General features: G+C 47.1%; 5 protein-coding genes across 7 annotated transcripts in view; 1 reads left to right on the forward strand and 4 right to left on the reverse strand.

Moving 5' to 3' along the window:
• Positions 1-2,123, reverse strand: part of PHF13 (PHD finger protein 13) — a 13,253-nt gene extending 11,130 nt beyond the window's left edge. The window contains exon 1 of the mRNA XM_069947646.1: positions 1,597-2,123. Coding sequence (XP_069803747.1) covers positions 1,597-1,632 — 36 coding nt within the window. The 5' untranslated portion in view covers positions 1,633-2,123. The remainder of the gene's footprint in view (positions 1-1,596) is intronic.
• Positions 2,124-14,153: 12,030 nt separating this feature from the next.
• KLHL21 (kelch like family member 21) lies at positions 14,154-49,698 on the forward strand. Of its 3 annotated transcripts, none has more exons than XM_069949040.1 (5): positions 14,154-14,259; positions 35,193-36,254; positions 41,396-41,801; positions 46,591-46,663; positions 47,366-49,698. In XM_069949040.1, the coding sequence occupies exons 2-5, from the start codon at positions 35,210-35,212 to the stop codon at positions 47,681-47,683; spliced, it is 1,842 nt and encodes a 613-aa protein (XP_069805141.1). In that variant the 5' UTR covers positions 14,154-14,259; positions 35,193-35,209; the 3' UTR covers positions 47,684-49,698. The 3 variants fall into 3 exon arrangements, with proteins under 3 accessions (XP_069805141.1, XP_069805139.1, XP_069805140.1); XM_069949038.1 differs by lacking the exon at positions 14,154-14,259 and adding an exon at positions 20,447-20,547; XM_069949039.1 differs by lacking the exon at positions 14,154-14,259 and adding an exon at positions 30,338-30,422.
• Positions 49,699-50,516: 818 nt separating this feature from the next.
• ZBTB48 (zinc finger and BTB domain containing 48) lies at positions 50,517-64,093 on the reverse strand. Its single transcript, XM_069949037.1, has 11 exons — positions 64,015-64,093; positions 59,935-60,636; positions 58,676-58,953; positions 58,438-58,549; positions 56,846-56,938; positions 55,666-55,752; positions 53,185-53,339; positions 52,922-53,058; positions 52,154-52,318; positions 51,485-51,573; positions 50,517-50,943 (listed from the first exon to the last, which is right to left on the reverse strand). Exons 2-11 carry the CDS (start codon positions 60,631-60,633, stop codon positions 50,644-50,646), a joined length of 2,115 nt encoding a protein of 704 aa, XP_069805138.1. The 5' UTR covers positions 60,634-60,636; positions 64,015-64,093; the 3' UTR covers positions 50,517-50,643.
• Positions 64,094-67,487: 3,394 nt separating this feature from the next.
• Positions 67,488-71,274, reverse strand: LOC138769940 (trichohyalin-like). The gene is made up of 4 exons (XM_069948700.1): positions 70,960-71,274; positions 70,345-70,818; positions 69,334-69,972; positions 67,488-67,502 (listed from the first exon to the last, which is right to left on the reverse strand). The coding sequence occupies exons 1-4, from the start codon at positions 71,272-71,274 to the stop codon at positions 67,488-67,490; spliced, it is 1,443 nt and encodes a 480-aa protein (XP_069804801.1).
• Positions 71,275-72,407: 1,133 nt separating this feature from the next.
• LOC138769963 (transcription factor HES-5-like) lies at positions 72,408-78,152 on the reverse strand. The gene is made up of 3 exons (XM_069948756.1): positions 78,084-78,152; positions 73,726-73,906; positions 72,408-72,810 (listed from the first exon to the last, which is right to left on the reverse strand). Exons 1-3 carry the CDS (start codon positions 78,150-78,152, stop codon positions 72,581-72,583), a joined length of 480 nt encoding a protein of 159 aa, XP_069804857.1. The 3' UTR covers positions 72,408-72,580.
• Positions 78,153-106,187: the final 28,035 nt, after the last annotated feature.

Raw genomic sequence — 106,187 nt, forward strand, 5'->3', positions numbered from 1 at the left:
CTGAGCCCCTCCCCCACCACTAACAACCACTCTGGGGGGACATCCTGACCCTTCACTTTAAAGGTGGGTAACAGACCATGATGGGGGAGGGGGGCTGAGTGAGAGATGGGGTCCCCCTGATCACCCCTCACACAGAGCCCCCCTGGAGTTGGATTACAGATCAGTCGCTGTTATAGCTGAGGATTGCAGGGCTGCCAGCTGCTGGGCAGGGAAGGGTTAAAGTAAACTAAACTTAAAAGCAGCTAATTGAGGGGGGACATGAGGACCCCCATAACAGTGGGCTCCTAGTGATCCCAGAACAGAGGGGGGTCGCCTGTCTGGCTATGAGCAGCTCCCCCCCCCCCCACACCCCCTCCCCCCTATCTCCCCCATCCTCACAATATCTCACACCCCCTCACTTTCTCTCATCAATCCCCTCAATCAGGGGGGCTGACCCTGCAGAAGCCCCCTGTACCCCCAAAATGTGCGGCTGCTCACGCCTCATAGTCCTGACTGGGGAGAACATTCAAGATGGTGATTTGTGGAGCTCCCACTGCCTGAGCTACCTGGAGAGACAATGCAGCCCCAGCAGGGTCCTGGGGGGAGTGGGGGGCTGCCCGGGGCTAATGGGGGGCACAGCCAGGCACACACCGGGGCCCGACCAGGGGACACGAAGACTTTTTTTTTTGTTGCAAGGGCAAGATGGCGCAAGTTGTAATGAGAGATGGGTCAGGGAATGAGAGGAGCAGGAGTCCTCCATAGAGAGCCCAGCCATCAGGGGCACAAGTGCTGGGGAGGGGGGCACAGAGAGGGAAGGGGGCACACAGGGGTGCTGGGGAGGGGGGCACACAGAGGGGAGGGGGGACAGAGAGGGATGCTGGGGGGGGGGGGGGGGCACACAGAGGGGAGGGGGGCACACAGAGGGGTGCTGGGGAGGGGGGCACAGAGAGGGAAGGGGGGCACACAGAGGGAAGGGGGACACAGAGGGGTGCGGGACAGAGGGGTGCTGGGGAGGGGGGGGGGGACACAGAGGGAAGAGAGAGCACACAGAGGGAAGGGGGGACATAGAGGGGTGCTGTGGAGGGGCACAGAGAGGGGTGCTGGGGAGGAGAGGGAGCACACAGAGGGAAGGGGGGACAGAGAGGGGAGGGGGCACAGAGAGGGGTGCTGGGGAGGAGAGGGGGGCACAGAGAGGGGAGGGGGCACAGAGAGGGGTGCTGGGGAGGAGAGGGGGGCACAGAGAGGGGAGGGGGCACAGAGAGGGGTGCTGGGGAGGGGAGGAGAGGGGACACATAGGGGGTGCTGGGGAGGGGAGGAGAGGGGACACATAGTGGGTGCTGGGGAGGGGGCACATAGAAGGGTGCTGGGGAGGAGAGGGGCACATAGAGGGGTGCTGGGGAGGAGAGGGGGCACACAGAGGGGAGGTGGGCACATAGAAGGGTGCTGGGGAGGAGAGGGGCACATAGAGGGGTGCTGGGGAGGAGAGGGGCACATAGAGGGGTGCTGCTGGGGAGAGGAGGAGAGGGGGCACATAGGGGGTGCTGGGGAGGGGGCACATAGAGGGGGGGGGGTACTGCTGACACCACATGAGCAAAGCAATAAGAAAAATCCACTTACCTCGGAATCAAAAGTTGAGGTTGATGCAGTATCCATGAGTGGGGGTGAGGGGGAGAAACAGGGAGAGGCAGTCCAGGGGGAGGGGGTCCACAGGGGGTCAGGGGTCCAGGGAATGTGCTGGCCGAGGAGGGGGAGGGGTACCCTGTGGTCTGGGGTGGGGGTCCTCTTCTGAATGGTCTCCTATAAAAAGTTGGGGTGCAATCCTAGGGAGGGTCAGGTGTCCAGCCCAGGCACATCCAGAGAGTCCGAGGACAGCCCCCCAGGAGCCCCCCACAGCTTCAGCAGATCCCAAACTGCAGCCTCCCCCCAAACCCCGAGCTCCAGCCCCAGCACACCCCTCCGGCTTCCTATGGATGTGCGCTTTTCTCCGCTCCTGCTCCTCTCACCCTCCTCGTCTCTTCTGATGTCACTGACAATTTGCTTTTGTTAATCTCTCCTCCTTGGTAGGATTGGTCAGTCTCTGGAGGAAATCACCCACCGCGCTAGGGACGCCGGGATTTGTAGTCTTCGCCCCTCCTCTCCGCCGGCTCAGACTCTGCTGCTTTTTTTTCCTCTCAATTACCTTTATTGACAACGGACACAAGTTGCTTGAGGTGGGTTTAAGAAAAAAAAAAGTTCGTTATCTATCTGTTTAGGGTAGAGTTTTTTTTCAATATAACTTTATTGCCAAATGTATGTTTACTTTGTTGGAAGGAGGGGGGCGGATTTAAAGGGATTTTTTTGAGTGCATGATGATGTATGTGATCTATATGTATAGAGCCCAGGTCACGTGAGCAGGGTGGGCGGGGAGCAGCAGGCAGTCAGATAATAGGTCAGAGCCCTGGGCTGCTGGCTGGGAATGGCTCTGTTGCCATGTGGTGCTGGGTCAGTCACCTCAATGGAGGGGGAGTGGGAGGTGGGTGAGGGGCTTCCTGCACTCACAGCACAATAATCCAGGGAGCTGGGATGGAACAAGTCTCAGGGCTCAGCAGGAAGACAGACTAATAAAGCTTAGTGAATTGTTGGGCCCTGTTCACACCTAATATCACAGCTCAGAGCTTGTATGGTGCTGGGGGAGGGGCTGTCTCTCCAAATAGTAATGCAGCTCTATGGGAGACCCAGCACTGAGCTCAGCCCCCCCATAGGGAGTATATGGACGAAGACCACTCCGCAGATGATCGTCCTCCCGTCTCGGGATCAGTGCGATAGCCCCTTTAATTCTTATAAACACACATGTTACAGTTGAACAATTTACAACTTTCTTGAATTATACAAGTTTAGAAAAACATGGCCGCCATCTTCCAGAAACAGTGTGACTTTCGTTTACACTGTTTGGGTGCGGGTATTGCGGCTCAGTTCCATTGAAGTAAATGGGGGTAACACCACACACAACCTGAGGACAGGGTGAGGCTGTTTTGTGCATTTTCTCATCCTGGATAAGCCCTTTTAACCCACACACAGGATTGTACAGACAATTCCTCCATACACATGTACATTCAGCTCAGCCGTGCATGCATGTATTCTGAACGGACAGACACGTCCGGCCCCAATCCATCTCTTCTCCAACATCTGCCACCAGGGGAAATCATACACATTAGACCAGGAATAGGGAACCCTCGGCCCACCAGCTTTAGGAAAACTACAATTCCCATCATGTCTGGGCCAGAGATTTGTAATTTACTTCTATTAAAAAAAATCTCAAGTATTCTAGTACTTATCAGGTGCTGTATGTCCTGCAGGAAGTGGTGTATTCTCTCTAGTCTGACACAGCGCTCTCTGCTGCCACCTCTGTAGATGTCAGGAACTGTCCAGAGCAGGAGAGGTTTTCTATGGGGATTTGCTGCTGCTCTGGACAGTTCCTGACATAGACAGAGGTGGCAGCAGAGAGCACTGTGTCAGACTAGAAATAATACACCACTTCCTGCAGGACATACAGCAGCTGATAAGTATTGGAAAGCTTGCGATTTTTTTTTTTAATAGCTGTATATTACAAATTCCTGTCACTTTCTGGCCCCAGATGATTTGAAAGGAACAAATTTTGATGAACAACCCCATTCGACATGTGCCTGCTAAACCGCCGACCATCCAACGTGTATGGGGGCCTCCCTCCTCTCTGACAGATTATGCATGCTCCCTTGATTACAGTATGTATATGTATGGTGGGATTGGGATACATAGCTGTCTTTTGTGCACAACTTTAGTCATCTTGGCTGGGCTCTGTATTAAAGGGATTGTTCGCTAAAAAAGTTTTTGTCAGGAACTCCCCAGAGCAGGAGAGGTTTTCTATGGGGATTTGCTGCTGCTCTGGATAGTTCCTGACATGGACAGAGGTGGCAGCAGAGAGCAGTGTGTCAGACTGGAGAGAATACACCACTTCCTGCAGGACATACAGCAGCTGATAAGTACAGGAAGACTGGAGATTTTTATATAGAAGAAAATTACAAATCTATATAACTTTCTGACACCAGTTGATTTGAAAGAAACTTCCTTGTGAACTACCCCTTTAAGAGTCAGTTGTGGTGGGGTCTGTGTTCAGGGGTCTGGTCTGGAGACCATATTAACAAGGGGTGGAGGGCTAAACACACCGACCTCAAACAAGGGGGAAAATATGATGGACAGGATATTGGATTTTTTTTGTTCTTGAGTAGAGCAGTACACGCACGCTCAGCTGAGTGGAGAGTACACATGTATGGGGGATCAGAAGAGACGGCTGTCTTGTGTGTGTGGCCGGCTTCATGTGAGCAGCGTGTCATCCTTGCACCTTGCACTACTTTCTTGGCTCCGGCACAGGTCACACCCATTGTGCAGATCTGTAACAGGATGTGTGAGCGGCCGGAGACTCCTGCTGTTTACACAATACGTTCACATCGCGTTTATCATGGTGTCGGACGCCGGTTTAGAACGCCTGTGGAAATGCAGTGTATATACCTTTATTTATACAGAGTCCAGACGGATGGGGCGGCCGCCAGGTCACTGTGCTAAGCAGTGCTCCAACCTGTGGATGTCAGGGCATGCTGAGAGTTGTAGTCTCCTACATTATAGAATACTGAGTCTGCCAATTTCAGGGGGATCGGCCAACCATCTGTTGTGTATGGGGCAGATATGTGGGAGGACAGATGCCAGATACCATGTCTCTGCTGTTCTAAGCACATACATACTCAGCCAAGGTGAGCGTACATGCACACAGGGAGGCTGCGAGAGAGAACTGACATTCTGCTATCTAAGGCTATAAGGGTTACGTAGCCAAAAATTAATGTACCCCTAAATCATGCCACTAATGAAAGTTTAAGGGGTACTCCGGCGAAATTCTTTTTCTTACAAATCTACTGGTTTCAGAAAGTTATATAGATTTGTCATTTACTTCTATATAAAAATCTCAAGTCTTCCAGTACTTATCAGCTGCTGTATGTCCTGCAGGAAGTGGTGTATTCTCTCCAGTCTGACACAGTGCTCTCTGCTGCCACCTATGTCCATGTCAGGAACTGTCCAGAGCAGCAGCAAATCCCCTTAGAAAACCTCTCCTGCTCTGGACAGTTCCTGACATGGACAGAGGTGTCAGCAGAGAGCACCGTGTCAGACTGGTGAGAATACGCCACTTCCTGCAGGACATACAGCAGCTGATGAGTACTGGAAGACTGGAGACTGCAAGTGGTTACAACTGTGACTCAACATTTAAAGGGATACTCCGAGCAGTTTTTTTTTTCACTAAAGCCTGGGAAGGGGTGGATAAAAGCAACAACGTCCACTTACCTCCCCAGCTCCAGCGCACGGTCCCGCCTCTGCTGCTGAATGGCTGAGCGGGCTTGAAATGTCACGTCTCAAGCCGCGTCATAGACCAGGAAGCGGCCAGGGACCGGAGACCTGAGCAGGAGCCAGCGATGGATCCGGGTAGGTAAGTGGACGTTGTTGCTTTCATCCACCCCATCCCTGGCCATAGTGAAAACAACCCCCCCCCCCCCCCCGCCTGGAGTGCCCCTTTAACAGACATTCATCCACTATGGATCTCTGGTTGCAGCCACTTGTGAGCCTCAATATGACCCCATGCACTTATATTAGCTGCATTACTGCAGTGCAACATGGCACTCTATGGCCTTGTGGTGCAACCAGTTACGCCTCATGGCCCCAACCTAAGGCGGGTTTTAGACAGGCATGCATATTTTGTGCCCACTTTGATCCATTTTTCCATTGACTTCCATAAAAAAGGGATTAACAAACAGATCAAAACACATCCGTTTTTTAGCGTACACAAAAAATGCGGTTGACCACGTTATTGTGTACGCTAAAAAAATGGATGCAATTTGATCCGTTTTTTTAATCCCTTTTTTGTGTAAGTCAATAGAAAAACAGATCAAAACAGATGCACACAAATGCATAAAATGGATGAAAAAAAAAAAACAGATTGCAAAAACGCAGTGTGAATCCGGCCTAACACGCTCGCTCAGCCACTTTATGGCAACTATTGTGCAACCACAAGTGCCCAAATGCAGATAAGAAGGGTGGAGGGGGATCTTCTGAGCTCATGTTACACACCTGATACCAATACAGCGAGTGTCAGGAACCTGCCTCCACTTAGTGCCGCTCTCTCCCCAGGGAAGAACATGGTGTAAAACCATAGACCCTGCATATAGTGTTTGGGCCCACCAGCCAAAATAAAAGCTGCACTCTGATTGGTTGTTGTAAGCTGCTTAGATGATTTCTCTATTGAACCTTGTGCTTAGTGCTGGGGCGGAGCGTGACACTGGGATTCCCATACTCTAAAGCAGGGATAGCCTTTGGCCCTCCAGCAGTTACAATACTACAATTCCCATCATGCTTCGCTTTGGCTGTCCGGGCATGATGGTAATTGCGGCTTTGCAGCAGCCGGAGGGTGACAGGTCCGCCATCCCTGCTCTGAGGAGATGATCCCGGTGTCACGCTCCGTCCACTTAGGACCTGGGGGAAGATCTATGACCCTGCCTAAGGCTCTGTGCACACTGAGCAGGAACGTGTCCTTACTGTGTCCCGCATTCTGCTCCAGGCTGGAGATACAGATTTCCCTTTGACTTCCATGGATGTCTGCTAGCAGACTGTGGCTCCATAGTTGTCTGACAGAATTCTGAAATGACCATACTCTGTGTGAAGGAAATCCCCTTGAACTCAATAGGAGGCTTATTCTAGGCCAAATTCCTCTGATTATGAGACAGAATGTGAATTGAGCCTGATATTACTCAGCGTGCAGCAGGCCGACACTCCAGATTCTTCTCCTCAGCCCCCTGTTACCTTGTCGTCTTCTCTTCAGGTCAGCATGGAGGAAATCATCCCATTATGCATTCTCTACAGGTTCCAGTCCTGGTTCTGGTTTATACATACTGTCCAAAATCCTGCCGAGTGACGGGGGCCTTCACCCTACAGCACTCAGCCAGTCCCTTACACTTCTGTTACAAGCAATGGGGCAGATTTACTATTGCAAACGCTCCAAACACACACTTTTTTCTGCCTTTCCTGACAAAGTAATGTGGATTAGTGTGAAATGAGGTGTAGCTTGCATGCAAAATATTACTTTACACTTTTACGTTTTCTTTAGACTAGCTCTGTATTTTGCAGACAGCTGACCAGGAACAACAAACATCCCATGCCGCACTCTGGATATTACACAAAGCTGACTGGGAACACCCAACATCCCATGCCGCACTCTGGATATTACACAAAGCTGACTGGGAACACCCAACATCCCATGCCGCACTCTGGATATTACACAAAGCTGACTGGGAACACCCAACATCCCATGCAGCACTCTGGATATTACACAAAGCTGACCAGGAACAACCAACATCCCATGCCGCACTCTGGATATTACACAAAGCTGACTGGGAACACCCAACATCCCATGCCGCACTCTGGATATTACACAAAGCTGACTGGGAACACCCAACATCCCATGCCACACTCTGGATATTTCACAAAGCTGACTGGGAACAACCAACATCCCATGCCACACTCTGGATATTTCACAAAGCTGACTGGGAACAACCAACATCCCATGCAGCACTCTGGATATTACACTAAGCTGACTGAGAACAACCAACTTCTTGTGTTAGTGTGTTTACGCAGAGATTTATCTGACAGATTTTTGAAGCCAAATCCAGGAACAGACTATAAACAGAGAACAGGTCATAAAGGAAAGACTGAGATTTCTCCTCTTTTCATATCCATTCTTGGCTTTGGCTTCAACAATCTGTCAGATAAATCTCTCTGTTAGATTTCCATCTTGAAGGAGTCTTATAATATATGCATAGAAATGTCGGCTCTCCTGTTGGGGCCAGGTTTTCTTTCGATGAGACAATTCCACTGCTTTGTAAGGTGTGTCACCCTCTTCCCTGATTTGTAGTTTTAGACCTGTGATTTCTGGGTGGGTATACATTTTTTTCTGCTACTCACTAACATATAATCTGTCCGTATAAGGGACTGTTTACAACACAATTTTATTTATTTTATTTTATTTTTTTAACCAACACTAGTGCTACAGTGCCATCTGTTTCATACCAGCTCAGCTGCAGCCATATGTTTCATTACTGTAACTGGGTCATGTGATCACCCAGAGGAAGTGGTGTGTCCTGGGTCAGCTGACTTCCTGTGAACTACAGGATGACATCATCACCGATCAGATCCCCACTCTATGTGGGTGCTGCTGCTGCTTCCTCTATGAGATCAGGATATACAGTAGGTATACATCTTCCCTCAGGCTATATTCACATGTTGGGCTTTGTTTGTACATTTTTTGCTGTACAATTCACAGCAAGAACACAACTTGTGAACACAGCCCGAAGACTTCAAGTCTTCACTTTCTCCTCATAGCAATGTTTCTTTGAAGGAAATGCATCAAAACTGCATATAGTGTGAACTGACACAAACCACCTAGCTGGTGGGGATCTAGATGATCTCATTAAGACGTGCAGTGATATTCCTTCTTGAGTGGTGACGAGCAAATCCCCTCTGTAATGTTGAGTTCATTCATCACGGTCATCCCTAAACAAGGGAAGGACCCTTCAGACCCCGCCAGCTACAGACCTATCTCCCTGCTTAATGCCGACTTAAAAATTTTCACCAAAATATTGGCGGTACATTTGGGGGCCCTCTTGCCGAGTCTGGTGCATGCCGACCAGGTCGGATTTGTGTTGAACCGGCAGGCCGGTGATAACACTAGACGCACTATAGATTTAATTGAAGTATTGAACATGACGCACTCTCAGGGCCTTCTCCTAGGTCTTGACGCGGAGAAGGCCTTTGATAGGCTGAGTTGGCCCTTCCTATTGGCAGCCTTGCAGTCCTATGGGATCTCAGGGGCCTTTCTCCAAGCCATTCAGGCCCTCTATTCCTCACCTACGGCTCAGGTTAAAATGCCCCATGCAATTTCCACCTCTATACCAATCTATAATGGGACTCGGCGGGGTGCCCCCTCTCGCCGCTTTTATTCATTTTAAGTATAGAACCGTTGGCTGCGCAGATTCGCCTGTCCCCCGACATTCAGGGGGGTACTGGTCAGAGAGAGGGAGTTCAAATTATCCTTATTTGCAGACGACATTCTGTTAACCTTACGGAACCCTTTGGTTTCCCTACCCAACCTCTATACCTTGTTAGAGGAATATGGTGCTTTGTCGGGTTACAAGATCAAGGCCCTCCCGGTAAATTTGCCCACCTCTTTAACCCAAACGCTCCAGCATTCCTATCCTTTCCGTTGGGTAGATACCACTTTAAAATATCTGGGGGTTAACATTACCCAATCGTTTTCCACACTTTATAAACACAATTTTCCGCAGTTTTTCCGAGATGTCTCCTCACAATTTACTAAATGGTCCACCTTACCGCTGTCCTGGATTGGGAAAATTAATGCGATAAAAATGAATATTCTGCCCCGATTCCTATATCTACTGGAAACTCTTCCCGTCCCTATACCGAATACTGTGCTGCGTAAATTCCAGGGATCATTGATGCATTTCATCTGGGGTGGACGTCGTCACCGTATAGCTAAAACAGTATTATGTGCGAGACGGTCCTCTGGGGGCCTCTCGGTACCGAATGTATCTCTTTACTATCTAGCTGTCCACCTGCGTAGGATAGCTTCATGGACCTCTCTGTCGGCCTACAATAAATGGACCGAAATTGAAAAATTGTGGATGGCTCCGATCCACCCCAGTGAATTGATTTGGTCCCCGCAGTACTCGGGAACCACAACTTGGCTCTTGGGCCCTATGCGGCACACCAGAGATATTTGGTTGAAAGGGGACAGAGATCACTCTCTCAGGGCTCGGCCGTCTTTACTTACCCCTTTTCTGTAAACTGATCTTTTGCAGAATAGCTATGATCGGGCCACTATACTCTCTTGGCAGACGGCCCGACTGTTCCATTTTGCGGATATTGTTTGTCCCATTAAGAGTCAGGTTTTGCCTTTCCGAGCGGAGACCGGGAGCGTGGGGCCACTGCAGCAGGCCGTGGTGCACGCATCCAATCAACTCGTGCGCCACGGCCCGCCGCAGAGGCACCATGCTCCTGACTCCACTGATTGGATAGAGGAGCACGTCTGGGCGCTACGAGCGGCCAGTAGGTAAGCCGCGGCAACCATCTCGGTGGAGGTAAGGAGGCAGGGGGGTAGAAAATCATGGGGGAAAGAAGCACAGGGGAGAGAAGCATCGGGGGGGGGGGGAGGAGCACAGGGGAGAGAAGCATGGGGGGAAGCACAGGGGAGAGAAGCATGGGGGGGAGCACAGGGGACAAAAGCACAGGGGAGAGAAGCGTGGGGGGGGAGCACAGGGGAGAGAAGCATGGGGGGAAAGCACAGGGGACAAAAGCACAGGGGAGAGAAGCATGGAGGGGAAGCACAGGGGACAAAAGCACAGGGGAGAAAAGCATGGGGGGGGAAGCACAGGGGAGAAAAGCAGGGGGGGGGGGGAAGCACAGGGGAGAAAAGCATGGGGGGGGGGAAGCACAGAGGAGAAAAGCATGGGGGGGGGGAAGCACAGGGGAGAGAAGCATGGGGGGGAGCACAGGGGAGAAAAGCATAGGGGAGAGAAGCATGGGGGGGGAAGCAAAGGGGACAAAAGCACGGGGGAGAGAAGTACGTTAGAAAAGCACGGGGGGGGCACAGGAGAGAGAAGCATGGGGGGGGAAGTACGTTAGAGAAGCATGGGGGGGAAGCACAGGGGAGAGAAGCATGGGGGACAAAAGCACAGGGGACAAAAGCACGGGGGAGAGAAGTACGTTAGAGAAGCACGGGGGGGAGCACACTAGAGAAAAGTACGGGGGAGAGAAGCATGGGGGGGCGCAGGGGAGAAAAGCACGAGGGAGAGAAGTACGGGAGAAAAGCATGACGGGGAAGAGAAGCAAGGGGGAGAAAATCACAGGGGAGAGAAGTAGAGGGGAGAAAAGCATGGGGGAGAGAAGCACGGGGGGAAAGCACAGGGGAGAAAAGCATGGGGGAGAGAAGCACAGGGGAGAAAAGCATGGGGGGGAGAAGCACAGGGGAGAGAAGAACAGGGGAGAAAAACACAGGGGAGAGAAGCACGAGGGAGGCAGGGGAGAAGCGCAGGGGGGAGAAGCACGGGGGAAATGGGAGAAAAGCAGGGGGAGGCGGGGGAGAAGCAGGGGGAGGTAAATGGTGCTATCTTGATGCATAAAATAGTGTGTGTGTGGGGGTCAGGTGGGATAATGTGTGTGTGAGGGGGGTCAAATAGGATAGTGTGTATGTGGGGGGGGGGGGCAGGTGGGGTAGTGTGTGTGTGGATGGCGGTCGGGTTAATTGCGGGCAGGAGGGGAACTTTATTACTATGGTATGTACAGCAGGCACATTATTACTATAAAGGAGGCACAGCAAAGGGGGCATTATTACTATATAGGGCACAGCAGGGGTATTATTACTATATGGGGCACAGCAGGGGGCATTATTACTATATGAGGTACACAGCAGGCAGACATTTTACAATGTGGGGTAACACAGCAGGAGGCATCATTACTATGGGGCACAACACTGACATTATTACTATATGGGGGTACAGCAGGGGATCCTACATACAGGGGGCAACAGTGAAGGAAATTGAAGGAAAAGTGTGGAGCCTAAGATGTTTGTCTGGCAGGTTCTGAAGAGATGAATTGTAGCTGAAAGAAATCATCATGGTGGTCCGGGCCGGATGGAGAGGAAAAGAGAAATAGAACATCTCAGATCAAAAACGTCACCTGTGAGTCACTGAATGAGGGTTTTGCATTTTGTAGAATGTTATCAGGTAGGAGTTTCCCGAGGTAGAAAAGGATGGAAAACACTGGCCTAGAGGATAGGAGCTAGGGCAGACCTCCCAGAGGCTGTGTGTACAGGGGGAGCTGTGAAGGAGCTGTCTGTGTCTGCTTAGCTGCAGTTCTTATGAGTGGCAGCAATAGAGCGGTCTATAGGGTTACTGGCGTCTGTACTGGGCTCCTTCACTATCCGCATGTGAAGGCACTCAGAGGGCCCGGGCCCCGGATGTTTTAGGACCCTAGTAACGCCCCTGATATAATAGGAGAAGAGAAGTTCCTATTTGGTGCAGAAACCTTTGTTTGCAGTTACAGAGGTCGGACGTTTCCTGGAGGTCTTGAACAGGTTTGCAGACCCTGCAGCAGAGATTGTGTCCCCCTCCTCCTCCTCCATACTGATCTTCTTCAGATCTGTCAGGTTTCGGGCAGTTACTGAGTTTTAGCTTTTCTAAGATTTTCTAGTGGGATCAGGTGTGGAGACTGGCGGCCGCTGCAGGACCTTGACATGCTTCCTACGGAGCCGCTCCTTAAGGCCCTATCAGCCGGATTATCACTCTGTGTAATAAAGACAATGAACAGCCAAAGAAATGAGGATCAGCTGATCGTTGTTCTTGCAGTGTGAAGAAAAAAGTTTATACTTGCCTCTCCACGATTCTGGTGTGCTCCTTGCTTTTGCCCACTGTCCACAGCCGCAGGTGGAACTTCTGAGCCAGTCTCTGAAGTGACAGACCGTTCAGCCAATCACTGGCCGAGAAGAGACAGCGCTGAACGGCCTGTCACTTCAGGGGCTGGCTCAGAGGTTCCACCTGTGGCTGTCGACAGCGGGAGAACACCAGGAATCATGGAGAGGTAAGTATACAGTTTATTATTGTACATTGAAAAGGCAAAGGCTGCACGGACATCACTAACGACATATATATATATATAAATACAGCCTTGCTTCACGATTATCGAGCCATGTTATGGGCTCAGTTAGCTAGTACCAATCTAGTAGATCGGCGCTCGCTTATCCGGAATATCAGGCCGTGTTATACAGCCCTTAGCTGCCCTGGCTGTGTGTTCCAGGTCATTGTCAGCTGGAAGACCCGCCCATCACCCATCTTCACTGCTCTTCCTGAGGGAAAGAGGTTGTTGGCCAAAATTTGGCGATACATGGCCCCATTCATCCTCCCTTCAGTATGGTGCAGTCATCCTGTCCCCATTGTAGAAAGGCCCCAAAGTATGGTGTCTCCTTCCCCATGCCTCCTTCTTCTTCCTCCAAACATGGCGAGTGGAGTTGATACCAAGAAGTTGTATTTTGGTTTCATCTGACCACATGACCATCTCCCATGCCAACTCTACTGGATCATCCAGATGGTCATTGGTGACCATGATGGTGTGGTGTGTTACTGACAGTAATCTATGAGACTGTGGTCCCAGCTGAAAGATCAAAATGAACGATTTCGCAGACGTCGTTTGATCGTTCGCTGTGTTTATACGGAACGATTATCGTTCGAATTCAATTGTTATCGTGCAAATTTGAACGATAATCGTTCCGTGTAAAAAGACCATAACAGCTCTATGAGAGGCAGAATTCTTGCTGGCTTTTTCCCACTGTATGAATATATATATATAATATTTTTTTTAGCGTACACAAAACCGTGGTCAACCATGTTATCGTGTACGCTAAAGAAATATTGGTTTTGATCCATTTTTAAATAATGGAAGTCAATGAAAAACCAGATCAAGAAGACGGATGCGCAGAAATGTGTCATTTTTTTCATTTTTTTTGCATAAAACAGATGGGAAAAAAAACGGATTGCAAAAACGTAGTGTGAACCCGGCCTGAGATGTAAAGAAAGCAGCACTCTCTTTCAAAAAGTTTCCCCCACAGAAGCCTGTCGGATCGTTGCCGCATAGGTTTGAAAGTCGCTTCGTGGTATACAGATGTATACGTCGGAGGTCTTGACCTGGCGTGGTGTGAAGTGAACCCGTTGCGGCTCCTCCTCTCAGCTGTCAGATATGGAGAACAGAAGAGACAGACGGGGCTGACACCAGCAGAGCTGCAGCTCACATACCAGGACAATGCTATTTATTCAGGTCGGATTGTACCATCACTATGCAAAGGGGGGGAGGATCAACTTTTATGTTGTTAATGCCAAAGCGTTGGAAATCGAAGCACAATTCCGCACTGCGTCGTGTGGTTTTACATCGCGGTAAGGAGGCGCAAAGCCAGCGGGCTTTATTATCTTGAATTTTTTTTTTTATATTTTACAGAAAAGACAGCCTCCCCCCTCCGCCCTGCACCGCTGCTGCCGGTCCGGCGTCCCTGGTTTAGCTGCACTAGCTGGCTGCAGCAGAAATAGCACAGGGCGAGGAATGCGAGGACGCTCAGCGCCTAAGCTGCGCCTAAGGTGAGGAAGCGGGATCACTGCGCCCAGACCCTGTGTAAGTATAACCACAGCCATTATTTATATAGCGCCAACATATTCCGCAGCAGCAAAACAAGGTCTAAGAACCAAGCGAACAGAGCTGACACTCTAATCCATCGCTGTAGCCTGAAGTTTCTCCAGCTGGCAGCCAGACGTGGTGCACTTGCTCACCGAGCCGGGTGGCCTGTGTATCGATCCGGCCCGCCCTGAGCCGAGCGCTGGTCATGTGTCTGGATCGGAGACTCGGCAGACGGATCATTATTTTGGGACATTTGGAGCCTCCGGGGAGCCGTCTTCTTCGGCAGCATCATAGAGAGCGCCTTGTGTGCAACGGCCGCGGCTCATACACTGGCTCCAAACCAAAGACTATTATAGCTCACGGCCAGAGGCAGCAGGAGACGCGGGCTCCGCTCAGACATGTACATTTATAGTGTTTAGAGTGTGAGCTACTTGGTTCAGAGACGGGGGGTGGGGTTAAAGGGGTACTCTTTTTCTTTCATATCGACTGGTTTCAGAAAGTTTTATAGATTTGTAAATTACTTCTATTTAAAAATCTCCAGTCTTCTAGTACTTATCAGCTGCTGTATGTCCTGCAGGAAGTGGTGTATTCTCTCCAGTCTGACACAGTGCTCTCTGCTGCCACCTCTGTCCATGTCAGGAACTGTCCAGAGCAGCAGCAAATCCCCATAGAAAACCTCTCCTACTCTGGACAGTTCCTGACATGGACAGAGGTGGCAGCAGATAGCACTGTGTCAGACCGGAGAGAATACACCACTTCCTGCAGGGCATACAGCAGCTGATAAGTACCGGAAGACTGGAGATTTTTCAATTGATTTTTTTTTTTTAGAAAAAGATTTTTGCCGGAGTACCCCTTTTAAGGGGATATTCCCATCATATATATCATGAAGGGCTTGTCAAGGTAATTTTTTGCAAATACATTCATTGATTTGCTGCTCTTTACCTGTGATTTTTGATAGCTCGTTCTGACCACCACTCTGCTCTAAAAGCAGTGGTCTGGCTGGTGTCTATATAGCTAAAGTATACATATATATATATATATATAAAAATATATATATATATATAATACAGTATAATCACTATATCTCGGTACAGCTACACTTTACATATCAGTCCAACCACTGCTTTTAGAGCAGAGTGGTGGTTGGTAAGCTGTCAACAATAGAAGAGAAAGAGCAGCATGTAAGAAGAAAGCAAGTTTACTAAATTAATGTATTTGATTTTCTTCTCTGATTTTCACATTTTATTAAAGTTTAAAAGTAAAAAATAAAAACTAAAAATAATGTTTTTGCAAAAAAATATAACGTGACGAGCCCTGTTGGTTGAGATGGGAATATCCCTTTTAGGCCCGTATCAGGACTTGTATGCCAGTTTTCTTTGTTGGAAATAACATGAGGGAGATTTATCAGACATGGTGTAAAGTAGAACAGGCCCAGTTGCCCCTAGCAACCAATCAGATTCCACCTTTCATTTTCCAAAGAGTCTGTAAGGAATGAGAGGTGGAATCTGATTGGTTGCCGGGGGCGACTGAGCCAGTGTCACTTTACACCATGTTTGATAAATCTTGTTTCACTCAAAAATCTGCATCTTTTCCATGTTTTAAACATTTGTGTTAAGTAAAGGGGTGTGGCTTCTTTGCAAATTGTGTAACTTAGTTGTAAAGGGCGTGGTTTAGTTATAAAGGGTGTGGCTTTGGTATAAAGGGCGTGGCTTAGTTATAAAGGGGGTGTGGCTTGTGTATCAAGGTTTTGACACATGGGCAGACATTCTCAATGGACACAACAGAGTACAGAGATCTTTCTAGTGATGGTTTTACACCTTTCACCACCAGCACAGATGCGGATTCTTTACTGTAAGAGCAGTGAAACTATGGAACTCTCTGTGTATTCTCTCCAGTCTGACACAGTGCTCTCTGCTGCCACCTCTGTCCATGTCAGGAACTGTCCAGAGCAGCAGCAAATCCCCATAGAAAACCTCTCTTGCTCTGGACAGTTCCTGACATGGACAGAGGTGGCAGCAGAGAGCACTGTCAGGGTGCGTGCACACTACGGAATACGCACGTAAAGGCCGCTGCGGGTTCCGTCGCTGGCCCCTGCTGGCGGCAGCACGCATCTCCGCCCGTGCCATGAACACCATTTTATGGCCAGGTGGATTCCGCAGTCCGCCAAAAGAATTGACATGTCAATTCTTTCGACCGACAGCGCAATCCATCTGTGCCGAGAATGGAGTCTATGGCAGAGGTGGAGATGCGCGCGCCCGTGAGCAGGGACCAGCAACGGAACCCGCAGCGGCCTTTATGTGAGTATTCCGTAGTGTGCACGCACCCTTAGACTGGAGAGAATACACCACTTCCTGCAGGACATACAGCAGCTGATAAGTGCTAGAAAACTGGAGAAGTAAATTACAAATCTATATAACTTTCTAAATCCAGTTGATTTGTAAGAAAAAGATCTCTGCCAGAGTGCCCTTTTAAAGGGTATTCTCATCTAGGATAGGGGATAACAAGCTGATCAGTTAGGGATCAACCACCCAGACCCCCACTGATCCCAATAACAGGGATGTAATCCTCCAGCGGTGAATGGAGCATGCCTGCGCAGCCTGCTCTCCATTTATTCTCTATGGAGCCGCCAGACGTGGGGGTCCAGGCTAGCATAGGGGATAATAAGCCCAGATGAGAATACCCCTTTAAGGCCATAGTCTTTCTGTTATTCTCTATGGGACTTTCAGCCAGCTCAGCAGTGTTCAGAAGTGCCATAGAAAGTGAAGAGCGGTGGCCAAGCACGCACGCACTTTGCGGGCCCCTGACCTTGTGATTAGTGGGGGGTCCACAGCAGTCAGACCCCCACTAGTTATCTCCAGTCCGGAGGATAAGGGGGAACTTTTATTGGGGTAAAGAGGCTGCACTGACGGAACTTGGGCCCCTAAAACCAGCCGATCACCTGGGTTTGTTGGACCCCCACCACTTTAATAGCGATGGCCTATAGTAAATGGTATGGTAGACCCAACAGGGGGTTGTCGCAGTTCATTAGAATGCAGCACCTGTCTGCCTGTGCGAGCGCTATGTTTGCTTCTTCTGAATACGCCCGATGAGAAAACCAGGCTGCGCTTTAAGAGCCGGATTCACATGACGTTACCCTCTGAGCGTTCTTGTAAATGAGTAAACAAGGTGCCAGGTACATGGGAAGCAGGTTGGAAACTTGTCCAGACATTGCTCTGCCTTTGGAAATGTGGGTTCTGACTGCCCCTAGTGGAGATGATGGTAACTGCACACAAAACCACCACTATCAGAAATGGGTTATCCGGGCCTTAAAGGGATTGTCTGTGACATCACAAGTAGAGTTAGTGTATGGTGTTCTGCTGCAACAGGAGACAAAGTGTGACTGCCATGTGACGGATGCAGAACATCTACCTTTGAAGGATTTTTTCTGTTCTGATGGGACTTTGACCATAACACAGTGCCTTCTCTGCTATTTGGCTACTCGGTTTGTTTTGTGTACGATCAATTACCAGCAATCGGTAACTCAGCTGACCTGTTATTCAGTCCCGTTAAAATTAGTGTATACGCCGTATAGTGGAGTCACTGGGCGACTCTGTTCTGCTATTGGATGTCAGGGCATGCTGGGAGTTGTAGTCTGGCAACAGGAGGCCCCAGGCTTAAAGTGTAGCTGTCATTTCAAACAACTTTGCAGAAACTTTCACAGAGTAGCGGAGTGGAGATGGCGGATCACTGCATGATATATTGAGGTCCTGCAGTCACCGCGTTACGGTCCGTGATGACCTCACACGTATTGCGTCTTATGTTTCATAATCCTCTAATTCAGGATATCGCAAGTTTCTTCCTTCCTCTTTCCCCGTTACACCGGGTGTATAGTAGCTGTATACGTCACCCCGGCTGGCTGCCGCTTCCTTCCTCTCCCCCTGTTACACCGGGTGTATAGTAGCTGTATACGTCACCCCGGCTGGCTGCCGCTTCCTTCCTCTCCCCCTGTTACACCGGGTGTATAGTAGCTGTATACGTCGCCCCGGCTGGCTGCCGCTTCCTTCCTCTCCCCCTGTTACACCGGGTGTATAGTAACTGTATATGGCCCCTGGCTGGCTGCCGCTTCCTCCATTGCACCCGGTGTATAGTAACTGTATATAGCCCCCGGCCGGCTGCCGCTTCCTTCCTCTTTCCCCGTTACACCGGGTGTATAGTAACTGTATATGGCCCCCTGCCGGCTGCCGCTTCCTTCCTCTTTCCCCGTTACACCGGGTATATAGTAACTGTATACGTCCCCCGGCCGGCTGTCGCTTCCTCCGTTACACCGGGTGTATAGTAACTGTATACGTCCCCCGGCTGGCTGCCGCTTCCTCCCTCTTTCCCCGTTACACCGGGTGTACAGTAACTGTATACGTCCCCCCGCCGGCTGCCGCTTCCTTCCTCTCTCCCTGTTACACCGGGTGTATAGTAACTGTATACGTCCCCCGGCCGGCTGCCGCTTCCTCCCTCTTTCCCCGTTACACCGGGTGTATAGTAACTGTATACGTCCCCCGGCCGGCTGCCGCTTCCCACACGTCTTCACCACTGTCACCTTCTATAGTAGTGCGAGCGGATGACTCAGATCTGTCGGGATTGTTTCAGACATGTAAGAAAATCACACGGGGGGAAATACATCAAAAGGTTTCTCCATAGCAACAGCACAACAGGGGCTCCGCCAGCAGATACTTAAAGGGACACTCCATGTAAAGATGAGGGCATTACTATACTACTGTATTATGGGGGTATTACTATACTACTGCTGCTATAGGGGGGTATTATGGGGGTATTACTATACTAATGCTACTATAGAGGGTATTATGGGGGTATTACTATACTACTGCTACTTTAGGGGGGTATTATGGGGATATTACTATACTACTGCTACTATAGGGGGGTATTATAAGGGCATTACTATACTACTGCTACTATAGGGGGGTATTATAAGGGCATTACTATACTACTGCTACTATAGGGGGGTATTATGGGGGTATTACTATACTACAGCTACTATAGGGGGTATTATGGGGGTATTACTATACTACTGCTACTATAGGGGGGTATTATAAGGGCATTACTATACTACTGCTACTATAGGGGGGTATTATGGGGGTATTACTATACTACAGCTACTATAGGGGGTATTATGGGGGCATTACTATACTACTGCTACTATAGGGGGGTATTATAAGGGCATTACTATACTACTGCTACTATAGGGGGTATTAAGAGGGTATAGTATACTACTGCTACTATAGAGGGTATTATGGGGGTATTACTATACTATTGCTACTATAGGGGGGTATTATGGGGGCATTACCATACTACTGCTACTATAGGGGGGTATTATGGGGGCATTACTATACTACTGCTACTATAGGGGGTATTATGGGGGTATTAGTATACTCCAGCTACTATAGGGGGGTATTATAAGGGCATTACTATACTACTGCTACTATAGGGGGTATTAAGAGGGTATAGTATACTACTGCTACTATAGGGGGGTATTATGGGGGCATTAATATACTACTGCTACTATAGGGGGGGTATTTTGAGAGCATTACTATACTAATGCTACTATAGAGGGTATTATGGGGTTATTACTATACTACTGCTACTATAGGGGGGTATTATGGGGGCATTACTATACTACTGCTGCTATAGGGGGATATTATGGGGGCATTACTATACTACTGCTACTATAGGGGGTATAATGGGGGCATTACTATACTACTGCTACTATAGGGGGGTATTATGAAGGCAAAGTAAACATCATGGTGTGAGTGTCCCTCCTCTGATCCAGAATGGCCAGCTAGGCTACAGAGCAGTGGCGAAATTTGGTGGGGGCAAAGGGGGCGGTCGCCCCCGGGCCCACTCAGGCAGGGGCCCACTGAGGTCTCAGACTGTTAATGCTGTCTGCAAAAGCTATTGCTTTTGCAGACAGCCTTAACACATGTCTGTAGTGGCCGGGGCCCCCCAAGAAGGCAACAGCACCTGACAATAGCGGGCCCCCTGCTCCTGAGGGGCCCGCTCAGCTGTCGGATGCAGAGCCCGGCCAGGGCTGGATCTTCTCCCTGCATCTTCCTGCTTCTTCCTCACACGCTGCTGCTGGCCCCTCCCCCTCACTGTCCGACAGAGCTGGTATGAGGGGGAGGGGAGGGACCAGCAGCTGGAGGGATCCTCACCGTCTATGGCTGCCAGGGAGAGACTGAAGACGTCCAGCAGCAGCTCTGACAGGGAGTGAGGCTGCCGAGTGCTGGAAGATGTCAGGTACTGAGTGCGGACTGTGAGAGGAGTGACAACACACAGACAGACAGACAGAACCACATACCCACCCCACTGACCAAATGATCAGGAGGAGATATATTATATATACATATACACACACACACACACACAGTATATGTCTCCTGCTGCTCACTTGGTCACTGCTGTTTATATACGGTATGTATATATATATATATATATATATATATATATATATATATGACCAAGTGAGCAGCAGGATATATAAGTGATAAGTGACCGGCAGGATATATATATATATATATATATATATATATATATATATATATATACAGCTCTGACTTGCAACAGCTGGAGGGACTGAGTGTGACATCCTTGCTGTAGTCAGTGTGTAATGGAGGTCCCCCAGCTTTCCCAGTGTCCTGTAGTCAGCATAATGGAGGTCACCCAGCTTTCCCAGTGTCCTGTAGTCAGCATAATGGAGGTCACCAAGCTTTCCCAGTATCCTGTCGTCAGTGTCATGGAGGCCACCCAGCTTTCCCAGCATCCTGTATGTCAGTGTGTAATGGAGGTCACCCAGCTTTCCAGCATCTTGTACTTAGTATGATGGAGGTCACCCAGCTTTCCCATCATTTTATAATGGAAGTCACACAGCTTTCCCAGTATCCTGTAGTCAGTATGATGGAGGTCACCCAGCTTTTCCAGCAATAGTACTCAGTATGATGGAGACTGCACAAGGGTCTGTAGTAGGGATGGTCCGAACCCGCCGAGGTTCGGGTTCGGCTGAACCCGAACGCTCGGCATCGGATTCCCGCTGTCTGCCCGCTCCGTGCAGCAGGAGAACCGCCTGGAAAACTGGGATACAGCCTATGGCTATGGCTGTATCCCAGTTTTCCAGGTGTTCCTCCCGCTGGATCCGCCCGCTGCACGGAGCGGGAAGACATCGGTAATCATTGCGGATGGTTCAAGTTCGTACGAACTCTGTTCGGACCATCCGTAGTCTGTACTAAACAGAGGAGGAGAGGAGTGTACTACACACGGGGGCATTACTATAGAGAAGCCTACACCCCAGAGAGGGGGGGCAATACCACAGAGAGGCCTATACTACACAGAGGCTGCATAGAGGGGGCTACACTACAGGGGAGTTTGTATAGAGATGAGGATAATGCTGGAGCGAGGAGCCTAAAATGTCTCTCTACCAGATCCTGTGGAGACAAGTCATGGTCGGAAAAGTCTTCATGATGGCCGGGGCCAGATGGAGACCAAAGGAAAAGTGAACAACCTTGAATATAAAAAAAAAAAAAAAAAAATCGCAATCCATGCAGAGAAGCCGCCTTCTGTGAGTGACTGAATGATGTTTTTGTATTTGGTAGAACACCGCTCTATGCCGTAATTAACACACTGCTTCTTCCAAGTAACCCCAATCTTCATGAAAGCCCCCCTTCCTTCCCCAGTGCTGAACTGAGTAAGGTCCGGGGGCCAAAGGCCCCCCACATCGACTCTGATCGCTAGCCTTCCTCCTCATGCAGCACCCACACTCTCTCAGAGGCCATGCTAACTTGTGTCCCTTTTTTAGAGCTCTTACCATGGTGAACGCTCTCCCTCCCTCTACTGCTTAGCCCTTACCACATTTTCACAAGCGCCCCCAACACATTTGACCCCCTTGCTGTACCTGCTCCATCATGTAGTTGCAAATGCAGGTATCTATACACCTTATGCTAAAGTAAGTTAAAGGGGTACTCCAGCAATTTTTATTTTTTAAAATTAACTGGTTTCAGAAACTTATATAGATTTGTAAATTACCTCTGTTTCAAAATCTCAAGTCTTCCAGTACTTATCAGATAGATAGATAGATAGATAGTGAGATAGATAGATAATAGATGATAGATAGATAGATAGATAGATAAGAGATAGATAGATAGATAGATAGATAGATAGATAGGAGATAGATAGATAGATAGATAGATAGGAGATAGATAGATAGATAGATAGATAGATAGATAGGAGATAGATAGATAGATAGATAGATAGATAGATAGATAGGAGATAGGAGATAGATAGATAGATAGATAGGAGATAGATAGATAGATAGATAGATAGATAGATAGATAGGAGATAGATAGATAGATAGATAGATAGTGAGATAGATAGATAAGAGATAGATAGATAGATAGATAGATAGATAGATAGATAGATAGGAGATAGATAGATAGATAGATAGATAGGAGATAGATAGATAGATAGATAGATAGATAGATAGATAGGAGATAGGAGATAGATAGATACATAGATAGATAGATAGATAGATAGATAGATAGATAGATAGATAGATAGATAGGAGATAGATAGATAGATAGATAGGAGATAGATAGATAGATAGGAGATAGATAGATAGATAGATAGATAGTGAGATAGATAGATAAGAGATAGATAGATTGATAGATAGATAGATAGATAGATAGATAGGAGATAGATAGATAGATAGGTAGATAGATAGATAGATAGATAGATAGGAGATAGATAGATAGATAGATAGGAGATAGATAGATAGATAGATAGATAGGAGATAGATAGATAGATAGGAGATAGATAGATAGGAGATAGATAGATAGATAGATAGATAGGAGATAGATAGATAGATAGATAGATAGATAGGAGATAGATAGATAGATAGATAGATAGGAGATAGATAGATAGATAGGAGATAGATAGATAGATAGATAGATAGATAGGAGATAGATAGATAGATAGATAGATAGATAGGAGATAGATAGATAGATAGATAGATAGATAGATAGGAGATAGATAGGATAGAAGTGGATATCTAGCAGCTCATCATATATCTTTGATTGTACATACATGTATAATCACAACCAACTCACCCCTTTTAATGTCTAAAAGCATATTACCTATACCACTATTATTTTTAGGCAAAGATAATCTGGTTAAAAGGGTTCTCTAGAATTAAAAGAAAAACAGCATATTTGTTTTCTTCCAAGAACAGTGCCACCCCTGCTCTTAGGTTGTGTGTGGTATCACAACTTGGCTCCATACACTTTAGTCGAATACCACACACAAACTGAGGACAACTGAGGAGTGGTGCTGTATGTGGAAGAAGGCAGCTATATTTTTCTAATCTTAAGCCCTTTTACTTTTTTTGTGGTTCTATATTTCAGATGTAGAAACCTCTTACACTGCTCTTTATCCTTATTCACTATAAGAAATGTAGAAGAATATTCCCTTTATTATTCAGAAATCCGTGTCACCTGCTGAGATTTCCTATGGGTAACAATGGTTGGGGGCCCACTTAGACTCACTCGCCCCCCCTAGGCTGAACCCCTAGCTACGCCCCTGCTACAGAGGTAAGTTCACACTGACTATGTATGCTGCAGATTTTCTGCTTGGAGTTGTAGTTTTGCAACAGCTGGAGAGCCGCAGGATTGGAATCACAGCTGTAAAGAGGGCTATGTGGTGTGACATACATGCTGCTGAGCTCCAATGGAGCCGCCCTGCAGTTCCCACCAAAGCCATTGGAGGCAGCAGAGGGCCCCTTTTATATATATTTGCTGGAATAGCCCTTTAAGGCCTACTTCCTGTCCAGATCCCTTCCTCAGCAGTGGGGGTGCGGTCCCTTTGTGGGGAGGCCTGTGAGGAGACTATATGCACAGATTGCGGTTTCTTATGAAGGATATGGGGGGGGGGGGTTTATTTATAGGGTATCTCAGTAATATTCCCCGTCCCGCTGACTCTGTACACCCCCCGCGGTATGATCCCCACACGTCAGCGGGCGGTCGTATTATCTACCTGCCGCCTTTTTACGAGGCCCTAATGAAAACCACTTTTGTTCCCGTAATGACTCCTGAGCCTTTGTGACAGGAAACGTCGGCTCTCGGGTTTCGCAGCGTGAAAACCGTTCTTAATGTCTCTTTATTACACGTGACTTTTATGAAAGGCGGATCAGAAACCTGAGCGGGAGATAATAGTCCGGATAATTTGCCCTGAATCTTCACAGCGGGGAAGCCGGAGGGCTGTGTTCTTACCTTACAGATTGCGGAGGAGAGAAGCCTCGCCTGTCTTCTATTGCCAGCTTATTAGACCGTACATCATGGAGATGTCGCTATTCCATCAATGATGTCACATTAAACGGGTACTCCGACATTACTATTTATCACATTAAAGGGGTACTCCGGAGAAAATATTTTTCTTACAAATGAATTGGTTTCAGAAAGTTATACAGATTTGTAATTTACTTCTATTAAAAAATCTCCAGTCATCCAGTACTTATTAGCTGCTGTATGTCTTGCAGGAAGTGGTGTATTCTCCCCAGTCTGACACAGTGCTCTCTGCTGCCACCTCTGTCCATGTCAGGAACTGTCCAGAGCAGCAGCAAATCCCCATAGAAAACCTCTCCTGCTCTGGACAGTTCCTGACATGGACAGAGGTGGCAGCAGAGAGCACTGTGAGAATATGCCACTTCCTGCAGGACATACAGCAGCTGATAGGTACTGGAAGACTGGAGATTTTTAAATAGAAGTAAGTTACAAATCTGTATAACTGTCTGACACCAGTTTATTTAAAAACTTTTTTTTTTTTTTAACAGGAGTGCCCCTTCAAGGCCAAATTTTGGACGACATCAAAGTATATGTGGCATAAACCATAACTGCACATAAGTAACACTGCCCTTACACATATGATCTCCCCTGATCCCCACATGCATATGCATACTCTGTTTGACAGAGAATGGACTTTGCCACTGAGATAGACGAGTCAGCTGGTGCCAGACTCCTCTAGCAGTGTGGCAGCACCAGGATGCGATTACACAGCCAGATTATCTGACAGATTTTTGAAGCCAAAGCCAGGAATGGATTTGAAAAGAGGAGAAATCTCAGTCTTTCCTTTATGACCTGTTCTCTGTTTCTAGCTTGTTCCTAGCTTTGGCTTCAACGATCTGTCAGATAAATCTCTCTGTGTTAACACACCATTATATTTCTCTCCCCAACACCTGCTGTTCAGGAGAGTCAGAACCCCTCCATAAATATTAGATCACAGGTGTGAAACTGTTGCAAACCTACATCTCCCATAATGCCTGGACAGCCAAAGATTTAGCTCTCCAGGCATGCTGGGAGTTGTAGTTTTCCAACAGCTGGAGGGTTGGTTTATTCAACACTTGTCTGCTGTGAACGTCTAGCTAAGATGTCCAGCAAGTCACATCTGTCTATACCAGTGATTTTCAACCTTTTTTGAGCTGCGGCACACTTTTTATACTTAAAAAATCCCAGGGCACATCACCAACCAAAATGGCACAAAATGACACTAAAACAATACATATTATACATATAGTTAATAATATAGATTCTAAATGTATTTATACTCACTCAGTGTGAAACCTGGGCCTGTTTTCTTCTCCCCCCTGCTTCTCTCCTGTGCTTCTCTCCCCCCTGCTTCTCTCCTGTGCTTCTCTCCCCCCATGCTTCTCTCCACCATACTTCTCCCCCTGCTTCTCTCCTGTGCTTCTCTCCCCCATGCTTCTCTCCTGTGCTTCTCTCCACCATACTTCTCCCCCTCCCTGCTTCTCTCCACCATACTTCTCCCCCCCGCTTCTCTCCACCATACTTCTCCCCATGCTTCTCTCCTGTGCTTCTCTCCACCATACTTCTCCCCCTGCTTCTCTCCTGTGCTTCTCTCCACCATACTTCTCCCCCCTGCTTCTCTCCCCCATGCTTCTCTCCTGTGCTTCTCTCCACCATACTTCTCCCCCCTACTTCTTTCCTGTGCTTCTCTCCACCATACTTCTCCCCCCCTGCTTCTCTCCTGTGCTTCTCTCCACCATACTTCTCCCCCCTGCTTCTCTCCCCCATGCTTCTCTCCTGTGCTTCTCTCCACCATACTTCTCCCCCTGCTTCTCTCCTGTGCTTCTCTCCACCATACTTCTCCCCTGTGCTTCTCTCCACCATACTTCTCCCCCCTGCTTCTCTCCACCATACTTCTCCCCCCTGCTTCTCTCCTGTGCTTCTCTCCACCATACTTCTCCCCCCTGCTTCTCTCCTGTGCTTCTCTCCACCATACTTCTCCCCCCTGCTTCTCTCCTATGCTTCTCTCCACCATACTTCTCCCCCCTGCTCCTCTCCTGTTTCTCTCCCCCCTGCTTCTCTCCACCATATTTCTCCCCCCTGCTTCTCTCCTGTGCTTCTCTCCACCATACTTCTCCCCCCTGTTTCTCTCCTGTGCTTCTTTCCCCCATGCTTCTCTCCTGTGCTTCTCTCCACCATACTTCTCCCCATACTTCTCTCCCCCCTGCTTCTCTCCACCAAACTTCTCTCCCCCCTGCTTCTCTCCACTGTTTCTCTCCCCCATACCCAGGTTTCTCTCTCCCCTTCCTCCTCACCTCCTCCGAGATGGTCGCCGCTGCTGTCCGCCTCACCTACTGGCCGCCCGTAGGGCCCGGACGTGCTCCTTCAATCAGCGGAGACCGGGAGTGGCCGTAGAGCACACGTTGATTGGATGCGTGCATCACGGCCCGCCGCAGCGCACCACGCAACCGCCCACATTATAATCCGCCACTGATCACTGTGCATTGCCGGGGAACAAAACACAGGGGCACCATAGTTTGGGGAACTTTCCCCGCAGCACACCGACTGGTTGAAAATCACTGGTCTAGTGTATATACTATATACTAATGTAAGGCTCAGTAATGGAAGAGGAGGCATATAGTAGAGGCTGTAAGACATGTCCAGTTTACATATGTTATACACTGCCTATGCTGCAAACCTATCCATAGGGAGCGCAAAAACATAGCAGCTTTCTTCCAACAGCGCCACCCTTGGCCTCAGTCTGTTTGCGGTATTACAGCTCAGTTCCACTGCAGTAAATGGAGACAAGTTGTAATACTACACACGACCTGAGGACAAGACGTGGCGCTGTTCTGTTTCTCTCATCCCGAAGAACCCCTTTAAAGGGGTACTCAGACAAAATTCTTTTCCTTTCAAATCAACTGGCTTCAGAAAGTTATATAGATTTGTAATTTTCTTCTATTTAAAAATCTCCAGTCCTCCAGTACTTATCAGCTGCTGTATGTCCTGTAGGAAGTGGTGTATTCTCTCCAGTGCTCTCTGCTGCCACCTCTGTCCATGTCAGGAACTGTCCAGAGCAGGAGAGGCTTTCTATGGGGATTTGCTGCTGCTCTGGACAGTTCCTGACATGGACAGAGGTGGCAGCAGAGAGCACTGTGTCAGACTGTAGAAAATACACCACTTCCTGCAGCACATACAGCAGCTGATAAGTACTGGAAGACTGGAGATTTCTTTAATTGCAGTAAATTACAAATCTCTTGTACTTTTGACAGAAAGAAAGACATTTTTTTGGGTGAACAACCCCTTTAAGATTGAATTACATAAAATGGCCACTATTTACAGTACAATTTTATGTACATTTATTTTTCGTAGCCCCCAATAAGCCATTGTGCTGCCGCCCCTCCATGCCCCCCTTCCTACACACTCGTTCCCAGGAGTCAAAGCCAAAAGTGAAAATTCCGCACCATAGCGCCAAAGATTACAAGGGGTCTTTACAATCTGATTGTGGCCCCTCCGCATTCACCCCGGGTCACCGCTCTCACTATTCATTCTACAGGCCGGGCCACATGATTACAGTGTGAATTACTTTATGTCACTGCTGTAAATGTCTCCTGTGTTCCCGTCATGGTGACGAGACCACAATGTTTGTGGAGTGAGTGGGGGGGGGGGGGGAGGTGGCGGCCTACGTTGGCGCTCACAGCTATGTGAATGGGTCTCCTTGTTCAGACGTCTCAGCTTCCAGGAACCCCGAAATATCCTGACCTCTGACAGGACTAAGAACAGACCTGAGTGTTCCTGTGGTCCTGATATATATATATATATATATATATATATATATATATATAACTTCACTGTGTACAGAGACATAGACCCAGATTTACGATCTGGCGATTATATTCTGTATATAATTACCCAAACACACACCAGGTGGCGGTATAGAGGCAGGGGTCATTCATATCATTGCAGAGCTAGCAGTGAGTAAGGGGATGTGTGAGCTGTCTATGCTGTCATAGTGTCCCACACTACCCCGGCTGTCATCTGACAGCTCACAGGTGAGGAATGGCTGTCACTGGAAATATAATCAGTGGTATGAGAGATTGCAGACCCGTCACTGCAGCTTTATATAGCACAATGACTCTACATACCCGGGTGTACCCTCTAGGGCAGTGTATCTAAGCTAATGGCCCCCCTCGTTGTACATGGATATGTCAGATGGCAGCCGCATTATTGCTTATCAACAGATAGACGTCCCCATACACTTCAGTGGGAACGGCCGATTCTGTATAGCTGCATCTTTGGTTGCACGACTAAATTATTTAGTGCAACTTATCTGCGACTTGCTGTCACGCAACTTTATTAAAGGGTTAGTTCTCAAAAAAAATAAAATAATCTTCAGTCTTCCAGTACTTATCAGCTGCTGTTTGTCCTGCAGGAAGTGGTGTATTCTCTCCAGTCTGACACAGTGCTCTCTGCTGCCACCTCTGTCCATGTCAGGAACTGTCCAGAGCAGGAGAGGTTTTCTATGGGGATTTGCTCTGGACAGTTCCTGACATGGACAAAGGTGGCAGCAGAGAGCACTGTGTCAGACTGGAGAGAATACACCACTTCCTGCAGGACATACAGCAGCTGATAAGTACTGGAAGACTAGAAAGCTTTAAACAAAGGTAAATTACAAATCTATATAACTTTGTGACCCCAGTTAAGTTAAAAGAGAAAAAAATCACTGGAGTACCCCTTTAATGCATCAGCGCCTGCGATATACGTATCGGATGTATGGAATTATATTCAGGGCTAGAACTGGTTTATTATTTCCATGTGATTTTATAAAATCACCGGAGTACCACTTTAAGGGTCCTATTGGATGACCTCACCAGTTTCACATACAGGGCTATTCACATGCAGCAGATGTGTTGCAGACACTTCTGCAACTGAAAATCCCATCTATGTGAATGGAGCCCGCACACACCCTTCTGCCAGCCTCATGCCCATGAAGGTACAGTCTGTATTTACAACCAATATGTCACGTGTCAGTTGTCCCATAGAGATGGCTGACCCCCTCCTCATTACATATGGGACCATAGCTGATATATGACGTCTGACCTATAACCCACTGTGTAGATCCAGAAGAAGCAGCAGCAGATGCCAATGCTCCATACCAGTGATCCCTCCTGTCTCCTAATACGGCGATGAGGATAAATCCCTGGGTGGGGGTCACGTGTGCAGGAATGGGCTGAGTATCCGCTGGAGCGCTGCCCCCTGCAGTTAGGGACGGGTCCCCCCGGCTGATGGGCAGGGGATGCCAGCTAATACTTTCCCAGCATTATACGACTATTAGGAGCAGATGGTTACGGACGCCTCGCGCTCTCTGGAAATGATGTTGTGAACGTTTCCTAATCCCCCGTAGACTGAGAAAGCAGATATTCAGGGTGGGGTCCCTCGTCAGTGCGTCCATTTAACTCTTTCCTCCCCAGAGCGCTCAGCTTTAGACGGGGCGTCGGTTCTGTGCCGCGTTAATGGGTTAACGCCGTGTTCCCGACACTCGCTGGCAAGCTGTGCGGGGTGAACGTCTGTCTGCGGCTGGGGACACGTGTGCCTTGGCTGCGCCCACTGGGCGGACGCTCTGATGACAAAGCCGCCCTTGTAATGTAACGTGAGCAGCTGCAGTGTGGGGCTGTATAGCAGAGCCGACAACCACTCAGTGCTCAGTATCCAGGCAGAGGTTGGCACGCCACACAGCCCTCTCAGTACAGGATCAGCGCCACGCCAAGGGTCTGTCTGCTCTCGTGTACGGCCGGCGGCAGAGCTCTCACTGTATCGCAGCAGCCACAGGTCAGTATGATGGGTGTATATGGCGGCATGTGTCACTACTAACATATATCTCACCCACCAGCAGTGTCCGGCTCCATGCCCGCGTCGCATGACATAGTCTTCATCTATAGTTTGCATCTAAAGCTGTTGTAGAACTACAATTCCCAGCATCCTATTCTAGAGAACACATGGGTAAATGCACGCTCACTCATTACTTGGAAGATGCTATTAAGTCATATGTAAGTCTTTAAAGTTGTGTAGAATACCTCCTTGAAAAATAAATATTAAAGGGGTACTCCGGTGTTTTTTTTTTTTCTTTCAAATCCACTTGTTTCAGAAAGTTATACAGATTTGTAATTTACTTCTATTTATAAATCTCCAGTCTTCCACTACTTATCAGCTGCTGTATGTCCTGTAGGAAGTTTCCAGTCTGAAACAGTGCTCTCTGCTGCCACCTATTTAAGACTGGAAATAACACACCACTTCCTGCAGGACATACAGCAGCTGATAAGTACCCAGACTTGAGACTTTTAAACAGAAATAAATTACAAATCTATATAACTTTCTGAACCCAGTTGAGTTAAAAAAAAATAATAAAATCACTGGAGTACCCCTTTATTTTGTCAGCATCTGCGATAGACGTATGGGGTGTATGTAATTATATTTAGGGCTAGAACTGGTTTATTATTTCCATGTGTTTTATATGGCTGCAGCAGGGATGTAGAATTCCCATAGAATATAATGGGAGGAACGGACGCTGGTTACGGGTTCGCCTGACGCTGGTTAAAAATAGTGAAATTGCAAATTGTGAGAAAAGTCTATACTAATCTGTGGTCAGTATATAGAATAAAGCAGCTGTGAAAGGTTGGGGGTCACCAGGCTGGAAGCCGCACCTGTTAGGGGTCTCTTGACCCTCATTTGTCAAGTCTGGACGTCCGATGTCACGTTAACAGGGTCAATGCAAAAGGCCGAGCACTGATTGTTCCCTCTGTAACTTCTATCGACGTCCGCTGTAATTAACTATAAGAGACCTATTTAATATAATAGACCTCCTCTTATCCTCTCTGGCTGTAAGATCGGCCGTACGGACCAGACACACATCTGCTCAATGCTCAGCTAGTCAGTCCTCACATACACATGCATGCTTAGTCAGTCAGTCCTCACATACACATGCGTGCTCAGTCAGTCAGTCCTCACATACACATGCATGCTCAGTTAGTCAGTCCTCACATACACATGCGTGCTCAGTTAGTCAGTCCTCACATACACATGCGTGCTCAGTCAGTCCTCACATACACATGCGTGCTCAGTCAGTCCTCACATACACATGCGTGCTCAGTTAGTCAGTCCTCACATACACATGCGTGCTCAGTTAGTCAGTCCTCACATACACATGCGTGCTCAGTCAGTCCTCACATACACATGCGTGCTCAGCTAGTCAGTCCTCACATACACATGCGTGCTCAGTTAGTCAGTCCTCACATACACATGCGTGCTCAGTCAGTCCTCACATACACATGCGTGCTCAGTCAGTCCTCACATACACATGCGTGCTCAGTCAGTCCTCACATACACATGCGTGCTCAGTCAGTCCTCACATACACATGCGTGCTCAGTCAGTCCTCACATACACATGCGTGCTCAGTCAGTCCTCACATACACATGCGTGCTCAGTTAGTCAGTCCTCACATACACATGCGTGCTCAGTTAGTCAGTCCTCACATACACATGCGTGCTCAGTCAGTCCTCACATACACATGCGTGCTCAGTTAGTCAGTCCTCACATACACATGCGTGCTCAGTTAGTCAGTTCTCACATACACATGCATGCTTAGTTAGTCAGTCCTCACATACACATGCATGCTCAGCTAGTCAGTCCTCACATACACATGCGTGCTCAGTTAGTCAGTTCTCACATACACATGCGTGCTCAGCTAGTCAGTCCTCACATACACATGCGTGCTCAGTTAGTCAGTCCTCACATACACATGCGTGCTCAGTCAGTCCTCACATACACATGCGTGCTCAGTCAGTCCTCACATACACATGCGTGCTCAGCTAGTCAGTCCTCACATACACATGCGTGCTCAGCTAGTCAGTCCTCACATACACATGCGTGCTCAGTCAGTCCTCACATACACATGCGTGCTCAGTCAGTCTTCACATACACATGCGTGCTCAGTCAGTCAGTCCTCACATACACATGCATGCTCAGTTAGTCAGTCCTCACATACACATGCGTGCTCAGTCAGTCCTCACATACACATGCGTGCTCAGTTAGTCAGTCCTCACATACACATGCGTGCTCAGTCAGTCTTCACATACACATGCGTGCTCAGTCAGTCAGTCCTCACATACACATGCGTGCTCAGTCAGTCCTCACATACACATGCGTGCTCAGTTAGTCAGTCCTCACATACACATGCATGCTCAGTAAGTCAGTCCTCACATACACATGCGTGCTCAGTCAGTCAGTCCTCACATACACATGCGTGCTCAGTTAGTCAGTCCTCACATACACATGCGTGCTCAGTCAGTCCTCACATACACATGCGTGCTCAGCTAGTCAGTCCTCACATACACATGCGTGCTCAGTTAGTCAGTCCTCACATACACATGCGTGCTCAGCTAGTCAGTCCTCACATACACATGCGTGCTCAGTTAGTCAGTCCTCACATACACATGCGTGCTCAGTTAGTCAGTCCTCACATACACATGCGTGCTCAGTTAGTCAGTCCTCACATACACATGCGTGCTCAGTTAGTCAGTCCTCACATACACATGCGTGCTCAGTTAGTCAGTCCTCACATACACATGCGTGCTCAGTTAGTCAGTCCTCACATACACATGCGTGCTCAGTTAGTCAGTCCTCACATACACATGCGTGCTCAGTTAGTCAGTCTTCACATACACATGCGTGCTCAGCTAGTCAGTCCTCACATACACATGCGTGCTCAGCTAGTCAGTCCTCACATACACATGCGTGCTCAGTTAGTCAGTCCTCACATACACATGCGTGCTCAGTCAGTCAGTCCTCACATACACATGCGTGCTCAGTCAGTCAGTCCTCACATACACATGCGTGCTCAGTTAGTCAGTCCTCACATACACATGCGTGCTGTTAGTCAGTCCTCACATACACATGCGTGCTCAGTCAGTCAGTCCTCACATACACATGCGTGCTTAGTTAGTCAGTCCTCACATACACAGACATGCGTGCTCAGTCAGTCAGTCCCCACATACACATGCGTGCTCAGCTAGTCAGTCCTCACATACACATGCGTGCTCAGTCAGTCAGTCCTCACATACACATGCGTGCTCAGCTAGTCAGTCCTCACATACACATGCGTGCTCAGCTAGTCAGTCCTCACATACACATGCGTGCTCAGTCAGTCAGTCCTCACATACACATGCGTGCTCAGCTAGTGAGTCCTCACATACACATGCGTGCTCAGTTTTGCCGAGTGTGCGTGAGAGAGAAAGCTGCTGCCAGACACTTCCGGCGGACAGTTATCTCTCTAACAACTAAACCATCCACAATTGTAATCCAGCCGCCTGATCGTTCTTTAGTCGCCATCTTTTGGGGGTTGGGAGGCCCCCATATACATTAGATGGTCAGCTGGTTCTGTTATAATGGAAGGACTCGGCTCCAGTGTAATGTGCATGGCTAGTTTTACCATGACATGGAGCCCCCCGTTCTCCTGACAGGCCCGGACCCCCACCTGTTCCTGTCATCTGTCGCTGTGGCGTCCCACAATCTGTTATGAGCAACAGAACAAATGTTCATCAGTCACAAGCAGATGGCGCACATGACGGATCCGTTTAATTGCGTAACCGTAAAATCCGTCTGCAATGCGATTTATCTGCAGTTTCTCAAATTGCACGATGGAAGAATTCAGCTCAGGGTCCGGATTAGCCAAACCTATTAGACACGCTGTTATGTAGCGGGGGTACATGTACTGCCCCCCATATACACCGGCTAAGGGGCAACCAGATTCTGGCTTACGTTTTTTCAGGCAAATTGCAAAAACAGCCGTGATTTATACAAAACATACGTTGTGTGAACGTGGCCTTACATTGTACCCAGTTTGTACATAAAATCATGTATAGATACGCTGTATTCTTCTGATATATATTTATATGCTATGATACACTGGGGTCATATATAAACACTATACATAGAGGTAGGATATTTCCCATAGCAACCAATCAAATTCCAGCTTACTTTTTTTTTAGCCAACTTAGAAAGTGAAAGCTGTGATCTGATTGGTTGCCATGGACTCCTGTTCGACGTTTCTACATCACCTATATGTAGGTTTATGCTGTATTATGGTGTTTATATAATGTATTGTATATAGCGGTATGTATTAACAGAAACTATAAGAGCTAAGGTGTTGCTAATAGCAACCATACTCCAGCTTACGTTTTACTCATTTTACACAATTTGCCTATAAGAAGCATCACATTGCTTTTATATTATATGTGGATTTATGCTGTATTATGGTATATCTAGCTATAGTATATTGGGGACATGTATATGTTCAAAATTAAGGTGTTGCCCATAGCAACCAATCAGATTCCAGCTTGCTTGTTACTGGGACAGGTTGAAAACTGAAAGCTGTTATCTTATTGCTCGTCGTGCTGCACTTGGCAGCCAATCGGATTCCAGCCTTCCTTGTGCTAACAAAGAAGCCGCTTGGTGATTGGTTGCCATGGGCAACGTCAGCATAATGGCGGCCACCCATGTGAGGTGATTCCAGTCTCATGCTCTTTCTCTCTCATTCTCTGCAGATGATCCGGCGCTGACCATGGACAGGTCGCTGCTCTCCTCTTCCTCTCCCCCGGGCTCTCCAGAGTCCTCGCTTCCCTTTTTCGACTCTTCTCACGCCCTGCACCTTCTCCGCGGCATCAATGAGCTCCGAACGGAGGAGAAGTTCTTCGACATGACACTGAGCGCCGGCGGCCAGGACTTCCCCTGTCACCGCACGGTCCTCGCTGCCGCCAGCACTTACTTCCGGGCCATGTTTGCCGGGAGGCTGAAGGAGAGCCAGGCCGAGCGGGTGGAGCTGCACCACATCACCGGGCCGATCCTAGGCCTGCTGCTGGATTTCTGCTACACTGGGAGGGTGACGGTGACCCGGGAGAATGTGGAGCCGCTGTTACAGGCCGCCGACCTCCTGCAGTTCCCGTCAGTAAAAGACGCATGCTGTGCATACCTGGAGCAACAATTGGATGTCTCTAACTGCCTGGAGATCCAGGACTTTGCCGAGGCCTACGCCTGCCGCAGCCTGGCCGAGAGTACCAAGCGCTTCATTCTGGCGCACATGGCCCAATTGGCACAAGCCAGGGAGCTGGAGCGGTTGCCATGGCAACGGATGCTGGAGTACATCATGGACGACCGGCTGTGTGTGGACAAGGAGGAGACAGCCTATCAGATGATCCTGCGCTGGGTCCGCGCTGACCTGCCCCATAGACAGCACCGCTGGCCTGAGCTCTTCCAGCATGTCCGCCTGCCCTTCATACGCCGCTTCTACCTGCTGGCCCACGTAGAGAGCGACCCCCTGGTCTATTACAGCCCCTCCTGTCTGCGGCTCATTGGGGAGGCCAGAGCCTTCCAGTCTAGCGAGTATGACCGCCACGACCTGCCATGCGAGCGGATGAGGCCTCGGCCGTCCACCGGCCTGGCGGAGATATTGGTGGTGGTTGGCGGCTGCGACCAGGACTGTGATGAGCTGGTGACCGTGGACTGTTATAACCCCCACACAGGCCAGTGGAGATACCTGGCGGAGTTCCCAGAACACCTGGGGGGCGGCTACAGCATCACCGCGCTGGGCAATGACATATATGTCACAGGTGAGATGCCCCACTATCATGGAGCCATCAGGATATGGTGACCATGACTAAGCCCCACACTAGACAACCACAACTCAGCTTGCGTCTGTGCATGCCGATAGATGTAGATGTGCACAAGTTGGAAACTAATGCTTTAAACCAGGGATGGGAACTTTGGCAAAGCTTTGGCTGTCCAGGCATGATGGGAATTGTAGTTTTGCAACAGCTGCAGGGCCGAAGGTTCCCATCCCCGCTTTGACCCACCGTGTCAGATTTGTGGTCCTCGAGCTGTTGTGAAATTACGATTTCCATCTAGACCACCAAAGGCATGAAGGTCCAGGCATGATGGGAACTGTAGTTTTGTAACTGCTGGAGGGCCGCAGGTTTGGCACCTATCCTGTTAACCAGGTATGTTCTATAAAATACTGCCACCCAGTGCACCATGGTTACTGTGTGCTGATATACAACACCATTTTGTTTTCTGTTCTGTGGAAGAATTTTTGGTAATGGAATCTAATTCAATATGTTCAATTGTTCCATTTTGTTAGAAGCAGAGAGCTGCATTCCATTCATTACACAGACCTTGTGTAGGAATCCACGAGAAAAATGTGTGTGTATATATTATACACTGTTCATACACTTCCCTAAAACCATTGCTTTTTAGGGAGAATTGTCTGTAATAGGCTGGCTTCACACAGTTATTTGGTTGTTTTTTTTTGAAAGTTGCCATTGCAGTTCTTGAGCCAAAGCCAGCAATGGATGCGGCAGGTAGGAGACATATAAAAGCTTCCTTTATTTTAACCATTACTTTAAAGGGGTAGTTTAGATTTGTAATATACTTCTATTAAAAAATCTCAAGTCTTCCAGTACTTATCAACTGCTGTATGTCCTACAGGAAGTGGTGTATTCTCTCCAGTCTGACACAGTGCTCTCTGCTGCCACCTCTGTCCATGTCAGGAACTGTCCAGAGCAGCAGCAAATCCACATAGAAAACCTCTCCTGCTCTGGACAGTTCCTGACATGGACAGAGGTGGCAGCAGAGAGCACTGTGTCAGACTGGAGAGAATACACCACTTCCTGCAGGACATACAGCAGCTGATAAATACTGGAAGATTTGAGATTTTTGATAGAATTAAATTACAAATCTCTGTCACTTTCTGACAGCATCTAATTTGAAAGAAATGACATTTTGGTGAACAGCCCCTTTAAATCCACTTCCAGTTTTGGCTCAAAAATTGCAATGGCAGTTAAAAAACAAAACAAAAAACAACAAAAAACAAAACTGCCTTATGTGAAACCAGCAATAAGGCACATAGTGAGACTACAGCTCTGTACTACTCTGCTGTGGGCTCACTCACTGCACGCTCATATGAACTGAGCACGCATGTATTCTGGATGGGGAGAAAGCTCCTGCACAAAAAAATAAAACAAGATGATCAGGCAGTTGAAATTCACCATGTCTGATCTTTGGACCTTCTCTCCGGTGACATCTGCTGTTACTAGGGGAGCCAGGGTGAATTCTGTCAGTGCATATCTAATGTGTACGGCCAATGTGTCTAGGCAAGGAGACCATTGCTGAGGGAGCTGTATGGCACCCAGTGAGTTTTGTGTCAAATAATAGAATCCCAGCACAAAACTAGTAGCGGTCATGTATCACGCCTCTCTCTGCCTGATCCAGAGATGTCAAAGTCACGGCCCTCAAGCTGTGGCCAGACTAGTGACACCCTGATCCCCTGGATCCCTCCGTCTCCGGGATGTTTTGCACCTTCCTCTCTGCACTTCATCATCTGACAAGTTCCAGCATCTTCCGTGCGTTGGCTGGGATCCATGTTGGGGTAGATGGGTTCCCGCTCCGCACACATCCTTAGCCAGCTCCCAGGTCACGCGCCGCTGTATTAATAGCCCAGAAGTCCTAAACTACTGAATAAACAGCCTGAAGCAGATGGAAATACATCACACATCTGCAGCTATTATGGATCATAATATAACTTGTACATATATACTTCTGTAGCTTTGTTGGGTCCCTGCCTGGCTGCCATAGAAATCCATCAGCATTGCAGCGGGCGAATGGGGTCACAAAGATACCACAGTTACACCTATCCTGACCACGGCGACATGCTATCAGTTCTATGTTCTAGCTGACACTTGTTGCAGATGGTACTGTATACCTCCCTCTGTAATTCTTTCCTTATACTGTATATGTTCCTACTCTGCAGTAAGGCCCCCCATACTGTATACCTTCCTCCCCCCAATGTAGTTGTTCCCCCATGCTGTATACCACCCTCCCCCCTCTGTAGTTCTTCCCCATACTGCATACACCCCCCTGTAAAGATAGTCCCCATACTGTATATGCCCCCCTCTGCAGGTAGTCCCCATACTGTATATGCCCCCCCCCCTCTGCAGGTAGTCCCCATATTGTATATGCCCCCCCCCCCTCTGCAGGTAGTCCCCATACTGTATAAATCCCCTTGTAGTTGCCCACATACCCTCTGCCCCCGCCATATACAGTGTCCCCTCCTGCCTCCCGTGCAGCAGGTGGGAGCGGAGCATAACAAGTCTGGCCCTGTTTGGCTGATGCTCAGCACCCAGTGTCAGGGATCTGGTCAGCTGACTGTAACTAGGACTTATATATGAGGTATGGCGTATATGTGGAGTAGGGCTTATATATGGAGTAGGGTGTATATATGGAGTAGGGTGTTAAATGGAGAAGGGCGTATATATGGAGTAGGGTGTATATATGAGGTATGGCGTATATGTGGAGTAGGGCGTATATATGGGATAGGGCTTATATATGGAGTAGGGTGTATATATGGAGTAGGGTGTATATATGGAGAAGGGCTCATATATGGAGTAGGGTGTATATATGGAATAGGGCTTATATATGGAGTAGGGCGTATACATGGAGTGGGGCGTATTTATGGAGTGGGGCGTATTTATGGAGTGGGGCATATTTATGGAGTGGGGCGTATTTATGGAGTGGGGCGTATTTATGGAGTGGGGCGTATTTATGGAGTGGGGCGTATACATGGAGTATGGCCTATACATGGAGAAGGGCTTTTATATGGAGTAGGGCGTATATATGGAGTAGGGCTTATATATGGAGTAGGGCGTATATATGGAGTAGGGCGTATATATGGAGTAGGGCTTATATATGGAGTAGGGCGTATATATGGAGTAGGGCTTATATATGGAGTATGGTGTGTATATATGGAGTAGGGTGTATATATGGAGTAGGGCTTATATATGGGGTAGGGCGTATATATGGAGTAGGGCGTATATATGGAGTAGGGCGTATATATGGAGTAGGGTGTATATATGGAGTGGGGCTTATACAGTACATGGAGTAGGGCTTATATATGGAGTGGGGCTTATATATGGAGTAGGGCTTATACATGGAGTAGGGCGTATATATGGGGTAGGGCTTATACATGGAGTAGGGTGTATATATGGAGTACGGCTTATAGCTTACGTGAGGACACATGGGATCAGTATATATCCTACAGAGGATTCAGAGATCGGGTCCTGGAGCAGACAGGTTATGGCTCCAGCCATGTGTGGACTGACAGAACCCGCGTGCCCCCGCTATAGGTCACCTGTTACCACCAGTAAGGACAGCAGACTGTATGGGGGGTTGGGCACTCTTGTGTATTCTTGTCTCTTGTACTGGAGGGATATATTATGTGACTAGTGGTCCCGGGGTGGTGCTCAGAGCCCTGCGGCTAGATCTGCCTCGTGAGCTGTGGTTGTCCCCCCAACCAGGTCTATTTATAACAATATGACTTGTAGAAAGTGACGTGAGTCCCCGGAGACTGGGAGCAGCAGGTGCAGCCACCCGCAGGATACATATGGCTCCCTCATAAACACCACATACATAGGGAGGTGCCAGGGCTCCGCCGCAGTCACAATCCGCAGCGTGTCCGCCCTGCTGCACATCTATTCTCTCTGCCAATACGCGGGTATGTTCACACACACACACACACACGACTGGTATGTTCACACAAGCTTCAAATGTGCACCATCAAATCTGCTGCAGCCTTCCAGTACTTATCAGCTGATGTATGTCCTGCAGGAAGTGGTGTATTCTCTCCAGTCTGACACAGTGCTCTCTGCTGCCACCTCTGTCCATGCCAGGAACTATCTGAGGTTTTCTAAGGGGATTTGCTGCTGCTCTGGACAGTTCCTGACATGGACAGAGGTGGCAGCAGAGAGCACTGTGTCAGACTGGAAAGAATGCACCACTTCCTGCATGACATACAGCAGCTGATAAGTACTGGAAGACAGGAGATTTTTAAATAGAAGTAAATTACAAATCTATATAACTTCCTTAAATTGATTTGTAAGAAAACATTTTTTGCCAGATTATCCATTTAAAGTAACGTGTGCAGATTATACACAAACTCCATTTTAATGCCCAACAAATCATGGACTGGACAGTTGTTTGGCCGTCCTGACATGACGCTGTGCCTGGTATCTATCGCTGAGTCTTCTGTGCATGTGAGCGGGTGTATACATTATATATTTATGAGCCGGTGTACACATTATATATTTATGAGCCAGTTATCCTGTCACCTGAGGTCTGACGTCTGGGTAGATCAGGCTGGTCGGTGTGTTATCGGGGCGATCCTCTTACATCTCACAGATCAGATCATCTGCGCACCAACAAAGAGTTGATCTTACATGAGAACCCATTTTCCAGGAGCTGATGTTTCTATGGGCACTGATGGAACAGACTATAGGCTGCCGGGGGCTCTGCAGATTATAGGCTGCCGGGGGCTCTGCAGATTATAGGCTTCCGGGGGCTCTGCAGATTATAGGATGCCGGGGGCTCTGCAGATTATAGGCTGCCCGAGGCTCGGCAGATTATAGGCTGCCGGGGGCTCTGCAGACTATAGGCTGCCGAGGGCTCTGCAGACTATAGGCTGCCGGGGGCTCTGCAGATTATAGGCTGCCGGGGGCTCTGCAGACTATAGGCTACCAGGGGCTCTGCAGACTATAGGCTACCGGGGGCTCTGCAGATTATAGGCTGCCCGAGGCTCTGCAGATTATAGGCTGCCAAGGGCTCTGCAGATTAAAGGCTGCTGCAGGCCTGTCGCCCTCATGGACACTGCATCCTCCTGATAGAGAACAGTCTCTGGCTAACTCTGTTTTTTCCTTTTTTTCAGGAGGGTCTGACGGCTCGAGGCTTTATGACTGTGTCTGGAGATACAACTCCAGTGTGAATGAATGGACAGAGGTGTCCCCAATGCTGAAGGCGCGGGAGTACCACAGCTCTACAGTCCTGAAGGGTCTTCTCTACGTCATTGCCTCCGACAGCACCGAGCGCTATGACCACACCATTGATTCTTGGGAGTCCTTACGGCCCATGTTACACCCTATGGATAACTGCTCCACCACCTCCTGCCGGGGCAGACTCTATGCTATCGGATCACTCGAAGGCAAGGAGACTATGGTCATGCAGTGCTATGACCCAGAAACTGACCTGTGGTCACTGGTGAACTGTGGACGTCTGCCCCCATGGTCCTTTGCACCAAAGACTGTGACACTAAATGGATTCATTTATTTTGTCAGGTAAGTGGCCAGTATACTATTTAATGTAGCCCAGCCTCTTGTTCTCAATGTATAGTAAATATCTCCATGAACATACTCAGCTCCACCTAGTGGTTAGATTGCACAGCAATAAGCACGTCCACCTGATGAGCCCAGGCTAGAGGACGCACATGCTCAGTCACTCTCCGGTTCCTGTATAATGATCCTCTGGTCACTGCAGGGTAACCCAGTGATGTAGCAGTCAGTGTAGCACAGCCTCCTGTTGTCACTCTCTCTTTTATGCCCTCAAATTTACATTTATACTGGCCAGTGAGTGGTCTGCGTGGCCACTTAGGGGGTTCCAGTGAATCTGAACTATTTTATCCAGATACAACAAATTAACCATGTGGCTGTACATTCACTCATCTCTATTTATCGCTTATTAATGGGCCGACGGCAATGATCTGTCAGGGAGAGGAGGAGATCTCTATTTTGTATACAGTGTATAGCGGGATTTTACTGTAAACTGTGGGAATGAGAATTCCTGCTCGGATGATATCATCAGCCCACAGGTCATCTATTCGGGAAGAAGCTGTAAATCTTTCCTCCATGGTCTTATGTATTTATCATAGACTTGGCTGAAAGTTCCTTGTTACATCATAAATCACCAGAATCTCTGTCCCCTATTACCACTCTGTATACCAGGAGTCCACGGAGAACCGCCCGGACTGTATACAGGGAGTCCATGGGGGACCGCCCAGACTGTATACAGAGAGTCCACGGAGAACTGCCCAGACTGTATACAGGGAGTCCATGGGGGACCGATTAGACTGTATACAGGGAGGCCACAGAGAACCGCTCAGACTGTATACACAGAGAGTCCACAGAGAACCGCTTAGACTGTATACAGGGAGTCCACGGGGGACCGCTCAGACTGTATACAGGGAGTCCACAGAGAACCATATAGAGTCTCCATGGAGAACAGCTCAGACTGTATACGGGTCCACAGAGAACCGTATACAGAGAGTTCAGGAAGAACCGCTCAGACTGTATACAGGGAGTCCACTGGGGACCGCTCAGACTATATTCAGGGAGTCCACAGAGAACTGCTCAGACTGTATACAGGGAGTCCACGGGGGACCGCTCAGACTATATTCAGGGAGTCCACGGAGAACCGCTCAGACTATATACAGGGAATCCACGGAGAACCGCTCAGACTATATACAGGGAATCCACGGAGAACCGCTCAGACTATATTCAGGGAGTCTACAGAGAACTGCTCAGACTGTATACAGGGAGTCCACGGGGGACCGCTCAGACTGTATACAGGGAGTCCACGGAGGACCGCTCAGACTGTATACAGGGAGTCCACGGGGGACCGCTCAGACTGTATACAGGGAGTCCACGGGGTACCGCTCAGACTATATACAGGGAGTCCACAGAGAACCGCTCAGACTGTATACAGGGAGTCCACGGGGGACCGCTCAGACTGTATACAGGGAGTCCACAGAGAACCGCTCAGACTGTATACAGGGAGTCCACGGGGGACCGCTCAGACTGTATACAGGGAGTCCACGGAGAACCGCTCAGACTGTATACAGGGAATCCACGGAGAACCGCTCAGACTATATACAGGGAGTCTACAGAGAACTGCTCAGACTGTATACAGGGAGTCCACGGGGGACCGCTCAGACTGCATACAGGTAGTCCATGGGGGACCGCTCAGACTGTATACAGGGAGTCCACGGGGGACCGCTCAGACTGTATACAGGGAGTCCACGAACCATATACAGAGTCTCCATGGAGAACAGCTCAGACTGTATACAGGTCCATAGAGAACCGTATACAGAGAGTTCAGGAAGAACCGCTCAAGACTGTATACAGGGAGTCCACGGAGAACCGCTCAGACTGTATATAGTTGGTCTACAGGAACAGCTCAGACTATATACCAGGAATCCATGGAGAACAGCTCAGACTATATACCAGGATGGAGAACAGCTCAGACTGTATACCAGGAGTCCATGGAGAACCGCTTAGACTATATACCAGGAGTCCATGGAGAACCGCTCAGATTGTATATAGTTGGTCTACGGAGAACAGCTCAGACTATATACCAGGAATCCATGGAGAACAGCTCAGACTGTATACCAGGAGGCCGCCACGAAGAACAGCTCAGACTGTATACCAGGAGGCTATGAAGAACCGATCAGACTGTATATAGTCGGTCTATGGAGAACAGCTCAGACTGTATACCAGAAGTCCATGGAGAACCGCTCAGACTGTATACCAGGAGGCCGTGGAGAGCCGCTCACTGTATACAGGGAGTCCGCGGATATTCCTGATCTGGGGACAGGTGGCGGCTTCAGGGATCTGCTCACAGCCTATCTGGGTCTTAAATGAACTTCTAGGTGGCAGCCTATAGGGGGCAGTAGAAGGTTTTTTTTTTTTTCCTTCTCATCTAATGAACCTTGTCTGTAAGACTCCATACACCCGATGGATCTCCTTCAGTCAGAAGAACTTCTAACCTTCAAGAGTCGTAGAGAAGACCCTGGCCTGGCAATAGACATGGTGACAGAAAACGCCTCAGATTGCTGGTCAGGGATTCAAGGGGGTTGCAGGAAATCCTCATACTGTATAGTGTAGAGGAAAATTATCCATTGCAAAAAAAAAAAAAAAACTAACCTGATGGTAAAACTGGATGTAACACTGGTAATGGTGATGCTGTGTCAGCGTGATAATGGTGATGCTGTGTCAGCGTGATAATGGTGATGCTGTGTCAGCGTGATTCTCGCCTGCAATAACAAATGAAGTTTACTGAAGTGAAGCCACAAAACACTGAAGGGAACTTTCTGCCCCCCCTCCCTCGACCAGGGGTGATTCCTTTGCCGAGTAGTCCCGGTGCTTCTCCTCTATGACTCTCCGCCAGCAGCGCACTCTTCCTGTCCTATACGTCTCCTGTTTGGACAGATCTCGAGTATAAATATAGCCGCCCGTAGGAGCCGAAACCTCATCTTGGCAGCACCGTTCTCCTGTACAAGAACATAGCGTTCCCTAAAAAGCCCAGAACATAAACAGCGCCGAATGGGACAATTCCACTGCCTGTAGTGTCTGGAGGTCCTCCGAGGTGTCCGTCCTGCCGGGATACATCACATGCTTCACTTTTCTTGTCTCCCCTGTCTTAAGACGACAGCTGCTGATCCTCCGCCAGTAACAGCTAATGCCGTCACCTGCCGCTGCCGCTCTCCTATAATAAACCAAGGCAAATATCCGCAGGATCGGGTTCCTGCCCCCGCCGGAGAACATCCCAATGTGTTTTGCGCTCGTTTGCTGGTTACAATTCCAGAAGTGACGTTATTCTTCTAGTGTTTATGTGCCGCCATATTCTCAATGCTTTATGACATCACTATCATTGCTTTTATGTGCCCTATAACCCAGGCAGCCTATGGGGGTTGTGCTACTGTTAGCAGTTGTATTCATTGTGCAGATTGGGAAATATATTTGCCATTTAAAAAAAAATCCACTTAAGACTTTATACATTTATACTATGGCGCCACCTGGTGGTCAGATTGTACAGCGATATGCATGTCCACCTGATGAGGCTGAAGGACACACATGCTCAGTCACTCACACCACTGCCAGGTGCCTGGATAATGATCCTCTGGTCACGGCAGGGCGACCAATAGAAGTAGCTTTCTGCCTGGATAGGAGGATCAGCCATAGCTCTGCAATGCTGAAAAGCGAGCACAGGTTCATTTTCAGTGCTATAATCGCCTTGGTACAATTACATAGTTGTAGTCTGCAGGGGAACATACTGCCAGAGGTGGAGGGAAACTGATGATAAATCTACAGGGGACTGTAAGACCTCCAGAGACAGAATATATATTTCTGTGAATATTTGTATTTGGGTTCGTACCTATATACTATGAACGATGAGCGTTTACACTGAAAGACAATGATTTTGAGGTCAGCTCACAAAGATGCGATCGACATACGAACGATTTTTCGCTTGTAGTTTGATCATTGCCATGTCTATACCAAAAGATGATCACTTAAATTCGAATGCTTTGATGATTTCTTGCACAATAATAATCGGCCTGTGTAAAAGGCCCTTAAGGGAAGATTATTGTGCGAATTATCGTAATATTATTCGAATTTAAAACGCTAATCAAATGGCAACAATCAAATGACCAATGAGAAATCGTTCATGTCTCATTTGGTGCTGACATCAGAATAATCGTTAATCGTTCGCTGTAATTCCGCCATCGTTCCCTAATCGTTCAGTGTAATTCCACATCGTTCCTTCATTTCCTGGGATCAGATGGAGGAAACAATAACGATAGTAACGATTGCTCAGTGTAATATGAACGATTTCAGGTTAACTATAAACAATCTCGTTATTGATCGTTAAAAATCGCTCCGTGTAATAGGGTCTTATACTGATTGGGGATTATATACACATCCGCCAGAGGTGGAATACACTAATAGTGACGGCCACTAGCCCAGACTATCCACAGCAGCCAATCACAGCTCAGCTTTCTTATTAGCAGAGCTGGTTAAAATATGGAGTCTAATCTGTGATTGGTCCCTCATGCTTAATTTAAGCCTCAGGTGGCAGCGGTGGCGTCTGTCAGCTCCCCGGAGGAGTCAGGACTGACTGGCAGCTAACAGCTATTGAATGGCTATGGCCTTTGGGTATTTGTAGATGACGGTGCCGCCCCTAGCCGGCTGATCGGTTACTGGAGGCTAAGGACACTATTGCTCACATTGCATTATATTTGCATCTTAGTCGTTTCTCTAATGTCTTCTGACCTATTTCTTTCCTTTGATGCAGAGATGATTCAGCAGAAGTGGATGTGTACAGTCCGCTGGAGAATGAATGGAATAAGATCCCTCCCATGAAGCAGGTGACGTTTTACATGTAATATAGGAGGGAGGTTATAGTATTGGCGGTGGTTACATCTGCATTGTGGCAGCAATAAGTCATTGGGGTCTGGCGGCATTATTGGTATCCGTCAGGCCATAGTTCCTGGCATTGCTCCATACACTTTAAAGGGAATGTGTGAGCTGAATTTTCTTTTACCGATTAGAATTAGATACTAAAACTTGTTTTATTTTAATCTGTTTCTATTTTCTGACTGTAATTTCCCTTTTTGTACATTGTTATGGGGTGGCCATCTTTCCTGAGCTGTTCTTAACAGCATTTAGTGACATGCTTTACAGCCTGGCTCATGGACATAGACTACAATAGATAGACTCTGTCCCCTTGGGATGAATGTGAGACATCACTGAGTGCACTCTGTGACCTGTGAAGAGGTCATTCCACAGGGAGCTGCTATTGTCTCCTATCTACTGGTGTCACATGACGCTGCAATGCTGTACAGAGCAATTTACAGCAACCTCCTCCTTATCATCACAGACACAACAAGTCTCAGCTTCTGCAGGATATCAGGATTATATTATAATACAGAGAGAAAAATGGAAAATTAGAAAAAAATGTCACCCAAAAAATCTTAGAAAATATATTTACCATTATTTACACAAGTCATTTTCTGGTGACACTGTCCCTTTACGTTTTTACAATAACATTGCGGGTCTGTTTATTACAGGTACATGTCGGAGGAAGCCTAGCTGCGCTGGGCGGAAAACTTTTTGTCTCTGGCGGATACGACAACACATTCGAACTGTCCGACGTAGTGGAGGCTTATGACCCACAAACAAAAGAGTGGAGCATCATGGGACATCTCCCGCAGCCAACCTTCTGGCACGGCAGCGTCAGCATCTTCAGACAGTTCATGCCCTATACACAGTACAGCTACGATGGCGTGACGCTAGACAACGCCAACCATGAGCGGAACACAGTCAACCTGAACAGACGACGACAGAACCTGCACAACCACAACCTGAACGAGATGCACAGACGATAGAAGCGGAGCGGTTTCTTGTAATAAGTGACCAGATGGACAGAGGGCCAATGATGGAGAATCACAGATGGATGCGTTTCTATTTTAATAAGTATATATATATTTATAAGTCTATTGTTTTTTTTTCTTCCCCATCACGCGTGACTATTTCCCCCCAGAGAGAGATTTGTTTTGAAGACTTTTCTTCCTTTTTGAAGACTTAAAATTCATATAAAGTTTATTTTTTCTAGGAAACAAAAAACAAAAAAATGTAAAACAATAGCGTTCCAAGTCACAGGGGTTAATTGTCATGACTGCGGCCATTGTGCTGGCAGGCGGGGGCGAGTCTTCCCAAACATATCCAGACAGCGGGTACCTGGCAGAGCCGATACATACAAGGTATTACTCAATGGTTTCACAATTGGCTATAGAAGACTAGTCCTCAAAAAGCAGAATTATCCTAGGAATACCAACATTTGTTTCCAACTTCTCAATCCTAAAGAACACTCCCAAGTAAAACGGACTCCTTATGTTTAGACCAACGCGGGGCCTGTGATACAGAGCCTTACCCCCCTCAGGCTCTGACATAACAGCCACCGGTTTCGGCTGTAGTGTAGGCTGCAATGGTGCACAACCTGAAGCACTTTAGCTGATGCAAAACTACAATTCCCATGATGCCCTGCAACAGGTAGATGTCTGCAGGTTGTGCACCGCTGTTTAGAGCAGGGGCGTCAACCTGGAGGCATAAAGGGAGTTATAGATTTGCAACTTACGAACTGCCACAAGTTGGGGAACATGTCTCTATGAGAAGATGAAACTCAGAGATATAGGGACAAGCACATACACTTCTACAGCCACAGTCCAATCATTTGCTATAGTTTTTAATATGTGGCTGCAGAAAAAAAAAATCATGTGAGTGAATCCAGCCGTATGCAGGTAAAAGATCCACAACACTCCTACATACTGAGGGGTTAGTGATGACCTATAAAGTTCTGACAAATGCCATACAACACTACAGTACTATAATAGAGGCCCCCGAGTCACATGACACAACTAGTAGAAGCCTGAGCCATAGAGTGCAATGGAGGCTTGGTCCAGCTTTCTATATGACAGCCTCAGCTAGGCCATGGTGACTGGTGGAGGTGGTGGGCTGCCATTACAAGCGACAAGTCTTCTCCCCTTATCCTGACAATCCACAAGAGCTTAGAAGCCTCAAGACTCATTGGCCAAAAGGGATCGGTAAGAAAGGGTAATGGAATTTTGCTCTAGTGAGTGACACGGTTCCTGCTGCTGCTGCATGCTCTCCTCTATCAGAACATTGTGTAGCTGCTTCATAAGAGTCCATCATAGGGCCAGATGCCATATAGTCACATTGTAAGGAAAAGCTTTATAAGGTTTCTCACTCAAAAGCATAGACTGATATAAGGTAGAGAGAAGCAGTCAGGGCGATAGGCCTTGTGGGTTCTGGATGTCAGATCAGAGGTGAACTAATAATATCAGGGCAGGGTAACAGGTCCAGCTTCCTGTCCTGTCACAGCATCTGCTCCGCAGCGGGAAGACAGATTAAGGCATGTTCACACAGGTACTTCTGCACGGCTCCCACTCAGCACATTCAGGCAGTGAGACATCAGCATGTTTTACATGGCTTCCCTTACTGTAATTGTGATGCCTGGTTTAAAGGGGTACTCAGTCGATAATGTTTTTTTTGTTCAAATCAACTAGTTTCAGAAAGTTATATAGATTTGTAATTTACTTCTATTTAAAAATCTCCAGTCTTCCAGGACTTATCAGCAGCTGTATGTCCTGCAGGAAGTGGTGTATTCTCTCCAGTCTAACAGTGCTCTCTGCTGCCACCTCTGTCCATGTCAGGAACTGTCCAGAGCAGGAGAGGTTTTCTATAGAGATTTGGTGCTGCTCTGGACAGTTCCCGACATGGACAGAGGTGGTGGCAGCAGAGATCACTGTGTCAGACTGGAGAGAATACACCACTTCCTACAGGACATACAGCAGCTTGATTTGAAAGACAAAGATTTTCACTGGAGTACAGAGATGTCCGAATATATAAAGCCTGTCCTACAGACAAGTTCTGCTCTACCCATTTACACTCATGTCAGTGTGACCGCACTCACTGATCCGCAGCCGCAGCGTATTAGAGAGAAGTATTACTGTATAGACAGTCGCACCTGTCATCATACGAGGCAGCCATTTGTGGCCTTGCATCCTTGTGAGAATAAAGGGGCTGCTGCCTCTGTTACCCCGCAGTGGGCGGGGGCTGGCAGGATCATCACTACACAATGCTGCTTTAGATTTGTGCTCGGACTTGGTTCATTGTTTTCCCAGTATTTCCTCTTTGCTGCCATAGGCAGCAGATGTTTGTACTGTTACAGCCTTTTGCTTTTTGTTGTTTTGTAGGATGTTTGCAGTATTTTAGTTCTATTTTACACCATTGTATTGTTTGTTATGAAGTTTAAATAAAGTTGATTAGAAAAAAACTTTTTCATTGATACAGTGATCAGCTGATCAGTGAACAGAGCGCCAGTGTGCATGCTCGGCTGCCATTCACTCTCAGAAAATGACTGGAGAAGCGGTCATGCATCAATATTAGCGGCCCGGGTTGTCCGGGTTAACAGAACAGAACTGATTTCTTCCAAAAACATCTCCACCCATGTCCTCTGCTTGTGTGTGGTATTACAACTCTCACCTTCTGCTTTTATAGGGGTCCCTGGGGTAATTTTTATGGAAAGATGTTATATCCCAGACAGGTCATCTCCTGGTGGGATTTTTGATTCCCTTGTGGGTAGATGAAGACCACGGCAATAACCTATTTCACAGAAAGGGTTAAACTTGTATCCAAACCCACCGTAGACGAAATCCACAATATTATATTTATTTAGTAATAAAATGCACTGACCTAATAAATAGAAAACCAGCACTGTGTGTGTGTGTGGGGGGGGGGGGGGGGGGGGGGGGGGGAGGGGCACAGATCACGTCTCACACTCGTCTATAGGGATGGCAGTGGCGGTGATGATTATAGACTGTTCCATGACTTCAGCCGGGAAGCCATCATCTGTGCACAGTCTTTGCTCTGTGACCTCGTCCGGCAGAGTGCTGGATGTAATAGACTCCACTATGATCTCTGTCGATTCCACGTCCAGCTCGTGGGGAGTCTGTAACCCGATGACCATGCTCTTTTCCTCATCGATGATGAGATTACGCAGCTTCCTTTGGCGCGGATTGTAGTTTTCAATACGGTTGTGAATTTCCATGTGGCGTCGGAGATGAGCCTTACAAAAGAAGTGACATTCTTATTTTAGGTTGGGACAGGATTGACTTAAAGGGGTACTCCAGCAAAAAATAAAAATTAAAAAATTACCTGGTAACAAAGTGTAATTTACTTCTGTTAACAAACCTTAAGTCTTCCAGTACTTCCAGCAGTATCAGCTGCTGCATGTCCTGCAGGAAGTGGTGTATTCTGTCCATGTCACAAGCTGTCCAGAGCAGGAGAGGTTTTCTATGGGGATTTGCTGCTGCTCTGGACAGTTCCTGACATGAACAGAGGTGGCAGCAGAGAGCACTGTGTAAGACTAGGGAGAATACATCACTTCCTGCAAGACATACAGCAGCTGAAAAGTACTGGAAGACTTGAGATTTTTTTTAATAGATGTAAATTACAAATTTATAAAACTTTTTGACACCAGTTGATTTGAAAGAAAAATTTTCTTGCTGGAGTACCCCTTTACGTTACAGGCCACGAGGTGGAGGATGCACTACTGGCAGATTTCCGGTTACTACTTCCCTTTCCTTTAACACTACCCGTTTCCTCACCTGCCGGGTGAACTTGTACCCACACTCCGTGCACTCAAACTTGCGAACCCCGCGATGTCTGGCCACATGAACGCGTAACTGTTCAGCCGCTACAAGGGGGGAAGAACAAAAAAAAGTGAGGAAAGGGAATGGTGTAGCCACATATATTCCTCGTGACGACTATAACAGTTCATAGGTTGCATCGCCTTGTGTTTTCCCATACCACATACTCCTTTGTTATGGACCCCAATGTCAACTGTGTAAATGTACAATGACTTCTGCAGAAATGGCTATGGCCACACACAACATCTGCAGGTCTGATCTCCCACCTCAAAGCCTTTGTGGGGTCATCTCTTTCCCCTTCAGCTTCTTCCCACTCCACTGACTGTGATTGATAGCTCTTTACCTGTTTAGATATAGGAAGAGATCTATCAATCAAGGCTGTTGGGGTGGGGAGAAGCTGCCGGGACTCCTCCCCCATAACGTTTGGTTTCGGCAGCATGAAAGCGATGACGGGTCTTGCTATCCTATATTGATGGCAACTTGCTTTATCATTTGTGCAGGTCTGACCTCCTGAACTGCATTGATCCAGTGGGTGAAACGTCTGTGATAAGCAATTACTTTATGTAAGATAGCAACACCCCTTATGTAATCCCCCAGACTGAATGGATTCCGTGTTTCAATCATCACCTTTGAACGTCTTGCCGCACACTTGGCAGTAGTACGGTCTCCCTTCTTGGTGCCGGCTGGCAATGTGCCGCAAGAGAGGCGTCTTGTCTGTAAAGCGTTGGTCGCAGAACTCGCAGCTGAACGGTCGCTCCCCTGTGTGTGTCCGGTTGTGCTTGAGTAGACTGGCTGAAAAGTGGCAAGATACAGAAGGATTAATGAGAGGAATATTGTCCAGAACCGTAAAATCAGTTACTAATGGAAGGTGAAAACCACACGCTATCATACAAAGATACAATCCTGCATAGTAAGCACTACAACCAACTACTACTCCCAGCATGCACTGTGTGGGTCGGCAAACTGGGAATTGTAGTTCCCCACCAGCTTAGAACCAAGAGAATCAGAATCTTAAAGTGTCACTGTCGTTATTTTGACATGTCGTAGAGACGTCATAGTGAGATGTCAGAAGTTTTGATCGCTCTGGGTCGGAGTGTTCAGACCAGTACTGATCAGGAGGAGATGCTCTGCAGCGCATCCTCTCCCCGTTCTGAGCCGGGCTCCATAGAGCTCCATTATAAGTCTGACTCTTTTACTAACTCTAATGGGATGCGCTGCAGAACGGTCTTCTTTCGAACACTACAGGTCTGAACTCAGACTGATCAAAACTTCTGACACATCTCCTTGATGTCTCTATGATATCTCTGTGACATGTCAAAAGTTTTTGTAATGAGAGTGACACTTTAAGAAGTTTCCCAGTAACACAAGGAGTCTCCCGGTAGCCTCTCCTCTTACCTTGTGTTCGGAAGGTCTTGCCGCACAGGTGACACTGGAACGGCTTCTCCCCCGTGTGCGTCTTCAGGTGCATGTTCAGGTTGGTTTTCTGGGTGAAGGCGTGGTGACAAAATTCACACACAAAGGGACGTTCATTTCTGTAGTAAAGAAGTGAGGAGGGGTCTAACGATAAACTAGTGATACTTTACTGATCCCCCATTGTCTAATAAGTGTCTGCCATGCTTTACACTGCAGCTGCCACTGTAAGGCCTATAGAAACAGACCTGTGTTTGGCTTTGATATGCATCTGTAATCCGCTGCGGCTCGAGGCTCGATGTCCACACTCCTCACAGACAAAAAGCTTCTCCCCCCGGTGCTTAAAGGCTTCGTGCAGACGCAGCTCCGTCCGTGTGAAGAAACATTTTCCGCAGGTCGGACACTGAAACAGAATGTTTTCATCATACACCAATCTGACTCTAAACTACAACCCCCAACAGGCCCTGGAGAGTTGTCATGGGTGATGCCATGTTTCTAGCCACAGGAGTATTTAGATTTAAACAGGTTTTCAGCCAGTGCTCCCTGCTGCCCCCTGGTGGACAGCAGGTGTACTACATATAAATCTCAGATCTGGAAATCTATATTTACTTTGCCATATAAGGAGACGATCAGGAGCGAGGATAATCGTGTACCCGTCCCCTACACGCGAGGCAGGCAGCCATTCTGAGGACACAGCAGACCATGCATGACTTCGATGCCATGAATGTAAATGACAATATAGCGCAAATCTAAAAACATTATTTACCAGGTGACTGGAAAAATACATGTATCAATTCAACACAGCGCCTCACGTCTATTCAGCAATATATAATAGCCCCAGAGATGTAACATTACATCAGAGCTACTAGTGATCACCGCCTGAAGAGCAGGGCATGCTGGGAACTGTAGTTATGATACAGGTGGAGTCTCACATGTTGGAGAGCGCATCTCTGGGACACGGTAGAACAGGATGTTTAGAACATGCAAGGACCTTCATCTGACGTGTGTTGAGAATTGCAAGAAGTGATCCTGTCCACACTGGACGATATTCCTGCAGAATGATCCCTTAATACAGGGATGGGGAGCCTTCAGTATTGCAAAACTACAATGCCCATCATGCCTGGACAACCAAAGATAAAGCTTTGGCAATCAAGGCATGATGGGAATTGTAGTTTTGCAACAGCTGGAGAGCCGCAGGTTCTCCATCCCTGCCGGAGGTCTCATTCAGAGTACAGTGGTACCTCGGTTCTCAAACTCCTTGGAGCTCACACTGTATTTTTAAGGAAAGTTTGCTTGGTTCTCAAACTCTTGTTCGGTTCTCAAACACTTTTCGGGCCCCCAGTCTTGAAGTACTTGGTATCTGAACCTTTTTGTGAGCGTGGATGGTGGGTTGTACCTGGTGAGTTTAGCACTGGTGAGGATTCATACAGTACAGTGCTGTATAAGACTGCTGGAGTGCATATACAGTACAGTAGTAGTACAGGCAGTGTACCACCATCTCCCACCCTGTATAAGACTGCTGGAGTGCATATACAGCACAGTAGAAGTACAGGCAGTGCACCACCATCTCCCATCCTGTACTGTATAAGATTGCTGGAGTGCATATACAGTGCAGTAGTAGTACAGGCAGTGCACCACCATCTCCCATCCTGTACTGTGTAATACTGCTGGAGTGCATATACAGTACAGTAGTAGTACAGTCAGTGCATCACCATCTCCCATTTTGTACTGTATAATACTGCTGGAGTGCATATAGAGTACAGTAGTAGTACAGTCAGTGCACCACCATCTCCCATCATGTACTGTATAAGACTGCTGGAGTGCATATACAGGACAGTTGTAGTACAGTCAGTGCACCACCATCTCCCATCCTGTACTGTATAAGATTGCTGGAGTGCATATACAGTGCAGTAGTAGTACAGGCAGTGCACCACCATCTCCCATCCTGTACTGTGTAATACTGCTGGAGTGCATATACAGTACAGTAGTAGTACAGTCAGTGCATCACCATCTCCCATTTTGTACTGTATAATACTGCTGGAGTGCATATAGAGTACAGTAGTAGTACAGTCAGTGCACCACCATCTCCCATCATGTACTGTATAAGATTGCTGGAGTGCATATACAGCACAGTAGTAGTACAGGCAGTGCACCACCATCTCCCATCCTGTACTGTATAAGATTGCTGGAGTGCATATACAGTACGGTAGTAGTACAGTCAGTGCATCACCATCTCCCATTTTGTACTGTAGAATACTGCTGGAGTGCATATACAGAACAGTAGTAGTACAGTCCGTGCACCACCATCTCCCATCTGTTACAGCGCTGGGATGGGGGGGGGGGACTCTATACAGTAAAGGGTGAGTGGTTGGTGACTGCTGTACTATAATTGGTTTCTGTTGAACATTTCTTGTGTATAATGTCCTGTACAGTATATAGTGCTGCTCTGTAATGTCCTGTACAGTATAGTGCTGTAATGTACTGTAGTGATTACATTGAGCATTATTCAATGTAATATATGGGTACTGTAGGTAATTATTGGTGGGTGCTGGAACCAATTTAACACATTTACATTATTTCCTATGGGAGGACACTGCTCGCTTCTCAAACTGCCTTCCGGAACTAATTAAGTTCAAGAGCCGAGGTACCACTGTATATGAGTGTAAACTCTGGATGATTGAAACCCAGCAGTGCAGGGGTGGTGAATTTTACTGTACCATGATACTCACAGCATGGGGTTTGGGTTCTCCGTGCATTTTTATCATGTGGCTTTGTAGATGCTTCTTCTGCATGAACTGCTGAGGACACGTAGAGCACTGGAAAATACATGGAATGAAGAGAGGTTATACAAGGGGTTAATGGAGGATGATAGGAGGAGAAATAAGAAATTCCCCCTGTAAGATGTCACAGAAAATACTTCAATAGATATAAACATGAACTGCGCCCTCTGGTGGCCACAACAGGATGACACAAGCATGTAAAAATAAACGGTTTAACCCCTTAAGATCCATTCTTGTCAAGCCTTAAATGGTATTTTAATCTCATTTAATATAGTTATACTTGTAGGATGTGTCCATTTAAATATTTTTGCAAATTCATTTATTTAACAAACTTACCTCCTCCTCCTGCTGTTTCCCTCCCACTTGTTGTCTAGGTTACCAGTCACCACTCTGCTTTAAAAGCAGTGGTCTAGCTGCTGTGTGTGTGTATATATGTGTTAGTATAGTTGTGTGTGTGTACTATAGCTATAATTACAGCAGCCAGACCACTGCTTTTAGAGCAGAGTGATGGCCTGTAACCTAGACAACAAGCTGTTAACAATGGGAGGATAGAGCAGCATATCAGCAAGACAAGTTTGGTAAATTACTGTATCTGCAAAAATATTGTAACTATGGAGTGTAACTATGTTAGCTGTGACGGGAACATCCCTTTAAAGGACACGTCCACACAGCCTGTCACCTCTTCTGCACTAAAATTTATTTGAAAACCGCTGATAACCGACACTGCATACACGTGAAGGACGTCTCCGTAAACCTGTGCTCATGCAGTGGAAAATTCCCACAGTAGATTTTCCTTCCTTGGACAGAAAATATGAGGATTAACCCTATGACTGCTCCTTCTATGACCACATCACATCGGGGTCAGAGATCTGAGGGTACACAGCAGATTTCCATCAATCATGTGGGCAAAATAAAACCATTGTTATTTATTTGTTTTTCTTTCATTATCGTATTTAGAAGCTGCGCCATCTGCTGGTGGAGAGGAGGTACTACATCTCCCCTCTATGACCTGTCAGTGAGTCACTGCTACACTCACTCTGTCCTATGTATGTAGCTGGAACACAAGTATATTATAGCTCCATGATTCATATAACAGCCAAGTAGATGAATATACTGAGTGTCCTCTCACCTTGTAAGGCATGACGCCTGTGTGTGACACCACATGTAACCGCAACTCCATCTTTCTTTTGAAAACCTCATTGCACGAAGGACAGCTGAAAACCTGGGGGAACAGCAAAGATCAGCGGCTGAGACGATGGGTTAAACTAGATACTCAATGTAGCTGATCAGAAAACCTAAAGGGAATGTAAAACTGGATCACAGCATGCCATCTAATGATCTAATGTATAGGGGGGGCCTCCTCACTATAAGACACTGTCAGAGGAGTCCCCCCACATGCATGTTTATGTGGGAATCAAGACAGCGAGCCATACCCTATGACCAGTATGGACAGTGAATGGGCATTTTTACATTATTTTCCCTGTGGGACACTGAAAGACCTCTAAGTAGTAAAGCTGCCAGGCAACCCAGCAGGGATGGAAGCCCAGAGGGCCTGTGACATATCAGATCTACTTCAGGGGTATACACTGTCATTCTATCAAAGTGTTACTCTAGTGCAGGAAGGAGGAGCCTTCAGCCCTCCAGCTGTTGCAAAACTACAATTCCCATCATGCCCGGATGATGAAAGCTTTAGCTTTGGCTGTCCAGGCATGATGGGAATTGTAGTTTTGCAACAGCTGGAGGGCCGGAGGTTCCCCATCCCTGTTCTAGTAAATAGAGTGTCATGCCTATAGGGTGCGGCAGACTGACTATGTAAACCTGAGATCGGATTTACAGCTTTATAGGTTTTAAACAAATACAAAGTCTTAGTCGTGCACAAATTACATTTACTCTTTGCTGGAAAAGTAACGTGCATTTAAAGGGGTATTCCATTTAAGCATAACTTTTGATATGTTGCTGCCCATGGTGAGACTAACAATTCCTTCCATACTTGTTATTATCTATTCAGTCTCCTTCCCCCAGTTTTGAGCTGCTGTTTTCTGCCAAAGACACAAAAATCTGTATATGAGCTTTTCTCTCTGTCTCCTCCTCCCCCCTGCCTTCAGAGACGGCTGAAGTACACAAGTCAACCAGCAGGCTGTATCTGTAACATTGTAGCTTCTTTGTAATTCTGGGAGGATTAATCTAAGGTCAAGTTGCAGATGAACTCACTGTGATTAATCCTCCCAGCATTACAAAGAAGCTACAAAGTTGCAGATAAAGCCAGTCAGACTTGTTTACATCAGCTGTCTCAGAAGGGAGGGGGGAGGAGAAGGAGATGGAGAGAAAAGCTCACACACAGGTTTTTGTGTCTTCAGCAGAAAGCAGCAGCTTAGAACTGTGGGGAGGAGACAGAATAGATAACAAGTTTGGAAGAAATTGTTATCCTCACCATGGGCAGCAACATATCAACAGGATTATGTTTGAATGGAATACCCCTTTAAAAACCCAATGGATTTAGATTTTTTTTTTTTCACAACCATCCCATTGCACATATAGTAATTTGCCGTACTTACGCCAGTCTTACCAAACCTTTGGCGCCCTGGCTGTTGTAAAGCTTCATCTCCCATCATGCCCCGGGAGCTTTAAGCTGAGATGTAGTTTTGCAGAAGCCGATGAGCCACAGGTTGGAGAGAATGGGGTTAAGGGTTATTATCATGTGACCTCTGACCCTGGATTTACCTGCTCTGAGCGGCTCATACAGTTGCGGGCCTGGTGCTCCACCAAGTTCTCCTTCCTGAAGTAACATTTCCCGCACTTCTGACACTCGAACGGCTTCTCTCCTGTGTGCTTCCTGCAAGAAAAAGAATACGTCCCTCTAAGTAACCCCTGAATATCTCCGCAGTGACACAGAAGGAGAGCGCCTGGAGCCCCCCAGATCCTCTCAGCCTCGCTCCACCCCCCCACATCTCCGCTCTACCTGTTATGGACTTTCAGATAATATTTGCTAAGAAACTTCTTGTGACAGATGGGACATTCCACCGGAGCGTTGGGGTTCTTCTTGCTCTTTAGATCCCCCCCGTCCAGTGCGGAGTCATTGTTAGAGGGCTCCAGGGGGACGATATTCTTGGGTGCACAACTTCTCTTCTTAGGGTTGGGGTTCTTCTTCTCCAGGACGTAGTCTTCATCTAGATCGTTGTGAATGTAATCAGTCTCCTCTGACATGACGTCATGGATCTGATCCACCTCCAAATCCCACTGCAACAGAGGAGACGTTGTTTAACCCCTAAGGACCTGACGCTACATAAACATCTGGTGTTTATGAGGGGGCTGATGCTGTGACCATCTGATCATCTCTATAACACTATGGAAAACAAACAGAAAGCATTGTTGTCTTTGTCATTGTTGTCAGCATTAAAGGGGTTGTTCCCCGAAAAAAAAAAAAAAAAAATTCATTCAAATCCACTGGTGCTAGAGATTTGTTATTTATTAAATACCTTTTCTTCCAGTACTTATCAGCTGCTGTATGTCCTGCAGGAAGTGGTGTGTTCTCTCAAATCAGGGCTCTCTGTTGCCACCTCTGTCCATGTCAGGAACTGTCCAGAGCAGCAGCAAATCCCCATAAAAAAACCTTTCCTGCTCTGGACAGTTCCTGACATGGACAGAGGTGGCAGCAGAGAGCACTGTGTCAGACTGGAGAGAATACACAACCTCCTGCAGGACATACAGCAGCTGATAAGTACTGGAAGACTGGAGATTTTTAATAGAAGTAAATTACAAATCTCTGGCACTTTCTGGCACCAGCTGATATGAAACAAAAACAATTTGTGAACAACCTTTTTAAGACCCCAGTACATGTTACACGTGTCACAAACTGTAAACTTTGGTGGGGTCAGCTAAGTCAGGGATGGGGAACCTGACGTCAGGTATATTGAGCATTCCTTGCTGGCAGCTATCTTCTATGTACAGCTGGCAATCTATAAGAACATGCCTCGGACTGACCAGGGGTCCTTCGTGAACAAGACTTAAAGGGATGGTCCAGGCTTTTTCCAGAAACAGTGCCTCTCTTGTCCTCAGGTTGGGTGTGGGTTTTTGCCTAGTTCCATTCATGTGAATGGTGGTGAATTGTAATACCACACACAACCTGAGAACAGGAGTGGAGCTGTTTTTGCAAGAAAGTGGCAACGCTTTTTCTAGCGTAACCCCTTTAAGAGAGATAGAGAAGGTGGACCATGCTACCTCCATGCAGCCCCCGTCGGCGCTGATGCACTGCTCGCTCTTCTGTCCTCTCCTTTGTCGCTTGAACTCTCTGCTTTCCAAGACGTCTGGATTTTTTAGGACGTTTTCCTGGAAGGGGGATGGGGGTGAGGTCTCCACCGTCTCCTGCAGCAGGGACAGACCCCCGTCCTGGCCGTTACTTTGTTCAGAGGGGACTTCAGAATGGGCGAGGACCTGTCCCAGCTCAGAGATGCCCTTTAAGGCCTCCTCCTCGTCAGACTCCTCGGCCTCCTTCAGGTGGCCATTTAAGGTCTCCATTGCACCGGATCCCTGAAAATATTCTTTACTTTGATCCACCGGATGGAAGTGTTTGGGCTGGAACCTCTCGCAGACCTCCACCGCTTCATAGATGGCGAGTTCCTTGGAGGCCAGGAGGACCTTATCCACATTGTGCTGTGACAGCGCCAGCTCCCCGCTGTAGAGGAAGTCCAGGAGGAGGGCCATGACCTCGGAGAAGCGTTCGTGGAGGGTGATGCTGGGGGAGCCCCCGTCTCCGTACAGGCTCTGGAAGAAGTGGCTGCTGCGGGCCAAGATGCTCCAGTGGGCTCGGAACTGGAGGTCGCCCACGACCAGCGTGGCGTCGCAGTATCGGCCATCTTCCCTCTGCTTATTGAGAGCCTGGAGGACTTTAATGCTGTGCTGGATGAAGGCATCGTCCATGGTCTGCGGGAAGGAAGCACAATGCATGATGGGTTACATAATAGGGAGGAGGGGGAGACGCTCTGCAGACATCTGACCGGCCGCTCTGCTACAGAAACTAATGGGATATATGACCATGTATAATGCAGAAACAGCGCCACCTATTGGACAATCTGAACAAAAATGTAATTGGTGAGCACACCAGCTAATCCGTGTCTGATTTACATCTTATCTGCAGCAGCAGAGCGCCCCCCGGTGTTAACCCCACACACTGCAGAAAGCTGAGTTCTCCCCCAGGATGTGGTGAATTATTCAGAAGGAATGTATTCTCACCGTACAACATTATTAGTAGTGGTCCTGACTGCGGCCCCCGCCATCCTGCGTCCCCACAATGCACCAGGAGCTCAGTACATAGGTGACTGACGCCAAAGAATATTGGTGCATGCTATAGGCTGCTGCATGTTACACGTACGTCCTATAGGCTGCTGCATGTTACACGTACGTCCTATAGGCTGCTGCATGTTACACGTACGTCCTATAGGCTGCTGCATGTTACACGTACGTCCTATAGGCTGCTGCATGTTACACGTACGTCCTATAGGCTGCTGCATGTTACACGTACGTCCTATAGGCTGCTGCATGTTACACGTACGTCCTATAGGCTGCTGCATGTTACACGTACGTCCTATAGGCTGCTGCATGTTACACGTACGTCCTATAGGCTGCTGCATGTTACATGTCCTATAGGCTGCTGTATGTTACATGTCCTATAGGCTGCTGCATGTTACATGTCCTATAGGCTGCTGTATGTTACATGTCCTATAGGCTGCTGCATGTTACACGTCCTATAGGCTGCTGTATGTTACACGTATGTCCTATAGGCTGCTGTATGTTACATGTCCTATAGGCTGCTGCATGTTACATGTCCTATAGGCTGCTGCATGTTACACGTACGTCCTATAGGCTGCTGCATGTTACACGTACGTCCTATAGGCTGCTGCATGTTACACATACGCCCTATAGGCTGCTGCATGTTACACGTACGTCCTATAGGCTGCTGCATGTTACACGTACGTCCTATAGGCTGCTGCATGTTACACGTACGTCCTATAGGCTGCTGCATGTTACACGTACGTCCTATAGGCTGCTGCATGTTACACGTACGTCCTATAGGCTGCTGCATGTTACACGTACGTCCTATAGGCTGCTGCATGTTACACGTCCTATAGGCTGCTGCATGTTACACATCCTATAGGCTGCTGTATGTTACACGTCCTATAGGCTGCTGCAAGTTACACGTCCTATAGGCTGCTGCATGTTACATGTCCTATAGGCTGCTGTATGTTACATGTATGTCCTATAGGCTGCTGCATGTTACACGTCCTATAGGCTGCTGTATGTTACATGTCCTATAGGCTGCTGTATGTTACATGTCCTATAGGCTGCTGTATGTTACATGTCCTATAGGCTGCTGTATGTTACATGTATGTCCTATAGGCTGCTGCATGTTACACGTCCTATAGGCTGCTGTATGTTACATGTCCTATAGGCTGCTGTATGTTACATGTCCTATAGGCTGCTGTATGTTACATGTATATCCTATAGGCTGCTGTATGTTACATGTCCTATAGGCTGCTGCATGTTACATGTCCTATAGGCTGCTGTATGTTACATGTATATCCTATAGGCTGCTGTATGTTACATGTCCTATAGGCTGCTGTATGTTACATGTCCTATAGGCTGCTGCATGTTACATGTCCTATAGGCTGCTGTATGTTACACGTACGTCCTATAGGCTGCTGTATGTTACATGTCCTATAGGCTGCTGTATGTTACACGTATGTCCTATAGGCTGCTGTATGTTACATGTCCTATAGGCTGCTGTATGTTACATGTCCTATAGGCTGCTGTATGTTACACGTATGTCCTATAGGCTGCTGCATGTTACATGTCCTATAGGCTGCTGTATGTTACATGTATGTCCTATAGGCTGCTGTATGTTACACGTCCTATAGGCTGCTGTATGTTACATGTATATCCTATAGGCTGCTGTATGTTACATGTCCTATAGGCTGCTGTATGTTACATGTCCTATAGGCTGCTGCATGTTACATGTCCTATAGGCTGCTGCATGTTACATGTCCTATAGGCTGCTGTATGTTACACGTACGTCCTATAGGCTGCTGTATGTTACATGTCCTATAGGCTGCTGTATGTTACACGTATGTCCTATAGGCTGCTGTATGTTACATGTCCTATAGGCTGCTGTATGTTACATGTCCTATAGGCTGCTGTATGTTACACGTATGTCCTATAGGCTGCTGCATGTTACATGTCCTATAGGCTGCTGTATGTTACATGTATGTCCTATAGGCTGCTGTATGTTACACGTCCTATAGGCTGCTGTATGTTACATGTCCTATAGGCTGCTGCATGTTACATGTCCTATAGGCTGCTGCATGTTACATGTCCTATAGGCTGCTGCATGTTACATGTCCTATAGGCTGCTGTATGTTACACATATGTCCTATAGGCTGCTGTATGTTACATGTCCTATAGGCTGCTGTATGTTACATGTCCTATAGGCTGCTGCATGTTACATGTATATCCTATAGGCTGCTGTATATTACATGTCCTATAGGCTGCTGTATGTTACACGTACGTAATATAGGCTGCTGCATGTTACACGTCCTATAGGCTGCTGTATGTTACATGTCCTATAGGCTGCTGTATGTTACATGTCCTATAGGCTGCTGCATGTTACACATATGTCCTATAGGCTGCTGCATGTTACACATATGTCCTATAGGCTGCTGCATGTTACACATATGTCCTATAGGCTGCTGCATGTTACACATATGTCCTATAGGCTGCTGCATGTTACACGTACGTCCTATAGGCTGCTGCATGTTACACGTACGTCCTATAGGCTGCTGTATGTTACATGTCCTATAGGCTGCTGTATGTTACATGTCCTATAGGCTGCTGTATGTTACATGTCCTATAGGCTGCTGTATGTTACATGTCCTATAGGCTGCTGTATGTTACATGTCCTATAGGCTGCTGTATGTTACATGTATATCCTATAGGCTGCTGTATGTTACATGTCCTATAGGCTGCTGTATGTTACATGTCCTATAGGCTGCTGTATATTACATGTCCTATAGGCTGCTGCATGTTACACGTCTGTCCTATAGGCTGCTGTGTGTTACATGTCCTATAATATAATATACATCCCTGTACACATATATGATATAACATTCTCATATGAGCAGCAGATATCCCCAGTATATAGCCGCGGTGTTTGCTGTATATGAGATCAGGCTGTGCTGGTACTTGTAGTCCCCCCCGGGGCCGGTAACGTGTGCTCTCCCCCTCACAGAGCACAGGACGAGGTGTTACCTGTTCTCAGGTCCCCGCGGCTCCCCAGCCGCACAGCATCCAGCGGCACAGCTGCTTCCGGTCGCCAGCTCTCGCGAGATCCGCGCACATCCCGCCAGCGACGCCATCTTGGGTGTGGCAGTGCGAACAGAAAAGATAAAACGGCAAGAAGTGCCGCCATATTGGAGTTGGAAACTTATTGAGGTGAGTCAGTTAGTATCATTATAAAGATATAGTCCGGTGCTTCACAGCCAGTGTGTCCCCTCCTCCTGCAGAACTACAACTCTCATCACGCTCTGGCTGGAGAGGTGTTATAGGAGCCACGTCTGGAGACAAGAGCGCCACCTGGTGGCCGCATTACGTGACATATAAGGGAGGAAATGTGACATATAGCGCCATCTAGAGGCTGTATTATATAATGCAAATGTCAGGTTTGGTTTTTAAACCAAAATTACGGTATACGGTATTATTTTGTGCACTTTTATGGAAATAAAGTAAGGGTTGTGCATGTAGCAGAGAGAGGTAAAGGGAAAGGGGGGAGGTGAGGAACAAGGAAGAGTGAGAAGCAGAGAGAGGGAAGAGTGAGGTGAGGAGCAGAAAGAGGTGAGGGGTAGAGATGAGCGAACCGGGTTCGGGTTCGAGTCGATCCAAACCCGAACATTCGGCATTTGATTAGCTGGGGCTGCTGAAGTTGGATAAAGCTCTAAGGTTGTCTGGAAAACATGGATACAGCCAATGACTATATCCATGATTTCCGCATAGCCTTAGGGCTTTATCCAACTTCAGCAGCGACCGCTAATCAAATGCCGAAAGTTTGGGTTCGGATGGACTCCAGCATGCTTCAGGTTCGCTCATCTCTAGTGAGGGGCAGAAGTAAGGAGCAGGGAGAGGTAAGGGGGAGGTGAGGGGCATGGAGAGGTAAGGGGGAGGTGAGGGGCATGGAGAGGTAAGGGGGAGGTGAGGGGCATGGAGAGGTAAGGGGGAGGTGAGGCGCAGAAAGAAGTGAGGGGTAGGGAAAGGTGAGGGGTAGGGAAAGGTGAGGGGTAGGGAAAAGTGAGGGGCAGGGAGAGGTGAGGGGCAGGTAAAGGTGAGAGGCAGGAGTAAGGAGCAGGGAGAGGTGAAGAGCAGGGAAAGGTGAGGGTAGGGAAAGGTGAGGGGCAGGAGTAAGGAGCAGGGAGACGTGAGGGGCAGAAGAAAGGAGCAGTAGGAGGTGAGGAGTATGGAGAGGTAAGGGGCAGGGGATATGAGGGGCAGGGAGAGGTAAGGTGAGGGGTAGGAGTAAGGAGCAGGGAGAGGTGAGGAGCAGTAGGAGGTGAGGAGCAGGAGGAGGTGAGGAGTAGGGAGAGGTAAGGAGCAGTGGGAGGTGAGGAGCAGGGGGAGGTGAGGAGCAGGGGGAGGTGAGGAGCAGTGGGAGGTGAGGAGCAGGGGGAGGTGAGGAGCAGGGAGAGGTGAGGAGCAGTGGGAGGTAAGGAGCAGTGGGAGGTGAGGAGCAGTGGGAGGGGATGAGCAGTGGGAGGTGAGGAGCAGGCAGAGGTAAGGAGCAGTGGGAGGTGAGGAGCAGTGGGAGGTGAGGAGCAGGGAGAGGTAAGGAGCAGTGGGAGGTGAGGAGCAGGGGGAGGTGAGGAGCATGGAGAGGAGCAGGGAGAGGTGAGTAGCAGTAGGAGGTGAGGAGCAGGGGGGGTGAGGAGCAGTGGGAGGTGAGGAGCAGGGGGAGGTGAGGAGCATGGAGAGGAGCAGGGAGAGGTGAGTAGCAGTAGGAGGTGAGGAGCAGGGGGGGTGAGGAGCAGTGGGAGGTGAGGAGCAGGGAGAGGTAAGGAGCAGTGGGAGGTGAGGAGCATGGAGAGGAGCAGGGAGAGGTGAGTAGCAGTAGGAGATGAGGAGCAGGGGGAGGTGAGGAGCAGGGGGAGGTGAGGAGCAGGGAGAGGTAAGGAGCAGTGAGAGGTGAGGAGCAGGGGGAGGTGAGGAGCAGGGAGAGGAGCAGTGGGATGTGAGTAACAGGGAGAGGTGAGTAGCAGTGAGAGGTGAGGAGCAGGGGGAGGTGAGGAGCAGGGAGAGGTGAGGAGCAGTGGGAGGTGAGGAGCAGTGGGAGGTGAGGAGCAGGGGGAGGTGAGGAGCAGTGGGAGGTGAGGAGCAGGGAGAGGTGAGGAGCAGTGGGAGGTGAGGAGCAGGGGGAGGTGAGGAACATGGAGAGGTGAGTAGCAGTGAGAGGTAAGGAGCAGGGAGAGGTGAGGAGCAGGGAGAGGTAAGAAACAAGGGGCAGAGGGAGATGAGCAGGGGGAAATGAAGCCTGGACTTTGTATTAGTTGAAGGGGTCTGGAGGGGTGGGATATATTTAGGCGATCTTGAGTCTGGTCCTGGTTCTGTATATATTTTATGGATTCATTCAGGGAATTGTCATTAGATTAGGCTGTGGTTTGGGAGTCCTTTAGGGTGTCTGCATTTGTTTGGGGTCCACTCTTGGTTCTGTATTTATTCAGGGTGTCTTGTCTGGGGTGTATTATTTTAGGGGGTGTACATTTGTCTCAATTCACTCAGTTCTTTTATTGTTGTAGTGGGTTTAGATATTGGGACCTTATTTACAGTCTCTCATCTCTATATTTTTAGGGTGTCTCCATTTGTTTAGGGGGTCTGTCATTATTATAGAGGTCTGAGGACGGCATTAGTTTAGGGGGCTGCATTTATTAAGGGGATCTGGTCTAGGGGTGTATATTTATTTGTGCTGTCTCCTCCGGGGTCTATAATATTTAGAGGGTCCTGTTAGGGCGATTATTGGGCATTACGGCCAATAATCGCTTTGTGTAATAAAAGGAAACGATCAGCCGACATGCACAATGTCAGCTGATTGTTTTTTTTTAATGTCTTTCAACATGTTGAAAGACAAATAACAACGATAGCAACGATCTGCTGCCAACTCTCCGTGTAATAGGACCGCCGCTATCTTCTATGGGCTGTCCAGAGCAGGAGAGGTTTTCTATGGGGATTTGCTGCTGCTCTGGACAGTTCCTGACATGGACAGAGGTGGCAGCAGAGAGCACTGTATTAGACTGGAGAGAATACACCACTTCCTGCAGCACATACAGCAGCTGATAAGTACTGGAAAACTGAAGATTTTTTAAATAGAAGTAAATTACAAATCTATATAACTTTTTGACACCAGCTGATTTGAAAGAAACAGATTTTTGTCAAGAGTACCCCTTTAATGAGTGATATTCATCCTATTAGATAATCTATCACTTATATTGATCGGATTTCAGGCGCAGTTCATATTCTTCATCTTTCCTCCCATCTATCTGTGTCATTTGGTATTAGAGATCATTGTTATCATTTTCTGTGTCCTCCCACAATTCCATTCAGTGCAGCAGCACTGACCTGTGAGGGGTTGTTCATCCTGAGCAGCCTGTTTCATAAATATCAGTGAAGACTGACACATACGGAGGGGATATGGCTATTACACTGATTGGTGACCGAACCCCCGGCACTCCCGGACCTGCTGTCTAATCTGTTATATCCTACAGGATATAAAGAAGTATTTATAAATCCCTCCTAGACATTGGCAGTCCTTCATACTGTGGGGGCTATCACTGCCGTGCAGATGGCCTCCCGGGACTGTTGTCCTTATTACGGTGATTTGTGATGTCATTATCCTCCTCATCCCGGGGGATGTGCAGCAATCTGTATTATTGATCTGTGTGGGGGAGGGACGGCCATCCTGTATACCAGCGATGGGGACAGCTAATGGCTGCCCAGGCATGATGGGAGTTGTAGTTTTGCAACAGCTGATGAGTCGAAGGTTCCCCGTCCTCGCTGTATACAGTCTGTGGCAGGGTATACAGGGCATACAGGATAAGTGTTCCTTCTTCTTTCTTCTATATCAGTGTTTGTCCTGACAAGACGTCTCCAGACTCAGAACCCTGAAGACCCAGCGTAGGGACCATATTAGACACCGGCCATTACATGGCTCAGTAACTGTGTGCCGGGGGCTGCGAGAAGAATCATCCCTTTCCTGCAGTCATCCATTAAACCGGAAATGTGCCCCCAATGGCCATTGATTTTTAAAGTGCCAGAGATTGGTAATAGATTTGTAATCTACTATTTAAAAAAATCACTAGTCTTCTAGTACTTATCAGCTGCTGTATGTCCTGCAGGAAGTGGTGTTTTGTTTCCAGTCTGACATATTGCTCTCGGCTGCCACCTCTGTCCATGTCAGGAACTGTGCAGAGCAGGAGATGTTTTCTATGGGGATTTGCTGCTGCTCTGGACAGTTCCTGACATGGACAGAGGTGGCAGCAGGGAGCACTGTGTCAGACTGGAGAGAATACACCACTTCCTGCAGGGCTTACAGAGATTTTTTTTTAATAAAAGTAAATTACAAATCCCTGGCACTCGCTGGGACCAGTATTTTTAATACTGAAAAATGTATTTATTAAGTTAAGATATTTAATGTATTTCTGTCACTGGTGTACCCGGCGGAGGATGGAATACAGGCTGTCACACATCGAGCTGTTAGGCGACAGCGCCACCTACTGTCTCCGGAGATCACCTCCACAGCTAGACCTTAGTTTCCTGAAGGAGGGCTGAGCTTATGCAAACAAGCTCCATATTTAAACCAGGTGAAGGAGAGAGAGGCTGAGGAGAGTAAAGAAAAAGTTCCCATTGCACCATGTCCCTCCTCGTCTTCTGTTCCAGTTGCACCATGTCCCTCCTCGTCTTCCATTCCAGTTGCACCATGTCCCTCCTCACCTCCAGTTCCTGTTGCACCATGTCCCCTATCTCCTCCCTTTGCACCATGTCCCTCTTTACTTCCAGTTCCCGTTGCACCATGTCCCTCCTCTTCTCCTGTTCCACCATCTCCCTCCTCTTCTCCTGTTCCTGTTGCACCATGTCCCTCCTCATCTCCTGTTCCCGTTGCACCATGTCCCTCCTCATCTTCTGTTCCTGTTGCACCATGTCCCTCCTCATCTCCTGTTCCTGTTGCACCATGTCCCTCCTCTTCTCCTGTTCCTGTTGCACCATGTCCCTCCTCATCTTCTGTTCCTGTTGCACCATGTCCCTCCTCATCTCCTGTTCCTGCTGCACCATGTCCCTCCTCTTCTCCTGTTCCTGTTGCACCATGTCCCTCCTCATCTCCTGTTCCCATTGCACCATGTCCCTCCTCATCTTCTGTTCCTGTTGCACCATGTCCCTCCTCATCTCCTGTTCCTGTTGCACCATGTCCCTCCTCATCTCCTGTTCCTGTTGCACCATGTCCCTCCTCATCTTCTGTTCCTGTTGCACCATGTCCCTCCTCATCTTCTGTTCCTGTTGCACCATCTCCCTCCTCTTCTCCTGTTCCTGTTGCACCATCTCCCTCCTCTTCTCCTGTTCCTGTTGCACCATGTCCCTCCTCATCTTCTGTTCCCATTGCACCATGTCCATCCTCATCTCCCGTTCCATTTGCACCATCTCCCTCCTCTTCTCCTGTTCCTGTTGCACCATGTCCCTCCTCTTCTCCTGTTCCCATTGCACCATGTCCCTCCTCACCTCCAGTTCCTGTTGCACCATGTCCCCTATCTCCTCCCTTTGCACCATGTCCCTCTTTACTTCCAGTTCCCGTTGCACCATGTCCCTCCTCTTCTCCTGTTCCACCATCTCCCTCCTCTTCTCCTGTTCCTGTTGCACCATGTCCCTCCTCATCTCCTGTTCCCATTGCACCATGTCCCTCCTCATCTTCTGTTCCTGTTGCACCATGTCCCTCCTCTTCTCCTGTTCCTGTTGCACCATGTCCCTCCTCTTCTCCTGTTCCTGTTGCACCATGTCCCTCCTCATCTCCTGTTCCCATTGCACCATGTCCCTCCTCATCTTCTGTTCCTGTTGCACCATGTCCCTCCTCTTCTCCTGTTCCTGTTGCACCATGTCCCTCCTCATCTCATGTTCCTGTTGCACCATGTCCCTCCTCTTCTCCTGTTCCTGTTGCACCATGTCCCTCCTCATCTCCTGTTCCTGTTGCACCATGTCCCTCCTCATCTTCTGTTCCTGTTGCACCATGTCCCTCCTCATCTCCTGTTCCTGTTGCACCATGTCCCTCCTCTTCTCCTGTTCCTGTTGCACCATGTCCCTCCTCATCTTCTGTTCCTGTTGCACCATGTCCCTCCTCATCTCCTGTTCCTGCTGCACCATGTCCCTCCTCATCTCCTGTTCCTGTTGCACCATGTCCCTCCTCATCTCCTGTTCCTGTTGCACCATGTCCCTCCTCATCTCCTGTTCCTGTTGCACCATGTCCCTCCTCATCTTCTGTTCCTGTTGCACCATGTCCCTCCTCATCTTCTGTTCCTGTTGCACCATCTCCCTCCTCTTCTCCTGTTCCTGTTGCACCATCTCCCTCCTCTTCTCCTGTTCCTGTTGCACCATGTCCCTCCTCATCTTCTGTTCCCATTGCACCATGTCCATCCTCATCTCCCGTTCCATTTGCACCATCTCCCTCCTCTTCTCCTGTTCCTGTTGCACCATGTCCCTCCTCTTCTCCTGTTCCCATTGCACCATGTCCCTCCTCACCTCCAGTTCCTGTTGCACCATGTCCCCTATCTCCTCCCTTTGCACCATGTCCCTCTTTACTTCCAGTTCCCGTTGCACCATGTCCCTCCTCTTCTTCTGTTCCACCATCTCCCTCCTCTTCTCCTGTTCCTGTTGCACCATGTCCCTCCTCATCTCCTGTTCCTGTTGCACCATGTCCCTCCTCATCTCCTGTTCCTGTTGCACCATGTCCCTCCTCATCTCATGTTCCTGTTGCACCATGTCCCTCCTCTTCTCCTGTTCCTGTTGCACCATGTCCCTCCTCATCTTCTGTTCCTGTTGCACCATGTCCCTCCTCATCTTCTGTTCCTGTTGCACCATGTCCCTCCTCTTCTCCTGTTCCTGTTGCACCATGTCCCTCCTCATCTTCTGTTCCTGTTGCACCATGTCCCTCCTCATCTTCTGTTCCTGTTGCACCATGTCCCTCCTCATCTTCTGTTCCTGTTGCACCATGTCCCTCCTCATCTCATGTTCCTGTTCCACCATCTCCCTCCTCTTCTCCTGTTCCACCATCTCCCTCCTCTTCTCCTGTTCCTGTTGCACCATCTCCCTCCTCTTCTCCTGTTCCCATTGCACCATGTCCCTCCTCATCTCCTGTTCCTGTTGCACCATGTCCCTCCTCATCTTCTGTTCCTGTTCCACCATCTCCCTCCTCTTCTCCTGTTCCACTATCTCCCTCCTCTTCTCCTGTTCCACCATCTCCCTCCTCTTCTCCTGTTCCTGTTGCACCATCTCCCTCCTCTTCTCCTGTTCCCATTGCACCATGTCCCTCCTCATCTCCTGTTCCTGTTGCACCATGTCCCTCCTCATCTCCTGTTCCTGTTGCACCATCTCCCTCCTCATCTCCTGTTCCTGTTGCACCATGTCCCTCCTCTTCTCCTGTTCCTGTTGCACCATGTCCCTCCTCTTCTCCTGTTCCTGTTGCACCATGTCCCTCCTTGTCTCCCGTTCCCGTTGCACCACGTCCCTCCACGTCTCCCTGTGTCTGGTTTCTAGATTGCCCCTCACACCATCACAGACAACCCAGCTATCTTACCACCGACCAGACGCAGTATCAAGGTTGGTCCAGGTGGAAGGAAGTCTATGCCATCGGCACCGACATATTTGCTCTCTCGCCCCCCCCCCCCCCCCCCCCCCAAAAAAAAAAAAAAAAAAAAAAAAGCCGCCTGCCCTGCGGAAGCTCTCATTGTCCATTAGTGACCGTGACCATTCCATCACCATCATCTACCGGCTGCGGAGCACCACAAGTCCCAGGCGACCCACAGATTGGCGTGTCCCTTTCACACCACAGGGGGCAGGGCTTAAAGTGTCCCATGATTTGAGTTTAAAACTATGCGACTATAAGAGACAGAGACAGAGACGTCCTTGTGAAAATAGGTTTTATTTATTATATTTCCTCTTATATTAATTGTTTGGTAATTTTCACACAACATCAATAACAAAAAAGATCAGAACAAAGAACTTCGGAAGATATTTGTCCCACAGCAGCTTATACAGGACCCCGTAACCAAAGGTGTTGCCTATAGCAACCAATCAGATCACTGCTTTCATTTCCAGCTCTGCTGTAAAAAAAATATGGACACTGAAACTTGACTGGTTGCCATGGTAACACCAGGCCAGCGTTTCCCCAATCTGTGGCTCTCCAGCTGATGCAAAACTACAAATCCCAGCTGAAGGATATAAGGGCATGATGGGAGTTGTAGTTCCTAGAGAGCCACAAATTGGGGAAGGCTGCACGATGACCATGAAATCTTTCCAAAGCAAATATTGCCTGTGAGAGATGGAGGACGTCTGTGAGCGCACGTAACGTCTTTATAAAAGACAAGTCACCTCTGTATTATGATACAGGTGACGTGGAGCACAGTATGGAGCCAAAGCCGGAACACAAGAGCCAAAACCATGAAAACAAAGGACCACAGAGCTGTAGTTACACCCCACAGCCAGGAGGGGCGCCGCTGAGCCAGTGTGGGACCTGACCTGAGGGTTACATCAAGTGCTTATCCATCTACTAAACAGTCACCATCTTAATACCAGAGTCCTACCAAGGCCTCCATATCTGGCCACTCCCTTCCGAGGCGATATACGGGAATCTCTGTAATGGGGCGGCCGCATACTGGAAGCTGTGCTCTGCCAGCCCCTGACTCTGTTGGATACAGAGGTGTCTCAAGATTTTGCCCTGTGCCGTCTCCTGGTTATGGAGGAATCCCACCGTCTCTTTAAGGCACATGTAGTATCCCTGGTAATAGAGGTCCTGAGCATTCTGGGAATCTGGGAAGGAAAAAAAAAATTCTATAAAAAAAAAAAAACATTTTAAAAAGTTTCTGTATAAAATAATAGAATAAAAATAGCAAAAGAATAAAAAATGTTGCCACTTAAATAGTATATAATATTATATAATACTATTATTCCACACGAATATGATACACATAGTTATAGGAATTATCTTTACAATTTTTTTTTTTTTACTTAATCTCTTTAAAAGAAAATTACCTAAAGGTTGTTTACCAAATTCTTTTTCCTTCCAACTAGTGCAAAAAAATGCCAGGGATCTGGCATTTTTACTTCTATTAAAAAATCTTGTCTTCCAGTACTTATCAGCTGCTGTATGTCCCACAGGACAGTGCTCTCTGCTGCCACCTTTGTCCATATCAGGAACTGTCCAGAGCAGCAGCAAATCCCCATAGAAAGCCTCTCCTGCTCTGGACAGTTCCTGGCATGGACAGAGTAGGCAGCAGAGAGCACTGTGTCACACTGGATAATACACTACCTGCAGGACATACAGCAGCTGATAAGTACTGTAAGACTGGAGATTTTTTTATAGAAGTAAATTACAAATCTCTGGCATTTTCTGGCACCAGTTGATTTTTAAGAAAATAAAATGAAAGAGGTATTCTGGAGAAATATCCACACGTGCAGATCCTCAGCATTTGGATGGGCAGCACTGGATATATTGCAGGATTTTGCTTCTTTATTGAAGTGAAGTAAAATCCCCAATCCTGCGATACATCTGCGCTGTGTGAATATACCTGTAGAGCTCCGGGCCCCCGGCTATCAGCTGCTATTTATTATAGTGGTGTCCTGTTATGTGACTGAGGGGCAGTTGTGAGGCCTCCGCCACCAAGGCCCGGGTGTAACCGCTACCACAGCGCCCCCTGTATCTACATCCCTGATCCCACCACTTACCGCTCACACAGTGCTGCCTCTGACGCTGGAGATATTTTACCGCCATTTCTAAAATGTCGGCCTTCTCTAGCTTGGAGTGCTGGTGGTGGATCTGGATGTCTTTCTCCAGTAATATTCTCAGCTGCTCGATGCTGTGATTTATACGATCCCTCCTCATCTTCTCAATCACCGGCTTCCTGATCTAAAAACATCCGGAAAACAAACAAGAAAAATTACAAAACAGAGCTATAAGATATATATATATATATAATATATAGTGGTATTCCCTATGGTCTATATAGTGGTATTCCCTATGGTCTATATAGCAGTATTCCCTATGGTCTATATAGTGGTATTCCCTATGGTCTATATAGTGGTATTCCCTATAGTCAATATAGTGGTATTCCCTATAGTCTATATAGAGGTATTCCCTATAGTCTATATAGTGTTATTCCCTATGGTCTATATAGTGTTATTCCCTATAGTGGTATTCCCTATGGTCTATATAGTGGTATTCCCTATGGTCTATATAGTGGTATTCCCTATAGTCTATATAGTGTTATTCCCTATGGTCTATATAGTGTTATTCCCTATAGTGGTATTCCCTATAGTCTATATAGTGGTATTCCCTATAGTCTATATAGTGGTATTCCCTATAGTCTATATAGTGGTATTCCCTATAGTCTATATAGTGGTATTCCCTATGGTCTATATAGTGGTATTCCCTATGGTCTATATAGTGGTATTACTTATAGTCTATATAGTGGTATTCCCTATGGTCTATATAGTGGTTTTCCCTATAGTCTATATAGTGGTATTCCCTATGGTCTATATAGTGTTATTCCCTATAGTCTATATAGTGGTATTCCCTATAGTCTATATAGTGTTTTTTTTTTGTAAAGATATTTTATTGACGGCATTGTCAAAAACAGGAAACATACATATAATATTGAATATTATCTGACAAAAAGATGTCGCACGCAGACGACTACAGGAGTATGTTTATTATACTATATAGTATAAGAATGCCTATTTTCTTTTTTATCATATTTATGCACACACATACATATACTACACACACACACACACACACACACACACACACACACACACACACACACTGTGTGTACACATATATATACATACATACATACACACATACACATATTTTTAGTAACAAAGTATTTTCAAGAAAAACAAAAACAAAAACCAAAAATTTCACCTCGAACATAACGCAAATGTCAGTAATATACTAATACTATTAATATGGTATACTAAAGTTTCTTATGAGATAAAAAAGAGATTAAGAAGTTTGAAGTGCTCCCAGGGTTCCTATTTGGGCGGCCATGCAATACCATGAGGTGGCTTTAAATTGATTCATTATTTGTTCTCTCTCTTCGGTGGTAAAATCATGGAGTAGAAAAAGTTTCCATTTAGACATAAATGACTCTGTTGCCTCTTCTTTCGAACGTATTATATCTAAGAGTTCCCAATGAAATATTTCTTTCAATGCAGAGATAACATCAGAAATAGAAGGTACGGTGTCTAGTATCCAATGTTATAACAAACATTTTAGGGAAACTAATAGTGTTAAGTGAATTCCTTTGGAAGAGATCATTTTATTCGAAGAGAGATCAGAATCCTTTGTAATAAAATGGAAAAGATAGCTAATAGGATGAAGAGGTATTGCATGTCCCCAAGTGGAGGAAAGATAGAGCCGTACACAGTCCCAGAATTCTTGGACACGTCAGCATGACCATGCACAATGAAACAAATCCGCCTTTGGGGTTGCACACTTCGGGCAATCAGTTAAATAATTAGTGGATACATTTGGGGAAAGGAAGTTAAAAGCATATATGGCTTTGTGAATAAAACGAAAATGTCCCTCTCGTAGTACCACGTATGGAGTAGCAGAGTGTACTAACTGGGATCCTCTTAAAAGTTTTGGTGTTAAATCTAAAGACTGGATTGTTGAGGACCATTTGTGTTGAAATATTTGTTGGGCTAAGTTTTTTTGAGTATATGATCTAAGTTCTCTGTAAGTATGTGACAAAGAATTATAAATTGCAGGTGTCAGAAAGAGGTTATCGAATTCATTGTCACTCTCTGCTTCTGCAACACCTTTTACTCTAGAGGTAAAAAATGCTAATAATGAATTATACTGTGGGAGTTGAGGGGAGGGAAGTTTAAATTTTGTTTGGGTAGTATCCCATGTTAAAAGGTGCCTGATATATTATCTAGTAGATCTCCTATAAAGGAAATGTTTGCAGTTTTCCACTCCGTATAGTCTAAGTTATCAGTGAGAGTTGGGAAAAGTGGAGAATGCCATAAAGGAAATCTTTTTGAGAGACAGAACGGTAATCCGTATAATTTCCTTCTTGCCTTCCATGTGGCCATAGTGTCTTTAAAAATAACATTTCTCTTAATTTCCACTGGCAATTCAGGTAAATTTGCATGTAGAAGGGTGGAGAGAGGCCAAGGGGTAGCTAGATTAGCTTCAATAGAAATATTAGAAAATTGTGATGTGCCCGTGATCCAGTCCTTAGCATGGCGAAAGAGTACAGATAGGTTATATAATCTAATGTCTGGGCATTGAGCTCCACCTTTGGAATTAGGTAAGCATAAAGTAGAGTAGGCTATACGTGGTCTCTTGGATTGCCAGATAAATTTTGTAAAATATGATTGGAGCAGGGACACATCACGGTGTTTAAGTAAAAGCGGAATTGTTTGCATCGGATATAATAATTTTCCAAAACACATCATTTTGATTAGGTGGGTGCGACCTAGGATCGAAAGGGGCAAGGACTCCCATCTATGCAAGTCTTGTTTTTTTTTTTGAATATTGGGTGGTAATTCAATGAATATAGAGAGGTGGGAGTACGACCAATTTTGATACCAAGATAAGTAAGGCTAGTTTTGGCGATGGAGACTCCCGCCGGGCCCACCAAAGATCTTCTGTGGGGGGTGAGATACAACAGTTGAATTTTATTTATGTTGATTTTATAGCCAGAGAAAGAACCAAACAATTTGAGAGTGTCTAAAATAACTGGTACTTGAAGATCAGGGTTTTCTAAGTAAATTAAAGTATCATCTGCAAAACAGGTCAATTTGATGTCTATATAGTGGTATTCCCTATGGTCTATATAGTGGTATTCCCTATAGTCTATATAGTGGTATTCCCTATAGTCTATATAGTGGTATTCCCTATAGTCTATATAGTGGTATTCCCTATAGTCTATATAGTGGTATTCCCTATAGTCTATATAGTGGTATTCCCTATAGTCTATATAGTGGTATTCCCTATAGTCTATATAGTGGTATTCCCTATAGTCTATATAGTGGTATTCCCTATAGTCTATATAGTGGTATTCCCTATAGTCTATATAGTGGTATTCCCTATGGTCTATATAGTGGTATTACTTATAGTCTATATAGTGGTATTCCCTATGGTCTATATAGTGTTATTCCCTATAGTCTATATAGTGGTATTCCCTATAGTCTATATAGTGGTATTTCCTATGGTCTATATAGTGGTATTACTTATAGTCTATATAGTGGTATTCCCTATAGTCTATATAGTGGTATTCCCTATGGTCTATATAGTGTTATTCCCTATAGTCTATATAGTGTTATTCCCTATAGTCTATATAGTGGTATTTCCTATGGTCTATATAGTGGTATTCCCTATGGTCTATATAGTGGTATTCCCTATGGTCTATATAGTGTTATTCCAGAAAACAAACAAGAAAAATGGAAATGGAACTAATATATATATATATAATGTGTTCTCTATAGTGTATATAGCTGTGTTCTTTCTAGTCTGTATAGCCACAGTGCACAGGTGTCAAACTCCCGGCCCTCCAGCTGTTGCAAAACTACAACTCCCATCATGCCTGGACATTTAAGCTATAGCAATTGGAATTGTAGTTTTGCAACAGCTGGAGGGCCATGGGACTCTGACACCACCGTTATATGGAACATAGACATTTTATGCCTTTACTACATTTTCTTATCTGACATATTTTAATAAACAATTAAAATAATGGCATAAATTATACATTATAGCATACATATATAATAAGAGATAAAAGTAAGTATAAAATATTAGAATATAATAAAATCTAACGCTGTATAATATAATGGAATATAAGACGATAATAAAATTAACCAAATAAAATAAAATGTAATATATCAGAAAATAATATAACTAATAACTAAATAATAATTTAACTAATAGATATATTGGCATGTAATAGGATGTAATATAAAATATAACAATATATCCGATATGACAAGATAAAACAGAGTATAATACATTACAATAAAGTGTAAGGTAGTATAATAAATGTAATATAATAAAGTACAGTATAGGGTTGTACCTTATTTTTTTTGAGTGTACCGGTCTTGGCCCTCTTGGGTTCGGGGCTCAGGTTGCAGCTGGGAGGCATGGCGGTGTGCGGAGCAGTGTTGGTGCTGTGCGGAGCAGTGTTGGTGGTGTGCAGTGTGCGGAGCAGTGTTGGCGGTGTGCGGAGCAGTGTTGATGCTGTGCGGAGCAGTGTTGGTGGTGTGCAGTGTGCGGAGCAGTGTTGGCGGTGTGTGATGTTGGTGGTGTGCGGAGCAGTGTTGGTGGTGTGCAGTGTGCGGAGCAGTGTTGGTGGTGTGCAGTGTGCGGAGCAGTGTTGGCAGTGTGCAATGTTGGTGGTGTGCGGAGCAGTGTTAGTGGTGTGCAGTGTGCGGAGCAGTGTTGGTGCTGTGCGGAGCAGTGTTGGTGGTGTGCGATGTTGGTGGTGTGCGGAGCAGTGTTGGTGGTATGCAGTGTGCGGAGCAGTGTTGGTGCTGTGCGGAGCAGTGTTGGCGGTGTGTGATGTTGGTGGTGTGACGGCCGCTCTCAGCCCTGCGTGCTCTTTTTATACTCGGCCCGTGCTGTCAGACAAGTTGTTTTGCATGGCCCAGTTTCCCAATCCAGAGAACAATGCAGATAATAGAAGTGTGCCTGAGAGCTGTGAGCGCAGCCCCCGGGGGGCAGGACGTCTCCCTCCTCTGCAGATGAACAGGTGGACGGGGCGGATTCTCTTCTATCATGACTCAAATGAGATCTCACCGTGGGAAAGCTTCAATCTGAGAGAAACCACAGCATCTCCTGATTCTCCGGGCAGATTACATTCCTGCGGCACCTGTTCCCTGCATGTACTGTACACACACAGACCAACAAGATACGTACACACAGCGTTTAACCCCTTCAGGGGACCGGACCGTGCACGCACCGCGGTTGTGTCCAACAGAGGATTCACCCCTTGGTGCATGCACTGCCGTCCAACTTCCCATTGACTTCAATGAAGCCCGTTTTTATATATAATACTGAACCGCTCAGTTTATCAAGAATTATAATCCACCTGTAAAAGCTGAGCGGAGGATCACTGTATCGCAGTACCTTGTTATTGCGTAATATCATGCGTTTTACTGTTTACCCCCCTGAGGATAAATTCACACGGGACAAATGCTGCAGACTTTACCTGTGCAAGAAAAACCTGCAGCACAATTCAGTGGCGGATCTCAGTGATCTCATTAACAGGTCGTGGGAATCCCTATAATAGATCCTTATGACATATCCCTATAAAAGAAAAAAAGGGAAATTTTGGCAGCACATCTATGACTCTGTTCACACTGCAGGTTGCACGCTGCTAGTGGCTTAAGTAGGCCCCTGCACCTGTAGGTTGCTGCTGCACTTTTAGTTTTTTTGTATATCCCTATAATAGTCTAGTATAATAGATCCCTATGACATATGCCTATGATGGATAACTATAAAAGATCACTTAATAGTTTCTATGATGGATCCCTATAATAGATCCCTATGATGAATCCCAATAATAGATCCCTATAATAGTCCCCTATGACATATCCCTATAATAGATCCCTATAATAGTCCACTATAATAGATCCCTATGACATATGCCTATGATAGATCCCTATAATAGATCCCTATGATGAATCCCAATAGTAGATCCCTATGATATAATCCCTATAATAGATCCCTATGATGGATTCCTATAAAAGATCCCTATGATGGCTCAATAGATACCTATGTTGGATACCTGTAATAGATCCATATGATGGATCCCTATAATAGATATCTATGATGGATACCTATTATAGATCCCTATGATGGATACCTATTATAGATTCCTGTGATGGATACCTATCATAGATTCCTGTGATGGATTCCTATTATAGATCCCTATGATGGATACCTATTATACATTCCTATGATGGATATCTATAATAGATGTGTATAATAGATCCCTATAATAAATCCCTATGATGGATCCTTATAATATATCCCTATAATTGATCCATATGATGGATCCCTATAATAGATCTGTATGATAGATCCCTATAATAAATCCCTATGATTAATACTTATAATATATCCCTATAATTGATCCCTATGATGGATCCCTATAATAGATCTGTATGATAGATCCCTATAATAAATCCCTATGATTAATACTTATAATATATCCCTATAATTGATCCCTATGATTAATACTTATAATATATCCCTATAATTGATCCCTATGATGGATTCCTATAATAGATCCCTATGATTGATCCCAATAATAGATGCCTAAGATGGATGCATATAATAGATCCATTAAATGGATCATGATAATAGATCCCTATGATGGATCCTGATAATAGATCCCTATGATGGATCCTTATAATAGATCCATATGATGCATACCTATAATAGATCCCAATGATGGATACCTCTAGTAGATTCCTATGATGCTTTTAGTTCAGATCATTAGGCCTTTAGTCAGACTGGGACTGGTGCAATATCGCTCATCTGTAAGCAGCCTTGGAGGAGTCATCTAGGCTTAGAAAACATGGCTGCATTTATCCACACAGCGCCTCCCCTGTCCTCAGGTTGTGTGTGGGTTTTGCAACTGTGTTCCATAGAAGTGAGTTGTAATATCACACACAACCTGAGGACAGGGGTGGCGCTGTTTTTATAACAAAATAGCTGTGTTTTTTCTAACCCTGCATAACCTCTTTAAATTTATTTCATGATTAGCCAAAGCCTCTTCGAGGGACAGATACCATGGCTGATGGTCAGTGCGACCTCTTCAGGCCATATATGCACTGGGCAGAACTACAATTCCCATCATGCCAAAGCTTTGGCTCTCCAGGCATGATGGGAATTGTAGTTTTGCATCAGCTGGATGGCTGCAGGTTCACTACCTGACCACTCAGAGAGTATATGGTGTAATAATACTCTCTTTGTATAATCCCTCGAAGGACAAGGACTGAACCGGTTCTCTAGGAAACAAGTCCCTGAATATGAATGAGTTTCGCTGGGATTTTGCTGGTGTCAGAGGCAGAAGAGTCCCCCGAGGCTGACAATGGCGGAGACCCCTTCCTGCTCTCCATCAGCTCTGCCTAATGGGGCTTTGTCTCTTCCTGAAGAAAGTTCTGGCTCGTTCTACAAGATCTGTGAGTTTTTCAGTGAAAGGAGGTGAAACTCCGTCTCCATTTACAAATCCTGTAATCCTGCAGATAATAAGGACGAAGAAAGCCAAAAAGGCTAAAAATAAACGTTATTGCACCTGCACAGAGGAGGATCACAGGGGGGGTCACGGACTATGCACAGAGGAGGATCACAGGGGGGTCACGGACTATGCACAGAGGAGGATCCCAGGGGGGTCACGGACTATGCACAGAGGAGGATCCCAGGGGGTTACGGACTATGCACAGAGGAGGATCACAGGGGGGGTCACGGACTATGCACAGAGGAGGATCCCAGGGGGGTCACGGACTATGCACAGAGGAGGATCACAGGGGGGGTCACGGACTATGCACAGAGGAGGATCCCAGGGGGTTACGGACTATGCACAGAGGAGGATCACAGGGGCGTCACGGACTATGCACAGAGGAGGATCCCAGGGGGTTACGGACTATGCACAGAGGAGGATCACAGGGGGGGTCATGGACTATGCACAGAGGAGGATCACAGGGGGGTCACGGACTATGCACAGAGAAGGATCACAGGGGGGTCACGGACTATGCACAGAGGAGGATCACAGGGGGGGTCACGGACTATGCACAGAGGAGGATCACAGGGGGGTTACGGACTATGCACAGAGGAGGATCACAGGGGGGGTCATGGACTATGCACAGAGAAGGATCACAGGGGGGGTCACGGACTATGCACAGAGGAGGATCACAGGGGGGGTCACGGACTATGCACAGAGGAGGATCACAGGGGGGTCACGGACTATGCACAGAGGAGGATCACAGGGGGGTCACGGACTATGCACAGAGAAGGATCACAGGGGGGTCACGGACTATGCACAGAGAAGGATCACAGGGGGGGTCACGGACTATGCACAGAGCAGGATCACAGGGGGGTCACGGACTATGCACAGAGGAGGATCACAGGGGGGTCACGGACTATGCACAGAGGAGGATCACAGGGGGGTCACGGACTATGCACAGAGAAGGATCCCAGGGGGGGTCACCGACTATGCACAGAGGAGGATCACAGGGGGGGTCATGGACTATGCACAGAGGAGGATCCCAGGGGGGTCACGGACTATGCACAGAGGAGGATCACAGGGGGGGGTCACGGACTATGCACAGAGGAGGATCCCAGGGGGGTCACGGACTATGCACAGAGGAGGATCCCAGGGGAGTCACCGACTATGCACAGAGGAGGATCCCAGGGGGGTCACGGACTATGCACAGAGGAGGATAACAGGGGGGGTCACGGACTATGCACAGAGGAGGATCACAGGGGGGTCACGGACTATGCACAGAGGAGGATCACAGGGGGGTCACGGACTATGCACAGAGGAGGATCACAGGGGGGTCACGGACTATGCACAGAGGAGGATCACAGGGGGGTCACCGACTATGCACAGAGGAGGATCACAGGGGGGTAACGGACTATGCACAGAGAAGGATCACAGGGGGGTCACGGACTATGCACAGAGGAGGATCACAGGGGGGTCACGGACTATGCACAGAGGAGGATCACAGGGGGGTCACGGACTATGCACAGAGGAGGATCACAGGGGGGTAACGGACTATGCACAGAGGAGGATCACAGGAGGGGTAACGGACTATGCACAGAGGAGGATCACAGGGGGGTAACGGACTATGCACAGAGGAGGATCACAGGAGGGGTAACGGACTATGCACAGAGAAGGATCACAGGGGGGGTCACCGACTATGCACAGAGGAGGATCACAGGAGGGGTAACGGACTATGCACAGAGGAGGATCACAGGGGGGTCACGGACTATGCACAGAGGAGGATCACAGGAGGGGTAACGGACTATGCACAGAGAAGGATCACAGGGGGGGTCACCGACTATGCACAGAGGAGGATCACAGGAGGGGTAACGGACTATGCACAGAGGAGGATCACAGGGGGGTCACGGACTATGCACAGAGAAGGATGACAGGGGGGTCACGGACTATGCACAGAGGAGGATCACAGGAGGGGTAACGGACTATGCACGGACGTTCACACATCTAACTCTCCATTGATTTCTTGCAGAAATTCACCTGTAATTTTGCGGTAACTGAGCTGGTTACAGACACTCCTATTCCTGGATATTGAGTATATGGTATTTATAGTATTCTGGGGCAGATTCTGCTATATACATTCTATGATAAGTATAGGATCGGTGAATCCATCCTTAGATTGATAAGCTATTTATAGGGTAATCCATAGGTAACGAACCTGCAGCCCCCCGGCTGTTGCAAAACCACAATTCCTTGCATCCTGCAAGCTGACATTGGCCTACCCACAGACAGCTCCCCCTCCTTACAGACAGCTCCCTTTAACAGACAGCACCGCCTCCACACTGACAGCTTTCCTCCCTACAGACAGCTCCCCCTGCTCACAGACAGCTTCCCCTCCTCACAGACAGCTCGCTCTCCTCACAGACAGCTCCCTCTCCTCACAGACAGCTCCCTTTAACAGACAGCGCCGCCTCCACACTGACAGCTTTCCTCCCTACAGACAGCTCCCCCTGCTTACAGACAGCTCCCCCTCCTCACAGACAGCTCCCTCTCCTCACAGACAAATCCCCCTCTCCACAGAGAGCTCCCTTTACTCAAAGACAGCTCCCTCTCCTAACAGACAGCTCCCCCTCTCCCCAGAGAGCTCATTCTCCTCAAAGACAGCTCCCTCTCCTAACAGACAGCTCCCTCTCCTTACAGACAACCCCTCTAACACATGCAGCTCCATTTGACAGATTCTCTGCTCTCAGACAGCTCCCTCTCTCCAAAGACAGCTCCCCTCCACACAGACAGCTTCCTCTTTCCAAAGACTGCTCCTCTCCACACTGACAGCTCCACCTCGACACAGACAGATCCCCTTCACACAGTCAGATCCCCCTCCCCAAAGTCATCTTCCCTACTCACACAGACAACTCCCTCTCCTCACAGACAGCTCCCTCTCCTCACAGACAGCTCCCCTCCCCAAAGTCTGCTTTCTCTCACACGGACAGCTCCCCTCCCCACAGACAGCTTGCTTTCCACACAGACAGCTCCCTCTCCTCACAGACAGCCCCCTCTCTCATACAGTCAGATCCCCCTCCTCACAGTCAGCTTCCATAACGTCTCCTGTGCTCCTTGGGCAGTGATGTGGGACAGTTGCATATGGGTAGGCTGGTATCTGTAGTTCCCTTGGGGCATTTCCTGGGTGTATGTCTCCTAGATGATGGAGTTTACGGGGCCCTTGTTACTAGTGTGCACAAAGAGCCAGATAAAAAAGGATTAACTTGTCAGCAACTCACAATTTACTTTGCTTAAGATCAGTGGAAACACGTCCAAGATGGCGGCACAAGACACCAATTCCGGCACGCTCAGTTTTGGAGCAGGATGTGTGCTCCTGCCTTGGGAGTTATGGTCCTGGTTCACTAGTCTTGTTGTTTCTTTCTGGTGCAGGTAACTAAGCGCTTGGTTCACAGAAGATTCTTTTATGGCCGAGTTCAGAGACATAAGGTTTGGGGTCGGATAGTCCCACCATGAAGCTCAAAGGAAACCACATCTCCTTGTATTACGGTGCTGTTCAGAGGTAAGGCTGCCCTATGCGTGTCACACCAGTACTGCAAGATCTTTAGGTAAGTGACATGGAAATGGGGCCATGGGGTCCTTGTTCAACTTCCCCTCAAAAGTTAAATCCCCCTCCTCTCTCCTCCTGCTCATAGATTTTAGTACCAGGGTAATGGTACTTTTACACGGAGCGATAATTCGCCCGATCGCACGATTATTGATTTTGAATGAACAATTTTTTTTATAACTATCGGCGTTTAGACGGAACGATACATCGTACGGAAAATTCGCTATGCGATCGTTTTGCGATTGTTTAAGCCTATCTCACACATAGGTGAAATCGTTGAAAGACTGTTTACACTGAACGATCTGCGAATTTTTTGCGAACGATCAACGATGATTTGTGAACATGTTGATAGATCAAAATGAACGATTTATCGCTTGTCGTTTGATCGTTCGCTGCGTTTACACGTACGATTATCGTTCGAATTCGATCGTTATCGTGCAAATTCGAACGATAAATCACACTTCATCTCCTTAGAGAGTCTGTCTGTATCCTGCTCTTTTCCTCTCAGTAGAGAGGCTTAACTGAGTTCTATCCAAGTATCAGCTGCATAGAATAGTGCAAAACAATACATTATGAAAAGGAACATATAACCCATAAGATATGACCCATAGGATATGACATCTGACCTAAGGCCACACAGGGATCACCAGTGAGACACGGCATTGATTACCTTAAAATCCATTAGAATGGTCTGGGATTTCTAGTTTACTTCTATTAAAAAATCTCCAGTCTTCCAGTACTTATCAGCTGCTGTATGTCCTGCAGGAAGTGGTGTATTCTCTCCAGTCTGACACAGTGCTCTCTGCTGCCACCTCTGTCCATGTCAGGAACTGTCCAGAGCAGCAGCAAATTCCCATAGAAAACCTCTACTGCTCTGGATAGTTCCTGACATGGACAGAGGTGGCTGCAGAGAGTACTGTGTCAGACTAGAGAGAATACACCACTTCCTGCGGGACATACAGCAGCTGATATGTACTGGAAGAATGGAGATTTTTTAATAGAAGTAAACTAGAAATATCTAGCACTTTCTTGGACCAGTTGATTTGAAAGAAAACTTTTGTTTGGTGAAATAACCCTTTAAAGTGCAGAGAGGCTCAATTATTGTCATTTAGTGTGTGTGTGTGTGGGGGGGTGGTCACTCGGCCCCCAGAAAGCTGCAGTAGGGATCATAGTGACAGCCCTATAACCATTGTTCAGTTGTACAGATTGATATCAGTGCTGTGTGGCAGGTATACAGGCCGTGGCATGCCGCCTACATGAACTAAACATGAAATATTGGGGAAATAACTGTATGTAGTTCTCAGTGCACGACGTGGGACATAGAACAATGTTGTTTTCCTACTTGTTGGTATCTGCCGGACCTGCTGAATCATGTAGGTGTCGTGACGGGATGTTTATCTTGTGGGAGATATTGTCACGGTTCTATCAGTCACCTGACATTGCTGGAGATGCTGGACGGGGCATTCTCATCAGTAATCTCAGCCGCGCACCTTCTGTAATGTCACATGAAGTACAGACTGAGAGCAATAAAAAGGTACTATCACAGGTGCTATCACAGGTGCTATCACAGGTACTATCACAGGTGCTATCACAGGTACTATCACAGGTACTATCACAGGTGCTATCACAGGTACTATCACAGGTACTATCACAGGTACTATCACAGGTACTATCACAGGTACTATCACAGGTACTATCACAGGTGCTATCACAGGTACTATCACAGGTACTATCACAGGTGCTATCACAGGTACTATCACAGGTGCTATCACAGGTGCTATCACAGGTACTATCACAGGTACTATCACAGGTGCTATCACAGGTACTATCACAGGTAGTATCACAGGTGCTATCACAGGTACTATCACAGGTGCTATCACAGGTACTATCACAGGTAGTATCACAGGTGCTATCACAGGTACTATCACAGGTGCTATCACAGGTACTATCACAGGTAGTATCACAGGTGCTATCACAGGTACTGTCACAGGTACTATCACAGGTGCTATCACAGGTACTATCACAGGTGCTATCACAGGTACTATCATAGGTACTATCACAGGTGCTATCACAGGTACTATCACAGGTACTATCACAGGTGCTATCACAGGTACTATCACAGGTACTATCACAGGTAGTATCACAGGTGCTATCACAGGTACTATCACAGGTACTATCACAGGTAGTATCACAGGTGCTATCACAGGTACTATCACAGGTACTATCACAGGTGCTATCACAGGTACTATCACAGGTGCTATCACAGGTACTATCACAGGTACTGTCACAGGTGCTATCACAGGTGCTATCACAGGTGCTATCACAGGTACTATCACAGGTACTGTCACAGGTACTATCACAGGTACTGTCACAGGGACTATCACAGGTGCTATCACAGGTACTGTCACAGGGACTATCACAGGTGCTATCACAGGTACTGTCACAGGGACTATCACAGGTGCTATCACAGGTACTGTCACAGGGACTATCACAGGTGCTATCACAGGTACTGTCACAGGTAGTATCACAGGTAGTATCACAGGTACTATCACAGGTACTATCACAGGTAGTATCACAGGTACTATCACAGGTAGTATCACAGGTAGTATCACAGGTACTATCACAGGTAGTATCACAGGTAGTATCACAGGTACTATCACAGGTACTATCACAGGTACTATCACAGGTGCTATCACAGGTACTATCACAGGTAGTATCACAGGTACTATCACAGGTACTATCACAGGTACTATCACAGGTACTGTCACAGGTACTATCACAGGTGCTATCACAGGTGCTATCACAGGTACTATCACAGGTACGATCACAGGTACGATCACAGGTACTGTCACAGGTACTATCACAGGTACGATCACAGGTACTGTCACAGGTAGTATCACAGGCACTGTCACAGGGTGAGGACATTCGGCCCTTACCCCCCTGAATGGTATGGAAATCTTTGAGCACTTTTCTATTACAGTTTATATATAGAACTGATCTGCAAGGAGGCATAGATGCTGCGTCTGCACCTGGGGCAAAGATTTAGGTATAATGCACCCTTCTGTGCAACCCCCCCCCCCCCCATGAGGTATAATGCACTGTGCCGCTTTATTATTCTGTACAACCCCCCCCCCCACCAATGAGGTATAATGCACTGTGCCGCTTTATTATTCTGTACAACCCCCCCCCCCCCACCAATGAGGTATAATGCACTGTGCCGCTTTATTATTCTGTACAACCCCCCCCCCCCCACCAATGAGGTATAATGCACTGTGCCGCTTTATTATTCTGTACAACCCCCCACCCCCCAATGAGGTATAATGCACTGTGCCACCTTATTATACTGTGCCCCCCATGAGGAATAATGTGCTGTCCCCTTCCCCATTGAGGTATAATGCGCTGTGCTCCCTACATGAGGTATGATGCAATGCGCCCCAATGACCGAATGAGATATAATACTGTGCAACCCCCCCCCCCTCATACACTGTGCCCCCAATAAGGTAAAATGTACTGTGCCTCCACCAATTAGGTATAATGCTCTGTGCCCCCCCATGTCATACACTATACATCCCCCTTTAATCAGATGTCATACACTATGCATCCCCCCTTAATCAGATGTCATACACTATACATCCCCCTTAATCAGATGTCATACACTATGCATCCCCCCTTAATCAGATGTCATACACTATACATCCCCCTTAATCAGATGTCATACACTATGCATCCCCCCTTAATCAGATGTCATACACTATGCATCCCCCCTTAATCAGATGTCATACACTATGCATCCCCCCTTAATCAGATGTCATACACTATGCATCCCCCCTTAATCAGATGTCATACACTATGTACCCCCCCCTTAATCAGATGTCATACACTATGCACCCCCCTTAATCAGATGTCATACACTATGCATCCCCCCTTAATCAGATGTCATACACTATGCATCCCCCCTTAATCAGATGTCATACACTATGCATCCCCCCTTAATCAGATGTCATACACTATGCATCCCCCTTAATCAGATGTCATACACTATGCATCCCCCCTTTATCAGATGTCATACACTATGCATCCCCCCTTAATCAGATGTCATACACTATACATCCCCCTTTAATCAGATGTCATACACTATACATCCCCCTTAATCAGATGTCATACACTATGCATCCCCCCTTAATCAGATGTCATACACTATGCATCCCCCCTTAATCAGATGTCATACACTATGCATCCCCCCTTAATCAGATGTCATACACTATGCATCCCCCCTTAATCAGATGTCATACACTATGCATCCCCCCTTAATCAGATGTCATACACTATGCATCCCCCCTTAATCAGATGTCATACACTATGTACCCCCCCTTAATCAGATGTCATACACTATGTACCCCCCCCTTAATCAGATGTCATACACTATGCACCCCCCTTAATCAGATGTCATACACTATGCATCCCCCCTTAATCAGATGTCATACACTATGCATCCCCCCTTAATCAGATGTCATACACTATGCATCCCCCCTTAATCAGATGTCATACACTATGCATCCCCCCTTAATCAGATGTCATACACTATGCATCCCCCCTTTATCAGATGTCATACACTATGCATCCCCCTTTAATCAGATGTCATACACTATACATCCCCCTTTAATCAGATGTCATACACTATACATCCCCCTTAATCAGATGTCATACACTATGCATCCCCCCTTAATCAGATGTCATACACTATGCATCCCCCTTTAATCAGATGTCATACACTATGCATCCCCCCTTAATCAGATGTCATACACTATGCATCCCCCCTTAATCAGATGTCATACACTATGCATCCCCCCTTAATCAGATGTCATACACTATGCATCCCCCCTTAATCAGATGTCATACACTATGTACCCCCCCCTTAATCAGATGTCATACACTATGCACCCCCCTTAATCAGATGTCATACACTATGCATCCCCCCTTAATCAGATGTCATACACTATGCATCCCCCCTTAATCAGATGTCATACACTATGCATCCCCCCTTAATCAGATGTCATACACTATGCATCCCCCCTTAATCAGATGTCATACACTATGCATCCCCCCTTTATCAGATGTCATACACTATGCATCCCCCTTTAATCAGATGTCATACACTATACATCCCCCTTTAATCAGATGTCATACACTATACATCCCCCTTAATCAGATGTCATACACTATGCATCCCCCCTTAATCAGATGTCATACACTATGCATCCCCCCTTAATCAGATGTCATACACTATGCATCCCCCCTTAATCAGATGTCATACACTATGCATCCCCCCTTAATCAGATGTCATACACTATGTACCCCCCCTTAATCAGATGTCATACACTATGCACCCCCCTTAATCAGATGTCATACACTATGCATCCCCCCTTAATCAGATGTCATACACTATGCATCCCCCCTTAATCAGATGTCATACACTATGCATCCCCCCTTAATCAGATGTCATACACTATGCATCCCCCCTTAATCAGATGTCATACACTATGCATCCCCCCTTTATCAGATGTCATACACTATGCATCCCCCTTAATCAGATGTCATACACTATGCATCCCCCTTAATCAGATGTCATACACTATGCACCCCCCTTTAATAAGATGTCATACACTATGCATCCCCCCTTAATCAGATGTCATACACTATGCATCCCCCCTTTAATAAGATGTCATACAATATGCATCCCCCCTTAATCAGATGTCATACACTATGCATCCCCCTAATAAGATGTCATACACTATGCACCCCCCTTTAATCAGATGTCATACACTATGCATCCCCCCTCAATCAGATGTCATACACTATGTACCCCCCCCTTAATCAGATGTCATACACTATGCACCCCCCTTTAATCAGATGTCATACACTATGCATCCCCCCTTAATCAGATGTCATACACTATGTACCCCCTCTTAATCAGATGTCATACACTATGCACCCCCCTTTAATCAGATGTCATACACTATGCATCCCCCCTTAATCAGATGTCATACACTATGTACCCCCCCTTAATCAGATGTCATACACTATGCATCCCCCTTTAATCAGATGTCATACACTATGCATCCCCCCTTTAATAAGATGTCATACACTATGCACCCCCCTTAATCAGATGTCATACACTATGCACCCCCTTAATCAGATGTCATACACTATGCACCCCCTTTAATCAGATGTCATACACTATACATCCCCGTTTAATCAGATGTCATACACTATGCATCCCCCCTTTAATCAGATGTCATACATTATGCATCCCCCTTTAATCAGATGTCATACACTATGCATCCCCCTTTAATCAGATGTCATACACTATGCACCCCCCTTAATCAGATGTCATACACTATGCACCCCCTTAATCAGATGTCATACACTATGCACCCCCTTAATCAGATGTCATACACTATGCATCCCCCTTTAATAAGATGTCATACACTATGCACCCCCCTTAATCAGATGTCATACACTATGCATCCCCCTTTAATAAGATGTCATACACTATGCACCCCCTTAATCAGATGTCATACACTATGCATCCCCCTTTAATTAGATGTCATACACTATGCATCCCCCTTTAATCAGATGTCATACACTATGCACCCCCCTTAATCAGATGTCATACACTATGCATCCCCCTTTAATCAGATGTCATACACTATGCCCGTGCCCCAGTTTCGTTTTTTACACCAATAAAGCACCTAAAATACAATGTTTTCTGTTGCTCTGTATATTTATAGTCTTTTAGTAACTTTTAACATCAATAACTGCTGCAAAATCCACACAGTGCGAATCCCCTCAATCACTGACATCACCGGGAGTAGTACCAGTCCCAGTAATGTCCCAGTTATGTCCCAGTAATGCCTCAGTAATGCCCCATTAATGTCCCCAGTACTGTCCTTAGTAATGTCCCAGTAATGTCCCCAGTAATGCCCCAGTTATGTCCCAGTAATATCTCAGTAGTATCCTAGTAATGCCCCTGTAATGCCCAAGTAATGTCCCCAGTAATATGCCAGTAATATCCCAGTAATGTCAAAACAGCTAGCACTCCTTTATAAGACCCACATGACCAAAATTAGCAGGATATGTCTGTGCTCACATGTCTGGACCCTATGTCTTCCCCATTCTGTGAGAGCAGCAATGGTAAGTGTAATACCATATCCATACTTGTGTCGTTTGGGGGCAGCCTTCCCCGCCGGTGGTGCTGGCTGGGTTTTGGTGGGGCTTTTTGGGTCTGGTCCTGTGACATTGGGGTTGCAGGGCCGTTCCATGGCCTCCCTTGCCTGCACGTGCACGCTTTGCGGGGTTGGCGGTCGCTGACCGACACGGTGTGGAGTTAGCGTAGGGACCCGTGTGGACCAGAGGACCTGCGCGGTGGTACACGGGGCAATATGGTTTGATCAATTCATATACAGACACTCTGGTGTTGATTTTTAATATAGGCCTGGCGGCATTAGTATCAGCCATAGATGGGATGTGCAGCCGTTCCATTCTCTCCAGTTCGTGTTTTGCAATTCTCCCTCTCTGAACAGCTAGCACTCCTTTATAAGACCCACATGACCAAAATTAGCAGGATATGTCTGTGCTCACATGTCTGGACCCTATGTCTTCCCCATTCTGTGAGAGCAGCAATGGTAAGTGTAATACCATATCCATACTTGTGTCGTTTGGGGGCAGCCTTCCCCGCCGGTGGTGCTGGCTGGGTTTTGGTGGGGCTTTTTGGGTCTGGTCCTGTGACATTGGGGTTGCAGGGCCGTTCCATGGCCTCCCTTGCCTGCACGTGCACGCTTTGCGGGGTTGGCGGTCGCTGACCGACACGGTGTGGAGTTAGCGTAGGGACCCGTGTGGACCAGAGGACCTGCGCGGTGGTACACGGGGCAATATGGTTTGATCAATTCATATACAGACACTCTGGTGTTGATTTTTAATATAGGCCTGGCGGCATTAGTATCAGCCATAGATGGGATGTGCAGCCGTTCCATTCTCTCCAGTTCGTGTTTTGCAATTCTCCCTCTCTGAACAGCTAGCACTCCTTTATAAGACCCACATGACCAAAATTAGCAGGATATGTCTGTGCTCACATGTCTGGACCCTATGTCTTCCCCATTCTGTGAGAGCAGCAATGGTAAGTGTAATACCATATCCATACTTGTGTCGTTTGGGGGCAGCCTTCCCCGCCGGTGGTGCTGGCTGGGTTTTGGTGGGGCTTTTTGGGTCTGGTCCTGTGACATTGGGGTTGCAGGGCCGTTCCATGGCCTCCCTTGCCTGCACGTGCACGCTTTGCGGGGTTGGCGGTCGCTGACCGACACGGTGTGGAGTTAGCGTAGGGACCCGTGTGGACCAGAGGACCTGCGCGGTGGTACACGGGGCAATATGGTTTGATCAATTCATATACAGACACTCTGGTGTTGATTTTTAATATAGGCCTGGCGGCATTAGTATCAGCCATAGATGGGATGTGCAGCCGTTCCATTCTCTCCAGTTCGTGTTTTGCAATTCTCCCTCTCTGAACAGCTAGCACTCCTTTATAAGACCCACATGACCAAAATTAGCAGGATATGTCTGTGCTCACATGTCTGGACCCTATGTCTTCCCCATTCTGTGAGAGCAGCAATGGTAAGTGTAATACCATATCCATACTTGTGTCGTTTGGGGGCAGCCTTCCCCGCCGGTGGTGCTGGCTGGGTTTTGGTGGGGCTTTTTGGGTCTGGTCCTGTGACATTGGGGTTGCAGGGCCGTTCCATGGCCTCCCTTGCCTGCACGTGCACGCTTTGCGGGGTTGGCGGTCGCTGACCGACACGGTGTGGAGTTAGCGTAGGGACCCGTGTGGACCAGAGGACCTGCGCGGTGGTACACGGGGCAATATGGTTTGATCAATTCATATACAGACACTCTGGTGTTGATTTTTAATATAGGCCTGGCGGCATTAGTATCAGCCATAGATGGGATGTGCAGCCGTTCCATTCTCTCCAGTTCGTGTTTTGCAATTCTCCCTCTCTGAACAGCTAGCACTCCTTTATAAGACCCACATGACCAAAATTAGCAGGATATGTCTGTGCTCACATGTCTGGACCCTATGTCTTCCCCATTCTGTGAGAGCAGCAATGGTAAGTGTAATACCATATCCATACTTGTGTCGTTTGGGGGCAGCCTTCCCCGCCGGTGGTGCTGGCTGGGTTTTGGTGGGGCTTTTTTGGGTCTGGTCCTGTGACATTGGGGTTGCAGGGCCGTTCCATGGCCTCCCTTGCCTGCACGTGCACGCTTTGCGGGGTTGGCGGTCGCTGACCGACACGGTGTGGAGTTAGCGTAGGGACCCGTGTGGACCAGAGGACCTGCGCGGTGGTACACGGGGCAATATGGTTTGATCAATTCATATACAGACACTCTGGTGTTGATTTTTAATATAGGCCTGGCGGCATTAGTATCAGCCATAGATGGGATGTGCAGCCGTTCCATTCTCTCCAGTTCGTGTTTTGCAATTCTCCCTCTCTGAACAGCTAGCACTCCTTTATAAGACCCACATGACCAAAATTAGCAGGATATGTCTGTGCTCACATGTCTGGACCCTATGTCTTCCCCATTCTGTGAGAGCAGCAATGGTAAGTGTAATACCATATCCATACTTGTGTCGTTTGGGGGCAGCCTTCCCCGCCGGTGGTGCTGGCTGGGTTTTGGTGGGGCTTTTTGGGTCTGGTCCTGTGACATTGGGGTTGCAGGGCCGTTCCATGGCCTCCCTTGCCTGCACGTGCACGCTTTGCGGGGTTGGCGGTCGCTGACCGACACGGTGTGGAGTTAGCGTAGGGACCCGTGTGGACCAGAGGACCTGCGCGGTGGTACACGGGGCAATATGGTTTGATCAATTCATATACAGACACTCTGGTGTTGATTTTTAATATAGGCCTGGCGGCATTAGTATCAGCCATAGATGGGATGTGCAGCCGTTCCATTCTCTCCAGTTCGTGTTTTGCAATTCTCCCTCTCTGAACAGCTAGCACTCCTTTATAAGACCCACATGACCAAAATTAGCAGGATATGTCTGTGCTCACATGTCTGGACCCTATGTCTTCCCCATTCTGTGAGAGCAGCAATGGTAAGTGTAATACCATATCCATACTTGTATCGTTTGGGGGCAGCCTTCCCCGCCGGTGGTGCTGGCTGGGTTTTGGTGGGGCTTTTTGGGTCTGGTCCTGTGACATTGGGGTTGCAGGGCCGTTCCATGGCCTCCCTTGCCTGCACGTGCACGCTTTGCGGGGTTGGCGGTCGCTGACCGACACGGTGTGGAGTTAGCGTAGGGACCCGTGTGGACCAGAGGACCTGCGCGGTGGTACACGGGGCAATATGGTTTGATCAATTCATATACAGACACTCTGGTGTTGATTTTTAATATAGGCCTGGCGGCATTAGTATCAGCCATAGATGGGATGTGCAGCCGTTCCATTCTCTCCAGTTCGTGTTTTGCAATTCTCCCTCTCTGAACAGCTAGCACTCCTTTATAAGACCCACATGACCAAAATTAGCAGGATATGTCTGTGCTCACATGTCTGGACCCTATGTCTTCCCCATTCTGTGAGAGCAGCAATGGTAAGTGTAATACCATATCCATACTTGTGTCGTTTGGGGGCAGCCTTCCCCGCCGGTGGTGCTGGCTGGGTTTTGGTGGGGCTTTTTGGGTCTGGTCCTGTGACATTGGGGTTGCAGGGCCGTTCCATGGCCTCCCTTGCCTGCACGTGCACGCTTTGCGGGGTTGGCGGTCGCTGACCGACACGGTGTGGAGTTAGCGTAGGGACCCGTGTGGACCAGAGGACCTGCGCGGTGGTACACGGGGCAATATGGTTTGATCAATTCATATACAGACACTCTGGTGTTGATTTTTAATATAGGCCTGGCGGCATTAGTATCAGCCATAGATGGGATGTGCAGCCGTTCCATTCTCTCCAGTTCGTGTTTTGCAATTCTCCCTCTCTGAACAGCTAGCACTCCTTTATAAGACCCACATGACCAAAATTAGCAGGATATGTCTGTGCTCACATGTCTGGACCCTATGTCTTCCCCATTCTGTGAGAGCAGCAATGGTAAGTGTAATACCATATCCATACTTGTGTCGTTTGGGGGCAGCCTTCCCCGCCGGTGGTGCTGGCTGGGTTTTGGTGGGGCTTTTTGGGTCTGGTCCTGTGACATTGGGGTTGCAGGGCCGTTCCATGGCCTCCCTTGCCTGCACGTGCACGCTTTGCGGGGTTGGCGGTCGCTGACCGACACGGTGTGGAGTTAGCGTAGGGACCCGTGTGGACCAGAGGACCTGCGCGGTGGTACACGGGGCAATATGGTTTGATCAATTCATATACAGACACTCTGGTGTTGATTTTTAATATAGGCCTGGCGGCATTAGTATCAGCCATAGATGGGATGTGCAGCCGTTCCATTCTCTCCAGTTCGTGTTTTGCAATTCTCCCTCTCTGAACAGCTAGCACTCCTTTATAAGACCCACATGACCAAAATTAGCAGGATATGTCTGTGCTCACATGTCTGGACCCTATGTCTTCCCCATTCTGTGAGAGCAGCAATGGTAAGTGTAATACCATATCCATACTTGTGTCGTTTGGGGGCAGCCTTCCCCGCCGGTGGTGCTGGCTGGGTTTTGGTGGGGCTTTTTGGGTCTGGTCCTGTGACATTGGGGTTGCAGGGCCGTTCCATGGCCTCCCTTGCCTGCACGTGCACGCTTTGCGGGGTTGGCGGTCGCTGACCGACACGGTGTGGAGTTAGCGTAGGGACCCGTGTGGACCAGAGGACCTGCGCGGTGGTACACGGGGCAATATGGTTTGATCAATTCATATACAGACACTCTGGTGTTGATTTTTAATATAGGCCTGGCGGCATTAGTATCAGCCATAGATGGGATGTGCAGCCGTTCCATTCTCTCCAGTTCGTAATGTCAAAATAATATTCCAGTAATGTCCCAGTAATGTCCCCAGTAATATGCCAGTAATATCCCAGTAATGTCCCAGTAATATCCCAGTAATGTCCCAGCAATGCTCCAGTAATATCACAGTAATGCCCCAGTAATGTCCCAGTAATGTCAAAGTAATATTCCAGTAATGCCCCAGTAATGTCCCAGTAATGCTCCAGTAATATCACAGTAATGTTCCAGTAATGCTCCAGTAATATCACAGTAATGTTCCAGTAATGCTCCAGTAATATCACAGTAATGCCCCAGTAATGTCCCAGTAATGCTCCAGTAATATCACAGTAATGTCCCAGTAATGTCCCAGTAATATCCCAGTTATGTCCCAGTAATATCCCCAGTAATGTCAAAGTAATATCCCAGTTATGTCCCAGTAATGTCTCAGTAATATCCCCAATAATGTCCCAGTAATATCCCAGTTATGTTCCAGTAATATCTTAGTAATGTCCCAGTATTGTCCAAATAATGTCCCAGTAATATCCCAGTTATGTCCCAGTAATATCCCAGTAATGTCCCAGTATTGTCCTAATAATGTCCCAGTAATATCCCAGTAATGTCCCAATAATGTCCCAGTAATATCCCAGTAATATCCCAGTTATGTCTCAGTAATATCCCCAATAATGTCCCAGTAATATCCCAGTTATGTTCCAGTAATATCTTAGTAATGTCCCAGTATTGTCCCAATAATGTCCCAGTAATATCCCAGTTATGTCACAGTAATATCCCAGTAATATCCCAGTAATGTCCCAGTAATATCCCAGTAATGTCCCAGTAATATCCCAGTAATATCCCAGTTATGTCTCAGTAATATCCCAGTTATGTCCCAGTAATATCCCAGTAATGTCCCAGTATTGTCCTAATAATGTCCCAGTAATATCCCAGTAATGTCCCAATAATGTCCCAGTAATATCCCAGTAATATCCCAGTTATGTCTCAGTAATATCCCAGTAATATCCCAGTTATGTCCCAGTAATATCCCAGTAATGTCCCAGTCCGAGCAGAGATGAGGATGTTGCATCATTTTTATTTCTTGGGGGATTCAGCAGCTTTCCGGGGAGCGGACACCTGGTGGGCTCTGTGGTTTCAATGGTTTGACATGTAAATGCTGGGGGAGGATTGTTTTCTCCAGGAGGATCAGCTCATTTACAGGTTACTCAACCAGTTGCAGTTTCTGTCATTGTAGAATTACTATTTACTGGTTACAATGGACTCCAGAAACTCCAACAGAAAGCAGAAGGTCCCGGTCAGAGCAGTCACTGGTGGATTATGTAACTACATGGGAACAATGGACTCACCCTACCAAAACTCAACGTGGCCGGTCAACGGTTGCCATTGGGGGCTGTCAGGCCGATCCCCTATCTTTGGGGATTGGGGAACAATTTTTTTTCTCAATTCAACTGGTGTCAGAAAGTTATACAGGTTTGTAATTTAAATAGCTCCAGTCTTCCAGTACTTATCAGCTGCTGTATGTCCTGCAGGAAGTGGTGTATTCTCTCCAGTCTGACACAGTGCTCTCTGCTGCCACCTCTGTCCATGTCAGGAACTGTCCGGAGCAGCAGCAAATCCCCATAGAAAACATTTCCTGCTCTGGACAGTTCCTGACATGGACAGAGGTGGCAGCAGAGAGCACTGTGTCAGACTGGAGAGAATCACCACTTCCTGCAGGACATACAGCAGCTGCTAAGTACAGTGGTACCTTGGTTTAAGAGTAACTTGGTTTAAGAGCGTTTTGATATAAGAGCTCACAGTTTTTCAAAATTATGACTTGGTTTAAGAGCATTGCTTTGGTTTATGAGCTCCCTGTACTGTGGGAGCGCGCATGGAGGAGGGGCATGGTCTGCATAGCGGGGTCTACAGCCCTGTACTCAGACCCAGAAGGTCTTCCTCGCCTTCCAAATCATACCAGATCCACCTCAGGCTGGGGCTTACACCAGGGGACAGGACTGTGGAAGTAATCTCTCCATAGCTGTAACCCCTCTCTCCCCGGACAGAGAGCGCTGCATGTATGTGCCCACATCTGCCCTGCTCATTCCTCCCTGCTCCCTGCAGTCTCTGCCAGTCCTTGTGTTTTCCATCCTCTCCATTCCTGTACAGTAACTTATAATATCACAGATTCTGCTGTTTCTGAATGTTTGTTTCATTAATTTTACATGTTATTCAGAATAATAAATCATTATTTTTGGAGTGTGGAACCAATTGTCTGCATTTCTGTGATTTCTTATGGGAAAATTTGCTTTAGTTTAAGAGTGGATTTGGATTACAAGCACGTACGAATTATGCTCGTAATCCAAGGCACCACTGTATTGGATTTATTAAATAGAAGTTAAAAGGGTACACCAGTGAGTCTTTTTCTTTCATGTCACCTGGTTTCAGAAAGTTATATAGATTTGTACTTTACTTCTATTTAAAAATTCCCAGTCTTCCAGTACTTATCAGCTGCTGTATGTCCTGCAGGAAATGGTGTATTCTCTCCAGTCTGACACAGTGCTCTCTGCTGCCCCTTCTGTCCATGTCAGGAACTGTCCAGAGCAGCAGCAAATCCCCATAGAAAACCTCTCCTGCTCTGGACAGTTCCTGACATGGACAGCGGTGGCAGCAGAGAGCACTGTGTCAGACTGGAGAGAATACAGCACTTCCTGCAGGACATACAGCAGCTGATAAGTACTGGAAGACTTGAGATTTTTAAATAGAAGTAACTTACAAATCTATATAACTTTCTGAAACCAGTTGATTTGAAAGAAAAATATTTTTGCTGGAGTACCCTTTTAATTACAAATCTCTGTCACTTTCTGACACCAATTGATTTGTAAGAAAAAGATTTTTGTAGAGTACCCCTTTAAAATGTAAAAAAACATGGCTGCTTTCGTTCAAGAGCTGTCCAATGGCCATGAATGGCAAACATTGCTGGGCATGCTGTGCGACCATTGCAGAGGTCACTCCACAACTGAACTGCTATTGTCTCCTGTATACAGATCACTTTCCAGAAGCCTCCTCCTTATCATCACAGACAACAGGAAGTCTCAGCTTAGTTTGAGGCCTAGTGGTGAGAATGAAAAGAGCAAGATATCAGGATTATTTTATGATATTGTAAAATTAGGGGGGAGGGGAATCAACAAAATCCTGTAAAAATAGTTTAAAATTAGAAAAAAAAATATCAACAAATATTCTTGAAAAATATGTTTAACCTAAATCTTGATGTAAACAATAGGTCATGTCCTTTGACCCTTTTAACCTTCGTTGACTTTAGAGGCTCTGATGCAGATTCTTTGATATTTGGCAGTAGGAATAGTAATGGGATCCTATGGCGGTCCATTGGGTGCTAATATTGTCTATCATGTAACACAGCAGATATAGGCTCAGCCTTGTGGAGTATATATCAGAGCTTCAGTATAATCCTATAGGCGCCATATAACAGTTAGGACCCTATTCCACCGGACGATTATCGTTCAGATTATCATTAAATCGTTCGAATCTAAACGGTAATCGTTCGGTTGAAATGCAGTTAACGATTAACGACCGAATGAGAAATCGTTGATCACTTTATAAGGGCCCTATTCCACCAGACGATTATCGTTTGCATAATCGTTAACGATTAACGATCTCAAACGACCGCTATTGCGAAAGACCTGAAAACATTTAGGGCCCTATTCCACCGGACGATTATCGTTTGCATAATCGTTAACGATTAACGATCTCAAACGACCGCTATTGTGAAAGACCTGAAAACGTTCACTCATTTCCATGGAACGATAATCGTTACTTATGATCGTAATTGCGATCATTTTTCTTCGCTTTTTATTCGCTTTTGCGTTCGCATCTATTGCGAACGACCGAACGACGTCTTATTCAATGCGAACGATTTGCGAACGTTTTGCGAACGAGCAACGATAAAAATGGGTCCAGGTCTTATAAAGCGATCAACGATTTCTCGTTCGGTCGTTAATCGTTAACTGCATTTCAACCGAACGATTATCGTTTAGATTCGAACGATTTAACGATAATCTGAACGATAATCATCCGGTGGAATAGGGCTCTTACTCATTTCCATGGAACGATAATCGTTACTTATGATCGTAATTGCAATCGTTTTTCTTCGCTATTTATTCGCTATTGCGTTCGTATCTATTGCAAACGACCGAACGATGTCTTATGCCCCTATTCCACGAGTCGTTTGGAGGAGCAAACGAGCGCTATTAGCGCTCGTTTGCTCCTCGTTCCCCGCTCGCTGATGCCGCTATTCAACGCGGCTGCAGCGAGCGGGTGAGTGCGGGAGGGGGCGGCGGGGAGCTGCGGGGGGGCTGCCCGGGGGATCGCTGATCGTCCGGGCAGCCCATAGGATACAGCAGCGTCTGCTGCCGATGCTCCTATTCAACGGAGCGACGGCAGCAGATCACTGCTATATCAGTCGCTTGTTTTTCAACATGTTAAAAAACAAGCGACTGCAACGATCAGCCGACATGAACGATGTCGGCTGATCGTTGCACTCTATTCCACGGGACGAATATCGTTCGTAGCGGCCGATATCGGCCGAATACGAACGATATTGCTCCTTTAAACGACCCGTGGAATAGGGGCTTTATTCAATGCGAACGATTTGCGAACGTTTTGCGAACGAGCAACGATAAAAATGGGTCCAGGTCTTATAAAGCGATCAACGATTTCTCGTTCGGTCGTTAATCGTTAACTGCATTTCAACCGAACGATTATCGTTTAGATTCGAACGATTTAACGATAATCTGAACGATAATCATCCGGTGGAATAGGGCCCTTACTAATGCCCCTATTCCACGAGTCGTTTGGAGGAGCAAACGAGCGCTATTAGCGCTCGTTTGCTCCTCGTTCCCCGCTCGCTGCCGCCGCTATTAAACGCGGCGTCAGCGAGCGGGTGAGTGCGGGAGGGGCGGCGGGGAGCTGCTGGGGGGGCTGCCCCGGGGGATCGCTGATCGTCCGGGCAGCCCATAGGATACAGCAGCGCCTGCTGCCGATGCCGCTATTCAACGGAGCGACGGCAGCAGATCGCTGCTATATCAGTCGCTTGTTTTTCAACATGTTGAAAAACAAGCGACTGCGACGATCAGCCGACATGAACGATGTCGGCTGATCGTTGCACTCTATTCCACGGGACGAATATCGTTCGTAGCGGTCGATATCGGCCGAATACGAACGATATTGCTCCTCTAAACGACCCGTGGAATAGGGCCTTAATTTCCATGGAACGATAATCGTTACTTATGATCGTAATTGCGATCGTTTTTCTTCGCTATTTATTCGCTATTGCGTTCGTATCTATTGCGAACGACTGAACGATGTCTTATTCAATGCAAACGATTTGCGAACGTTTCGCGAACGAGCAACGATAAACATGGGTCCAGGTCTTAAGGCCCTATTCCACGGAACGATTATCGTTCGTTTTCGGACGATATCGACCGCTACGGACGATAATCGTTCCGTGGAATAGAGTGCAACGATCAGCCGAAATCGTTCATGTCGGCTGATCGTTGCAGTCGCTTGTTTTTCAACATGTTGAAAAACAAGCGACTGATATAGCAGCGATCTGCTGCCGTCGCTCCGTTGAATAGGAGCCTTGGCAGCAGATGCTGCTGTATCCTATGGGCTGCCCGGACGATCAGCGATCCCCCAGGCAGCCCCCCCGCAGCTCCCCACCGCCCCCTCCCGCACTCACCCGCTCGCTGCAGCCGCGTTGAATAGCGGCGGCAGCGAGCGGGGAACGAGGAGCAAACGAGCGCTGACAGCGCTCGTTTGCTCCTCCAACGACCCGTGGAATACGGGCTTTATAAAGCGATCAACGATTTCTCGTTCGGTCGTTAATCGTTGACTGCATTTCAACCGAACGATTATCGTTTAGATTCGAACGATTTAACGATAATCTGAACGATAATCATCCGGTGGAATAGGGCCCTAATGCCCCTATTCCACAGGTCGTTTAGAGGAGCAAACGAGCGCTCTCAGCGCTCGTTTGCTCCTCGTTCCCCGCTCGCTGCCGCCGCTATTCAACGTGGCTGCAGCGAGCGGGTGAGTGCGGGAGGGGGCGGCGGGGAGCTGCGGGGGGGCTGCCCGGGGGAACGCTGATCGTCCGGGCAGCCCATAGGATATAGCAGCGTCTGCTGCCGATGCTCCTATTCAACGGAGCGACGGCAGCAGATCGCTGCTATATCAGTCGCTTGTTTTTCAACATGTTGAAAAACAAGCGACTGCAACGATCAGCCGACATGAACGATGTCGGCTGATCGCTGCACTCTATTCCACCGGACGATTATCGTCCGTAGCGGCCGATATCGTCCGAATACGAACGATAATCGTTCCGTGGAATAGGGCCTTATGGCCTGGACCTATTTTTATCGTTGCTCGTTCGCAAAACGTTCGCAAATCGTTCGCATTGAATAAGACATCGTTCGGTCGTTTGCAATAGATACGAACGCAATAGCGAATAAATAGCGAAGAAAAAACTATCTCAATTACGATCATAAGTAACGATTATCGTTCCATGGAAATGACTGAACGTTTTCAGGTCTTTCGCAATAGCGGTCGTTTGAGATCGTTAATCGTTAACGATTATGCAAACGATAGTTGTCCGGTGGAATAGGGCCCTAAATCCTGACCCCCTCTCGGCTTCCTGGGCGGCACATTACGAGAGATCCGCAGATCCTGGGAGTCTCCACTGGCTGCACTTTCCCACCCGGCCCCCCAGTTACATTAGCATAAGGGACAATGGAGGGCCGTATCTTGTCTGAGCAGAGCCGCTCTCCAGATAACCTGTGGTGGTGGATCAGGTGCAGCTCACTAGAGATTGTAGATGGCAGATAGGAAAGGAATGAGAGTGTGGGGGCGACCATGTGCGTGTCATTACGGGGGTCCACACCCTGGAGAGCCGTATAATAGTCATGTGTGCCCACTTGTAGATAAGGACGACCATTATCCATATCTACAGGGCATGACATCAATCAGTGTAATTACCCAGTGACCTATAGTGAGGAGGAAGACCCCAGGGAGGGGGTGTCACTCTCAGCGGCAATGATGGGAGTTATCGCTCTAACCCATCATCTCTGCTCCTGGACTGAATGTGTCATTTATTATTCCAGCTAATTCATAGATAGCTGTAGTATACGTGGCCGGTGACTGTTTCCTTTTTAATTTATTTTTTTTTACATTTATTTTTAATATATTCACATTTTTTTTCCATGATTTTTCTTCCTGCACTGTGTGTGTGTCCATCCTGAGCCTCCTGGTTCATAAACGGAATGGCACTGTTATCTTATTCATACAAAGTTATCAAGACTGCAGCTGCTATGCTACCTGTGAAGATGCCCATAAAGTATTCTTACTATATACTTCACTCCTCCTTCCTGCTGTCCACCACTAGAGGGAGCTCAGGAGAAAAATATACAGTAGACTCCTGAGCTCCTCCTAGTGGTGGTTATCAGAATAGTTATTGTAAAGGGGATACTTCGACATTTTTTTTTTCTTTCAAATCAAATGTCGGAAAGTTATACAGATTTGTAATTTACTTCTATTTAAAAATCTCCAGTCTTCCAGTACTTATCAGCTGCTGTATGTACTGAAGGAAGTGGTGTATTCTCTCCAGTCTGACACAGTGCTCTCTGCTGCCACCTCTGTCCATGTCAGGAACTGTCCAGAGCAGCAGCAAAAACCCATAGAAAACCTCTCCTGCTCTGGACAGTTCCTGACATGGACAGAGGAGGCAGCAGAGAGCACTGTGTCAGACTAGGGAGAATACACCACTTCCTGCAGGACATACAGCAGCTGATAAGTACTGGAAGACTGGATATTTTTAAGTAACAGAGCAGCGCAATGTTGGAGCTTACTGCCGTCACCTATGAGGTTGTCCCTGGGTTCGGGTTACGGCCTCAGCCTTATTTTAGATGTTCCTTTCAGGAAGTGATTTTGCAACAAAAAATAACAAATAAAAAATTACCATAAAAATGTGCTTAATCCTAATTTTTGATGTTATGATATTTTCCAACTAGAAGAAGTAAAGCAGCTGTGTGTTTGCAGCGTTGTGTAGCGTCCCACAGTCCTGGCATCTGCCCCCACATATGAGATCACTAATCCCTCAGTCCGACATCTATGGCAGCCGCTTATCTGCCCCCATTATAGCGAATATAAGCGGCATGTCCGGGCTAGTGTGATGGGTGTGTGAACAAGGCCTGACACCTGTCTCCCCATCAACCATCTACGTTCCTATAAGGTTACACAATACAGGATTATGGTCTGTTTCCCCGAGCTCAGCACATAGGGAAATGGTATTTATGAACCCAACGGAATGAGATATATATATATATACAGATTTACTGTCTCCTATCTATCTATCTCCTATCTATCTATCTATCTATCTATCTATCTATCTATCTATCTCCTATCTATCTATCTATCTCCTATCTATCTATCTATCTATCTATCTATCTATCTATCTATCTCCCATCTATTATCTATCTATCTCCTATCTATCTATCTATCTATCTCCTATCTATCTATCTATCTATCTCCTATCTATCTATCTCCTATCTATCATCTATCTATCTATCTCCTATCTATCTATCTATCTATCTATCTATCTATCTATCTCCTATCTATCTCCTATCTATCTCCTATCTATCTATCTATCTCCTATCTATCTATCTATCTATCTATCTCCTATCTATCTATATATCTATCTATCTCCTATCTCTCTATCTATCTATCTATCTATCTATCTATCTATCTATCTATCTCCTATCTATCTATCTATCTCCCATCTATTATCTATCTATCTCCTGTCTATCTCCTATCTATCTATCTATCTATCTATCTATCTATCTATCTATCTATCTATCTATCTATCTCCTATCTATCTATCTATCTATCTATCTATCTATCTATCTATCTATCTATCTCTCTCTATCTCCTATCTATCTATCTATCTATCTATCTATCTATCTATCTATCTATCTATCTATCTCCTATCTATCTATCTATCTCCTATCTATCTATCTATCTATCTATCTATCTATCTATCTATCTATCTATCTATCTATCTCCTATCTATCTCCTATCTATCTATCTATCTATCTATCTATTTATCTCCTATCTATCTCCTATCTATCTATCTATCTATCTATCTATCTATCTATCTATCTCCTATCTATCTCCTATCTATCTCCTATCTATCTATCTATCTCCTATCTATCTCCTATCTATCTATCTCCTATCTATCTCCTATCTATCTATCTCCTATCTATCTCCTATCTATCTATCTATCTATCTATCTATCTATCTATCTCCTATCTATCTATCTATCTATCTCCTATCTATCTATCTATCT

This window comes from Dendropsophus ebraccatus, chromosome 12 (assembly GCF_027789765.1).
Source record: "Dendropsophus ebraccatus isolate aDenEbr1 chromosome 12, aDenEbr1.pat, whole genome shotgun sequence".
NCBI classification, from domain to species: domain Eukaryota; kingdom Metazoa; phylum Chordata; class Amphibia; order Anura; family Hylidae; genus Dendropsophus; species Dendropsophus ebraccatus.

Excerpts from the sequence above, each read along its gene's own strand:
- KLHL21 (XM_069949038.1), top strand. Across the intron at positions 36,255-41,395 it reads CAATGACATATATGTCACAG|GAGGGTCTGACGGCTCGAGG; the intron begins GTGAGATGCCCC and ends CCTTTTTTTCAG. Across the intron at positions 41,802-46,590 it reads GGATTCATTTATTTTGTCAG|AGATGATTCAGCAGAAGTGG; the intron begins GTAAGTGGCCAG and ends CCTTTGATGCAG.
- ZBTB48 (XM_069949037.1), bottom strand. The coding sequence starts at position 60,633 with ATGGACGATGCCTTCATCCAGCACAGCATTAAAGTCCTCCAGGCTCTC. Across the intron at positions 58,550-58,675 it reads TATCTGAAAGTCCATAACAG|GAAGCACACAGGAGAGAAGC; the intron begins GTAGAGCGGAGA and ends TTTTTCTTGCAG. Across the intron at positions 53,340-55,665 it reads GAGAACCCAAACCCCATGCT|TGTCCGACCTGCGGAAAATG; the intron begins GTGAGTATCATG and ends ATTCTGTTTCAG.
- LOC138769940 (XM_069948700.1), bottom strand. The coding sequence starts at position 71,274 with ATGGTGCAACAGGAACAGGAGAAGAGGAGGGAGATGGTGGAACAGGAG. Across the intron at positions 70,819-70,959 it reads AGAAGATGAGGAGGGACATG|GAACAGAAGATGAGGAGGGA; the intron begins GTGCAACAGGAA and ends ATGGTGCAACAG. Across the intron at positions 69,973-70,344 it reads AGGAGAAGAGGAGGGAGATG|GAACAGGAGATGAGGAGGGA; the intron begins GTGCAACAGGAA and ends ATGGTGCAACAG.
- LOC138769963 (XM_069948756.1), bottom strand. The coding sequence starts at position 78,152 with ATGCCTCCCAGCTGCAACCTGAGCCCCGAACCCAAGAGGGCCAAGACC. Across the intron at positions 73,907-78,083 it reads GTACACTCAAAAAAAATAAG|ATCAGGAAGCCGGTGATTGA; the intron begins GTACAACCCTAT and ends GGATGTTTTTAG. Across the intron at positions 72,811-73,725 it reads GAGGCAGCACTGTGTGAGCG|ATTCCCAGAATGCTCAGGAC; the intron begins GTAAGTGGTGGG and ends TTTCCTTCCCAG.